The sequence below is a fragment of the Mytilus galloprovincialis genome, chromosome 3 (assembly GCF_965363235.1).
Source record: "Mytilus galloprovincialis chromosome 3, xbMytGall1.hap1.1, whole genome shotgun sequence".
In the NCBI taxonomy this organism is placed as follows: Eukaryota; Metazoa; Mollusca; class Bivalvia; order Mytilida; family Mytilidae; genus Mytilus; species Mytilus galloprovincialis.
Window position 1 is genome coordinate 33,223,995 of NC_134840.1, and position 144,179 is coordinate 33,368,173.

Below are 144,179 nucleotides of genomic sequence, written 5' to 3' on the forward strand. Positions count from 1 at the left end.
ACCATGAAAATACGGTCAAGGATAATGGACATATGACAGATAAAAACTTTCTACCTCAAGGTATGAAGTATCTAGGTCGTCTACCTTCTGAATTATAAAGCTTTAGCCTTTATAGTATACATAGTTGGTTCAATATCCCTAATGCGCCTCCAATTGGGAACACAAAAGTTGTGTGTAAAAAAAAATTATCTGTGAAGTGATATTGGACATGTTTCTTTTTTTCACAAGAGACTGAGCTTAACCATTTGTGTTGATTTTGAAAGTAGAGGACCATAGAATAAATGGGTAAAAACAATGAAGTTATTGAATGTATTCAATGTATTAGAATTTTCAACGAACTTATTGTGTGAAAAATGAAATGATTTACCAAGAAGAGCCGCATCACGAAAGCATTTTCGGGGTATATTCTTTTATTGAAAAATGAATCACACTTCGTACCAAAAAAAATAACCTCTCATGTGAAAATGTCTCAGCTATTTAAAGAGCCATCATACATATCCAAGTTTACTATATGGACTGAGCTACAGAAGAAAACATTACCATTTCCGCCTATGGAGAAACAATTGTGTATATTGCCCCAGTTAACATCATCACCACACTTAGATTATAATCCCTATGTCTTGCATTCAGTGACTTTCTTCACTCACAGACAAGTCATAAATTGCACCTGAGCGTTCTAAATCATATTTTTAGTGTGGTATACTACTTTTGGACAAATTATAGAAAACTTCATTAGCTACAACTCAGTTTGAAAGCTGCAGACATCTTAATTCTTTACCTTTTTCAACTGAACCAAATCAATACTTTACATAAATGTTCATGACCCATTTTTCTAGTGTTATTGTTATTTGTATTTGAGGCATAAAATATGAGAAAAATAAAAACAGAAGCAGGGTTAAATAATGAACAAGATATGAAATTTTCAAAAAATTCATAGCAAATCTTCTGTGTGGCAACATTGCTGCCAAGTAAATTTTTATTGTATATCCTAATTGACCAGTTTGAATCAATAATTGCTTCTGATGGTCAAGATTATAACAAGGTTGAAATTTAACAAAGGAGGTGCCTTCTAAGCATCAATATTTATAATTTAAAAGTATTGTAGATAAGATATCACAGGTGAGTAAAGACGGAACTTGATTTACTAAAAGTTTCAGTGAGACCCTCTGTGACATATTTCCATCATTTTTATAATCTGATCAACACAAGTCGAAATTAACTGTGTTCAGGGTTTCTCAATTATGAAATTTGATAAAATTTTACCTTGCAGTGTCATTAGATAATAAATTTTAAAAGTGACTGATCAGAATCAGGATCAATAGATCTTCTGAATTCTGATTCATTTTTATTATTTTTTTATTACTGAAAAGATGGATAAAACAATATAACAGGCTTACAAGTTTCTGAGCAGACTTTTGAAGAATTTTAAATGTTGATAGCAACAGATCATTTTAGCCATGTTGGTTGGTAGGCTGGATTGTGGGACACATGCTTTCAACTAGTAAATTGGCCCAGATGTTTCAGTAGATTTTTGTTAATATAAAAAACATCATTGATGTAGATATACAACTGACACAAAGTGGCAAGGTGTGCTAAAAAACAATGATAAAAAAACTAGAGGCTCTAAACAGCCTGTGTCGCTCACCTTGGTCTGTGTGCATATTAAACGAAGGACACAGATGGATTCATGACAAAATTGTGTTTTGATGATGGTGATGTGTTTGTAGATTTTACTTTACTGAATATTCTTGTTGCTTACAATTATCTCTATCTATAATGAACTTGGCCAAGTAGTTACAGTGGAAAATATTTTGTAAAACTTTACAAAATTTATGAAAATTGTTAAAAATTGACTATAAAGAGCAATAACTCCTTAAGCGTTCAATTGATCCTTTGGGCATGTCGACTTATTTTTAGGTCTTACTTTGCTGTACATTATTGCTGTTTACAGTTTATCTCTATCTATAATAATATTCAAGATTATATCCAAAAGCTGCAAAATTTTCTTAAAATTACCAATTCAGGGGCAGCAACACATCAACGGGTTGACTGAATGGTCTGAAAATTTCAGGGCAGATAGATCTTGACCTAATGAACAATTCAATTCTGTCAGATTTGATCTAAATGCTTTTGGTTTCAGAGACATAAGCCAAAAACAGCATTTTACCATATGTACTATTTTAAGCCATGTCGGCCATCTTGGTTGATGGGCGGGGTCATCAGACACAATTTTAAAACTATATATAATGATGATTGTGAACAAGTTTGGTTAAATTTGACCCAGTAGTTTCAGAGGAGAAGATTTTTGTAAAAGTTAACGATGACAGACGACGGACGCCAAGTGATGAGAAATGCTCACTTGGCCCTTCGGGCCAGGTGAGCTAAAAATAGCAGGTGCACAACTTCAATGCTTATAGAATAAAATTGAGAATGGAAATGGAGAATGTGTCAAGGAGCAGAAAACACTGTAGAAGTATATGTATAAATTTGGTAGAATTCTATCAAGCAGTGTTCAAGTAGTTGCAAGTTTTAAAATAGTTTGAAATGTGTTACAAGAATGATGACAATACAAAAAGACAAAAGTGATGACTATGTGCTACAGCTTTTTCACATGATATGAGAAATTTGTAAACTGTTCTTCATAAATAATAGATCAAAAATTGTGATAAGGCTTTATTTTAAAAAAAAATAGCATTTTCCTAACAAACATAAACTGATATTGCACATGATAGGAATAGACTGAAATATGCAAATGAAATATAAACTAAAAACAATTGAGGCATGTTCTGACAATCAATACTTCAGACAACAAATAAATGCATATTATTGTTATATAGTTTTAAATTGAGTGTCTTTTAAGATTAAAATGTGTTGTCAAATGAATTTAATTTGAAAGCCTTAATGTTGAAATAATCACATATTTGAAGTGTTGAATAAAGCATGAAAATTTTACAATTCCTTCTTCAAGAACAATTATCATGGTTACTTCCTCAATAGTAAAATACTTACCCTTCATGAAATGAAAGAAAAGTAGAAAATGAAAAAATAACTGGCTTTTGTAAGTTATAAAACTTTAAGAAGAAAAAAAATTATACATTGACATATCGATGTTACACGTAAAAATGAATAACAAGTTTGGACAGGCTAAAATGTCATTTCTGCTTTACTGATTACTTTAAATCTTATGTTGGGTCCTATATATCAACTTTTGAAAATATGTATCACAAAAACTTATCATTTCTCAATGATCCAGCAAACATTTTAAGGAATAAATACAGACGACTTATTATTACTTATAGTAACTAAAAATGACTAGTAATGAAAACTTAACACTGTTCAATGAATCATGAAAATTAGGTCAAGGTAAAATGAATCATGTCAGATGGATATGAACACCTTACAATGATTCTATACACTATATCATAAAAGACAGTAGAAATGTAGTAGAAAAATTGTAATTCAAACGGCACATACCTGATAAAGCAGTACAAATTGTATGTAAATAATATAAGGAATACTGTAATTATAATCACGAATAAAAATTTTACAACACAAAATTTATTTAGAAATATATGTAAAAAAAAACCAGCTTTGAGAAGTTTTCACATGGCTGTAAATCTTTATTTGATGCTATTTTGAATGGATTCTTTTAAGGTATTTTTTACCTAACACTACAGGGAGATAACTATGTAAAATCAGCTAAACTTTTAATCATGATGTATTGTTAAGGAAATATTAATTGATCAAGATTAGTGTTTGTCAAACTTTTTCAAAGAAAGTGATTGGTTCAAGTTTTTTGGAAATTTTTATATTTTTTTCAAAGGTCAATATTTTGTCAAAATTTTATTAAATTTAAACTAGCCAAGTTAATTTTAGTCATCAAGGTGTTGGGTACCACCTTAAATGTCCTTAGCAACGTTTTTCTTAAGAATAGAATGCATCTGTTTGTAACTTCATTGGGGTGTAAAAGCATTTTGTATGAAGTGCATTCAACCCTTTAACAACCCTATGAAGTTACAAAAAAATGCATTCAATACTTATAATAGTATTTTTCAGATAGGATCATGAAAACATGATTTTTATCAAGGTTTAATTCAATTTACCTGTGCACTTTATTGTGGGACCTTGTGTCATCATGAATAATAAGTTTTATTGTGTAATGAAGTTGATTAAGGGAGAACATGAGACTTCAGTGACCCCCCGGTGTAGCCAATCAGAATAACTTATTATAATGAAACATACGTCTAATATTATTATATTCATTTGAAATTAAAAAGTTGGTGTAGATACTGATGATAATATATGCTTTTTTTCTAATTTTTTTCTAAATTTTTCAACTTAAGTTCTGTCACTTAAAACAAATTCAAATCATATGTTGTTATACCAGGAATCACACTCTTACTTGGAATATATATTGCTGAGTTCATCAGGTCAACACAAACAATAAATGTAACAGTTTAGGAATAACAATTAAAAAATTATAAATATCTAATAAAAAAATCTTAAAAATCAACGACATAAATTATATAAATTACAATGTAATAGTATAAATACTGATATCTTTTCTGTTTCTGTATAACATAAAACCTTTTATAATTTTCATGTGATTTCAGAGGTTACCTTTCTTGCTTCACTGAATGCATATTTGTAAGTCATGGTTTACATTTCACCACCAAAGACAATTGAAAAAACACAAAGAGACACAAATAATATACAATACAAATATATTAGACTGATAGTTCAAATCTTTAACTCAGCATTTTTTACAGATTTGAACCTAGACATTATTGCGAACCCTATCATAGTTTTCCATAGATTCACCTGCAAGTTACCTGTCGATTTAAACTTTTGTAAGTTCTATTGTCCCATCTAACAAATACAACAGGTATTGTTCTCTGTAGTTTATTCACTGGGACCTTTAAATTTCTTCCAAGAGAAATATATCACTCATTGATTAATTTACCTGAGTAAAAAATTGAACTGTCAATGAAGAAAAAATACTTATACCAATACTAAGTAAGGACTCACAAAACTGCATGTGGTGTTGTATTTATTCGATACCTGGAGTAACTCGTTTTTAATGTGTTCAATATTACATTTGCAATACTGATTCAAAAATTGAAAGTTGATTTCTGATCAAATATTCAATATTTTTGTGTGTTTGATAAATAAAGATTTGAATATTATTATCTTTAAATTAAGGTCTTCATAAACATAAGTCTATAAATGAACAACAACAAAAACATGTAAATTCATTGGAAAATACTAAAAAATGTGTCTCAGAAATAAACTTTTTAGTATTAAACCAGATTTTATATTGAGCAGATTGAAAATATATTAATGATTATATTGAATAAATACAATATTGCATACAGTTTATGTGAGTTATTAGAAGTATTTCAATAAAAAAGAAGATAATTTTTTGGTCAGGTAAATTAATCAATGAGTGATATATTTCTCCTAGAAGAAATTTAAAGGTCCCAGTGAATAAACTACACAGAGAACAATACCTGTTGTATTTGTTAGATGGGACAATAGAACTGCCAAAAGTTTAAATCGACAGGTAACTTGCAGGTGAATCTATGGAAAACTAAGATAGGGTTCGCAATAAATACTGATTTGAATATAATAATAATAATGATAATGTAAATTAAAATAGACAAAGATACATTTACATAAAAAAAACACTGCAAGAAAAGAACATTATTGTTTGATTCATTCATTAAAATTAAAGAAATGATTTTGACTTCTATAAGAAATCCCACTTCTGTGAACAGAAATGTAGAAAGCAAGCCAACATTTAGTACTCATCAAAAACAACTGGCTCTTATGGATTTCTAAATCTTAAAGGAGATCAAAATGGATGAAGGAAAGAAATATATCTTAACAAAATATTAATAATGATGAGGCAATAATGGATATAAAAATTTGATAAACCACATATTAAAATTTACATAACATATTGTATACCAAGTATATCTTTATCTTTGGTCCATTTATGCTAGTCGCTAATCTTTAAGATCCCATAGTCCTCTATTTCCAATAACATCTTTTTGTACTAAACTAATAACAAATTAGATAAATTCCTATCAAAATAACAACATACAATCCTGGCAAGATACAACTATCGGACTAACAATCAATGCTTGTTGTGTACCAGCAATATCCATATAACAATACCATTATACATTAAACACTTTCGTGCTCCATTTCTTCATCATAATTAGAACAAGTAGCACCAACAACAGGGGATCTAGTTCTACCTCTTTTGGAGGGGGGACTCTGTGATGGAGGGGACTGCGATGAAGCTTCCAGGTATTCATCATCATCGTCATCCTCCTCCTCCTCCTCATCTTCATCACTTGCCCCAGGGACAGGACTAGCAGGAGGTGATATGGCTAGTTTTACTTTCTCTGTATTTTCTGCTATCCAAGAGGTCTGAAATGATTAATAAGTGTGTTTCTTATGTGCACCATGATTGAGTTGGTTTCATACAAAGTATAATTAGTTTCAAGTTATCATATAAAACAAAATGGTATTGGACTATTTTAAAGATGCACACACTGAAATACTTTACTGGTCATCACTTAAAGTTTCGGTCAGAAGTGGTCTTTCTACAGGTATAACTAGTACTTGATCAATGAGTTCAAGGTTGAATCAACATAAACACCTTACTAAAGAGCCTGTGTCACTCACTTTCATCTTTAGCAATAGCCATTTTTTGGAAAAATCTTCATTAAAGGGCAATAACTCCATAAAGAGTTAACTGACACATTCAGACATGCTTACATATATGTAGATCTTGTCCTGTTAATCATTTTTAGTTTCTATCTAAATCTATTACCCTTTTCAAAATATGGGTGAAAGATACCTGAGAGACAATCAAACACGTATGTCGAAAATAAATAGACAATGCCATGGCTAAAAAAGAAAAAGACCAATAGAAAAAACAATAGCACACAAAACACAACATAGAAAACTTATCATTGGCAAAAAATCTAAAATGATAATCATGTATATATACCTTTCAGTTATTCTATATACCAACTTTTTTACTACTTATGTATTTTAGAAATTGAACTCTTCAAAAATACTTAATGTTCATCACTGAAGCAGAAATTGGCTTTAAATTCACATATGGAAAACCTAAATTGATATTGGATGCTCTTTCATTTCTATCAGATTAGTTATTTTTCAAGTAAGCATCTACAAAATACTCAAAAGTCTCATGAGTCTCTTAAACAACACTTACTATTCTTCCATCTTTTCCAAACATTTCTAAAAAGTTACCAATGAATTCTTTCGACTTGTCTTCCCATTTATCAATGAATTCTTTTCCTTTATCTTTTATAGTGTTGTATTTTCCTGCTAAAATAATTTTTTTCTCCTGTAAAAATAAACATTGCATGAATTGTTTAGAAATGTTATATTCCCCGTAGAATGTAACCAAAAGATGTACAATATTTTTATAACATTGCAAGGTCTTTTTCATATCTGCCCTGGAATGATCCAAAAACTCCCATATCTGACATAGTTTTACCAGAGGATCCAGGTATATTACTTGAGTCAATATGGAAAATGTAATGTATATGATGTAATTATCAAGGTACAAAAAAATCCTGTTTATAATTATTTTCTATTGATTTCCCCAAAACCATTTTTTTTAAATAACAAATAGTTATTAATCGATAGTCCTGGTCTTGCATCTTTTAACCACAGCATGTTAGTAAATGTGTTGTTCTGTCACTTGTTGAACATTTTTCTGGTAGAATTCTTGGATTACTTAATTTTATAAATATTTACCCTCATATAGCTAACATTGAGCTCTTTAGCACTATATCCTCTACTAAGATTTCTCCTGACATAAACATCATAATCTTTAATTATTCTGGCTATGATATCTGTTGTTGATATCCCTTCCGTTCTCTCTGTAGGCAAAAACCTGAAAACAATTTAAAACAAATTTAGTAAGATTTTAATTACATAAAGTAGTACCAAACACCTTGACCAGAATTAATTTGGCAGGTTAAATTTTCATAATATTTTGACAAAAATATTTACTTTGAAACTTTGACAAAAATATGAAAATTTCAAAAAACTTGAACCACACACTTTATCAGAAAAATATATTGGATATATAGCAGTTTGACAAACACTAATTTGATCATTGAGAAGCTTTATATTTCCTTAAAGACACTAGAACATGACTAAAATGGTCAGAGTTATCTCCCTGTAGTGTTATGTACAAAGCATTCACATTCTTTTGAAATAGTGAATCATAAATCATATGATTCCTAAGGAATTATAGTATTATACAGATGATTTTTTCTATTCATTGTATAGTAAATAAGAATATTTATTGTTCAACTCTCACTAAAATTTGAATTTGCAACCTCTTGTCGCCATTTTATCATACTTCAAGTTAAACTTGGCACAGCAAACAAATGCTTTGAAGTTGTGATAACAGTGCAATTCATTACTTTTGAAAATTTCTATAAATGTTTGGAACCAAAATGCACACAAAAGGAAAGTATATATGCAAGATGGGTGCCACATGTGGAGCAGGATCTGCGTATCTTTCAAGAGCACCTAAGATAAACCCCCGTTTTTGGTTTGATTAAATGTTGCTCATTCTTTAGTTCTGAATATTGTTTTAAATATACTGTTGTTTGTCTTTTTCTTTTTTATAGAGTTGACAGTTAAGTATCTTTCGCTTCTCTTTTTCAAGAAGTCATAATCATTTGAACTAAAATATAGCCATAATTCACCCTTATTAAAGGAGGTTTGCTACTCAGTTTCAAAATAACGAGCTTTTCATAACACTAGTGTAAATTAATAGGGGATTAATAAAGGAACCAAAAAAGCAGAAAAAATATATAGGTCAATGTGCTTGTTTTCGAGATATTAGCCATTGAAAGGAGTAGGTTCAGTAAAATATAGCAGTTTTAGAAAATTGTGAAAATGTAATCTTTAAGCTATATTTTGGAAAGTAAAATGCTTCTTCTACATAAATATGAGCTGTTTTCGACAATACAATGCACAAATATCGCGTTCTAGCATCATTAAGTCGTGCTAAATTACTGAAATATTCAAAATTTTAGCATTTTGGTTAATTTCTAGACGGTTTCCGTCTAAAATGAAAGTGGCCGCATTCGTGTTCATTCATAATATTGAAATGTAAGTTGTATTAAAGATAATACAAAACATATATAAAGGTTGAAGATGAACACGGATGCAGCCACTTTCATTTTTGACAAAAACCATCTGAAAAGTGACATTTTTGGCATATTTGATAGATTTTTATAATTAAGCTTGAATCAGAGCGTTTTGAATGACTAAATCAGTTAAAATCTTTCACATAAACTAATCGAATCAATTGAAATAGACACTTAAGTGTTTAAAAAGTTTCCATAAACTTTCGTTAGATGAACTTGAAAATTTGTGTCCAAAATCGGCCCTTACCGGACCTACTCCTTTTGACAAGTTTAAGTTCTCAAAAGCTATTAAAAAATAACTAAGATTTTAGACTTTTACAGATGGCTTATAATTATACAAGTAAAAGATTTATGAAAAGAAAAATGGGGGTCATTGGGCAAAATTTGTTAAGGCATTCAAATGGATAAAACCAGAGGATTCCGAAAATCTGACAAAAATCACAAAACATGACAAGCGAACATCCTTAAACCAAAATACCTGATTGTAGCTTAAGTTAATTCCCTTTGTATCCAGTATATAACATGGAACAAGCAATCTGACTCAATTAAGTATAAAATGTTGGTTAGAATGAACTACTTTTAATGTGTAGCTCCAATAGTCTCCTATATTAATCTATAAACAAAATAATCTTTTAACAATAATTTCTAAACTTTTGAATGAATACTTAGTCCAAGGAAGAAGAAATTTAGACAAGATTGAAGTTTATATCTTACTTTCATTGACCAACTTAACAAGTCACAGGGGATTAAGAGCTTTTCATATAATTTGGTTGCTTGGTAACTGTTGATAGCTGTACAACGTCTAAATGTCTAATTTTAGTTTAATTTGTGTTGTTCAGTTGCTGCCTCCTTGACATCATTTCCCCCTTTTTTTTTAATTCATTAAATGTATATGAAACTTACATCCCTCTTTCTTTAATAATAGCATACACATCATCTGAACCTATGGCTCCATATGGAATTTCATCATGAGCAACAAAGTCTATCTGTAAAATAGGTACAAAAATTTCACATTACTTTATCACATATAACAATATCCATCTCTTCTACTATCTGAAAGCTTTTTACAGAGATGCCTCTATATTAGCATTCCTATGTCTCACATTCAACAATACATACTGAAGACAATATAAAATCCAAAGTCTACATATCACACCTTGTGGTAATCTAAGAATTCATCAGTTAAAGTCCATGGAGCGTCTGTAACTAACTCATCCACGTAACGGCAATGTCTTATAGCTTCATATCTTTCTTTTTCATCCATTACAGTTCTTCCCTTCATCTTTTGAGTCAATTCACCATTACACACTGTAAATGTAGATATAAAATGTTTACTTATTGTTTTTCATTCCTTAACTTTGTTTTAGAATTAAATTATCTGTATTTAATAAAGACTTTGTTTTCTTTATGGAATTTATGCAAATTTTTATAAATTCAAAAATTGTTTGACCATTAAGTAAACATTTCAGGACTTTTTTGTATACTGTTCTTGTTTAAGCGTTCTGACAGATTTAAAACAAAAATGTGTCCATAGTACAAAGATGCCCCACTCACACTATCATTTTCTATGTTCAGTGGACCTTGAAATTGGGGTCAAAACTCTTATCTAGGTTAGGCAAAAAAAATATACTGAAGTGTTTTGTTGCCATTTTTCATAATGAAGTGAATATTTTCCATTATTGAACAGTTTTTGTTGAAATATTTTAAGTGTTCTTGTTGTGAAATTTCATTATTTAAGTGTTTTGCTAGCAAATATGTGTTCTCATTGACATTTGTCATAATTGAAGAAATCTCAATGAAGTTTTTCAATACAAAGGTATTCTTGTTGAAATCCATGAATGTTAAATCAATAATGTTCACTTGTCTCCCTTTTTCATATTCTCGTTGCAGATTTTGTTCTTACATTGTTAGGTTTTCAACATATGAAGTGCCAGAGTGGCCCCAATTGAGTGAGCCTGTGCTAACCAGACTTGAAAATAAATATTTGCTGCTTCTTTGCCTTGACATTTATGAGTAAGAGTGAAAACTGATCAACTTGGTATTAGATAACCATAATAATTTTGAGCAGTATGATTTGTCTTCCTCCACACTGTTACTTTGTGAGCTAACATATTAAAAACTGATCACTTGTTCAATCAATTGCTATCATATGCAGATGTGAAATGTTTTTGAATTTACTCTGAATATTTCCATTTCTGAACTCTATGTAAAGTTGTAAATATTGATCTTTTTTTTTAAGGATCGTTTATGTTTTATAGTTCCATCCTTACAGTGGTGGATTTTTTGTGTTGTTGCCCTTTCATTGACATATCATATACCATTTATCTCCCTTGATTTATATAGATAAAAATGTGGATTTTATTCTTTAATTTTATTGTGCTTTACCTTGTAGTGATCTTAAATTGTCCCAATTTGGCCCTAAAATAGTGAACTGACAGTTTTAGCTGGTGTTGTATCAGGTTTTTCGTTGTTTTGTAAAAAAAAAAACTATGTTTAGCAAGCAATAATTAATCTAATTTCTAATTTTGATGTTTCAGTACTGATGTATATGTGCTGACCGTTTAACCTTTTCATTGATAGCATATTGTGCCACTTCTGTTACTGAAAGTGTAATAATGTCTTACCACCAACTATAAGATATGAATTAGGTATAGCTATTTTTGTCTGCATTAGTTGTCTAGCATGACCAGAATGGAACATATCATAGATGCCATCTGCGTAGATTCTTACTCGTCTGGGAGCTACAAAATAATAAAACATTTATTTATTTTTTTCATACTTTTTAGCCTGATCATAAGGTTTTTGATTTTTTGGTTTTATTTGTATAACACCTAGCTCAGAAGTTTATAGTATGTCTGCATAATCAAGGGAAATAACTGTTCTAGAAACAGATATGTTACAGTAACTGGCACAACAGTACACATTTCTAAGAGGTTATGAGAATGACTTTAACTATGGAAAGTTGTAATGGTGATCTAAATGAAGAATGTGGCTGACCATAAAATTACTTCATCAAGAAAAAAACTTAACATGACCGTCTCAACATGACACTGTTCAACATGCACAGATAATCAAATGTGTCATGTTCACTGAAACCAAGCAATTGGGTCAAACCCTATTTTGGCATATATTTTTAAAAGTTCAGCTGTAAAGCATATGTGTGTTTTAAAAAATACCACATTTTCTTGTTTAGTGAACTTAAAAATCTGGGGAAAAGCCTATTTTGCATATATCTTAGATATTTCACATGATATATGTTTATGTTCAATTGAATGCAACTTGTTATCAAACTAATTTAAACCTGAACTTTAACCTGGTGCAGGATAAGCAAACAAAATTACTGTAGGTAAAAACAAGAATGTGTCCAAAGTACACGGATGCCCCACTTGCACTATCATTTTACATGTTCAATGGACCGTGAAATTGGGTAAAAAATCTAATTTGGCATTAAAATTAGAAAGATCATACCATAGGGAACATGTGTAGTAAGTTTCAAGTTGATTGGACCTCAGCTTCATCAAAAACAACCTTGACCAAAAACTTTAACCTGAAGCGGGACAGACGGATGGACGAACGAACAGACGAACAGACGCACAGACCAGAAAACATAATGCCCCTCTACTATCGTAGGTGGGGCATAATAAAAAAAAAGTAAATTGTGATGATAGAAGTTTATACAAATTACCTTTGCCTGCCTTAGCATCATCCAAACTAATTTTGATTGAGTAATCGATCTGATCTCTTTCTTTTTGGGCGTCATCATCTGTACTCCTGGGGGCTGGTCCGCAGACTTGCTGTTAAATAGATAAAAGAAAAATATTTCAATGGAAAACATTTGAAAACTCAATTTTAACAGTCCTATACAACAATATTTAATTTTTCATTCATACTAGTACTTTATTGTCCACTAGTATAGTCTTATTTTATCTTCAGTTTTCTCTCATAGTATACTCATATATTGACCTGACCTTTATCTAATTTGTCTCCTATCATACTATTTAACTGACCTACCGGTAATTATATCTTTGTCTCATAGCATTCTCATACATTGACCTAACTCATATCTTATTTGGCTCATAACATACGAAAACATTGACCTAGACTATCTGTTTTGTCTCAAATAGACCTAAAAATCTAATTATTCATAGTTATTTATAAGCACAAGGGCCATTACTCTGGAATTGTCAATAAACCAGGATGCCCCACTAATATGTGCATCTGATGAAGCATGTAGGAGGAGTTGTGTAAAAAACGGGCAAACTAAATAATATAAAATTTTCATAAGCTCAGGCAAATCTTCAATTGTCAATGGAAAAATACATCTTCTGTACTGCATAGTTGACAAATGAAAAATCATAAATAATCTGTTATTGTACAAATTCAGGACTCAAAATTTAGGTCTGAACAATGCACAGATGCATTCCTTAAAACCTCCCATTTTTTCTGTACATGTTGTGGGATATGGGGAGGGAAGGGGGTATAATAACAAGACTTGAATTTTAGTAAAGTGCTTTTTTACAATGGACATTGACCTGCACTCAAGGTAAATTAGAACAGTAATGGGTCAATGTATGAGTGCACTATGTGATGAAAAACAGATAAAACAAGTCCATGGTCCACATTATTGTACTACTACTTGTAATTATATCACCACAGCAAAGGTATTTGACCTAGTTATCTATCCTGCTTCCCTGATTTATCTTATATTATGTAACTAAACACATTTGTCTTACATGTATAAAGGAAGGAATTTTGGATTTCTGAAATTGAATCAACCTTTCACTGAAGTTTATTCTTTAGTTGATGTATGATAAAGAGTCTACATTAAACAAAAGAATACCATCATTTATCAAATCTTTTTAATGACTCAAAGTGGACATGAAAAAAAAAATGAAAGTCTGAAAGCATATGATTTTGTAATGCTTCATTCTTTAGGACAAATAGGCCATCACCGTACATAATTTTTCATCATGCAAACACATTGATTTTGAGGAATACATTAAAAAATCAATTTAAAGTAATAAAAGCAACAATTGTAGGTAAGCATTTTTTTGAGAGACCTAACTAATCACCTGGTTTTACTTTTGTTTTTCTCATTCCTGTCAAGGGGCCACAATCAAATGTCTGATTATTATGTCACTGTGTGATAGTTAAAATACTTTCTTTTTTTCTTTTTTGTATGGCAAGCTTTAAAGCAGCGGTAAGACATTCCATTCTCGAAGGGAGTTTGGAAAGAAAAATGACATGTTCCTTATGTCAGTCCTACAAAGGGACAGGATAAATAATATGACTAAGCTATACACACACCAAGCAAACCCAGATGATCATATATAAATATTGATTATTACCTTCTAACAATGACTTAAATAATAATGATTTATATGCAAAACACTTAGTTATCATCCCTTTTGATAAAATATAAAATATAAAGCCAAAAAAAACCAAAAAAAAAATCACAAAAAAAGTTAAAAAAAAAATAAATAAAAGCTTCTAACTGACCTGGTTATTATTCATTTCCAACACTGGTTTGGATGACATATTAAAACTGAAAACACTATCCTCCACAGATAACTCCATTATCAATTGTATATACAGAAATGATCATGGTTCAACCATTGTGATTCATACTCACCCCTAATCAGATAACTTACTTTTTGACACCCAAGGGTACAATTGGTCAAGTACATGTATGATAATTGATGATCACTTTCCTAACATGTGGATCAGTTAACTTACATTTATTATTGACTAAAATATGGAAACATATGGTAAGGACAAATACCTATAAAATTACACATATACTATAATTCAATATTTATCTGACATGTGGTGTAGGAAAAAAATCAGTTTTTTGTTAAAGATCATGTATTCGACCAACACTTTGACAAGTTATTTAGGTTGCATACAGCAAATACAATCAAAATTTGGTGGAACTGTTTCGGGTTAGCTATTTAATACAACTGAATTTACATTCTTTTTCAAGTTTTTAACTTCTACTGTCGGTTCAATAGTAAATACTATATAGTTTAAAACTAGTGGTGAAATTCAATTTTTTAAATCCTAAACAACTTAATGCTTATTTCATCCACACTAATAGAGGCACAATAAATGTAAAATATAAGATTTTATATATGAAACTAAGCATCATGTTTAACAAAGACAGTTAACAATGTGCGGGACCTGACTCAAAGTTAATGAGTCAACTTTTTTCTCACTTAATTGAATTCGTTGTCCATTTCCTGCTCAATATATTAAAAAAATTGATATGCTAGGAAAATGAAAAGATCTTTTTTTTAAATAGAAGGCAAAATACATTTTTCTACAACAGTTTAGACTAAAGGTAAAATCTGGCACAAGACAATGAGTTACTTTTGCCTGTTTTCTTTAACCATCAATGAACAGAGTTCAGATATATTTTACAGTAAAAATATTGAACCAGATGCTCCGCAGGGCGTAGCTTTATACGACCGCAGAGGTTGAACCCTGAACGGTTGGGGCAAGTATGGACACAACATTCAAGCTGGATTCAGCTCTAAATTTGGATTGTGATTAAATAGTTGACACAGCATAGGTTTCTGACACAGAATGAATGTGTTCTAATGAACTTAAAATTTTTGTTTTCTCTTAGAGCAATTCACTATGCTGTTGAATATTAATCCTCTCAAAAAAATGTTTGAAGAAATTTTCTTTTCTATTTATGAAATTTCAAATGAGAAAAATTGAACCCAATTTTTTAAATCACATCCCCCTTTCCCTTATTCCAAAACTAATCTCAATTAAAATTTCTAATGGAGTTTGCAACAATAACTACTCATTTAAATACATCATAAAATATTAAGATGTAAAAAAACTGATTGTTATCACTGAATGGTAAAGATTATTTTAATTTATCAGTTGGTAGTAAAAAGTGAATATACATTGTATATTGTATATAACAAAGATTTAAGTTGATTCTGGACAAAGAAAGATAACTCCAATTAAAAAAAAAATCTTGCTATTGCACAATATTTTGCAATTAGATATTTCTTGCTTACTATTCTGGACAAAGAAAGATAACTCTAATTAAAAAAAAATTTGCTATTTCACAATATTGTGCAATTAGATATTTCTTGCCATTGCGCAATACTGTGCAATTGAAAAGACTTGCTATTGCACAATACTTAATATAATAATTTTAGATCCTGATTTGGACCAACTTGAAAACTGGGCCCATAATAAAAAAATCTAAGTACATTTTTGGATTCAGCATATCAAAGAACCCCAAGATTTCAATTTTTGTTAAAATCAGACTAAGTTTAATTTTGGACCCTTTGGACTTTAGTGTAGACCAATTTGAAAACAGGACCAAAAATGAAGAATCTACATACACAGTTAGATTTGGTATATCAAAGAACCCCATTTATTCAATTTTTGATGAAATCAAACAAAGTTTAATTTTGGACCCCGATTTGGACCAACTTGAAAACTGGGCCAATAATCAAGAATCTAAGTACATTTTTAGATTCAGCATATCAAAGAACCTAACTGATTCATTTTTTGTCAAAATCAAACTAAGTTTAATTTTGGACCCTTTGGACCTTAATGTAGACCAATTTGAAAACGGGACCAAAAGTTAAGAATCTACATACACAGTCATGACAGTTAGATTCGGCATATCAAAGAACCCCAATTATTCAATTTTGATGAAATCAAACAAAGTTTAATTTTGGACCCTTTGGGCCCCTTATTCTGTTGGGACCAAAACTCCCAAAATCAATACCAACCTTCCTTTTATGGTCATAAACCTTGTGTTTAAATTTCATAGATTTCTATTTACTTATACTAACTTTATGGTGCGAAAACCAAGAAAAATGCTTATTTGGGTCCCTTTTTGGCCCCTAATTCCTAAACTGTTGGGACCTAAACTCCCAAAATCAATACCAACCTTCCTTTTGTAGTCATTAACATTGTGTTTAAATTTCATTGATTTCTATTTACTTAAACTAAAGTTATTGTGCGAAAACCAAGAATAATGCTTATTTGGGCCCTTTTTTGGCCCCTAATTCCTAAACTGTTGAAACCAAAACTCCCAAAATCAATCCCAACCGTTCTTTTGTGGTCATAAACCTTGTGTCAAAATTTCATAGATTTCTATTAACTTAAACTAAAGTTATAGTGCGAAAACCAAGAAAATGCTTATTTGGGCCCTTTTTGGCCCCTAATTCCTAAAATGTTGGGACCAAAACTCCCAAAATCAATACCAACCTTCCTTTTGTGGTCATAAACCTTGTGTTAAAATTTCATAGATTTCCATTCACTTTTACTAAAGTTAGAGTGCGAAAACTAAAAGTATTCGGACGCCGGACGACGACGACGACGACGACGACGACGACGCCGAAGCCAACGTGATAGCAATATACGACGAAAAATTTTTCAAATTTTGCGGTCGTATAAAAATAACATTTATTAAATATATGCAAGTTTGAAGTGTTTTGATTTTTTTTTATTAAGTAATGGTATGGACAAAGTTTTTTGAACTGGAAACAGTGGACTAAAATAATCTACAGCTTTTCAAGTTTGATTTTTTCAGAATGAAATTGCTATAATCTTCAATAAGAACATTCAATGCAAGGTATGCATTCACTGGCTTCTTTAATACAAAAAAGAAGATGCGGTATGATTGCTAATGAGACAACTCTCCACATGAGACCAAATGTCACAGAAATTAACAATTAAAATTAGGTCATCATACAGCCTTCAACAATAAGCAAAGTCCATACAGCCTAACAAATAAATTTACCAACATTTTTCAATACAAAAAGGGGAAATAAATGAAAACAAGAATGTGTCCCAAGTACATGGATGCCGCATTCGCACTATCATTTTCAGTGTTCAGTGGACCGTGAAAATGTGATAAAATCTCTAATTTGGCATTAAAATTAGAAAGATCATCTTATAGGGAACATGTTTATTAAGTTTCAAGTTGATCGGACTTCAACTTCATCAAAAACTACCTCGACCAAAAACTTTAACCAAGACTTTAACCTGAAATGGGACGAAAGGATGGATGGACGAATGAACAGACGGACAGACAGACGCACAGACCAGAAACATAATGCCAATAAATGTCTTATTTGAGAATTTCTTTACTGATATTCTTCTAATAATAAAGTTTTCATGAGGAAAAATCACTGAAAAAATAAATATTTAGTGGGTTCCATTTAAAAGTTACTTTCGCCACCTTGAATAATTGAAGCTTGTTTCTTGAAAATACAGTTGAACACTCTGGATACAGTTTGATTGATTGATTGCACTACATTATGTAGGTAATGCCCTGCGGCAAATATCTCAAGCATAGATAGTTCAACAAACCTGTTTTTGATATAACATTTTGAAAAATTTAATAAAGGACACAACAGACACAATAGCAATGTCTGCAGGCTACCATTGGAAAGTAGAGACAGTTCACCTTTTATCTAATTCCTGTTCCAGTTCTTTTTAAACTTTCTGTAGATTTCAAGATTTAAGGTGGTACCTAACACTACAGGGAGATAACTCTTTAAAATCAGCTAAATGTTTTAATTATGTTGTGTTGTTAAGGGAATATTAAGCTTCTCAATGATCAAAATTAGTGTTTGTCAAAATGCTATATAACCAGTGTAATTTTTCTGATAAAACGGTTGGTTCAAATTTTTTGAAATATTTATACCTTTGTCAAATGGTCAAAGTAAATACCTTGTCAAAATTTTATGAAAATTAAAAGTGCCAAATTAATTTTAGTGAAGGTGTTGGGTACCACCTTAAACACCATGGAACTGAAGGGAAGGGTGTGTTGCCTGCCCTCTTCATATAATATAAGCAGAAATGTCAATGTTTTGGTAAGGGAAACTCAAAAAGCACCAATAAGCATGCCCTCTACTTCATACCTTAGAAAGAATATGTGCAAGTTTGATTGAATTCTGTGCAATTGTTTACAGGGAGTTATGCATTAACAAAGCTTGACATGAACTATGATTACAATGCAAGACAACATAAGTGATACTCCTGTCACAACAGCTTTTTTGTGTGGTAATAGAGTAATAAAATGTTACTCTTATCTTGTAATCATCACAAAAGTAGACTACACAAAGTCCCATTTATAACTCCTTAAAATTTTGTCATATATTAAAAATGGTGGACAGGTAAAAAATTGGTCAAGAAAAGTCCTACTAAGTATAGAGCCTTTCATGCAAATTGTTGTTGATATGTTACAATAGGCTAAAACAGTAAAAGTCCCATAACCCCAGAAAATCTGTTCAATGAAAATGGATAAATAAATGGTCAACTGAAAATGATTACAAAAAAAATCAACTATGTATGAAAAACTTTCAGACATACAGTCTCAAAAAGTAACCATCAAAGGGTGTTAAAATTTTAGTAAAATAATCCAAAAATTTAAAAGTCCTTTAGACCTTTTAAAAATGGAACAAATCTTTACTGGCCAGGTTGCACATATTGTTCCTTAAACAATGGAGAAAAGTCTATTATGAACATTGAAGTACATGTATATGGAAATATGAAATGTAAATTGAAAATGAATAAATTTTCAAATTTTGAAAACTGTTAAAACATTCTTCTGTGAAGTTTTCACAAACTGGGTTGAAACTGTAGGAGCTACCAGTAATTAAAAACAACACAAAAAGGTACATTCTTATGTAAGTTTTACAGAAAAACAAATTAGTCCCCATGTATAGAAAAAAAAGTGAAAAAATTATCTACTTCGCCCCGCAGATACGCCTGTCATCACCATACTGTTACTTGTATAACTTGTGCAACCAGGCCAAATATTGTCAACTTAAAATTGTGTTATTGTATGGTCAACTACATAAACTAACAAATATTCTCACTAGGTATGAAATATATGGTATCAAGAGAGTATAACGTAGATGTCATTACTATAAAAGTGAAATAAATAATCAAAATAAGCAATAAAAAAAAATCCAAAGTGATTTATAATTTTTTAGAATGTAAATAAAGAAAAGAATATACTTACAGGGAAAGATGATGACATAGATAAATCTGTTAAAAGCAGATGATTTCTATGTGATTATCTTGCTGAAAGCCTTGTTCACTTTCTATTTTGAAAAACAAATAATTTTCTGATAATACAGACCAGAATCCAAGGGTATTTATTTAATACTTAACTGGTTAATTTGTCACTTTATTTTTTATATAAGATATTTCAATCTTCAATGTAATTTCTCACGTACACCTATTAAGTGAATTCTCTATGTCATTGGTTGCTACATTTGCAAAGTGTTCAATCAAGTTACTAAGTCTCTACAATGTGTACTTTAAGATGTATTAGTAAGGTAATTTGTTACCCCATTCTTTTACAGTTTTAGTCATATTTAAAAAAAATATATGAACAGATATGTTAACACATATTTGATCTCATATACAGTTAAATCACTTTGCACTAAGTGCTACAACTATAAACACATACATACAGTAAGTTTAGCTTTAATCTTATATAATATTACAATTTACCTTTGTTTTTTAACTTTTCATCTGCATGGTATACAATACATGCTTTTGATTAAGCAAAATATTAAAAAGCATTGTGGCAATTATTAAAATTAATAAATGGGTACTGATGTCAGTGAAAATGGGCAAAAAGTAGATATGAACTAACTTACAAAAGGAAATGTTTGTTTGATAATTAAGTTATTAACATCACAAATTTAACTTTTTGAATACAATGAAGGGCTCTTTTTCCAATTCTCTATCTTCCAAAGTGACTTATTTCAATTCCCTTTATGCACTTCAAGTGACCTATTAAACCAGTTTTAAAAAGATGCTCCCATATTGAGCCTTAACTGTTTCATCTGAGTGTATAATTCAGAGTGATGGACAGAAGGACAGAGCAGGAACACACAGAACACATTAGAAACTAAACAACTTAAAAAGGATACTTGTGATGATAATTCTTGAGCTTTTTATTATGTATGTTGTTTTTGGTTGCTCTGGTCTACCATGTTTTATTTCATTCTAAGTTTGTTGCTTTTTTAATTGCATGCTATGTATGTTAGATTCAACTTTGTATAACAGGTTGTTTTATATGTCAAATTAGACTGTTTTTATGTTATTTATATGTTTGTATATTTGGTAAAAAGCTCCTTAGAGCTTGTGTTGTATATTTGTACTTATGCTGAATCTAAATAAAGTTTTCTTATCTTATCATATGAAGTCTTGTTTAGATTTAATTAACCTAGTGGTTTTGGAGGAAAAGATATCCATGGAGACACAAGACAGACTACTGACCCCAAGTCATGGCAAATGAATGCAAAATCTGACAGCTTAAAACACTTGCACTTTGTGCCAGCTGAGCATAACAGAAAATTATGATCTATTTAAAGTATGATGGGATGTACATATAACAAGAATGTGTCCATAGTACACAGATGCCCCACTTGCACTATCATTTTCTATGTTAAACAACTTAGTGGACCATGAAATTGGGGTAAAAACTCTAATTTGGCATTAAAATTAGAAAGATCATATCATAGGGAACATGTATACTAAGTTTCAAATTGATTGGAATTCAACTTCATCCTAAACTACTTTGACCAAAATCTTTAACCTGAAACTTCCACTATCATTTTCTATGTTCAGTGGACCATGAAACTGGGGTCAAAACTCTTATTTGGCATTAACAATAAAAAGATCATATCATAGGGAACATGTATACTAAGTTTCAAGTTGATTGGACTTCAACTTCATCCAAAACTACCTTGACCAAAAACTTTAACCTGAAGCAGGACTAACTGACGGATGGACGAATAGACGAACGAACGAACAGACGGACGGACGCACAGACCAGAAAACATAATGCCCCTCTACTATCGTAGGTGGGGCATAAAATTATATATTTTCTTCCTTTCCTGATTTTGTATATTAATTTTTCTTGTTAAAGATGATATACAACTGCTCATTTTTTTTTTTTTTTCAGATTTTGACAGAACTGCCTTTTGTATGCTTTTAGTCCTGCTAAGTTTGCTTAGATTTATACTCAGTCATTATTGATGTTTATTCAATAGTATACCTACAGGTCTATTAAAGTCTTTAGATGATTTAGGACTGGTGGTTGGCGAAGGACAGTCTGACTTTATCTCTCCATTTTTATTTCTTTTCCTTGCACTGGACATATTGGAAGCTAATAATAGAGAAAAAAAATACAATAAAATCTTTCCACAATATTTCAACAAATGCAAGAATAATAATTGCGATTTAATACCTGTTCTTTTATGACCCATGATCAATTTGTGTTTCGGATTAAGGTCAACCCAAAAGTCTATGTCTACTACTTAATGTTATCAGAAATCCAATCATATCATTTAATGGTTAGTTGTACTAAAATTTTATCATCAATTTATCAATGAAACAATACAATCCACACTGTTGATTAAAGTCTAGTATTTGTCAATGGTTGGAGAATGCACTCTCAGGTTACTTAATCTAACTGTTATTTTTGCAGTTGGATGTTATTAGTTATCAACAATAAATCATAATCAAACTAACAGTAATTTTTTTGGTCTCTTAATTTCTATTGCCTCCTGGAAATGTATACATTCAAAACCAATATTTCTACTTATAATGCAAATCAAGAATTGTATTTAAAATCCATTTTACATACAGTCATAGGACAAAAGTGAGTTCCCACTAAAAAAAATGTCGTATCATTTCATCTAAAATCAATATTTAAATTTTTTTTATTACCAAGTAAATCTATGAGTGATTTTTTTGAAACAGAAACCATAATATGCAGAAATGTGGTATAATTTCAGAGAGATCCATACACTTAAACACAATTTATTGTCTGAAAACCAGAAAAATGCCTTTTTGGGCCTCTTTTTGGCCCATAATTCCTTTACAGTTATGACCATAACCCCCAGAATCAATTCCAACCTTCCTTTAGTGGTTATAAACCCTGTGTTAAAATTTTATTTATTTCTCTTGACTTATACTAAAGTTATTGTCCGGAAAACCATGTGTCTTCGAACGACGCTGTAGTTGATGACGCTGCCGACGTGATACTAATATATGACCAAAATTTTTTTAATTTTTGCGGTCGTAAAAAAAATCATAATTGCACAACACTACCCACACAACAGAGTAGGTTTATATGTTCCTGAAGGATCATCTAATAATGACTAACAATGACTCCATTGTTGAAAAAGACTGATACTGAAGATAGTGTGATTGCCTAATTTGCATACTTCCCGTTAGTAATAGACTTCTGTGACAACTCAATTCATTTATCATCTTTATCAATTTTCAAGAGAGAGAAAGAGATGGTGAGTTACAAGAAATCTGACTTTTAAAATAATAATGAATAATTACAAACAAAACAAGAGTGCACACCCTGAAATTTCTCACCTTCTTTACTAATCATTCATATTATGTTGATAGTCCTTAATATAAAGCTTTACTACGACTGTCATACAAACTTAACATGATCCAAGAAAATGAGGTTAAGGTCATATAAACCAAACAAGAAATACATGTACACCTTACAATCATTCACTACACTTAATACATGTATAGTTGACCTATAGCTTATAGTTTCTAAGAAACAGACTTAAAAAAAAACCCTAAACATTGACCAATGAATCATGAAATTGAGGTCAAGGTCAGATGAACCATGCCAGGCAGATCTATATGCTCAGCTTACCATTCTTCCATACAACAAATATAGTTGACCTATTGCTTATAATTCAAGAAAAACAGACCAAAACACAAAAACTTAACACTGAGCAATGAACCGTGAAAATGAGGTCAAGGTCAAATAAAACCTGCAAGACTGACATGTACATCATAAACTATTTCCATACACCAAATATAGTTGACATATTGCATAGTTTTGTAAAAAAAGACAAAACTCAAAAACTTTAACTTTAACCACTGAACCATGAAAATGAGGTCAAGGTCAGATGACACCTGCCAGTTGGACCTGTACACCTTACAAATTACAATACTTCCATAAACCAAATATACTAGATCTATTGCTTATAGTATCTGAGATATGGTTTTGACCACCAAAACTAAACCTTTTTCACTGATCCATGAAATGAGGTTGAGGTCAAGTGAAAATTGTCTGACAAGCATGAGACCTTGCAAGGTATAAAGCACATACCAAATATAGTTTTCCTACATGTATTACTCATAATAAGAGAGAAATTAACATTACAATAAATCTTTACTTATTTTTCAAGTAGTCATTGAACCATGAAAATGAAATGGAAACTTCATAACATGAGGCATCTATTTACAAAGTGTTAAGCATCCAGGTCTTCCACCTTCTAAAATATAATGCTTTTAAGAAGTTAGCTAACACCACCGTTGCTGCCACGGTCATTATCCCTATGTCGAGTATCTGCGACAAAAGTCGCAGGCTTGACAAAAAAGATAAGTTTATAAGAATAAAAAAATAAATGGTCAAATTTAACAAATATAACAGTAATAATATGCTGTTTATATTTAATATTTCTCCTAATATAAAACCTGCAGTAATATTGTTTTTTATCATGAATCTTTCTATGAACAATTGCCAAGGTTGTTATTAAAGGAATGTCTGAATTGTCTAAAAAAAAAATTGCAAACTTCCACATCTGTTGCCAATCAAATTTTCCCAAACCTCTGCAATTTTTATAAAATTATTTATCATTTTACTATGGGGCTGGATTGACTTTGGGTTGTATTGACTTGGACCAAATCAACTTGGATGCAAGATAAACCATAGGGTCAGATTGGTTCTGAGCAGAAACAACCTGATATCAATAATAATATTGAACTTAAAAGTTATATAAAACTTCAAATTTCAACCAGATGCTCTGCAGGGTGCAGCTTTATACGACCGCAGAGGTCAAACCCTGAACAGTTGGGGCTAGTATGGAGACAACATTCAAGCTTGATACAGCTCTGAATTTGGATTGTGAATAAATAGTTGACACAGCAAATGTTTCTGACACAGAATGAATGTGGTCTAATGAACTTGAAATTATTTTTTTTTGCTTTTGAGCAACACACTTTGCTGTTGAATATAAATCCCCTCAAAAAAAAAATTTGAAGAAAAATTCTTTTTAATTTCTGAACTCTGAAATGAGAAAAAAATTGTACCTCCACCCCATTTTTTTTTTCACCTCCCGCAATCCCTTATTACAAAAATAATCTTTATAATTCATATTTCTAATTAAGTTGGCAACAATAACTACTCATTTAAATATATCATAAAGTATTAAAATATAAAATAACTTACAGTCAAGGTTAAAATTAATATTAATTAACAGTAACTTCCAAAAAAATAAATTTACAGCTACACATCTGAAGACAATAATCAATTCCTTTAACAATAATTTTCAAGCAGTGTAAGGGAGGTAACCAAGTCAAACATATATATAACAGTATTCTTTAAATTTTAATTGGAATTGGATTACCTCCCTTACACTGATTTTAAGTTGTCTAAATTGTCCTTTAACCAGAAAAACCCTTGTCCGCACCTTTTTTGCCCCTACATTGTAATTGCTTATTGATTTGGTCCATTACCCCCTATAACTATCCCTTTGCAGTATGGAAACTTGTGGTATAATTTCAGAGAGATTTATACACTTAAACACAAGTTATTGACTAAAAACTACAAAAATGCTTATTTGGGCCACTTTTTTGGCCCCTTACGAATTGAAACCCCCCTTGGAGCAAGAACCAAAAAATTCAATTCCAGCCTTTCCTTTGTAGTAAGAAACCTTGTCGTATAATTTCAGAGAGATCCCTACACTTAAACACAAGTTATTGTCTGTAAACTAGAAAAATGCTTCTTTTTGGCCCTTTTTTCCTAAATGTTCAGGTACCGTATATTAACCCCAAACTGACAACAAGCCTTCCCTTCATTATATGGAACCTTGTGGTACAATGTCAGAGAGATCTTTACAGTTAAACATAAGTTATTGTCCCCAAACTTCAAAAATGCTTGTTTTGACCCCTTTTTTGGCCCTTAATTCCTAGACTATTTGCCCCATAACCCTGAAAATAAATCCCAACCTTCTACTTAATGGTATGAACATTGTGGTACAATTTCAGAGTAATTGAAATACTTATACACAACTTATTGTCCTGAACTAGATAAATGTATGTTTTGGGTCCCTTTGGGCCATTAATTCCTAAACCGAAGGGACCATAACCCCCAAAATCAATCCCAAGCTTCTTTTTGTGGTAATAAACATTGTGTTAAAATTTTATTGATTTCTATTAACTTATTCTAAAGGTTATTATCCGGAAACCATCCGTCTTCGGACGACGCTGACGCGGACAATGTGATACCAATATATGACTGCAAAATTTTTCGCTGTTGTATAAAAATGTAACTTGTTATTTCTTAAATTATTTTCTTGTCATAATTTTGAAAACAAGCGTTAAATTTCTCTTTAATGATTGATTCTGGCTGTATCTGTATAATACTGGAAATGAACTCAAAATACTGAGTAAAACTTATCCAGGAAGTGTGTGTGTGTGCCACTGATGTGTGATATAACTGCCTTAAAACTTTCCACAGTTTTACAGTTCACGGCAGTATTTGGTAGTAAGTTCCAATCAATGATAGTTTGTGGAAAATATGAATGTTTATAAATGTCAGTATTTGCTGATAAAAGTTTTATTTGTTTGACGTTAGAAGTTCTGGGTGGTCTAGTATTAAATTCTATGTGATGCTCCGTAGGGATGGCTACCAGGTCATTCACTAAATTGTACAGTAGTACCAGTCATTGTTCTAGTCTTCTTTCCACAAGAGGTTTCCATCCAAGGTCCTTCATCATGGAGGTGACACTACTAGTACGTCTATAGTCTTTAAAAACAAATCTAGCTGCTCTTCTTTGTATGATCCTATGTGGTTAATGTCTTTTTGTTTTGATTATTTTTAATTCAAAGACAAAAATAAAGTAACCAATCAAACTGTTAATTGCTATAAAAAAAAATTGCTGTTTAATTAGAATCATTAAATTGTTACGAAAATGTTTGATTGTGATACAATAAACAGGTTCCTTTGCAATTATTTTGTAGCTGACCCCCCCCCTTTTGTTGGGAAAATTTGGTTTATAGGGAATCACTGAAGCATGACTGGAGTGGGCCCACTCTTAGGCAGTCAATGGGCCCCCAGGATTGAAAATTTCTTGATCCGACACTGAACTTATAATTCATTCATGAATGGGTTCAATAAGTTAAATAACGTTGAAATTACAAGAAACTCGTTACATAATGACTTTAATGATTCATAATCAGTATTTAACAAGCTACTTATAATATATAACATATGGACTTTGACTATGACTAGACTATCATCAAATTCAATGTACGTTTTCACAGTTTAACTTTAGTTTAGCTCAATATTAGGTTTTTAAATACCTACATTTTGAACAAACACGCTTATCTTTAAAATGAATTGAAACAGTTTGAATATTCAGTACCTTTACGGGTTGTCTTTTTACAATGACGCAACAATATCTATAATAAAATACGACTTGTCTTGAAAATTATCTGTTTACTTTTCGTCTGTGCATTTGTGGGGTTACACTAAAGACCTGAAAGTGGACATGAAAAGACCTGAAAAGACCTGAAAATATACGATTAAAATTATTCAAATTGCAATAACTTTTTTATTGTTGGATGGAATTTCTTCAAATTGGAATTTTATTAATTGTTAATATCCATATTTAATTAAAATTTAAATGTTTTAAATTAAAAAGATATTTTTGATGCTAAAAGTTGGACCTGAACGGAGAAATGAAAAGACCTGAAGGGACCTAAAAATCTGTGGTCGGACTAATTCTAACTTTAATAACTTTTTTATTATTCAGTGGATTTCTTTCAACTTTTGATTTTGTGAAACAAAGGGTGCAATATAATGATTATATTAAAAAAAAAATATTGAAAAAATATTGTTGGGGTGTCAAAACTCGGACCTGAACGGAAAATTAAAAATCTGAATGAGCCTAAAATTCCGCAAAAAAAAAAATTTAAACGAAAAATAATAAACATAGACCAATGATTTGTCTAACTATACAATTCATTGCAAAGACAAAAAATATGGTTGTAAACTTTTCATGTTCGATGTCATTTTGTCTCTTGTGGAGATCTGTCTCATTGCCTGGATCACACCCCATCTTCTTTTTAATTTTTAATTGACGGAAGAGAATAAAGAATAAAATTGTTTACTATAGTGTCACATATTGATTGAAACAAGACATTCATAAAATATTCATAAACACACAAACAACAATCAAGATCCAGCCAAAAAATTACTGAGACACTGATCCTTAAAACCAAAATATATACAAAATATACTATTTAAACTTGTAAATAATCTCATAAAAGTTATATTCAAAATGGGACAAGTAGCTTAAAATATAAATAATTCTTAGGTTAAAAAAGATATATGTTAGCTATGAAGTATGAAATACTATAAAATTGGGTAAAAATCTTATAAATAAATACATTCTTCGTGTAACAAGATATAGTGATAATCCAATTAAAAGATTAAAGTGAAATGTTTATTTAGACTAATGATCCAATTATCAGGTAATCTCAATACAAGGTTTGAATTACAACCGGCACACGTTCACCGTAATTAAAACATTCCAATCGACGAACACGCGTCTCTAAATAACATATAGTTTACTGGGGAAGCAATATTATTATTTTCATTTTTATGTTTAAGACCTGTTTTAATATATATAAATGCAGTTTAAGCAAGTTGAATTAGTTTGAACAGAGACATATAATACTATTTATTATTATGTCTCTGGTTTGAATAATTTCAACGGGCAATCTTCTTTTTTTCCATCACTGATCAAAAAGGTATTTTGTATTCAAATATGTTTCTGTATAAATATAAAGTCATTCGTTCTCTTCAATAGACTTTTGTCTAAAATGAAAACAAATAGAAAAACAATGTTGTACTAATTTAAATACATTCTACCCCTATGATCTATCATGTCTTTTACTTCCCCGACAAGGTCCGAATTTTGTAATTTAACCATTATATTTTTTAAATTTCGATAAAATTCTTTATCATTTCAATGATATATTATACCTTTCCTATAACAAAGTTCATATTTCAAGGAGATTGATTGAAAACAGTTAAAAAACTTGAATAAATCTGACCACAGGTTTTTCAAGCAAATTTATGTTATTTAATTTTCCGTTCAGGTCCGAGTTTTGACACCTCGACGATATTTTTTCAACATTTTGTTTTAATATTATCATTATACTGAACTTTTTGTTTCATAAAATCCAAAGTTGAAAGATAAACATTGAGCCTTAAAAAAGTTATTGAAGTTAACATTAGTCCGACCATAGATTTTCAGGTCCCTTCAGGTCTTTTCATTTCTCCGTTCAGGTCCAACTTTTAGCATAAAAAAAATGTTTTTGATTTAAAATATTTAAATTTTAATGAAATATGGATATTAACAATTAATAAAATTTCAACTTGAAAAAATTCTATCCAATAATAAAAAAGTTATTGCAATTTGAATAATTTTAATCGTATATTTTCAGGTCTTTTCAGGTCTTTTCAGGTCCACTTTCAGGTCTTTAGTGTAACCCGCATTTGTGTTCCACGTCATCAATTTTGCTGATTATAAAAATGTAAACCGTAGACGGAGACAGTCCTGAATATACGGACAGAAAGTCACAGGACAAAATTTTGATATTATTTTTCTTTGAATAAAATTTTATTCTATCTTTTCTTGCGCTATTATATATAAAGCAACTTTGGAAACAAAATATATTAAAAAAATCCATTTATATAATCAAATGATTGTTAAAATAAACTGACATTGTGTCAAAGTGACTTGGTATCATGGTGCCGCAAGAAATATTTATCCTTTGTATGACTAAAATTTGAGAAAAGTCTCAAAGCAGACCCAAATATTTTCAATGATTCCCTCAATAACCAACCAAAAAAAAAAAAAAAAAACACAAAAAAGGTGGTACCCATGGATTTTCCCTCTGTAATCTTTGTGTATCAAGTTTAACCAAACAATTTTCTTAAAGTTAACTGTTAAATAAATATACGTGATGAAAAGAAAATATTTCAAAAACTTCCGATTATATATATATCTAAACAATTATATATAAACTACATGTATTTGTGATTTTTTTTTTGTCCTTTTGAAAGGAGTAGGTCCGGTAAGGACCGATTTCGGCCTCAAATTTCAGGTTCATCTGACGAAAGATTTTGACCACTTTTTAAACACTTAAGTGTCTATTTCATTTGAATCAATTAGTTTATGTGAACGATTTTAACTGATTTAATCATTAAAAACGCTCCGATTCAAGCTCAAATATGAAAAATCTACCAAATATGCCACAAAATGTCACTTTTCAGATGTTTTTTGTCAAAAATGAAAGTGGCCGCATCCGTGTTCATCCTCAACCTTTATATATGTTGCGTATTATCATATAATTCCACTTACATTTTAATATTAAGGATGAACACGAATGCGGCCACTTTCGTTTTACACGAAAACCGTCTAAAATTTAACTAAAATGCTAAAATTGTGAAGATTTCAGTAATTTTGCATGACGTAATGGTGCTAGTACCCGATATATGTGCATTGTATTGTAAAAAACAGTCCATCCATATTTATGTAGCAGAAGCATTTTACTGTCCAATTAATAACTAAAATTTTACATTTGAACGATTTTGTAAAACTGCTATATTCTGGGGCCAAAAAGGGGGACCTACTCCTTTGTGACTTTCTGTCCTGTGACTTTTTGTTCGATTGCCGTATATCAAGGCCTATCTCGATTTCATTGCTAGAGGGAATTACTCACAAGGAAGCAAATAAACAAGATTTTCCTAGTAGGGAGGTTCTAACTATCCCGTTCCATTTTTGCCGAAACTGACATACCGAATACCAATTAGACTTATTACAGAGTTTTAATTTGCATGAGCAACACCTGGTGGGTGCAACATGTGGCGCAGGCTCTGCTTACCCTTCCGGAGCAAATGAGATCACATCCAGACTGTTTTGATGGAATTCGTGTTAATTGTTCAGTATTTAGTTTTCTATGTTGCGTTTTGTGTACCGTGTTGTTTGTTTGTCTTTTTTTTTTATCCATGGCGTAAAACTTTAGTTTATTTTCGACTTATGAGTTCAAATTTGAATGTCCCTTTTGTATCGTTCGCCTCTCTTTCCTTAATATAATGATCAATTTTTAAAAGTCAGTTTTTACAAAAGAAATTTGTTTTTTTAACTTCCAAATCAAAGGGAGAAGTCTAGTTTCCACCATGAAAGATATCAAAATTAGCATTATAAACGGAGTCCACAAACGGTTGGAAAATGTTAAACCTCATAAAGCACTGCATGGTCCTTATTTTCGCGACGTCAAACTATCATGACTTATCGGGAAAAGATTCAAATTTCGATTGATGTTTATCATTCAAACTTATTTAACTTGAAAATGAGTTCATGGACCCCCTCTTTTTTAAAATGCTATTTGGTTTAATTACGCGAGACGATTATGTGTACCAATTTTCATGAAAACGTAAATAGTGCATTTTTTTTAAATTTGATAAATATACAGCAAAAAATAATGTTTTTTTACATTCATGAACATTTGATAAATATGAGTTATTTCTGAATAAAAAATGTACAAATATTTAGGATACTTATAAAATACAGAAATTACAAATCATTTAACAAAACACAATTTTTGTTTATCTTTTAAAACAAAAAAGTGATGTCTTTCGTTCGAAAGGGAAAATACGGCCACGAATCCGAATTTTGAGCAAATATACACAAATTTCGACCTCATTTAACTCAAAAAGTAGCACATGAAGGTATATTTTTATTACATATTTGATATAATCAGGTAAAGAATAGTCCGTATGGAAATTCTTTATCAAAATGTAAATACGGGATCAAAACTTAATAACATTTTTTATACTGAAAATCAATGAAAGCAGACCAACTTGCTTCCATTCTAACAGACCTATATCAATTAAGCGTAGTTCCGCAAAATTGGAGAGATGTACATGTAAGTGGGTTTGAGTGGGGTTTACAGACAGAATATTTTATTATAGTGTCACATACGTAACCAATACAGAACAATATCATACATCATAATATTAGTATAAGAATAAAAATAAAAATTCAAATCGAAGTTAAAATATCGGTATCCAGCCATGACTGACTTATGAGACAAGTTTTGCTTTAAAACTTATTCTAACATTCATTACAAATGAATAAATAAAACTTTTACATTACATTAAAAAAAAAGCATACTGTTATACACAATATTTTCTACGATTAAACATAAAATATCGTAAAAATTTGGGTTAATTGCACTTGCTTTCAAAAATAGACCATATCGCAGATCTGAATAAAATTCACGATGCATTAAAAAATGTTTTTCGTCTTCTACACAATCAACTGTACAATATTTTCTGTCATTAAGAAGAGTTTTTGGCTTGGTGTCTCTATAGCCAATCGACTAAGAAATAATGGGCACGCATTGCCGAATTGCGACAAAAAAAGAAAGAAAAAAGAAAGAAAGAAAGAAAGAAAAAATTGATAACGAATAGAGATTAATGGGGTGTTAAAATATAAAAAAAAAATAGAGAATATTGAAAATAAAGAAATGAATTCAAAAAAGGAATAAATTTAAATATTAAAGAATACAGAAAGAAAGGATCCCGTCTAGAACATCATCTAATTCCACTATAATAAAAAAAATAAAAAAGAGACGAAAAAACTTGAAATCTAATTACAGACCAGTTTAATCTTAATTCGTCCATTATATAAGTAAACAAATGAAACCTATATTCAAATGCCACAATGGTTGCCAAAACAGGAGTTTGATCTAAATAATCACTGATTAAAAATGTTTTATTCAAATAAATTTTGTTTGTTGGGACATGAACAAAAGAAATACCAGTCGATATATCATTCGATTTATAAATAATTACCATTCAAACACATGTGAAAAACAAATATTTGTCAGATTTAACAGAAAACTAAAACACCCCAGTTCCAAAATTGCACCAGGAAAAATAGCAGCGGAAGTTTTACAAGTTTTCTTATATTCTTATTTTAAAAATTAAATTTCTGGGAATATATGGTGAATAAGGATGCATCTACATAATAAATACAGAAAGGTAACTTGTGTCTAGTTATAAACTAACGAAGGATAACAAAAATATATAGGTGCAATTCGAGTGACTCACGAGCTTGTCTTCACTTCAGTTTTCTTTTGTCTTAGTACAGTCATTTTAACTTTTTAAATTTGGACAGAGGAACTAGATAAATTCAAGAGAACAAATATCACCACTAAATCTTTCAAAAATATCACGAAAATAAATCTCGAAGTGCAAAACATTTTTATTACTTTTTAAATAAATAGTTGGTAAAAACATAAAGGTCAAGATACAGTAAAGGGGCTATGCCACAGATTTTATATGCAAATTTAGCTCGTTAAATTATAACTAAAATCGAAAATAAATATGCAGTTATCTCTTTTATGTACGTTTTTTTTTTTGAATGGGTGAACATTTGTATAGAAAGCACATATAATCTGCAAATACGTTCTACAATTTGTCTTAATATCATAACATTTCGAGTTTCAGGTCCATGTATACATTATCATATATTGATTCTTCTGACTGAAAACTTTGAATTCCAATATAGTTGCTGATACCAGACATATACAATATGTCCCTGTTGATACATACATTTCAGCGATGTAAAATAATAATGAAGTCACTGATTCAATTGGCAATTGAATCAGTGACTTCATTATTTTATTGGGTCGAATTATTCACTTGCAAGTGAATAATTCTTAATCAAATGTTTTTTTTTAGCTTATTAAAGCCAACCTCGCCCAGCCAGTCGGCCCGTCCAAATCACACACAAAATTGAACCATACTGGCTAATAAAAGCGAATAATTATTTCACTATTTGCATGTCATAAATGATTGAGCAAAAAAAAATGAAATATTAGATTTTTTATATATATCTCGTAGCTAGTGCCCCTTTATCATATCACCACTGGCAGATTTGTTCAGCTTCATGGTTTATGAGGGGGAGGACAGGGGTACCCTTCTCCCTTCTCCCACCCCTCTTCTCCTTTCTCCTACCCCGTTCTCCTTTCTCCCATTAGAATAAAACATCTCCTTTTGAGACAAATTAAAATTTTTTCTCCTTTCTCCAACTTTTTCTACTCTCTCCCAGCCTTCCTCTCCTTTCTCCTACCCCCTTTCTCCCTGTCCTCCAACGGGGGGGGGGGGGGGGGTAACTTCGATATTTTTTTGATAGAGGTGTGCCATTTTTGCCTCAAAAAACGTACCCATTTTAATATAACATTCACTGAAATTCAGTACCTATAGTTATATAAATATTTAAGAAAGAATGACCTATATATACTTATATACAATATTTAAAATATGACCCATGCTTATATATATAACAAATTAATTTGGATAATGAATAATGAGGATCCCAATGTACTATTTGCATTTTATAAATATATAGAAGATACTAAGAATTGAAGGACAACTTAATCTGCAATAACTAATTCATTATAACTCTTTAATATGAATTTGGATACCCTGTTAAGCCTGCACAGATCATAAGAAGAATTTCAAATTCTCTGGCACCGTCCCTTGATGATCCTTGCTGGCTGGACACAGAATCTATAATCTTAAATATGTTTTTAAAATATATTTTAATAATTTAGGAATTTGACTCATCTGCATTAAGTACAAGTAGGGACTTCCCTTTAAGCACCGACTCTTGGTGCTTTCTGCAGATAAGTCATAGTAAATATCCTTTATTAAATATACTTGTTATTTGCAGTATACCTCATAGTCAAATGTGCGATGTTTGTTGTCATATTTTTGTGTTTTTTAAATTGAGATTTCTCCGCACAAACTACTAATGCCTCATGTTTGTCTTTTCAAAGCGAAAATACACTTACCGGGTGCACTTGAGTCAATGTCAACATAGTATTCATTGAATAATAATACATTGCTACTATTTTGTTGAGTGTATTTTCTGTGGTATATTATTTTATTTTATTATTTTTATTACACTTGTTACATATCTTTTATTGTTTGTGTATTGCATATGTTATTGTTTATAATAATATTGTCTGTATGCTATATGCCCTCCTGGGGCCCTAATTTGGTGAATACAAATATTCCATTCTATTCTATTCTATATAAGCACCAACTCATCATCATTCATAATTCATAAATATACCAGCTACCCTTAAGTTTTTATATATGAAATGACATCGTTTGGTGCACATATCAATAGCATATTTAAATATGATATATGAGGGCCCTCATGGGGTTTTTGATTATGTGATTACTTGGCCGTTTTTTTAATGATTATTTGATTATTAAGCCAAATATTTCATGATTATTTGATTACCTAGGACTGTATTTTTAGTTTATGATTATTTGATTACTAAAGATAAGCAAATATTTAATGATTATGTGATTATATTGGCAAAAAAATGGTGATTATGTGATTACTAGGACCCCCCATGAGGGGCCTCATATATAGATCATATACCCCAAATCAATATACAGTTATACACTGTAAGGCATCTAATGATGGATGTCGAGCTGAACTTAATAGAATTCCCTTGAAAAATAAAATATTATATTCAATATTCAACTACCTGAACCATATAGTTTCTTCGGAAAATTCTTTGGCGTATGATATCTATAATACTAAAATTACGAGGTCCAATTTGTCAGCCGTCATCACGTAAAAACGACGAATCAAAAAATTCAACTTTATATATAACTAATATAGTACAAAGGTGTAGATTAAAAATTACACCACTCCAGGCCCTTTTGTTTTCCACGTAATTAATATTGCCAATAATTAAGAAGTTCCGGGTCGAGTCCGATACCGATACCAATAGTATATTCACCTGTTACCGATTACCTTATCTGTACGTTCCGCATCTGACAGGCGCACCACCAAACGGTCTATTCAGAATTAATATGCTATATAGTATTACACGGGTCATAATCACAGGGTTGACACTACTTAATTGTCAAATTGTTACCTATTGTAGTATTTTAATCAGTTAGACTTTCTAAGATAACAATACGAATACTAAAAATCTGGACTAAAATAAGGCGTATAGGTACAGTTTTCAATTTGTTAGCGGGCATGACGTAAAACAGCGAATCAAAGAATTCAACTTTATTTATAACTAATATAAGACAATGCTGTTGATTAAAAAGTACTCCATTCCAGGACCTTTTGTTTTCCAAATAATTAATGTTATCAATAATTGATAAGTTCCAGTTCGACGGGTTCACACAGAAAGATTTGAAAGCAGAGAAAACTGTGTATCTTATAATCGGCATGACTTTATCAGATGACAAAACTATAACTAAAATAAGGCTTGCGCATAGTTATATACTTTAATTCAGTCACGGACCCGCGATATCACGGGTGTGTTCTAGTATTCACTAAATCTGTAGATTCAAACCCTTGGGTCATAAAGGTCAAGAGTCTTTTGAATGAACTTGGAATGTCTTATATCATCAATAACTTTAATTATGTTAAAGGTAATTTAAATTCTATTAAACAAAGAATTAATGACCAATGTTTGCAAGTTCAAAATGCAAATATATTTGAATCCAAAAAGTTAGACTTTTTCAAAAGTGTCTACATAATGGGCAGAAGACCACCCTATGTTGATATATTAAAAAACAGAAGTGACAGAGCTGCAATATGTAAGATCCGTATAAGCGCTCATACACTGATGATTGAAAGAGGGAGACATCTAAATATTCCCAGAAATGAGAGATACTGCTCTGTATGTAATTCTGGTCAAATTGAAAATGAAAAACATTTTCTTTTACATTGTGAAAAATACTCAACTAAGAGGGACATATTTTACCATAAAGTTTCAAATATAATCGTTGATCCTACAAAATTTCAAAAACATGAAAATAATATAATCTTTTTATTAAATAATAATTCATACACAATCCTAAAATTAACTTCCTCTTTCATCTCAGACAGTTTGAACCTGCGTAAAGCAGAACAAACTCTATAAAATTGCTAATAATCATTGTTCATAATATTACATATTAATATTGTCATTATTTTCAATACTTAATATGTTTGACCAACTATGTATCTAATTGATATATTTTTTTTTAATCATTTACTGTTGATGATATTGATATCGTTCGATGATATTGTTCTAAATATGCCTATTGATATTCTATGCATTATTACTATTTGTATACCAGTTGTATGGGCCATTGCCAATTATTGTAATTGTGTTTGTGCCAATAAAATATTTGTATTTGTATTTGTTATCAAATGTAAATGCATTTTAACATAGGATGTCATTAAAAAGGAGGGTCATTTTTATATAAAATCTCGCAAAATTATGACCCATATTTTTGGCACATCCCCGTATACCCAAAGATAGGAAGTTGCCCCCCCCCCCCCCCCGTGTGTCCTCCCCCTCGTTTATTAACTTGAAAAACGATCTCGACAAAGAACAAAGAACACACGGAAATACTCACAGTCTTATTCGAAATTGGTTTTGTCTATTACGCACTCCATTTCCCGCCAAGTACAAAAATGGCGCCAGCTGTTGATCCGCCTGGAAATGAAAATGACAATGATAATAACGATGATTATGGTAAACTTAACATGCAAATAAGGATCTGTTTGAATCAACACGATAACATGAGAAATGAGACTGAGTGAGACTGTATCCAACCATTTCAAGATGCCATCAACAGTTGTTTGACAATGACTGAATGAGCGAGATTATCTGAGATCAAATACAAAATTATAGCATAACAAAATAACATTAAGGTTCATCAACACACTTTTACAAAAATGACTGTATTTACACCATACAATTATCTTTATGTACAGACAAAACTGAGCAATTTAAAAGTTAAAAAGCCTGGCAGCATCTAGATCAATACATTTTGCATCAATGTTTAATTTATGATTTGAAAAGTTATTAAACTTTATGGATTTTGATGAACATTTTTCTTTTCTTGTCATAGGAGATGGTGAAATAAACAAGCACTTGAGTTTTAATTGGGTAGTGTCAGTTCTGCCAACTTTTCATGAAGCAAATTCGTGAGATTTGGCCAAAATTGAAAAGATCAAAGAGAAAAAACAACAGATCAAAGGAAAATGCCGACAAAAAAGCATGTTTAAAAGCATAAGCATGCATGAGTCTCACTCTAAATGCTTGAGACTTGGCAGCACTGCAGTGTCTGCGTGTACCTGCATGCTGGTACGAATAGCAAAATTGCCGTTCGTAGGCTATGCATACCCACATCCGGTTTTATAATGAAATGCCATCAGATCGGGAATAAAACGTGAAATATATACAGAATTTGTTGCAATTAGTGAATAAATTGGTTTAAACTACTCAGAAGTTTAATAAATATTTATATATAGTGAAGTCAAGGATTTGCATATATACAAATCCTTGGTTAAGTGAACAGTTTTTGGGATACGATTGCTTTCAAGCAATCTGTAGACTTATACAGTGGCGGATCCAGAAATTTTCATAAGTGGGGGCCCACTGACTGACCTAAGAGGGGGCCCGCTCCAGTCACGCTTCAGTGATTCCCTATATAAGCAACCAAATTTTTCCCAAAAAGGGGGGGCCGGGCCCCCCCCCCCCACTAAATCCGCCTCTGTTATACCGGTGGCTCAGAGCAATTTCCCTCACGTCAATCGTTTTATTCTAAACATTACAGCTTTTACATTAATGCTAGCAAGACAAATCTTTGTTTGGCTTGCTTGCTTTGTTTGTATCAGTGATTGCTCAAGCATGGTAATGAAGATAGGAGGGGCTTCAGCTTGTATACATCATACTTAGATTTTATTGGACGTTATGTCTGAGGTTAAGGACACTTAATTTTAAAACATCACATGACAAATACACTTTTTTCTTGTATGAGGCTGAGAAACTGGCCTTTAACATTAATTGACTTAATATTGTTTTTATAACATATCAATCTATTAGTTCAGTCAGTTATTTTCATGTCTGTCCTTCGATTATGCAACTCCAGAAAATATTCTAAAAATGGGAAACAATTGTATTGAAAAGAGAAAATCGAGTGCACCTTTTTTATGTTACGGTGTGTTTGGGATGAATATTTTGTCTTGAAAATGTACAAAACAAGAGTATTTGATGCATCATCTCGCTTCAGACTCTATCATTTTATATAGCAAAGCTACAGGTTGACTTTATAACATAAAAAAAATCACAGTATTAAAAGATGAAATATAGAGGTCAAGTGAAATACCTATCCAATGGATCACAAAATCAGAGTAGGTGTGTTCGAATAGCTATTTTAATAAAAGTGCTTGACGACAGTCTTTAAGTTGGATCTCTGAAGAAAAAAAATTGTCTTCCGTTTCTACGATTATGAAAAAGAACAGATAATTTTAAAAAGTAGAATCCTGTCTGTATTGTATATTTACAGGTAAGGAAACGTGAGAATATGTGTCATGTGATGTTTTAAAATTTAGTGTCCTTAACCTCCAACATTACGTCCAATAAAATTTAAGTATGATGTATACAAGCTGAAGCCCCGCCTATCTTAATTACCATGCTTGAGCAAACATTGATACAAACAAAGCAAGCAAGCCAAACAAAGATTTGTCTTGCTAGCATTAATGTAAAAGCTGTAAGGAACATCTCAGATTCTTATGATTGTCTTGCTTTAAAAGGTAAAAACAAACAAAGGGATTGAACTTAATCAACTTTCCTATAATGTTCTTTTCATAATCTTCATGTTTGATAATTCCCTTGACTTCGATGCATGTTTCAACAACACGGAAAATCAGAATTGAGCAGTATTTATATTTAGTGTAGTTATAAATTTAGAAACACGTCAGAGGGAATTCCCAGTTTTGATAAAATGCGAGAGTTCTCTGAATACCGATAAATCTATTTCTGTCATATAAGAACTGAAGTGGAGTTTTTCTTATATGTTACCGTTATGAAACTGATATTTGAGATTGTGCTTCCATAAAGAAATTGAGAACCATCTAGGTCGTTTAATAAGCATTTAATATATCTTGCCCCAGGGTTTGATTTGGAAATTATGCGCATGCGTATAGTTTTCTTGACTTTAAGGGGTTTTAGATTGAATGGTTGCTCTGGATTCCCCACTCAATTAATTAATTTATAACTCATGGGATCTTTTCTATGTATGTCTGCTATTGAGGGTTATTGTTGTTGCATAATTTTAAATCATGTGCATCATTTAGATTAAAATAAATATATTCCACATCGTAGAACACCCCTTCAGGCGAAATGGAGTCTTCCATATTATCGTTTCGAGATGTCTCCCTTCCAGCAGTAACTTCCGTGAATTCTGAATATAAACAAGACGTCGAGTATTAGCTCGTTCTGTCAATAAACGTCGTATTATATTAAAAACGAATGCAATTTAAACCGATAAATGTGTACGGAAAGGAGCCATGATGACTGACCCAAAGGAAATTAAATATTTAAAGAGTTAGGAATGGGGTTCCTCCTAGAATTAACGTAGGAAAAAAGGTGATAAGATACGAATTGAAATCTACATCTACATCATACGACGATCCATCAGCACATTGATGACTATACGTCGGCGCATCTCTAACAGACACTTAATAAAATATAATAACCAATGAGTGAAATAAAATACCTTCTCTGACATCTCTCACTCTGAGTCAGTCAGTGACTGCTGTGGAAAGTAAACTTGGTATTGATAGTACAAAAATAAAACACAATAGACCTAATTACATTGTTCATACACTTTTATCCGGGTTTGGCTATTTTGTAACTATTTTACATGTCTGTTTGTCATTTGAATTAGTTTTGAAAATAATATTATCCAGCTACATGCATACATGTGTCAATGAAACAATGGCAATCGTATCCCTCAGAGCAATCTGCTCTTTGATTATTTCAGTTAATAAATATTCTTAAAATGGAAAAGAGTGATATACATGTGGGGAAGACATTTCATAGGAATCATGAATAAACGTATTTACACTTTTGGTATTTAGCTGAATTTTGTCTCCAAATGACCGTAGATCGCCTCCGAATAACCTTTTGACGTCAAGCAACAATCACTTTTTTATTGTGACGTCAAATTTTTTGAATTGTTATGTCAAAGTTTACGGGAACCTGTGTGATTCTACGTAATGGTGGACAAATTTGCATTCAAGTGTAAATACGTCTATTAGAACAGCCGATTAATTTTAATAAAGTTTAACAGAATACATTTTTGGTGTATTCATGGAGGCAAAAAATCAATACAAATTTGATAGGAAAAAGGCCTCATTCAAGGTATTTGTTTTAAAGTGTAGTTTTAAATCGAATTTGCCATGTTTCATTCATTAGTCAAGTCTGAGACTACTATGTGTTATAGTAGTCTCAGGTCAAGTTTTTTTTATGTCGAATACTTCTAGTTTTCCTATTTTAAACCGTTCTTAGTATAAAGGATATGCCTACTTTTAGTATATTTCAAATGGAATGTCCTTTCCACTTTAAACTTGGAGTGACTAAAGATGGACAAAACCTGATTGCCAGGGAAGCAAAATGTTTATTTGATCATCTTCTGTTTTACATTTTACTTAAAGATTATTTTTAAATCTCATATGGGTATTTTTATAAATTCAGTAAAATTCAATTCTTTAAATTTGCATTTACATTTTATAATAGTCATGATAGTATTAATTTTTATCAGTTTTTTTCTTTTTACAGGGACTGTACAGTTTCATTCTCCATCAGTGTGCATTTTATTTGCAATGTTTATTATATATTATTATTAAATACATACATTTTGAAAATATAATTTTTCATACTTATCTCTTTTTACACGAAATCCCCATATTATTGATAATTTCCGTTTATATTTCACGTTTCATTCCTGATCCGATGGCATTTTTTTATGATACCAGATGTCAGTACGCGTAGCCTATGAACAGCAATTTTACTATTCATACCCGTGACACTGCCTTTTAGTTGATTATATAATTGATGCAGTCCACTCACCTCCAAGATTTCACCATACTTTGTTTATTTTTACACCACCTGAAGGAAGGATAGAACATGTTTAGCTACATGTAACCTCCACAAAAGTTATTTATTTGTTGTCTTACAAAATGAAAACAACTTGTATATAACTAGGTGTTGACAGGCTTCACACTTTTCAAATTACACAATTTTGTCTGTACTCAGAGAATATAATCTTACTAATATTTTTGTAAAACTAAAAATTATTCAGCCATGGCCTTTTAAAGTATATCATGAAGACTACAGTAGTCCACTCAGGTCCACAGTAAATGCCTATTGTTGTTGCATATATCCATTGTCCATGTCAATCAATACAATTGATTTCATTTTTGGGATATGATTGCTGTCAAGCAATCTGTAGACTTTTACCATTGACTCCTTTCCAATTCTGCCCAGGCCCTCACGTCAACCGTTTAACTCAAAATACAGGGGTCACCACACCAGGCGAAGTGAGCGACAAAGTCGCTCTAGGTCTCCCCACTTCGCTCTAGAGAAGCTCCAGGGAGAAGTTTATGTCGCCCTCGATTTTCAGTAAAATTCCGCAATGTCACCTCATGATTTTTGAGAAATTCTCGATTCAAACGTAAACGACCGATAGGTATTGAAATACAAAGCATGTTTCCCCAAATTCAGAACTGATTTCTCCGCGATAGTATCATACATCAATGTAAAAATTGCATGCCCGGGTGTACTATAAGCAAGAAAGGGATTTTGTTATGATTGTTTATTGTCCACCATCTTTGTTATTGAAAATTGTAGATGGCGCCATTTCATCTTTTCATCTCTAATCATTTACCTTATCCATATTGAAATGCACTATTAATTTTGATGTTCTTATATTTACTGACAAAATGTGATGTCCCAAAAAAAAATTCAGATTTCTTTTCAAAAACGGAATATTATCAACTGGTATTCGCTTGTATTTTTACTACGTATGTAGTTAAGTACACTGCCGGGAACCAGCACAACAATTATAAACTACAAAACGCAGTCGGTTTTTTGTTCAGGATTTTGTTTTACAGACTGATACATGTGCTTTGTTTCAGTTAAAGGTCCTTTAAACAGTATTTCAATGAATATCTGCTCATTAATTTGATAAGGAACGGCAATATTTACTTCCAAAGTCGTATATTTTTGAAAAATATAAAGTAAGAATTTTTGACATGGATCGCACCGCATTTGTTTTTGATTTAAAAGTACCTATTCAATTCCGGTTATGAAAAATACGACTTTTCAGATGTTACTTTTGTGATTTAGTCATATTTAAACACTCGTGAAGTGTTTTAGAATCAATAACATACATTTCTAACGGCAACTTGATTTTGGAAATCGGCACAGTGTTCTCCCCAGGATTTTTGGATAGCGCTGTGGTAAGCGCGTAATTTTCGACAATTCTCAGTAACTTTATTGCGGCGCGCGTTTTGTTTGTAATTGATTTGATATGTTTTTATTGTATTATGCTATTGATGTTTTCTCTTGTATTAAATGATGTCCTCATCATGCTCATGATAGTTACAATGTACCCCTTTGTTTGTTAATGTTTTTGTCTGGATACACATGATATAGAAGAAGAGTCATTTTTTTTATCCATTGTAAATTCATATATTAAATCCTCATACTATCAGTGTATAAAACTGAAGGAGAAGTCTTTTTCCATGATGGGTCTACACCAGACTACCTATGTGAAGATTTCTTAGCACTAACAGGTAATGTTGCAGAACATGTAGGACCAACAATAAAGTCATTGTCAGCTTCTGTTTGGTTTTGTAACCCACTGTAGCAGTGTACAGTTTATCTTACGACGTTTGACAGGAATTGACATTTTTTTAGCATAAAGATTTCTCATTTTTCTGACCTTAACGTTTTATAATATTTAAATGGCCTCATCCAAGCTGAACATCGAGAAAGTGAAATTTCTCAAGTCGTATCAGCTTGGGGTTTGTTTTTTCTAATCATAGCCTCTCAATTGTTTTCAAATGGTAGAATTTCTGACTAAACAATTATAAGTTTGAATAGGTGATAATTAATACTTCAAAGACTTGCTCATTTTCGGGGTTCGTATGGATAGTAAACCCGGCAAATAATTTGTAACAAACCCCAGTGTTTGATCACAGGCACTTGTTTCTATCCATAGGAAGACCCACTATCAACGTATATTTACGTAAATATACGTTGACAGTGGGTCTTCCAATGGATAGAAACAAGTGCACGTAAATATACGTTGATAGTGGGTCTTCCAATGGATAGAAACAAGTGCCTGTGTGTTTGATCGTTTTTAAAATCATCGTTTGTGCAAAGTTCGTAAAACAAGTTTGTGAGTGTCGTCGGGAAATGCGGTCAATTCATTTCATCTCATTTCATTCATATATGCCTCTATATATTCTTTTAATTGAAAAAAATAGATGTCAATGTCGAAATCTTTGTTTATTTTGATCTTTCAAAGACGCCATTTTTATTAGACTGGTCCCGCGGAGTTACTTTAATACAACGGAAATAATTCATTCAAAAATCGTAAACCAGTCAATCACGTGATCCGAAGAGTAAAATAAGCGGGAAATTTGAAAAAATGCGAGAAAAAAATATAGCGATGCGGTTGAGTGGGATAGCGATGCGGTAAGTGCAATAGGACAGCAGGAAATTGAAATAGCGCTGAAAATCGCTGCGCTAAAACGGCCTGGGGAGAACACTGCGGCATTTCCATGAAAATACCGCAAATGTGTGCGATTACATGTACACGATTTGAAATTAACAGTTTTACTTTACGTTTTCAACACATGTCAAACAGTTTTTTCTCTGAATTCTTATTAAATATTATTTTAACAACAAATGCATTTTGAATCATGATCTTAGCTATGAAGGACAGTGAAACCGTATTTTAACTTTTCTTAATTGATTATCATTTTTGTTTTAAAAGGTTCTTGGACTTGGTTTAATTTTAAAATCTTTGAAATGCAGCATAATTTGATCCAGGTCAAATCTTCAATTCATTCAGACCTACAAGAATAAACATAGCTCTTATGTCACTAACTTATGGTCCTTATGTCATGATATTTTTTGACAATTTGCATAGGGTCACATGTAAATAAAAAAGTATTTCAGACTACAAGCATGGCAAGACAAGAACTTACAAAATGTACTTCCTTAGCAATTGTCATGAAAAAATGATTAGAAAAGTAACAACAAATTTTATTCATAAAAAGTATAAACGCGATCTGTCGATTTCCCCTGAAGTCTCCCTGTTGGGCCTTCACTGCTCCCTGAAGTCTCCCTGTTGGGTCTTCACTTCTCCCTGTTTGGCTGCCAGGGAGAAGTGACCTCCCTATAATTTTGAAGTGTGGTGACCCCTGTAAATATTAAGGAACATCTCAGATTCTTAAGATTGTCTTGCTTTAAAAGGTAAAAAAACAAACAAATGGATTAAATTTAAACAACTTTCCTATAATTTTCTTCCCATGATCTAAGTGTTTCGATATTGCCCTTTTTTCATATGCACGTTTTTTCAACACGGAAAATCAGAATTAAGCAGTATTTTTAACCGGATTTTTGTGACAAAAATGTCGGTTATTGATTTGGGGATGTATGACGGGCGGGCGGGCGGGCGGGCGGGCGGCAATCAAATGTTGTCCGTGCATTAACTCATGAACCGTTCCACCAAAGTTTTTAAAATTTTAATATGTTGTTACTGACAACTAAATGAAGGTCAAGTTCAATAATGGCTATTTTGACTTTTACCGTTCAGGAGTTATGGTTCTTGAAAGATTGAAAAATGCAGTTTCCAGTCGTGTCCAGGCATTTACGCATGAACTGTTCTACCAAAGCTTCCCAAATTTTAATATATTGTTACTGATGACAAAATGGAGGTCAAGTTCAATAATGACGATTTTGACTTTTACCGTTCAGGAGTTATGGTTCTTGAAAGATTGAAAAATGGTGTTTCCAGTCATGTCCGTGCATTTTCTCATAAACCATTCAACCAAAGCTTTTGAAATTTTTATATGTTGTTACTGATGACAAAATAGAGGTCAAGTTCAGTAATGACGATTTTTACTTTTACCGTTCAGGAGTTATGGTTCTTGAAAGATTGAAAAATGGTGTTTCCAGTCGTGTCTGTGCATTTTCTCATAAACCATTCAACCAAAGCTTTTGAAATTTTTATATGTTGTTACTGATGACAAAATAGAGGTCAAGTTCAATAATGACGATTTTGACTTTTACCGTTCAGGAGTTATGGTTCTCGAAAGATCGTAAAATGGCGTTTCCATTCACGTTGTTGCATTTACTAATGAACCATTCAATCTAAGCTTTTCAAATTTTAATATGTTGATACTGACTACAAAATGGAGGTCAAATTTGATATTGACGATTTTCACTTTCAGCATTCATCAGTTATGGTTCTTGTGATATTACCAGGACACAAATAAATGTTAATAAATCTGGTTTGCTGTCGTTGTGACAGCCTCTTGTTATTTAGTGTTTTTATATATTTAGAAACACGTCACAGAGGGAATTCTGTAGTTTTGTTAAAATGTTTGTCTTTTTTAGCCATGGCATTGTCAGTCTATTTTTTCTATGAATTTGAATGTCCCTCTGGTATCTTTTACCCCTCTTTTAACTTAAATCAAATTTGTGTTCATTGGTTTTTTTTTTATGTCCACTTTGATAAAACATGTTATTGACTTGAATGAAAACAAAACTATACTCTGCATGAGTACATGTTTATTTTTTTATAGAATCATTGGCAAAGAACAGATCAAGAAGGCAAAAAGTTGGTAAGGCTGGAAAATTTGCTGCATTTGAAAAATTAAAGAAAGCAAAGGCATCTGGTGAAAAGAATAAATATGAGGTACAGTATTATGTTAGAATTGTCATTCAGTATTTACATGTTTAAATTTTGCAAGAGTTAACTTACATGTATACTTACATGTATATATATGCATGTATTTATTTACTGCTTTTATTATCCAATTATTTCATTTTGTGCTGAAATGGTATTGATTCTAAATCTACATCATTTTGTCCCTAGGAAATAGTTTCTTTGGCAATCTTATTCTTATATTGTGAAGTGGATGAGACATTTTTTTTTTAAAGAAAGTAGTGTTGCAGTAAAATAAACTTTATGCTCATTACAACAGTCTGTGACAAAAGACACAAAGTAATGCTAAAGAGTTCTCATAGTTACCATAAGCTAATTTAAAGCAAATTTCAACTTTTAAAAGATAAATAAACTTATGTTTTTCATAATATCAATCCGTACACATCCAATGGATATAGCATTTAATTGTCATACACAATAAATAAACCTAACTTAACTGTTGATTATGCTTGATTTGCATAACAAAATTTTTTGCTAGAAAAAGATAACATAGTAACTTAAAGTGTACTCATGTCTTTCAGTAGTTAAAACAGTGAACTTTATACAACTGTCTTGAATACTACATTTTAAAAGAAATTAATTTAACAATTTCAAACTTCTGTACAGCATTATGAGGTATTCCTTGATCTGTTTTGTTCAAAATCTCTAGGGTGAAGAAGAGAAAGATGTGTATGAGATGGTGAATGAAGATCAGTACTCCAAGATAGTACAAGACAGACAAGATGACGACTGGATTGTTGATGATGGTTAGTATGAGAATGTCGTTAGATTCACAGTAATAATCACACGATGTTCAGAAGCACCTTAAGTCTTGGTATAAATTATAGCCAGTTAAAAAGACTACTTGCAAGATCTTGCTATTTTTTAAAAGAAAATTCCTTTTTTTGTGTACCAAGTATTTTTTTCATCCTAGCAATCTAATTTGATTTTCAAATAAATTTATAGCAATAATCAAACTAATAATTTGATATCTGAAGAAGATTTTGCTGTTTGCTAAAATAATTGTCTACAAAATATTTATGTCACGCATGACAAATAATACATAACATGAATATCATGAAAATTGGGCAAAAGTTCACCAAGCCTGCAGCGCAACAACTTTTAGGTAAAGATTGCATTAAATGCAATCAAAACCTTATGGGACTGACTTGATATCTAAATGTTCCAAGGCTTTATTACTACCTTTTTTAATACACAAAATATAGTGCATTGATCATGACATTCTGTACATCCTATCCATGAACTTTTCCAGAAATTTATTGATGTAATATATGCTCAGATATTCAAGGCACAAAATCATCTTAAACTTGTCACGAAAATACATAACTTTTGTAAGGTGCAGGAATCTTATATCTGTTCTAAAAATAGGATGATGTCAATTTTAAAATCATCTTTAAATATTTGGAGTTATCTTCCTCTGTCTAGAATTGATGTTAAATCAACAACAACCGAGGCAATATTTAAATTTACTTCCCACTGATAAATTGAAGCAATCTTTACCATTCAGTGCTTACAAGCACTTTGATTTTTTTTTATAATACTCATAATAATGATTCTATGGAATTTGACATACAAACTCTTTATTTTTCTCTTTTCAAAAGGTCTGTCCCTTCAAAATGTATAGTGATGACAAATGGAAAAGATTGTTTTTGTAGATAATTAGAAGTGTTCTAAATCAAATCTATTTGAAGAAAAAAATCTTAACACTTCTTTCCTATTCCCATTATGGAAGAATTATTCTTGATAAAAAAAGTAATAATGAGTGCATTGTATGTGTCATAGGAGTGCTGTTCCAGAATTTTTTTCTAAATTGCTCAAATAACAATATAAAATGAAATACTAGTTCCACTAGAGACCCCAAAATTTAGTCTAAGGCATAGATGCCAACCATTACGATTTTTCCGTAGTTTTTCCGATTTTGCGATAAAAACTACGCTATTACGGTCAAAGTCGAATAGTTACGGATTCCCAATCATCGACGTTCAATTTTGTAAAACGCGGATTTTTATCATTACTTTTCCGTCCTGGTCCAGTATTTAGGAAACGCCAATGTAATGCTTCCGGTTTCTCGGGAGTTATCAACCTATTGTTGGGTAACTAACTGACTTCCGAAGAGGCAAACTTGCATTTTATTAAGTAGCTTTCCCGCTTTCTCTACTTCTCCTTGACAAAACAAAAATGTTTGAGTCGAGAACATCTGAACAATTAATGAATGGAATACATACTACAGACAACATGTTAAATGACAATTTTAGTGTACATCACTTTGCAACCACTCGTCAGTAATTTTTATTGGTAAATGCACGTTTATGAATGATTACTGAAAACTTTTCAAAAATACGGAAAATTTGATAGTTTGTTACTGATTGTGTCAAAAGGGGGTTGGCATCTATGCTAAGGTCAAAATACCTCTAAGTTTTACTCTTTTTGAATTAAACATATATCGCAATGCAGAACACCTTTTTAGGGAAACAAATTTACGAAATGACTTTAATTTGTGTTTTATTGTAGATGGATCTGGCTATGTTGAGGATGGAAGAGAAATATTTGACGATGATATTGGAGAAGCACCTACCAAAGATAATAGTATGCATATAGAATAAAGTGCTTGTTTTTGATATGGCTATTAAATGAGTTTAAAAAATCAAGGAAATTTCTGTTAACAAATTTTGTACAAACTATGAACACATTATTAAGTAAAACATGAAATTAAAGACAAATACATGTTGATTGTCTTGTCTCAGAGAGTCAAAAAGGGATTTAGATCAAATATCTAATGTTTTGTTTCCTGAAATAAGTAATGATATAGCCGTATACTTTGTTGATCAACTTGTAAAACAATGCAACTTTAATCATAAAAATTATAAAATCATGAATTTGCTGACAACCATTCATCTGATGTGGATTCATTTTGTAGTTTTTAGCACATATATATTGGTGTTAAAAAGTCACATTATAAAGTTTCTAAGATAAATTAGGACAAACAAAATCTCACAGAAAATATTCAAAAGGTGAATTATAATTGTTTTCCCTGATTCTAAATTTTGCAATGTTTTAATGTTTTCAAAATAAAGTGCAGTATGTGAAATGTCTGAATATTCTCATCATATTATAGAATGCATATTATACATACTAGGTACATCAGAGTTTTTTCGGATTACACATGTTTTCAGGTTGTGTGTATGGTTTTCATACATTGTCATGTATATTATTTCAGAAAATAAAGCTGAGAAAAAGAAGAAAAATCACAACATTGTTAAACCTGGAACAAAGCCTAAATCTAACATTAAAAGTATGTTTATGGCACAAGCTGCTGGTGGCTCAAAGAAAAAACAAGAGGTATGTATTGCAGTTTTGTTAACATAACATTTCCAGCTTGATCAATACAATATTTACTCTAAACAGTAACCTATAGCTGTTAATTTCTATATAATTTGTTTTGGTGGATAGTTGTCTGATTGGCAATTACCATCTTCTTGTTTTTATATCTTAATTAAATTTAAGAATAATCATTTTTAAATGTACTAAAAACTTATTTTATTTGTATATTATGTGAGTAGTAACACACTATGTGAGGAATTGTAAGAACCATTTAGTAGATTTAATTGGTATTTATTATCACCAATGCATTTGTATGACTGGATGTACAGAACAATTGCCATTAAAATTAGACAATAGGTATAAAGGACAACAGGAATTACCCAAAATATTGGACAGCAGAACATACACTTACACCAGATATAAATTACATAGGACGTGCACATTGTAGACAGTAGGCTTGACGGTTAAAATACACTATAAAAATAGAAATATGATCGCCTCAATTTCTCTCTTTTGACTGTAAAACCATGTGAAAGAGACCGGTTCTTTTGACAGCGCAGGATTATAAAAATAGAAATATGATCGCCTCAATTTCTCTCTTTTGACTGTAAAACCCATGTGAAAGAGACCGGTTCTTTTGACAGCGCAGGATCTACAAATCAACAGTGATTTGGGATGTTTAATCTGATTCCTCATGTTGGTAGAGTGAAAGGAATTCTGTCTGTCTGAACAATACAGAATTTTTGCAACAACTTTTTAAATATGTTCATTTTCCAGAGGTATTTACTTGTACGGATTGTCCGTATTTTACACGGATTTTTTCATAAAATTACTCAATACGGATTTGTCATGAAAAAGTACGGATTTACTACCAACCCGGAAAAAAATCATAATTGCTTCCGTTTACGGCGATCGGTATCTAAAAGGCGCTTTTCTGACTGAGAATCGCCTCTCTTTTAAGCGCAAAATGATAGCGATCAAGTTTATTTCATGGTCGGCATGGATCAGCCTCAGGATGCCGGCGTTTCTAAAAAAAACCGCATAAAAGTCAATGAAAGTTTTGAACAAGACCAAGCGCGAAAGAAAAGGAAATGCCTTCAAAAGTACAAAGACTTGTACACTATTGAACTGAACCGGCAACGTTCCACCACTAAACCTACCCCTGTCATCTGCCGATACATTCAACAAAGCATTTAAACTAATGTTTCCCGATTCTAAAATCGCAGGAGGTCAGTTTTTATTCTATTTTCTATGTGTAGGCAGGAGATGTGAATGATCCATATCTTGTAAATGGGTCTGTCCCACATGTCTCTTATTTTCTTTCTTACGAAACCCAACTTTATTGGCCTGGGCATTTAGGGAGGGGTAATGAAATGTTAAAATCCTAGGAGGGGTGCTGCCGAAATTTTTTTTAGGGTTGGACTTTTTTTTAGGGTTGGACTTAGTTTTTGTGGGGGAGGGAGGTAGAAGGAGGTCCTGAACTGTAGTGTTTTGAAATGAAATATTCCAGACCTGCAAACTTAAGCTCAACTTTTTTTCAAATCATGCAAATTTTAGGTTATAATCTTTGTTGCAAAAAATATCTGAATAAGACTGCAGATACTGTCAGAATGCAGGAAATTGCATCTAATTTTTCAAAAAAAAATTTGGGGGCCATGCCCGCAAACCCCCCTAGATGGTTCGTGCCGCATCGGAGTATTACTGACAACATTGAAAAACTACTGACAATTCTACTGAGAGACATCATGGTGGGTAAACAGGTCTGTTTTTCTAAATCTGAATATTAATTATACACATAGAAAGAGGAAGCTCCCTTTTGATCTTGGGGTCCGTATGTCAAAGGTCAGGGTCCCAGTTATTAAGTTATCCAAAACAAAATTCATTATGCTAAATCAAATATGTGGTTTTGCTTTGCAACTTTAATTTGGATTGGTCACACAAAGAGAGATCCCTGTTGATTTTGAGATGCTTCGTCAAAGTGAAGGTCGTGGTAAAAAGGTAATTAGAGCATATTTTGTGAGACAATATAACTGTCAAAACATTAATAAATCATGCCTTAATTAAACTGAAACAAACATGCCATGAAGTCACATTTATATGAGGAGCATGTTGTATGTATCTTTCTTACTATAGGTTCTATAAAGGATGTTGATGTAAGTTAAACACCTTTGGTTTTGTCAATGCTCATATTTAACTTTCTGTAAAATATTTATTAAGTGGCCATTTTTGGTCAAATATTTCAATTACAACATTAAGTCATCATATATGACATTTCTGCATTAACATGACCAGCCAATGTTATTTATTTTTTCAACTAAAATTAACTTGTCTAAATTTCAGAAAGATGTCAGTTTAGCTAATGATGAATTGCTTGGAGATTTAATGGCAGATTTACACAAAGGACCAGATGCTGGTATTAAACCTGTACCTATCAAACTAAAAAAGAAACCTGTAGGATCTACAAAGTAAGTTATTGACTGATCAGTAAAAGTTCACAATTTGTTGAGGAATATTTGGAACAATATCCCACAAGGTGTGTTCTGTACAAGGAAAAAACTACACTGTAATCATGATCAAGCACTTATTCTAAAAGTAGGCAATGATGGGACTTATTTTTATGCCCAACCTATGATAGTAGAGGGGCATTATGTTTTCTGGTCTGTGCATTCGTCTGTCCGTTCGTCCCTCCGTGTGTGTGTTCATCTGTCCCGCTTCAGGTTAAAGTTTTTGGTCAAGGTAGTTTAGATTTTTTACCAATTTCATGGTCCATTGAACATGGAAAATGATAGTGCAAGTGGGGCATCCATGTACTTTGGACACATCCTTGTTTTTATGCCCCACCTACAATTGTAGAGGGGCATTGTTTTCTGGTCTGTGCGTTCGTTCGTTCATCCGTCCGTCTGTCACACTTCAGGTTATAGTTTTTGGTCGAGGTAGTTTTTGATGAAGCTGAAGTCGAATCAACTTGAAACTTAGTACACATGTTGCTTATGATATGATCTTTCTAATTTTAAAGCCAAATTAGACTTTTGACCACGATTTCACGGTCCATTGAACATGGAAAAATATAGTGCGAGTGGGGCATCCGTGTACTTTGGACACATTCTTGTTTATTGTTTTTTGATAATCAAGTTTGCCCTTTGTTCAGTTCACAGAATTTTCATCAGGTCATGTTTTTAGGATACAGTCGATTATTGAGCATTTATGCAGAAATTATCTAAAATACTGTTGATTCAATTATTTTGGTGGGTATCATTTTTGTGGATTAAGAAAAACTTGCATTTTCCTGGATATTTGATTTCATGGTTTTGCCACTGTGCATGCAAAGCCTAAGGAAATTTGGTAATTCGATGAACATTTCAATTCTATAGAACTTCATATTTGTTAATATTATTTAACGAATTAGAAAAAATAAACCAACTAAAATCTCTTATTTTGTGTTACTTTACAGGTCACCATTAAATCCTTTTAGCACATCAACGAAACTAGCTTCACAATCATTGAATGTTAAGCCAATAAAACAGGAGATCAGATCTTCACCAGTACAGAAACAGAGCAAACCCTATACAGCAGTGCTCATTAAAAAACCTCTACCTAAACCTAACATCCCTGACACCAATGATTATGATGAAGTTGATGGGATGGATATAGAAACTGCAGATACCTCAGTACAAAACTGTACAGAACAAGGTTTGTTGGTTATTAATGAAGGGTGAAAATCTTTTATTGTTCTTAATTATTTTTTTCATTTCCCATTTATAGCTGAACTTGGACTCCAACAATATTTTTACTGGTTTGGGAGATTGAGTTACACATTTCTAAAATTGCTTAGTTTTTCTAAACAACAACACTAAGTAGACTTGGTGTGCAAAAGTGAAGAGCACAGTTTGTCTATTTATAGAACTAGTCAAAAACTTATTTGTAAGAAGGTATATCACACTCGCACCAGTCATGTGCTCCTTGAAATAATACACTCCTTTAACAACAGGAATATGATGTAAATATGACATGTACAGAACTTAGATTGATTTATCACACATAATTGTCTCTTTTAAAGATTCACAATCTATAACACAAGCATTCAGTTCTGAGATTATAGGAAATGTACGCAAAATGACTACTTTTATATATTGACATTGTTATCAAATTCAAAGACTGAACAGGTGTCTTATGAAATTTTACTAACAATAGAATGACATCTTGAAGAATTGGCATGTGTATGTCAGAAATATGAAATTTTACTAACAATAGAATAACATCTTGAAGAATTGGCATGTGTATGTCAGAAATTAGTTTAAACAACATTTAATTCAATAAATGAATAAAATTTACATTTTAAGATGATTCTGGTCTAATGGAACTGAATGATGTTGACTTTGATGAGAATGTTGATGAAGAAATGTCAGCTGGTGGTGATATGAAGTCTGTCAAAGTTAAAGAAGAAAAAGAAGAAATGTAAGATAACTGACAAATAGTAAAAATAAAGTAAATAATTGAAGCACCTGGCACACAGCTCATGAATCTGCAACCAATTCATTCCCTGCAATTGCATAATATGGAATAGATCTTATCGCTATTTGGGAAACTGCAAGAGTAGACTTAGAAACATAAAACTATTGACATCATACAACAATCCCTATTCCTTTGGTGCGTCTGACATTTTCTATATTACTTGAATTTACAGGAACCTTTATTGCTTTATTGTCCAATAATGACAGACAAAAAATGTGTATCAAATGTTAATTGTTTTGCAGAAATCTACATTTTTAACCGGATTTTTGTGACAAAAATGTCGGTTATTGATTTGGGGATGTACGGCGGGCAGGTGGGCGGGCGGGAGGGAATCAAATGTTGTCCGTGCATTAACTCATGAACCGTTCGACCAAAGCTTTTAAAATTTTAATATGTTGTTACTGACAACTAAATGAAGGTCAAGTTCAATAATGGCGATTTTGACTTTTACCGTTCAGGAGTTATGGTTCTTGAAAGATTGAAAAATGGAGTTTCCAGTCGTGTCCCTGCATTTACGCATGAACTGTTCTACCTAAGCTTTCCAAATTTTAATATGTTGTTACTGATGACAAAATGGAGATCAAGTCCAATAATGGCGATTTTGACTTTTACCGTTCAGGAGTTATGGTTCTTGAAAGATTGAAAAATGGAGTTTCCAGTCGTGTCCGTGCATTTACGCATGAACTGTTCTACCTAAGCTTCCCAAATTTTAATATGTTGTTACTGACAACTAAATGAAGGTCAAGTTCAATAATGACGATTTTGACTTTTACCGTTCAGGAGTTATGGTTCTTGAAAGATTGAAAAATGGAGTTTCCAGTCGTGTCCGTGCATTTACACATGAACTGTTCTACCTAAGCTTCCCAAATTTTAATATGTTGTTACTGATGACAAAATGGAGGTCAAGTTTAATAATGACGATTTTGACTTTTACCGTTCAGGAGTTATGGTTCTTGAAAGATTGAAAAATGGAGTTTCCAGTCGTGTCCGTGCATTTACACATGAACTGTTCTACCTAAGCTTCCCAAATTTTAATATGTTGTTACTGATGACAAAATGGAGGTCAAGTTTAATAATGACGATTTTGACTTTTACCGTTCAGGAGTTATGGTTCTTGAAAGATTGAAAAATGGTGTTTCCAGTCGTGTCCGTGCATTTTCTCATGAACCATTCAACCAAAGCTTTTGAAATTATTATATGTTGTTACTGATGGCAAATTAGAGGTCAAGTTCAATAATGATGATTTTGACTTTTACCGTTCAGGAGTTATGGTTCTTGAAAGATTGTGAAATGGCGTTTCCATTCACGTTGTTGCATTTACTCATGAACCATTCAATCTAAGCTTTTCAAATTTTAAGATGTTGATACTGATGACAAAATGGAGGTAAAATTTGATATTGACGATTTTCACTTTCACCATTCATCAGTAATGGTTCTTGTGATATTGCCAGGACACAAATAAATATTAATAAATCCGGTTTGCTGTCGTTGTGACAGCCTCTTGTATTGTATTATAAATCAATGTTATTTTATACAAACAAATGAATTAGACCATATGATGATGGAGAGATTGTTTACATACAAAAATAGAGGAAAAGTTCATACTATCAGGAAATAAGCACTTTCAATTAAAAACTTATGTTGTGAATAGTGTTTTCCTAATCATGATTATATGTTTGCAATAAAAAAAAAACATTGTAAAAATTTTCTTTAAATAAAGATTTAAAAAAATATCATCTGTATACCTAAGAAGCAATCTTTTATAGATGACTTTGTGACTACTAACTATTAGTTCCATATTGTGTTTATTTTACATTTACAATAAATTATATTTGTTTAATTATATTTGATCTATTTAGACCTTTAGAAGCTTTGTCTACTGGTTGGACAACTTTTAAGGAAGAAATGGGCAGTAGCCAGTCTGAGAAAATTACAGACATAGAAGTTGACTCTTCACACTTACCATTGGTCACTAATGAATCAGGTGACCAGGTTCTACGATTTTATTGGTTGGATGCCTATGAAGATCAATATTCACATCCTGGTAAATGTGATTTACATTTTTATCTATCAACAGCAATACCTCAATATTTCTAAAGCCCTCCCTCTTACCAAAGTCTTTGTAATATGTACTTGTACATCTACTTGGGTCGGTTATGCTTAAGTTACTGGCTTGTACATTTGGTCAACTTGTAATATATGATTTCTGAAACAATTTTTATGCCCCATTTATGGGCATTATGTTTTCTGGTCTGTGCGTCCGTTCGTTCGTTTGTTCGTTCGTTCGTTCGTTCGTCCGTTCGTTCGTCCGTTCGTCCGTCCGTCTGTCCCGCTTCAGGTTAAAGTTTTTGGTCGAGGTAGTTTTTGATGAAGTTGAAGTCTAATCAACTTGAAACTTAGTACATATGTTCTGTATGATATGATCTTTCTAATTTTAATTCCAAATTAGAGATTTAATCCCATTTTCACGGTCCACTGAACATAGAAAATGATAGTGCGGATGGGGCATCCGTGTACTAGGGACACATTCTTGTTTTAAGACTCTTGAGAAAGACTTTGTACATCTACTGATATAGACTAATTTCACATGGTCCTTTGTAGGTGTAGTGTATTTATTTGGTAAAGTTTGGATAGAATCTGCTGAGACACATGTCAGTTGTTGTGTTACTGTTAAAAACATTGATAGGAGAATCTTTGTGTTACCCAGACCAACTGTAAGTATTTTACAATCATGTGAAAAACAGATTAATGAAAGGGGTATAAACTTGAACAGAAAATGCATTTGTTTTGAGTGATAGCATGAGGTGAATGGTTTATAGTTTGTAAAAAAGTAAAAGAATGTTTCGATTTAATACTTTATGATCTAGCTCTATGTAAGAATATTTGTGATGGCTGTAAATGCAGGTTATTAAACAAAATATTGCTGTTGTTTACAATGGCAATAATTTGTCAGTGCACAAACCTGCAAGAAATTTTCAATGGAATATCTTGACAATTTTTTATTCAGGTGATGTGATAAGAATTTAGAATTTGACTTGACTGATTGATGTGACAAAATTTAACTGTTACAAAAAGCAAAATGTTTTGAAGATACAATAATATGAAATAGAAAAATTTGGTAAATGTTAAATGATAAATCATCAATTTTAGGCAACTTTTGAAATTTTGAATACGAATTAAATATGAATATTCATGGATCTGACAACAGTAAATAACTAACAATCTAAATAATGATAATTTTGCTGATGTATTAGATCATTTGAATATGAATGCAATATGACAAGCTGAAACGGCCTTTTTGATATATACATGTTACATATATTAAACCATGCATTATATTTACTATGTTTATGCATGCATACATACTATCAGAGGATCGATAAAGGTAATTAAACTAAGATTACATACATCAGTGAGCTTTATACATTTACAATATTCAATTTTTATTTGTACTGATGTCGCTGTGCATGCATCACCTTAATCTGTCAATGTTGTGTTCAAACCCTACATTTTACATTTTTTCCTGTTTTTGACTTTTGAATAATTTCGTCTTAGTAGCTATATATAAGTAAAAGAGCTCATCAATTCATTTGTTATGATGTATCTATTTTATAAGATCGCCTGAACAATTATAAGAAATAATCTGTTAGAATTTTCTGCAAGGTGGGGTAAAATAAAAAGTTTTGCATTCATGAAATCAGAATCCCTGATGAAACTGAATAGATATTTATCAATTTTTAGAATTTTATCACCTAGTGCTTTGTGCACATAAATTGTGAATGATGTATAAATATTGTGTCAGTGTGCTTTAAAAAATGACACGAAAGTAATATTTAGAATTAGAGTTATCTTCCTTTGTCCAAATATTTCTGAATATTCAGTATGAGAACAATTTGAAAGGAAATGTAAGGGGTAGACACAAAAAAAAGGACAGGAAATTAAGACTGCCACTAGAAAAGTAAGGTATGTTGATAAGGCCATATGCTAAATCATCAATGAGATTGTTGTAGTGGTTCTTTTAATATGCAGAAAGCTGAGCCTTACAGACTGGAAACTTGCCTGCTGTGCATTTCTATATAAATTAACACTTCCATCTCTTTTGTGATATTAAGTTCAATTATTTAAACTCACTTTAGTGTGCAGGAGAAATGAATACTGAAACTAGTCCTGGGTCAATTACCAGAACTTTCTTTATTATTATTAATGATTTGGAAATATAAAACAAAATATTTTAGCTTTAGATTTCTTACTGTGATTGATTATCAAAAAATAATACCTTAAAACATTAATTTGCAGAAATACCTGAAGGGAGAAGATACAGGATTTGAGGTTTCACTTGTTGATGTCTACAATGAGTTCAATGAAAGAGTGGCAGAAAAATACAAAATTCCAAAATTTAAATCAAAGGTATATTAATCAAAATTACTGTATTCATTGTTCTATTCGTTTAGAATTCAATGTAGAGTCCATTGGAACTAATGCAAACTAAACTTATTCTATAGATATATCCTTTTGTTTACAATGTAAAATTTTATTGGTTGATTTTCATAACACACGTTCTACAAATGCTTTTCAACATTTCATGTTTTAATCTACAAGATTATTTCACTAGTAAACAAAATATTTCAGTATAATGATTTTTATATTGACAGAAAGTTACAAAACAGTATGCCTTTGAGAAAGTAGAAGTTCCTGTGGAATCAGACTATATGGAAATCAGATATTCTGTAAGTAGTTTATAGTCCGAATCAAACATAGGATAGTTATAATTTAGTTACTATCAAATATTTATTTTTTTAGAATCAACAAACATATTTTTGCTGTATTCGTTAAACTGAGAATGGAAATGGAGAATATTTAATATAATTGAGCATTCTATTACTATGTCTGTTGTGAATATCATTAAAAAAACTAAAATTTATGCCACACTAAGGCGTTTATTTTGATATATTTTTTGGTACATTTTTTCACCAATTACATTAGTTTGAATGATAATGATACAAACATGTCCTGTATTAACACAGATTTAGTGGATATGGTGAATTTGATATTTAAAATAATTTCTCTTTCCTCATTTCAGGCAGATAGCCCTGCTTTGCCATCAGATTTGAGTGGTAATACTTTTAGTCATGTGTTTGGTACTCATGTGTCAAGGTAAGTGTTTTGAGGTATAAAGGAGTCACCCTTGTCTATGTGGTACTCATGTGTCAAGGTAAGTGTTTTGAGGTATAAAGAAGTTGCCCTTGTCTATGTGTTTGGATCTGTCTAAGTATGTACAATGTGTTAAGGTAAGTGTTTTGAGGTATAAAGGAGTCACCCTTGTCTGTGTTTGGATCTGTCTAAGTATGTACAATGTGTCAAGGTAAGTGTTTTGAGGTATAAAGGAGTCACCCTTGTCTATGTGTTTGGATCTGTCTGTCTAAGTATGTACAATGTGTTAAGGTAAGTGTTTTGAGGTATAAAGGAGTCACCCTTGTCTCTGTGTTTGGATCTGTCTAAGTATGTACAATGTGTCAAGGTAAGTGTTTTGAGGTATAAAGGAGTCGCCCTTGTCTATGTGTTTGGATCTGTCTAAGTATGTACAATGTGTCAAGGTAAGTGTTTTGAGGTATAAAGGAGTCGCCCTTGTCTGTGTTTGGATCTGTCTAAGTATGTACAATGTGTCAAGGTAAGTGTTTTGAGGTATAAAGGAGTCGCCCTTGTCTATGTGTTTGGATCTGTCTAAGTATGTACAATGTGTCAAGGTAAGTGTTTTGAGGTATAAAGGAGTCGCCCTTGTCTATGTGTTTGGATCTGTCTAAGTATGTACAATGTGTCAAGGTAAGTGTTTTGAGGTATAAAGGAGTCGCCCTTGTCTGTGTTTGGATCTGTCTAAGTATGTACAATGTGTCAAGGTAAGTGTTTTGAGGTATAAAGGAGTCGCCCTTGTCTGTGTTTGGATCTGTCTAAGTATGTACAATGTGTCAAGGTAAGTGTTTTGAGGTATAAAGGAGTCACCCTTGTCTCTGTGTTTGGATCTGTCTAAGTATGTACAATGTGTCAAGGTAAGTGTTTTGAGGTATAAAGGAGTCACCCTTGTCTCTGTGTTTGGATCTGTCTAAGTATGTACAATGTGTCAAGGTAAGTGTTTTGAGGTATAAAGGAGTCGCCCTTGTCTGTTTTTGGATCTGTCTAAGTATGTACAATGTGTCAAGGTAAGTGTTTTGAGGTATAAAGGAGTTGCCCTTGTCTATGTGTTTGGATCTGTCTAAGTATGTACAATGTGTCAAGGTAAGTGTTTTGAGGTATAAAGGAGTCACCCTTGTCTCTGTGTTTGGATCTGTCTAAGTATGTACAATGTGTCAAGGTAAGTGTTTTGAGGTATAAAGGAGTCGCCCTTGTCTATGTGTTTGGATCTGTCTAAGTATGTACAATGTGTCAAGGTAAGTGTTTTGAGGTATAAAGGAGTCGCCCTTGTCTATGTGTTTGGATCTGTCTAAGTATGTACAATGTGTCAAGGTAAGTGTTTTGAGGTATAAAGGAGTTGCCCTTGTCTATGTGTTTGGATCTGTCTAAGTATGTACAATGTGTCAAGGTAAGTGTTTTGAGGTATAAAGGAGTCACCCTTGTCTATGTGTTTGGATCTGTCTAAGTATGTACATTTCTCAATATTTTAAATTACTTGACAAAAAATAAAACAACAAAAATACAAAACTGCAAGGGAAATGTAATTCAGAAAGTCCATCACAAGATATTAATGAAATTTTACACAGTTGTAGAACGCTGATAATGAGCATAAATGAAAGTAAACATGCTTCCTTATATTAAAGTATACCAGAAGGGGAGGGTTTCCTTTTGCTTATACCATTATATTTAAAATTTGTATTCAAACTGTTTATCTCATAGCATATGTGGAAGTTAACTTAAATGATCCCTGTGAGCAGTCCTATTGCACCCTTTTTACAAGTATGTCATCTGTAAGTTTGAGACTGTTTTGAAAAAAAGCTCAGTTAGACAATGGAACATATTACACCTTGTTCTATTATTGTGCCCAATGTGGTCCTTGTTTGACAGACAATACCAGCAACTGAAATACACCAGCCACAGTTATTTCCTAATTGGAATTAAGAATTCACCAGACATCTCTGATAAACAATTGCCATAAGCTTATAAGGAACATTGTATTAATTACCATATAGCAGGTTAATTTCACGGGTGTGAAATTTCGCGGATTTTCATAGATTAAGGTATACAAGATATTTTGGTGGATTCAAAACTTTTCTCAATACCTTTGCATGTACACTTTTAAATTGGGGGAATTAATTTTGGTGATTTTCTATCCGTGAAAATAAGCGAAAAATTTACAACCCATGAAAATAACCCACTATACAGTATGCTATATTCTCAGATTGCTTGTTGAAAAAAGTTGTAATTTTTTTTCTGTTTTTATTTTTTGTTGCAGTTTAGAACACCTTGTTCTTGAAACTAAAATGAAAGGACCAAGCTGGCTTGATATCAAATGTCCACGTAAGTTTATGATAAAAATAAACCTGTTGTAGCATATAAAGTAAATTAAGACCAGTTCTACATATCTGACCACAGCAAGATAATTTTTTGCTTTTATGAAGATAGGCAATTATTAAATGTTGCTTTTTATGTTTTTTATCAAAACAAAATATTTGAATAGCTAAAATCAATTTTAAGAAAGTCAACAGGTTGTGATGAAAGGTTTATTTGTTAACTTGATAGAAACTTAATTGGGAAATTATGATAATTAGTAGAATTAAACGGTAGGATAGATCACTATCATCAGATTTCATTGATAATTAGTAGAATTAAACAGTAGGATAGATCACTATCCTCAGATTACATTTCAGTAGAATTAAACGGTAGGATAGATCACTATCATCAGATTACATTTCAGTAGAATTAAACGGTAGGATAGATCACTATCCTCAGATTACATTTCTGGGCATGCATATGGCATATGGTCGGGTTGTTATCTCTTTGGCACATTCCCCATTTCCATTCTCAATTTTATATGTTATAAAAGATTTGTTTCAATTTCACATTATTTATTTTGCAGAAATTTCAACTCCACCAATAAGTTGGTGCAAATTGGAAGTAAGTAACAATAAAACATCATATGATCCGTCAATGGTATTGTGATAGCCTGCTCCCATCAGATAGAATAAATAATAATTGAAATTATACATTAAACATCCATTCAAATATTTTGCAAACAGATACCATACCATATAAGGGGTTATTTTCGCGGGTGTAAAATTTCACGATTTTCATGAAATCATGTATACAAAATATTTTGATGGTTTCAAAACTTTAATGAATACCTTTGCATTTGCACTTTTAAGGGTGGAATTTATTTAGGTGATTTTGTTCTATCCGCGAAAATTTACAACCCGCAAAAATAATCCCCTAACGGTAAGTTTTGTACTAAATTTATACTAACTATCCGCCCTTCCAAAGGAGGAGTTATACTGTTTAACCCCTGTCTGTGCGTCCATCCCATGAAATCCTGTCATATTGTATTAAGAAATACAAATCAGCGCTTCCTGAAATTTGTAATCAGGCTTCATGTAAATGGTATACTGTGTTTTTAGACAAATTGCTCATTAACTTCCTGTGTAACCAAATGTATGGAGTATCCTTAGTGTGCAGTTGCTCACAGTTTTACTTGTTTTCATAGGAAGTTATAATTATTATGTAAGTTTTTATGCCCCACCTACGATAGTAGAGCTGCATTATGTTTTCTGGTCTGTGCGTCCGTTCGTCCGTCCGTCTGTTCGTTCGTTCGTTCGTTCGTCCGTTCGTCCGTCTGTCCCGTTTCAGGTTAAAGTTTTTGGTCAAGGTAGTTTTTGATGAAGTTGAAGTCCAATCAACTTGAAACTTAGTATACATGTGCCCTATGATATGATCTTTCTAATTTAAATGCCATATTATAGTTTTTACCCCAATTTTACGGTTCACTGAACATAGAAAATGATAGTGCAAATTTCAGGTTAAAGTTTTTGGTCAAGGTAGTTTTTGATAAAGTAGAAGTCCAATCAACTTGAAACTTAGTATACATGTTCCCTTTGATAAGATCATTCTAATTTTAATGCCAAATTAGAGAATTTATTCCAATTTCGCGGTCCACTAAACATAGAAAATGATAGTGCGAGTGGGGCATCCGTGTACTGTGGACACATTCTTGTTTTAGAAAAATGGCAAAGAGTTGTGTTTAGACATGCATCATTTTTCATATATTTGAATTGTAGGTATTTGTGACAAGACCAGATCATATTAGTGTTGTAAATGATGCCAGTTTATCCCCACCCCCTCTGGTTGTCATGGCTCTTAATATGAGGACACTGCCAAACCAAAAGACACATCAAAATGAAGTAATTATTTATAGAAACACTATTTTATGTGAACTGTATTTTTCTTTAACTTGTGAAAAAGAAGTTTTCATGTATTGCAATTATTTACTCTAAATACTTCAAAATGTAATAAAAAAAAAATTAAATTAAATATAAACAACAGGTTAGAAATTTCTTATGTCTGAATTTCTTTTCTGGATTTGGGATCGCTCAAAGCCAGTTTTTGAAAGCAGAGAATCATTCTGTTTTAATTAAAAACTGATAAATGCATCAAATTAAACTTCCAAACCTTGAGACAATGGTCTAAAGAATATTAGTATTTTTATTCCAGATCATTGGAATAGCTTGTTTGGTACAGAACTCTTTAGCCATGGATAAACCAGCACCTAAAATCCCTTTCCAACAACATTTCTGTGGTAACCAAAATTAGTCAATTAGTTTTTTAAATTCTATATTAACTATTCACAAAAGAAAAGGAAATAAAAATAGACCGGAAACCTATCAATACCATTGGGAAAAAAACATGATTTTTTAATGCAACTTTAAATTGAGTTAATTTGACCAAATTCAGCTGAAAACTATATTTTTCATGCTTAGAAACTTAAAAAAAAATGAAGAAAATAGGTAGATACCACCAGAAGCAAACATGATATTTCTTTAGCAAAGTTTTTCTAAAAAAGTAGTATTGAAATGTATAAATGGAGAAAATAATTATATGTGCCTGTCCTAGTTGCCTTGTAATTTTGATTTTTAATACCCTAGGTGACAACTATGTTTCTCTTCTTTTTCAGCAATAACTAAGCCAAATGATTGTATATTTCCTTATGACTTTAGAGAAAAAGCACAAAAAGAGGTAAAAATATGGGGATTGTTTTGTGTTAATTTTTAGATAAGAAATGAACAATAATATCACTATACTTTGATCATTTTAAGAAATTTGAATATAAGAAAGGAAAAAAAACTGTTTCCTGTGTAATATCAGAAAAATTGTGATACTGAAGGGTAAGATTTTTATCTTGTTAGAGACTTTTAGATGGGATTGACTTGAAAGTTGTATTTGCTGCTTCTCTGCTTAATGTGCAGCAGTAAGGAGCAAGAGCAGACTGGAATGCTGTTGATAATAATTTAATGTTAACTAGTGCATTAAAATCCAGCTCTAAATGTACATCTAATACATAGCAGAGTACAAATAAAATTACTTATAGATACACACAATTAACAAATATTGTAACGTTTTTGTGGCAAAACGGTCGTGAACCTTAAATATATATTACTGACTTAGTTATTTTGATTTCTATTTTTCTTTTTTTCAGAATAATATGAAGATAGAATGTTTTCCATCAGAGAGGCCTCTATTAGGTTTTCTTCTTGCTAAAATACACAAGATCGATCCAGACGTTATTGTAGTAGGTGTCTTTGTATTTTAGGGAGTCACATGACTACCATGTGATCTTGGTGACAGTTATAAATTAGAAAATAATAGTTAACTAGGACATTGAGCAATTATTGATTTTTATTTAGGGTTTCAAATTAGCAGTGGTCTGAGGTCTGCAACCTTCCACTTTTGCAATTGGACTTTCATTTTGGTTACTAGCTACACCTGACAGACCTTTGATTTGAAAGAAAATAAAAATTTTACTGTGCTGACTATTTTTATAAAATTTTCAAATAAATGATTTTCAAATTTTTTTTTCATCTTTATTATTCATGACAGCAATGTTTATTTTGTTCTACCCCTAGCTTTATACAGAAAATAGCCAACAAATAATGTGTAAATCCAAGTAAAATCATATTTGACTGACAAAAACAACATGGAAAAACAATGCATGCCAAAACCGGAAATGAAGACAATTACTATACTGGATCAGATTCCAGGAACATACTAGAGTAATTCCGGGTTTACACTAAACATGGTAACCTACATGACAATGCCATACCTATAAGCTATACAAGGATATCTCAATTTTAAGCTTGATTTGGCAGGAATAATGTAATGTTTGGGAAGTCTCATCAATTAAAGACTTAAAGAAAAATAAGCTTCTTCCATTGATGCCAATTATGAAGTTTTGAATCTTCTAGAATCTTAGAAGAGTGGAGGAAATATTCTCTAAGTTAGAAGATTAAAAAGGTTTAAAACTGGAAAATGCATATATTCAGATGAGCCATACAGTTTCAGTTAACAGTGTTTGTTTTATCATAAAACATTTCCATGGAATCAAATATTTTTTTCTGTTTACAGGGTCACGATATATATGGTTTTGATCTTGATGTGTTACTGCACAGAATAAATGTGAACAAAACAGCTCATTGGTCCAAAATAGGTAGATTAAAAAGAACAAAAATGCCTAAACTCTCAGTAAGTAAATATATTATATATAAACTTAGGCAGGGTTGATTAGCATCATGTAGATGCCAGTTTGTTGACAGTATTTCGTTCTTTAGATGTTTCAAGGGTTTTGCATGGTTTCATTTTAAAATAAATGTCTGCTCACAGGAGTTATTTGTTGCATTTGTAAGATGACTCTTATAGATTTTTTTCATTCCAGAAATCATTATAGATAAAGAGCAATTGTCAAAAGGAAAGATCTTAAGCACTATGAAATCAACATATAATCAAACTTAATTGATAGCTATCAAGCAAAAAAATAAATATCATATGATATTTCTTACCATGTGAGCAATTCAGGCTTTTCATAATCTCTTATATTCAATACATAATGGCCATGTATTAAATTTTAGTCTCATTTTTAGGTAACTACTAGTTAGACCGTCTGTTTTATGGCTTCATGTATGGATCCTTATTCCATATTTCGTTTTCTGATTCATTGCTGATCAACTTCCTGTTAGCTGAATATTTATATATGTATCTTAACACATTAAGGCTACATATGATATTTTGTCACATTTTTCTTAAGAACTACCAAGAAGAGCTTCCTGAAATTTCTATTTGTTATTTCTGTTAAAATACTAAAAGTTCTATATCATATGTAGCCTTAATGTGTTAAGATACATATATAAATATTCAGCTAACAGGAAGTTGATCAGCAATGAATCAGAAAACGAAATATGGAATAATTAAGTAAGCTTGAGTTAAAATTTTATGACATTTAACAAGAAAAATTTTGTTTAAAAGGGTCACCCTGGGATGAAGAGTGGTTACACAGATAAAACATCAACCTGCGGGAGATTGGTTTGTGATGTAATGATATCTGCCAGGGAGTTAATGAGATGTAGAAGTTACGATCTGACAGAATTGACCAATCAAATACTTCACCAAAAGAGAAAAGAAATTGAATATGAAGAGATAAGAAATATGTATTTGTATGTATTATATTTTGAAATAACAGTCTGTGATAAGGAATTTTAAAAGTTTTTTTTATTAATTAATGCAGTAGAATATAAAGCATCCATTAAGTTTTAGAACATTCATTTAAGAATTGAATGCTTTTTTTTGTAACTTCATTGGGGTGTAAAAGCGTTGACAAAAGTCCAAAAATGTGCGCACGGTCAACGCTTTTACAACCCTATGAAGTTACAAAAAGAAGCATTCAATACTTATCATTTTTTTTATTAATTCACCTGTGCACTTTATTGTGGGACCTCGTGTTATCAGGAATGATAAGTTTTATTGTGAATGCAATTGCCTAAGGAATAACATGTGATGTGCAGTTAGCCAATCAGAATAACATATTATAATGAAACATACATCTAATATAATTATTTCAAAAGAATTTGAAGATTGCATAATAATCATTCACATTCTGCAGTATTTTTCATATCCATAACTGATGGAAGTCTTTCATTGAGAAAATACATTGCCAATACCACTCAATTCAATTATTACATATTTAAGCCGCAGCTCTCCAGTCTATTGCACACTTTCTGGAATCTTGATGGTCTGACAGTATGCTCTTACAGGGTGCTATAAGTCTTGGGTTAGTTTCCTGTCTAGTAAATCTAATGATGGTCACATGATCTATAACTCTTTTCAAGGCAGGGATTAGAATTAAAATTTTGTCATCGTAGCCAACAGATTACATTTTGGTAGCCGATATAGATAGTTCTATACAAGAAGAATAGAAATTTTAGTTTAGTTGGCCCCTTCTTATTTGAAATCCTGCATCAAAGGAAAGTTGGTCACCCAACATAAGTATGCAATAGGACAACATACACTTTGGATATGAATTAACAGACATTGCACAAAATTGTTTATTACTAAAAGCTGTCTACAATTTTATCTTTGTTTCTTTATGTATTATATCTTAAGGACTGTGATGGTTCTCTGAAAGAAGCCATCAAGAAAGGAATACAAAATAATTAATAAATTAAATTAAATTAACTGTTTATATTGTTTTCTAGGTTATCTCCTCATTTATTAAAGTTGATAGAGTTAACCTTACTGGATTCGACCTATATCCTGAGAATTATGTATGAACTCAATGTTATACCATTGGCTTTACAGATCACTAATATATGTGGTAATGTCATGGTAGGTAGTATTATTGATTTGTCAGGTTGACTTTCATATATGTGGTAATGATACTAGAAATTTTTATCGGAATGTCAAGTTAGGGACAACATCAAAAGATCAATGTAAGATAAAAAACTTAATTCAAATAGTTCGGGGGTGGGGGGTTGAACGGCTGCAAGATTTGGTTATCCGACATTGATTTTTACATATATCCATATGGGTCAATCAATTTTTCCCAAATTAAGTTAAGAGGGGGGTGGGGGGTCAGTGAAAAAACTATGTGAATTAAGTTTTTTATCCTTCATTGAACTTTTGATGTCGTCCCTTAACAGCATAGAGATTGATTTGATTGACTTTTTGCTGTTTTTGCCACTTTCAGCAGAGTTGGGCAATGGCTATTTCATGGAGGATATTTATACCCCTGTTTTAAAAAAGTGGGGGTCTAATGTTTTTCCTCTGTCCGTCCCATGAATATTTTTCATCCCATCTTTCTCAGGGAACTACATTACAAGGATTTCTGAAATATTGTTTCAGGGTTTATATGAGTCGGCTATACCATGTAATGTGTTTTCTAATTTATTACTCAACAACTTCCTGTTTACCTTATACTTCTAGCAGGCAGGGTATCATTAGTGAGCAGTAGCTCACAGATTCACTTGTTAATTGATGGAGGAAGCTGGAGTATTCAGAAAGTACCATAGACCTTTAGCATAAAATATTGGCAATCCTTTTCAGTTGAGATCAGCGTTAAATGCACTTGCATCCAGTGGAACTCACAACTTCACTGTTGACAAGCTTGAATTTATTTCATGGTACTTTACAAGATTGTTAAATCATTTACATACTTAATATCCCTTCTTTTCTTCTTGCTAATGTAGTTGTTGAGGAAACCTTGCAACTCAAAGATCTGAGGTGTTAAAAGATGGTCAAAGTTTCTAACCCTACTGAACATTCCCTCACCTTCCAGTGGCAGTTCAAATTTACCACCCATTAATTGGGTCAACTTACATAGCAGACCCTGCCTTTTGTATTAAAATTTTTGTTTATTCTTGTTTTGATTATGCATGAAATATTTATCACTTGACCTAAATAAAGTGATCAAAATAAATCTTTCAATGATATATGTGATATTTGTAAAAAGTTTACTGGTACTGACAGAAGATTTTTTTGTAGACCAGAACTTTAATGGGTGGAAGATCAGAAAGGAATGAATATCTTTTGCTGCATGCCTTCACAGAGAAAAACTTTATTGTGCCAGACAAGGAATACAAGAAAAAACAAATAGTGGTAACATAAACATTTATAAAGTTTACTATATTCATATTGCTGATATTTGATCTAAAAAACAGAAGTAATTTAATTGATTTTTTTTTTAAAAGATAGCTCATATAGAAACTAAATAAAGATTTTGAGATTTCTGCAAAAAATCCATTTCAATGAAAATCTTAAGTTTTATGCCACAGCTGTGCTGAAGAGGACATTAAGGCACTTACCTTTTCAATCTGTAAGTATGTCCGTACGTCCCAAAATGTTGTTAAACTTAAACACAATGCTTATTACTGCAAAAGTCAAATCAAGTGCAATTTTGGGTATAATTACGTTTACTGTTCTTGAGTTATGTCCCTTTATAACATTATAAGCAAGTGTAGGTATCATCAACACATTCTCCATTTACACCAGTCGCTTCCAATGAATCAACACAGCTACTGTCATTAGTTAAAGAATATTCTGGTCATAATGACATATGTTTTGATTAGTAAAGGCCCTTGAATCAATGAATCACTGCTCATGTAGATATTTTAACAGTAAAAGCAGGTGAATAAGCAGTTACCAAAATTTATAGACTTACTTATATTGAAAATAAGACCAAATCCTTTTTAGAATGAAGGAAATGATGATGAAGACTTAGATGGAACCAGGACACAGAAAACACAAGGAAAGAGGAAGCCTGCTTACGCTGGTGGATTGGTTTTAGAACCGAAGAAAGGTAAAAATGATTGATAATGATTCTTTTCTCAAAAGGGCTTGAGGTCATATTTGTTATTGTGAAAGCCTTTGGTTCTTTGTTGTTATGTATGCTAGCACTGTTTTCAATTTTATATCAGGGTTGTCAATAAGATTTAAAGTAGGAGGCTAAATCATAAAAGTAGCAGGCAACACCGGCGGACGGCATAGCCGTTCGGTGCGACGAGCTTGCTCGTTGCCCTTCACGGCGAGGGGTATGGGGGCCGCTCAAGGCCCCCAGAATTTTTTTTTAAATGGTGCAAAATCCTGCACTCTGGGGGGCTCCTGAACTCTAATTTTGTTCTTTGCAAACACCATTTTTTTTAATGATGATAAGGTAAATGAGCAGCAAGATGGTCATATTTTCATATAAAGTTGATCAAATAATATCATCAACTTTCAGCTAACAAGTTATTGAAGTTGTTTGCAAATTTTTGAGGAAAATGATGAAGGCATGACTCTGTAAGATATGGTGATCATTCAGGAAAAGATTTAAATTTGATTTTATTAGTTGAAAATATTTTTAATTTAACTGTAGACATTCAATTATTCAAATAGTTCTAACCCATAGAAAACATTTTTCAGTATTAATAATTTCAAATACTTATCTCAATAAATCAAATGATGAATTCAATGGACTGTTTAAGGCAAAAAGGTTACACTTTTGAAATTACAATAATCTAGAATTTAAAATCTTGGTATTAAAATATTTTTTTGTGAGTTATTAATTGAAGTGTTATAATTAAGAAATTAAGGAAAAATGGGTTCATCATGGTCATGGGTCAAAATATTTAACCCTGTATCATAGGGAGAAAAAAAAACAGAGATCAAACATCTGACAGAAATTCCAGAACCTGGCCAATGTACATCCTTGAATGCAAAATGCAAGACATTCATTTTTTATTATTATTACTTGGATCAGTTGAGTCAGAGCATGAGTGTGTGTATGTTTTCTTTTTCATTTTTTTTAATAGCATTCATTGTGTCATGTATGTTTGGGGATGTTTAGTAAGACCTATTTTGTGTGCTAATAGTATATCCTCCTTTACACCGTATATCTCTTGGTGTCAGGTAGTATTCCTAGTATAATATTTATGATATATGAGGCTACACAATGACATGCAGACAACTAACACAATTTTTTTCTTTTATTTCAAAACTTAAAGAAAGGCCATGGGACAGGTATACATAAGATTTATGGTAAAAATAAACAGATAAAGAGTCTGCTTTTAAGAGGCTCTATCACTGACTTAAAAACAAGAAAATGAAAATCACATAATGAAAATAATGTGATGTCTGCTTTTACGAGACAGGACATTGCTCTTTTTTTCATTTCTTGGTAGGGCGACAATCATGCACTGCATGAACATTACCAAGGAGGTTGTCTCAATTATAATTTGAATGCAAATGTCATAGAACACACCTTTTTTTTCGCTTCGTTGTCGTTTGAAAAAAATCCGAAATCCTTTTCATTTTTCTGACTCTGCTTCACTTTTTCTTTAATGACTGGTTACTAAATCTCGTAATTACTATTAATGCATACTTTTCCTGGTTTCAGTACAAAATCTGATAGTACTTTGCAGTGAACTCAACAACCAGCATCTATTTTACCGGAAATCTAATTTTATTAACCAATCAGAAATGCCGTTATATATCTATCTTGATTGTGCTAGATAGTGACCGACGATCTAAAACTAAAAGTACGATTTATATTTTTTTGACATCAGAAAAACAACCGATGGAGATTTGATTATAAACGACTATTTCAATCGGCAATCGGTTCTTAATGAATACGCTGTATATAATGAAGATAATATGCTGGGCTGTATAGTAACATGTTGAGTATACTGGGGATTCATTAGTATTCATTGGATACCAATTTTTATTTGGTTTCGAATTCAAATGTTAAACAAATTGCAAATTTTCTATAGGCGTTGTTTGCAGAGATTATCAAAACAGTGGCGGTGTTAGAAATTCTAGTGTTATGGCTCTTAAAAAAAAAGTAAGAAGATATGATATTGCCAATGAGACAACTATTCACCAAAGCTCAAATGAAGTGGATGTAAGCTATTATAGGTAACCATACAGCCTTCAACAATGAGAAAAACCAATACTGTATAGTCTGCTATAAAACTCCCTTCACTGCCTGCTAACACTTGCAAATTAATATTTTTAAGTTTTCATTACAAATCAAATAAAACATTTTCACATAGCCATCTCCTATAGGTAAATATATCTATAGATATTGTATAGCCATCTCCTATTGGTAAATATATCTATAGATTTTGTATAGCCATCTCCTATTGGTAAATATATCTATAGATATTGTATAGCCATCTCCTATTGGTAAATATATCTATAGATTTTGTATAGCCATCTCCTATTGGTAAATATATCTATAGATAATGTATAGCCATCTCCTATTGGTAAATATATCTATAGATAATGTATAGCCATCTCCTATTGGTAAATATATCTATAGATAATGTATAGCCATCTCCTATTGGTAAATATATCTATAGATAATGTATAGCCATCTCCTATTGGTAAATATATCTATAGATATTGTATAGCCATCTCCTATTGGTAAATATATCTATAGATAATGTATAGCCATCTCCTATTGGTAAATATATCTATAGATATTGTATAGCCATCTCCTATTGGTAAATATATCTATAGATAATGTATAGCCATCTCCTATTGGTAAATATATCTATAGATAATGTATAGCCATCTCCTATTGGTAAATATATCTATAGATAATGTATAGCCATCTCCTATTGGTAAATATATCTATAGATAATGTATAGCCATCTCCTATTGGTAAATATATCTATAGATAATGTATAGCCATCTCCTATTGGTAAATATATCTATAGATAATGTATAGCCATCTCCTATTGGTAAATATATCTATAGATAATGTATAGCCATCTCCTATTGGTAAATATATCTATAGATAATGTATAGCCATCTCCTATTGGTAAATATATCTATAGATATTGTATAGCCATCTCCTATTGGTAAATATATCTATAGATAATGTATAGCCATCTCCTATTGGTAAATATATCTATAGATATTGTATAGCCATCTCCTATTGGTAAATATATCTATAGATAATGTATAGCCATCTCCTATTGGTAAATATATCTATAGATAATGTATAGCCATCTCCTATTGGTAAATATATCTATAGATAATGTATAGCCATCTCCTATTGGTAAATATATCTATAGATATTGTATTTATTCAATGAGACAATAGAAAGGATAAAAGTATAAAAAGATTGACCAACAGAAGATGCCTTTGTGGAAAAGTTTCATTTGGTTTGCAATAATTGTTTTTTTTTAAGTACACTAAATGTTTGTCTTTTTATTTTCAGGATTCTATGATAAATTTATCTTGTTGCTGGATTTCAACAGTTTATATCCATCAATCATTCAGGAATATAATATTTGTTTTACAACAGTCAACAGAGAAGCTGTCAACAGAAGTATAGTAAGTCAAAAATTTAGCCTGAATCTTTTGCTTCACCTATTTCATTGTTTATCAATTTAACAGAAATAATTTCTGATAATGATATGCTTCTGGATACTGATATATTGGTGACTTTTCTAAGGTATATATAAGTTAATTATAAGTGTTTTTCGGTTACGAGTTGAATATTTTTCGATATTTGAATTCTTTAATTAGTTATTCTTTTTATTACATTGGCAAATGGCTTTTTTTTTAAAGAAATTAATGTAAAACATGTAAGGAACTATATTTTTTTCTACACATTCACAATTTGTTTTGATCCGCCGTTGTCGACGTCTTGACAACGCCTATTATTGTATGACGTCAGAGAGTGAAATAACCACGTTTATTTCACATGTGAAATTATCGGTTTTTATTTAACTGGGAAATCAATGTAATTCATTGCAACCAATGTAATAAATATATTTTATATATTGTCTTTTTCCAATCTTCCTACCAATGTAACTATGTCTGTTACAAAAAAAACCAGTTTAAGGAGGCTCGAGGGTATAAAAATTTCAGAAAAAAATTAAACATTTGTTTTTCATTACAAATTTTATTTATTACCTTTTGTAGTTGTTACTTTATCATATGGTACAAAAAACATTCAAAACAATTATTTCCTGTTGGCCCCAGATGACTTTTAAAATGTAAACATCATTGAAAAAGTTCCAAATTATCTCCCTTTGGTGGAAAAATGCCATTTTTTGGCTTTAAAATTGAAATATCTCTTTTAACTCATCGGTGACATATATTTTTTAATATAATTTCTATATATGCTGTACTTAAACTAAATTATTGTAAAATTTGAGCGATTTCTGTAATAAATTTCTTTTTTTATTTCGATATTACCTTTATTTCTCCTATTAGTTCAACAGAAAAAAAACACTTTTACAAAGATGTATGCTTCTTTCGAAGGCAGATTGTGAGCGCAAATGAACGGTGACCCCATTGTTTTATTTTATTTTTCTATTAACTATAAGATAAAGTTCATTTATTGAAAAATATAGAGAAATCCTATATAAATGATTTAGACCCGCGAACCCCCTTAAATGAATTGACCTATAAGAAAATAAAATTATTTTGACAACGGGGATACAGGTGTGTTCAATATGTAGTTACAGAAACAAATAAATGAATTAGACTGATTTTGATATGAAAAATCCTTAAAAAAGATGTTGACCATTATAAAAATGAGTTGTAATTGTGATGTTAGAGGGAAATAAAATTACAAATAATGCTTGAAAAAGTTGTAAGCAGCCAATTTTTATTTTCAATTCAGGCTTATTTGTTTATTTGAACAGAAAGTTTATTGGTAAGAACAGGTTTTTGTCGAGCCTGCAACTTTTGTTGCAGAAAGCTCGACATAGGGATAGTGATCCGGCGGCGGCGGTGTTAGCTAACTTCTTAAAAGCTTTATATTTCAGAAGGTGAAAGTGACCACTTGAAAAAAAAGTTCAGATTTTTTGTAATGTTGAATTCTCTCTTTTTATAAGTAATAGGATAACTATATTTGATATGTGCATACCTTGAAAGGTCCTCATGTCTGTCAGACAGTTTTCACTTGACCTCGACCTCATTTCATGGATCAGTGAACAAGGTTAAGTTTTGGTGGTCAAGTCCATATCTCAGATACTACAAGCAATAGGGCTTGTATATTCCGTGTATGGAAGGACTGTAAGGTGCACATGTCCAACTGGCAGGTGTCATCTGACCTTGACCTCATTTTCATGGTTCAGTGGTTATAGTTAAATTTTTGTGTTTTGGCTGTTTTTCTCATACTATATGCAATAGGTCTACTATATTTGTTGTATGGAATGATTGTAAGGTGTACCTATCTAGCGGGCGGATGTCATGTGACCTTGACCTCATTTTCATGGTTCAGTGGTCAAAGTTAAGTTTTTGAGTTTTGGTCTTTTTATCTAATACTATATGCCATAGGTCATTTATATTTGGTGTATGGAAATATTTTATGATCTTTATGTCAGTCGTGCAGGTTTTATTTGACCCTGACCTCATTTTCACGGTTCATTGCACAGTGTTAAGTTTTTGTGTTTTGGTCTATTTTTCTTAAACTATAAGTAATAGGTCGTCTATACATGTTGTATAGAAGCATTGTTAGCTGTACATGTCTGCCTGGCATGGTTCATTTGACCTTGACCTCATTTTCAAGGTTCATTGGTCTTTGTTTAGTTATCTTGGTTAATGTTAAGTTTATGTGACACTTGTATTAAAGCTTAGTTTTATACTTAGGACTATCAACATAATATCAATGATTAGTATAGAAGGCGAGACATTTCAGCATGTGCACTCTTGTATGTTTAATTATCTATTTTTATACGCCCGGGACGGGACGTATTATGGTATACCGTTGTCCGTCCGTCTGTCCGTCCGTCCGTCCGTCCGTCGTCCACACTTCGGACAATAACTCAAAAACACCTTCATCAATTTCCATGAAACTTAAGTGAATTGTTTATATCTATTGATGTAAGCTCCCTTTCGTTTTTTTTTAATTTCAGATTTTAAGTTTTGGATTTATGGGGCTTTATTCATAAAAAAAGGGGGAATTTTCAACACTTCGGACAATAACTCAAAAAGGCTTTCACCAATGTCCATGAAACTTTACGGAATTGTTTATATCTATTGACGTAAGCTCCCTTTCGTTTTTTTTTAATTTCAGATTTTAAGTTTTGGATTTATGGGGCTTTATTCATAAAAAAGGGGGATTTTCAACACTTCGGACAATTACTCAAAAAGGCTTTCACCAATGTCCATGAAACTTTGGTGAATTGTTTATATCTGTTGATGTAAGCTCCCTTTCGTTTTTTTTTAATTTCAGATTTTAAGTTTTGGATTTATGGGGCTTTATTCATAAATAAAGGGGGATTTTTAACACTTCGGACAATTACTCAAAAAGGCTTTCACCAATGTCCATGAAACTTTGGTGAATTTTTTTTATCTATTGATGTAAGCTCCCTTTCAATTTTTATAAATTTCAGATTTTAAGTTTTGGATTTATGGGGCTTTATTCATAAAAAAAGGTTGATTTTTAACACTTCGGACAATAACTCAAAAAGGCTTTCACCAATGTCCATGAAACTTTGGTGAATTGTTTATATCTATTAATGTAAGCTCCCTTTCAATTTTTATAAATTTCAGATTTTACATTTCCGTGTTATGAATTTTTATGCTTAAAAAAGGGGGGATTTTTCCAATTTTGGGACCATAACTAACACTTACACAAAATTTTATGTATGGATGAAAAATTAAGAAAACAAACTTAGTTAAATTTGAGGTAGCCTTAATAGTGCCAATTTTTTTGTGCATTTTTATTTATTATTTGGGAGGGGGGGGGGGGGGGGGGTGGGTATTTGACAGGGCTCACACTATTTCTAGTTGATCATATAAATTCATTTAAAGCATAAAAGACAAGTTAAAAGAGCAACGGGCGTATCATGCGCCTAAGCGCAGCCCTTTATTTTATTTTTTTTTATGTAGATTTGAAAAAAAAATTGTGTAATTTAAAGCATGGATTGATTTTAAAATTTGCATGCCAGTCGTTAGTGTGTTTTATGAATTATTAATTGTTCTTATTATATTTAGAAAAAGGAAGACTATATAACTTTGGTTGTATTTTAGAATTCCGATGAGGGGGAATTGGTAGATGTACCTGACTCGGGTTTAGAACCAGGAATATTACCAACAGAGATCCGTAAACTTGTTGAAAGTAGACGGCAGGTTAAACAGCTGATGAAAGGGGATGTTAATCAGGAGCAGTATATACAAGTACGTAGATAACAGTATATAATAAAGTATTAAATATGTGTACCATGGTAACAAAGTATGGAATACACATGTATGATCGATCCACTGTTATTTTTTTTTTACTCCATGATTCAAATAGTCTTTCAGGGGTGTTGATAATGCACACAATGCTACAAGAAAGAAATGAAAGTCTAGTATGTGAATACCAAATATATTTTTACAGCTTACCATTAATTAGAAAAAACATAATCTCTGATACGTATATTATACAAATAAAAAACTAAATTGACTAAAAAATTGTCTTTTGTCTAATCGTTTTTTTGAAAGTCCATGTTAAATTGTGTTTGTATTCTATAGAAAAAGATATTTTTTAAATTAGTTTGATTATTGTTTACCTGAAATGTATTACTAATGATTTTCTGATAAAGTTACATTATTTAAATTTCAGTATGATATCAGACAAAAAGCTTTGAAGTTAACAGCAAACAGTATGTATGGTTGTTTAGGATTTACATACTCAAGATTTTTTGCCAAACCATTAGCTGCTCTTATCACTGGGAAAGGCAGAGAGGTAATAGTTACTGGTTTTAAAGGGGCATTAGCTTCAATAAAACTACATTAAAATACATGTACTGGTATTCTATATCTAAATGGTACAATACGACCAAAGTTATGAATAGTATTTTTTCTATATAATTTGTTATTAAAACAAAGAGTGAAACCAGGGACCCACTAGACAAGCCATTTTGTTGTGATTCATTTCCCCCAAAAAATCATTCATATGAAGAATGTTCCTATACAAATCGTCTTTACACCATTAGCATGTACTTGTCTGTTTATGCATATAACATTTATATTCATGTTTATATCAGGTTGTAAGACCATTGGCAGTATTCATAGGTCATCTTGATGATTGAGTAGATGGTAGTTGAATAATATAAATGACATGCTGATACATTATAATGAGTTGACACTCAATTTTTCATTGCAAATATGAGAATTTAAGTCCAATCGGTGATATTGAATTTGACAACTAATGACCCTTAAAGTTTTTGAATGGTACTATGATTTTTTTTGTTTTGTGGAAATATTACCCAGTTGAGTAAGACATGCTTCTTTGAAATCTGACTAGATTTAGACCCCATATATGTGCTTAAAGTAAATATTTTCAAATATCTGTGTTATGTATAGTTATCAGATGTGATACTCAAAGATTCCCTTTAAAGGATAATCTGATATTTGAAATAATGATACTAAGATCATAATTCTTTTTTTTCACCAGATTTTGATGAAGACCAAGGATACAGTACAGGCTGTAAGTTTACTTATGTTAGCATAAAGGATAAAGGATATTGGGAATTGTAGAATTTTAACACTTTTAAAAGTTACTTATTCAAAGATTTGGTATGACTCTTGGTCTATTTTGTAAAATGAAATGAGTTTTAAACAGAGAAAAAAGGGTCATGATGAGTCCAGATGTATCCTTAATGATATAATTTAAAGATGCTTATTATAGAAAATTTACATATAAAACTAAAGGGGGGCTTTTCCGGAATTAATTGCACTTTTATTAAAATTTGATGGGTGTTGGTAATTTAAGACCGATAGTTTTGATAATTATATGAAAAAATTAATTAAAATTTCATGCATGGGCAGGTTTGAATGAAAAGTGCCTTTGCTGATTTCAAATTTTGATGGAAAATAACAGATTTTTCTAGTTGTTTATGTGCATTATAATAGGGTATAAACATAAGATTATTTTGAGCAATAAAGATGTAATAAATTAAAAAGAATGTCAGATTGATTCCTCAGATATTTTAATGTATTTCATTTCTGCACAAATATGACCAAGAAATTTTTGAAAGGATAAAGTTGATTGAGGCATATTAAGGTTTGTAACCATAAGCTTCACATATATTTCCCATTATGGAGCTCAATCAACTGGACAAGATGGATTACATAAGAAAGTTTATAACTTTATTTCAGATGAACCTGGATGTTATATATGGTGACACAGATTCAATCATGATCAACACAAATTGTACAGAATATGAACAAGTATTTAAGATTGGAAATCGAGTAAGTAACTTTATACCTCAGAGACCAGCATTATCACGATTACATTAAATAACATTAGATGGTTTCTAGGTGTAATGATATGTGGATTACATTAGATAACATAAGATGGTTTCTGTTATAGATACGGTTGGTCTTTCATTTGAGCAATCCTGACACCCCTCGGTGTGTTCTACGACAAGAAAAACCTTAACAAATGCATTATCTGACTTTTATACCGTCAAAAAAATATTATTTTTTATAAAGATTTGCAAAATTTAGTATCCTATTTTACCGACAACACTAAAGTGGGATATTCCTTTCTAATGCGTTCATGTTTTAATATGCCCTACGGCTCATTTAGAATGTGAAATAAAAGTCACTAATGAATCTAGATATAAACCTTTTAAAAAATATCCATACACAATAAAACTATTACTGTAACTGCATGAAGTAACACACAAATGTATTGTTACCATTCGATAACGGTGTATGACAAATACAAGACACATTGTAAGTAATTTATTGTACCACTTAGTTTATGGAAAAGGGGGAGGGGTATGTTTTTTTTTTCTATTTGTAATGTCATTTCTATCGCGGAAAAGTGGTTTATTTTTTAACAATTTTAATTGAATCGAATGAAAAATTCAGAAAGATTGTCTTTTGAAAAGCAATACAATTTATTAACAGATAATCAGGATATAATTATATACCCTCCGCACTCGACCCTTTTCTGAGTTACGTTAATGTTATTCAAAAGAATATAAGATTATCTTATTAGTTGATCATTTGATAGAGTAAAAGGTATACATAAATTTAAAAAAGTTAAGAACTGACACGAAAACAAATATAAATACATGTAGGTCACAGTATGATTTCCTATTCAGGGTTTATCGTCCTGAACATGCATGAAATATTTGCCACTGAACCTTAAGCAAGCAACCAAAAATCAATCAACCTATTCAGTGTGACTCAATAAGATTTTCAAAATCTAACACACGAATAAGTTAAATCTGGCTTTTTATTTATGAAAGTCTATATTAAAATTCATCTCACATATATGATAATGTTTCTTATTACATTGGTTGCAATGAATTACATTGATTTCCCAGTTAGATAAAAACCGATAATTTCACATGTGAAATAAACGTGGTTATTTCACTCTCGTCATACAACAATAGGCGTTGTCAAGACGTCGATAACGTCGGATCAAAACAAATTGTCAATGCGTAGGAAAAAGATATAGTTCCTTACATTTTCCACATTAATTTCATAAAAAAAAAGCCATTTGCCAATGTAATAAAAAGAATAACTAATCGCCGTATTTGAATATAAAAAAAAAGACAACTTGTGACCGAACGCCGCTATGGATTAAACTCGTGCTGCGCACTCGTTTAATCCATGCGTCGTTCGGTCACGCGTTGTCTTATTTTTGATATTCAAATACGGCGATTAGTTATACTATAATTAATTGTAGTGATAAATTAACAAAACTTCACGTTATTTGTTTCTGAAATTAAAATGCAGGCAATGAAGGTTTCTTTTACATCTATCATCGATTTAACTTTAAAAAATAAATTTCCAAATCGGCAACAAAAAACTATTTGAAGAATAAAATTTTGAAGTAAATTATAGATTGCATTTTTATCAAGGAAAATAATGACCTCACACAGGTCATTATTTTATGCCTTTGAACATATTTCATTGAAACATGGTATCGTCCGTGTTGATTTTGAAAAAGAATGACCTGTCGTTCTGAAAGAAAATAACTCCATATAGGTATATAAAGGTGTAATGATATGTGGTAAACAAATAATGAGACAGCAACCCAATGACACAATAACCTGGCACTCTGGCTTCTTCCATCAATAGAAGCTGACCACCAAGAAATAGCACAATATTGCTGAAAGTGAACACCAATCAATCAATCTTTCAATAAATAAGTATAGAAGTATGTCTATGAAAGCTAAACAATACTGTATGATCCATTGATATTTCAAGGTTATGAGTACATGGTTTAAGGATGTCCATGTTCTCTAAGATTTATTTTTAACATGATCCATACTTACAAATGCAAATCAAAGGAATAATGCTGTCTTTTTAATTTTCTATGTAATATTTTGTTTCATAAGATTTTAATTTGTGTGTTTTGGTTTTGTAGGTGAAAGCAGAAATTAACAAATTATATAGACTTTTAGAAATTGACATTGACTATGTGTTTAAGTCCATGTTATTACTTAAAAAGAAGAAATATGCAGCCTTAAGTATAAAGAAAGCACCTGATGGTTCACTTATAGAAGAAAAAGAAATGAAAGGATTAGATATAGTAAGAAGAGACTGGTGTGATCTGGCAAAGGAAGCTGGAGAGTAAGATTTATTCATTAATAATTGCTGTAATATTTTTTATTAGAATTTCATTTGCCAACACCTAACGCTAAGGGAGCTGATTGATTTATTGCAACCTTATTGTTTCATTTTGGGAATGTGTAGTGATCATAATTTGGGACTTAGATTATTGTGAAACTTTATACTAAACACCTATATTAAAAATGTTCTTTACAACTCTTTTTAGATGATTTTTCTATGATGTAAATTTTCCATTCCATTCTTTTTTTTTGCCATTTCTATTACATTGAAAAGGGAGACTATTCAAAGATCTGCCAAAAAGGTAAGACTCTCTAAATAACTTTAAATAGGAAATATGGAAAAGGGCAACCACTAATTGGGTTCCTGTCCTGGTACAGACACTTATCATATTACGTTAGGAATAGAGATAACAATTGCTTTTGTACTTTTAGCAAATGTAATAAAAAATGTGTTTTTTGTAGATTTGTGGTTGGGCAGATCTTATCAGGGGAAAACAGAGAACTAATTGTTGAGACAATACACAGTAAACTGATAGAAGTTGGAGAAAAAGTAAAAAATAATGATATTCCAGTGGAGTTGTACCATATTTCAAAGGTATTTTTGTTGAAATAATAAAAAAAGTTAATACTTTTTACCTTAAAAACCATATTTTAAGTATTAAGATATAATTAAAAAAACTAAATGCATGTTTTTAAAAATGTTGTGAAAGATAGCTTGAAGTTTCAATGATTATTGTGTATAAAGTCTTAAGATATTAAATATGGAAACTTGATTTCAACTGGAATACTGTAAAAAAAAAATAAAAAATTACAGTACCTAATTGAAGTGTAAGTCAAGCTAAAGATTGTATAGTTCATCTTGAATGGCCAACATCTGATATTGGAAAACTTGTCTCATGAAATATCTTGACACTTGTTAAATTAAATGCAATGATTATGATGTCTTTTCATGGGTTATTAATAGTCTGTTATCGCCTTATTTTGTTTGATTTGAATAATACACCAGTTTCACATTTGATTGCGCAGGCGTGACCTAATTAGTTGACTACGAGATTTCACGATACTTGTCCGTTATTTCGTTTACTGGGGGCTACATGCTTGACCTACTGATTACGATCAGTCACGTGCATCACTGTTTACCTTTACCTGGACGCTATTATTGATCAAAACAACTAGGTCATGTTATAACTCGGCAAATTTAAGATAGTTTAATACATAAATGAACATATTTTGACATGGGTGGAAGAGACTACTGTTGTGTTGTCGGGTGCAGCAACAGACGGTCAGATTTACCTAAGGGCTACGCATTTCATCAATTTCCAAAGGCTCCGTTGTCTAGAAGAAACTCGTGGATTCATGCTACTGGCCGTGCCCTTACAGGAAAATATAAATTCGTAGTTACAGATAATATTAAAATTTGTGGACATCACTTCGTTCTAGGTAGAAAAAATGCAGATCCAACTAATATTGACTATGTTCCTACAATGAATTTACCTTTGGCAAGTTCAAACGCGGAAACGCCAAAAAGAAAGACACAGGCAAGCAAAAGGGCTATTGAGTTTGACCGGGCCGTTGAACATGGGACACAGAGTAAGAAGAAGAAACTGACTAGAACTGGACAAATATCGTATCCTATTGATATTAATGACGTGCAACATGAAGTGGAAGTAGAAAGCACTGACCCTTCTCTGTATACAGCAACGTTAATTATTCCAGGACAAAATGTGCACACATATACATCAGACCATGCCTACCATAAATTTTGGGTTCATCCGAATGCAACTAAAGTAACAGAAACAGGGGTTCAATGTCAACCAAGATGTGAAAATAAATTTCAACAAACAAACCATGTACATGTACAGCAAACTGTGGATGCCATAACAACAGTTCAGAAAGCTACTCAGGTGACAACAACTTCAAGCTTGCTGCAAATCAAATGTAGACAACAACAGAAATTGATATCGGAACTATCCTCAAAACTACAGACTGTTCACAAGGAGAAAGAAACACTCAAAAATGAACTGTCGAAGCACAAATTTTGTATGGAGACCTTGCTGACAAATGATGAAAATGTTCAATTTTATACAGGACTTCCTAATATTGCAACATTCAATGCTTTATTAGAATACTTAAGACCAAAAGCAGAGAGACTTACATACTGGAGAGGGAAACAAACTTCTACAACAGGCCACATTGGTAATCGGGGACGTGTTAGAAGTCTTTCTATTGACAATGAGTTTTTTGCTGTTCTCGTGCATTTGAGGTTGGGACTTTTAGTGGAGGATATAGCTGCTCGTTTTGCAATTTCAAAGACTCACTTTTCTAAACTATTTAACACTTGGATAAGATTTTTAAGACTTGAGCTTGAATTGCTTTTCCCATTTCCAAGTAGAGAGCAAGTTAATGAACATATGCCACCTTCATTTGCCAAGTTTCCTAATACAGTGGTAATACTTGACTGCACAGAGATATATGTTCAAAAACCATCCGCTTTACAGGCTCAGCGACAAACATGGTCATCTTATAAACATAGAAACACATATAAAATACTTGTTGGTATTTCTCCAGATGGAACTGTGACATTTGTGTCTACACTTTATGGAGGTGCAGCTTCAGACAGATTTATCGTTAACAAATCTGGTATTCTCAATCTAGTGAAAGAAGGAGATAATGTTATGGCTGATAGAGGATTTGACATTTCTGACGATCTCAAAAAATGTGGTGCCACATTAAATATCCCTCCTTTTCGTTGTGGAGAATTCCAGTTAAGTGCCAGTCAGGTTGAGGAGACACGTCGGATAGCTGAGGTTAGGATACATGTTGAAAGGGCAATTCAAAGAATTAAAACTTTTCATATTTTGAATGGAACAATGCCAGTCACCCTTACAATGGTTGCAGAGGACATTTTTAAAACCTGTTCCTACTTGACAAACTTTCAGACACCTATAATCAAGTGTGAAATTAATAAAATGTAATATCAATTGTTATCTATTTGCATTAGTTCTGTTTTACATGTAGCTTCCAAAAAAAAGAAATTATTAAGAACCTTGTAAATTATGAATACATGTATGTGTATAAAACTATACGGTCTTTCCTATACCAGATTATACATGTACATTGTACAAGGAAAAATAATATTTCTATCAAAGATTTGATGGGGAAAAGTGCCATCCCATACTTTTTATTGCTAGTTGGTTAGTAAGACAAAAGAATTTATAACTAAATATCCCTAAGGAGAAATAAATGCACACATTTCTGTTAAGCACCCCCCCTTTTTTTCCAAAAAAAAGTAAAAGTTAAATACAAATGTACTTTTCAGATAAAACATCCAAATGGTGATTCAGCTCAGGCAACTTAATTGAACATTAAAACATGTGATTTTGAAATGAAATACATGCATGCTACATCATGTACATATAAGAATAAAATATGAGAATACTTTTTTGTTGTATGATTGCAAATCAGACTACTATCCACAAAAGATCAAAGGACAAGAATGTTAACAACTATAGTTCAGCGTATAGCCTTCAAGAATAGAATAACATGTAATGTGTAGAAAAATATAAATTGCTCTGCGATATATATATATATACCCCATATTTTTCCATCGGACTTCAATCACTTAGATGTTTGGAAACCCCCCCCCCCCCCTTTTTTTTTAACTCATGCACTTAATCAGCAAGTTCTTTTTCCTCAGTGTACATTTCATGGTGAATTCACTTCATTTCAATAAGAAACTAACACAATAAAAGTTTATGAATGATCTTTATCTTTTTTAAAGATAAGTGTTTTTATGTCTTAAATTTACCAATATCTAGAGCTGGTAGATCATATTTAACAGATGGATACACAATTTCAGACAAAAAGATGTTGTTATAAAATGTTTTAAGTTTGGACATTACAGACTTCCAAAAATGTTTATCAAATTTAACATACTCAACATGAATGTCACTTTTTGTACATAGAACAAAATAACAGTTATGAATGTTCAGAACTGCCATCTGGCCCTGGACTTGAGTGAAGTAAGCATTCCTCCTATTTAGAGTCACAACATTGTTTTCATCAATTTTCAAACAAGAAAGTTTACCAGCAGCGTCCTCAATGCTTAAATTCCATGTTGAGGGTGGATTTTTAAGTTCAACAATATATTTTTGGTCATTTATAGTTGCTATTCTATCTACTGAGGCACCAAGATACGGATGATCTATATCAATAATAAATCCTTTCTTTTCTAGTTGAATACTGAAAGAAGTACTAGTGTTCCTATTGGTCATATCTTGAACAAATCGTTGAGCAGAAGTGTCTTCTTGCTCTAATCCGAATTGCATTGCATAAGTTGGTTTACACTTGTTGTACAATAAACTACTCAATAAATTTGTAGCCTCTGTTGAATCTCTGCGGAATGCAATTCTATGGAAATTTGATGCTGTAAGTCGATAAACTCTTGCAGCATGCCAATCAGCTGATTTCGATTGCTCCTTTGATTTTTGTTCAATGATTTCTGCTTCTTCTTTAGTTAAAGTTAATGTTTTTGTAAATGCCTCACCTCTTTCTTTTATTTCTTGAATACTTAGAGGGTAAACAGATTTAAGCACCAATTGCTTATCACAATTTGCTTGATGGCATTCAATTGGACTGTTGTATTTAACAAAGCCACAGTTTGGATTGACTTCCATCAATGTCTTAAACAGTTTCTTAACAGATGTTTCATTCCGAGTTCTGTCTGTCGCATGTCTTGGGTCAAAATTTAATTTCTCAAAAGTCACTTTCTGCTCAGGTGTTTTACCATATTCCTGTCTTCAAAGAAAATTAACATAATTATTTACATGATTGACTGATTGATTGGTGTTCAACACTTATTTTATACATAAATTATACATACAAGTACATTTATATTCAAATAGTAAAATGGATTAAGGTTTACATGTATATGCAAAGTTCTGAAGAAGTCGGAACAGTACGAGTGGTACCCCTTTCACATACTCTGTGAAACAACCAATGAAATATTTATGTGATTTTTGCGGTGACAAATGTAACACAATGTCAATGAATCTTACTAAATTGATTGCTGATTGATCAACATTCAGTGGCAAATATTTCAAGCACGTCCAGGACAACTCATTTATTTAAAAGAAATAAGAACACCTGAAAATAATTGGAAGCAATATAATACATGTCACAAATAAAAAAAAATATACTGGGTACTAAATGTAGCCTTCACATGATAAATAAATGGAATCTGCATAAACAGACTGATAAACTTGGTGTGCATGACAGTCACTCTGAAATCATTGACTACCTACATTTTATATGCAATTTATGTTCAATGCACAAGTATTAATTTAAAACTACATGTATCCTTACTTTACAATCCTGATGTTGTGTATCGATTGCGGCTCCACTTTCCTTTTGGCAGGTTTGTTCCAACTACACAACTTATCTGTAACTGTCTTGGCCACTGGCAAGTCTTTGAAACCATTTGAGATAAAATCTTCAAGGGCAAACAGCAATGCAGCTATATGACTGCATGCCTCTCCTTTTCTGAAAAATTAGTACTTTCACATTAAACTATGTAATAACATCAATAATCTTCAGATGGGTAAATGACTGAGTGTAGTTTGATAAATGTCCAGGGGATAATATTAAAATAGTTTTTTCGAGACCAAATGGGTAAAATAGCAAGAACAAAAATATTCATTCTTTTTATCAATTGAAAATTGAAACACAGGAACACATGACAGTTCTGAGTTATAAATATAAATACTAAATCATGTTGACTTGGTTGATATAAAATAGGTTTTAATTATATTATAAAATTATTTCAGCATTGATAAAAAAAAAAGTAGAACTGTAAAAAGCAACAATGATTGTGATTAAAAAAAGAAAATTTTGTTTTTACATGTACATGTAGAATTTTGGTTTTCAATGTCATGATAAATATCATATAAATAAAGGAAAATACAAAGCCTTGGATTGATATAATCTTGATTTTTTTTTAAAACTTGCCAGTGGTTTGTACTTTACCAAATTTCAAGAAATTCAATAAAAAAAGTATATATATATTTTTTAAATACATACCCTGCAACACAGGAACATGCACCACCAGAAATTCCACCATCATTCATACGGAAGCATACATAGGTTTTGTAAATTCTTTGTGCCATTGATGCCATTACATCTGCCTTGACGATATAATACTCAGTCTCTGATCCATCACTTTGAAGTCGAGTTTTAAGTAATTTCTGCACATAGCCCTCTTCAAAAAACTTGTATGCTTTCAGGGATTTGTAAGCACGCAAACTTTCTTTGTCAAACGTTTTACTTGTGCTTTCACACAAATAAACCTTTAATTTTGCATGGTCAAAATCAGGTATATCGTTAAGATTTTTTTCCCACGTACACTGCAAACTTTCGAACCATGTACGTGAGAACCGATTTGACATCCTTCATGGGAAAGTAAAAGATTAATGCTGAGACTGACATTGTTAAAAGTCTGTAAATCCCCGTCCTGTAATATCTGTTTAATGTCATTTAATAGAACTGACAGTAGTCCGAATAGCTTCATGGTCCTTCATGAAGCCGACACACTCGTTAGTTGTCACTGTCTCTTTACCTGTAAAGTGTAATACACAGTGACACAGGTCATGTGTACAGTACACTACAATAAATCACGGATCGATTGATTGCTCCGGTCGTTAAGGTCGTTAGCCCCCAGTCTCGTTAATCGTCCTTAATTAACGCGAGATTTTAAATTAAGCGTAACAGTGATCGCCTGATCATGGTAGATAAGTCGCTTATGTGAAACTGGTCTATTTTGTCAATGAATGTTTATATGTTATCTAGATTTGATCCTATCTTCTAACATTATTAAAACTGCATTTGGGGCATGAATATTGCCATTAAATTAAATTTATATTCAGGTCCTTACCAAAACAGACAACACTTTGCAATATTTCAATTGGAGAAAGAAAGTCAAGTAAATGTAATCAATTTGTACAGTTTGTGTTTAATTAGATTCAGAATTAATTTTTGAAAGCTATATGTGGATCAAATGTATAAGGTGTAGCTAGTAGTTATTTTGATATACCTCTAAAAATGACCGACATATTTCAGCAATTGACAAAGAACCCTGAGGACTACCCTGATAAGAAGAGCCTTCCTCATGTACAGGTAGCTATGAGGTTTAACAGTAAAGGTTGTAGGAAGATGAAGGCAGGTGATACTGTAGCATATGTTGTCTGTGAGGTAAGTTTATTTTATTACATCAAACACACATAATACACTGCTGCTAATGTATAATTAGAGAACTAAAATCTATTAAAATTAGTAAGATGACATGTTACTTTGGCTATCAAACAAAATCTATTAGGATCAACATATATACTGGGAGGGCTGTAAATTGGTCATTAAACCACAACACTTTTTAAACTCCTGTTCTAAAAAGAAGTGTGGTTAACTGGTGTATGTCTGCCATTCCATCAATCCCATGAAACTATTTTTTCCGGAACTACAAATCAGACTTTCCTATATGTTTGCTTAAACAGACATTAAAAAAACTTGCATGTGCTAGATCTGTTTTCATCAATTATCATATCTTGCCATCGTTAGCATGTATTTGTGTAAGACTTTATAATATGGTTGATAACAATTAATTGGAAAATTGTGCTGAAGATGTCATGTAAAAAAATTGTACATTTGAATTAATATGTATCATAAAACCTTTTGAAATTAGAAACTGCTTACAACTTATGCAAATTCAGTCAAATTGTCATTTTATTGTTTGAACTTTGATAAACCTTTTTCCTAATTGCTTGATTATTTTCAGGATGGATCAACTTTACCAGCTTCACAGAGAGCTTATCACCCTGATGAACTGGCTAAAAGTGAGACACTTAAGATAGGTAAGCTTGTTATAATGAATAGATACATTCATAGTAGATAGTGTATCAGACCACCCCAAACCCTTTAAAAAAATAGCATAAAGAACGGGAATCGTTTTGGTTTTAACCCTTAGACTGCTGCATTGATTTCTATTGTACTTTTGTGTAATGCTGAGTAAAATTTTAATAACTGATGAAATAAACATGTTCACTTACAATTGCTGTATCTTTGTAAATATTGAATATTCATCAATAAAAGTTGTATAAAAAAGTATTGTTAGATTCTGTATTTTTAATTTATTTTATTTTTGTGTGAGTCTCTGGTCATGTTTTACCTGTACAGGTGCGAAAATAGGTAAACAAAGGTAAACTTATTTTTTCATGTTTTATTAAACGATCCATCAATGTAAAAGTATCCATGACTTCAGAATTGAACCAATATAGTTTAAAATCTCTTTTAAGAACTAAGTTCCATTGTGATTATCAAAAAATAAAAGTTTCTTCTCAGACCAACGGCCTTTTTTATGCAAATATTTTCCGGTATTTTCCTCCAACTTTCACTGCACCGACTTTTACTTCCATGTACAAATATATTTACACGACAAGTTCATTTTTAAAGCTTTCATCAATATATAATCTTGACAAACTTAAAGTTCGGGTCTATCGATGTTAGTCAATATTGATTCACATTTGAAAGGCGAAATGATAAACATCGCAAATCCTGTTTCATGTCATCCATTTTGAACAATGTCTGGGAATCCCCGTAATTGTCGCTTTAAAAGTCTTCTGTTTGCAGTTTTGATAGAATACTTCCATTTCTGTCTATTATATCTTCGGTTCTCGTCCAAATCCTTTTAATCGTCCGCCGCTGTTAAATCGTTATCATTGAAATACTTCTGAACGTGTTGGCCATTTCTCCAAACAATGTCCGCCATTTTGTCACTTTTTACATCAAAAATTTTCACTTTCGGTTTATCACTTATACCTGATTAAAAGTCAAGAGACACTCGAAAGAACGCAGATTTTAAGCCAATCAGAATCCATACAAGTCGAAACTGCCGCAATCTCATGAATATTGACTCCGCCCATTCCATGGTAACTGTGTAAACAAATGAGTACGGAAAACGACTATAGTCGCGAGTAGCAGTAGCGGACTGTCTTATCAGAACGACAATAGTCGCGCGTAGCAGTCTAAGGGTTAAAGGTAGGAGATCAAATATCAAAATTATATGAATGTATTATGGAGGTTTGAAGAACAAACAGTAACATTTATTTAAATTATTTTGTAATGCTTTAAAATTAAGTAAAGATTAAAAATGCAGAGTAATTTTACCTGTTAGTTTAAATTGGCCTATGAATCTTTCACATGAGTTCATGTAGGGATTTTATTTCATGAAACTAAATTCTATAGATATATGTATAAATAGAGAAAAGGCATTTAACACTGTAAAGAGATTCATAGACACTGTTCTAAATAACCCTACTTCTTTCAGTTAAAACAACAAACAATAAAATATGTTGATAACAATTTTATTTTTAGATACTAAATATTACCTTGCAAATCAAGTGCACCCTGTGATAGCCAGATTGTGTGATCCAATAGATGGAACTGATGCTGCACACTTAGCTGAGTGTCTAGGTTAGTTAATTAGCAGTTCTGACATCAAGTGTTTCAAAAACAGTTTGTAAAAACCTCATAAAAAGTTTACATCTTTAAAAAGAACTATAGTTATGTTTCACTCAGAATCAATCACAACATTGAAGAAACCAAGTGCATCTTTGATATGAATTAGTTTGTATTTTAAAGATAGTTCATATATAACTTGGTAATGGTTTTAAATATCCCTCCATTTCATGTTTTAATTTTTCAAATCTATCAAAGCCACAGTTTTGAAGCATTCATAAGCATCCATTGTCAAATTAATCTGTCAAAAAGCTGACAAATTGTCAGAACCTTGTGTTTTAAACATCAAGCTTTGATAATGTGAATTTTAAATGAACAAAAAAAGGGTTTCAAAGCACATAGTAGTCTAAAAATGATCAAATTTAAAATATAACAAGCATAGAAAGATACGACGAGTTATTTTATAGTGATTGATATTACAAGCAATAACACCATATAAAATGCATCTGTTCTCAGACATTTCCTTGTCAACCAAATGCCTGTTTTTATGAAAATGGAATACACAATGCTTGTTTAATTTGTTGTCGAATTTGAACTCAAGTTTGTTTTATTTTTATTATGAATGTTTATGTCATTGCCTCTCCCATTCTTGATGAGTGTTATTTATTGTTTTTATATAAGCTTAAAAATTAATAGCAACTCATTGAGCTTAGCTATATAATTACATTACAAAGGAAATTTGTTTTCTTTGAAAAAAGTTTGATATAAAATAAACAAAATGGTATGGTACATTTCATGTAAATCTGAATCCAAAAAGAAGTGTCATTTAACAAGTTTACTTTGAATAAATTAATTGACTGAAAACCAGAGCATCATTATTACATGTAGAAAAGACAGTCATTTAATTCTCTCTGATCTTTCAGGTTTAGATCCTAGTGGTTACAAACATGCAGCCAAACAAGAAGAGATGGATGACGATGATGCTTTGTTAGGTGGTGTAGAGATGTCAGATGAAGAGAAATATAAAGATTGTCACCGTTTTAAATTTACCTGTCCTGGTATAACTTGTGGCAGAGAAATTATATTTGATGGTGTTTTCACAGGGGCAGTAAGTTGACAAAAATATTATGTTCAGGAAAAAATCTTTGTTTATTTACAAAACATTTTGTAGAAACTCAGGGATCTACCAGAACATCTTATTTGGCAAAAATGATGGTTAAATTTGAAGTTATTGCAGGATAGAATGTATTTAAAAATATAGTAAGGATTTTATCTGAGAATTGATTCATAGTTTCTTCTTCATGTATTAGATTTCCTGAAGGTTTTATATGTTTTCTTTCCAGGAGCAGTTTTTGGAATGTACACTGTCAAAGTGTCCCAACAAAGACTGTGAAGTGCAGCTAGCTGGAATTATTGACCAGCTTGTAAATCAACTTACCAATGATATAAGACAACATGTCCGCAGTTATTATCAGGTTAGAACTTGAAATGGATATTAAAAAAACTGAGGTTTATCATGAACCTTATAATAATACACAGGATTAAAAAAAAAATCTAGAATAAAAACCCGATGCTTAAAAGGGCACTAGCTGTCAAATTCATGTTCACGGATTTGACTCAAAATTTTACATTTCACTTATAACTATGTAAAACATTTGTCTATATTATAAAAAGTCTAATATAAACAACAGGCGCGGATCCATCCATTTTAAAAAAAAAAAGGGGGGGGGGTTTCCCAACCCAGAGTAAAGGGGGAGTTCCAACTATATGCTCCCATTCAACTGCATTGATTGGCCAAAAAAAGGCAGGGTTTCCAACCCCCGGATCCCATGCCCCCCACCCCCACCCCCCGGGATCCGCCACTGAACAATATACAGGGCATGGGCTCGAGAATTTGTAACTTCATTATGGTGTATTTTAGTCTATACGCCATTAATTAACTGTGGAGTTGACCTCTTGAGTACTACAATGGTCATATAAGCCACATAAACATAAATATACATATAAATGGAAACAAACTTGTGCATTTGGATTTTTCTAGGTCTGTTTATTTCCATATTATTCATTAAAAATATATGTTAATAATTGTTTTTACCTGTATAAGAATGATATTTTGTGGATTGAATCAGTCAATCAAATGATTCACTAACAATGTTGACATTCTTTTCTTTTAAATAAATCAACATGCACAATGCATGCATTACCGTAGGTACTCGCTTAAAAGTCGATCCGACTATAAGTCGGAGGTCCTTTTCAGCTTAAAAATCTGAGGTTTTTGTCTTGACCCTCGTATAAGTCGGGCCGTAATCGGTAATTTTTTTTGGGGTATCAGACAGTTACTGGTCACCGGTAAAAATCAAGAATTATGTTCATTTTGTGTCTGTTTCTGCATTGAATGAATGTTTGTTTGTAAAATGTGTATATATATATTATTTATTATGTTGATAATAATAAAGATGTATCCATATCTTGTTTGTTGTTTCATTCACTGTTTCATTTATCCTCGTGTTGTTTACTTTTATGCATCAATGATTTTGTAGTGTATGACCAATAACCCAAATAAACAAATATGAACCAACACGAACCTGAATAATTCAAAGTCAAACGAAAAATATAAATTGATCAATTTTAATCATTCATAACAGATCATTCATAATATATTGAGACATAATGATTCAAACAATAAATAAAGTTAAAGCACAATGATAAGTTAGCACTAGAAGTCACTAAAAGTTTACAACATTGTCATCATTCACGTGATTCCTGTGGTCCAAACCCAAAGAATTCTTCATCATCATCGCTATCTTCCTGGAAAAGTAGTTGCATTTGTAGATCAGATAGTGGCATGTCGTCGTACATCTCGTCCAATTCACTGTCTTCTTCTGTTTCAACCTCTGCAGTAGTTGTAGTAGTGTTGTTGTCTGATGAATTGATGAGATCATCGTAGAGAGCATCATCTTCAGAGCCATCCATTGCATTTGAAATGCCACACTTCTTGAAGGACTTTATTACAGTTTCCTTCGAAATAGAATCCCAAGCAGTTATTGTCCATTCACACGCCTGTTGGTAACTGGCTCTTCTCTGATTGCCGCCTGCAGTATATTCTTTAGGACCACTAATCATCCATTCTGTCCACAATGCCCTCATTTTAGTCTTGAATGGTTTGTTTAAGCTGACGTCTAGTGGTTGAAGTAGGGATGTACAGCCACCTGGTATTACTGCCTTGTGTGTTTTTCGGCGAAGTAGATTCTTTTGCACAGAATCGACGAGATGAGCCCGGAACATGTCCCACACCAAAAGACTCTTTTTGTGAAGGAGTGCCCCAGGCCGTTTGCCCCATATCTCGTCGACCCAAAGGTTGACAAAGGACTCGTCCATCCAACCTTTCTTGTTACATTCTACAAATACACCGCTTGGTAATTTTTCTTTAGGCTTGGTTTTTCTTTTAAAGATGACCATTGGTTTGAGTTTGGTACCGTCTGCTAGGCAGGCTAATACGACCGTGAAGTGTGATTTCTCTGCACCACAGGTCTTAATATTGATGGTCTTGGAGCCTTTTGAGTCTACTGTGCGATTTGATGGAAGATCAAACGTCATAGGGGTCTCATCCATATTACCGATGGCAATCAATGGGTAGTTGTGGCTTTTTCTCTCTTTGAGTACAAACTGGTGGAAGTTTGCTACTTTGTGCTCTACATCGGCAGGTAACTTTTGTGCAATATGTGTACGTTGTCTAAGTGTTAGACCATATCTTTTCATAAAACGTGTACACCACCCTGCCGATGCTTTGAAGTCAGTTGGTGTCTCATAATCTGTTTTCTTGGCCATAGTAAGGGCTTGAAGGCGAATAGCTGAGCGGGTAACGACGTATCCCTGACTGCGTAAATCTAATACCCATGTATTAAGATCAACTTCCAACTTGGCAACAGGGGAAGGATTGTGGCGTATCTTTTTAGCAGTTTTTTTCACTGTTGCAAGTGCTACTTTCTTTGACCTCCAGTCTCGAATGAGTTTCTCGTTTATATCATACTCTCTCTCTGCGGCAGCATTGGTATGAGTCTCAGCGTATGCAACGACTTTCAACTTAAAGTCGGCATCGTAAGCGTTTCTCTTGCGTTTAGGCATTGTGGTAAATAACTGTTGAATGATTAGATGAAGGAATAACCTTAATATTTATAATCAAAATTTTGACACTTGCTCAAAATATTTTTCACAGCTTGGATAGTTCAGTTAAATATGAGCACACTTCATAATTCTAATCATGTTTTGAGGATTAAAAGATTATAGAACGACACTCATTAACTAATTAAGATATTTCCTGTCTGTAATATTTTTCACACCTATAGTGAATAGAACTCTTTGTCACTTAATTAGTGGTTATCAATGGATTATATTGGCTTGTCAATCAATAACCATAAATTTGTTCACCTGAGACATTTTAAATGAGGTATATTTCTATCATACAGATGCATCATCAAAATAGTTTTTATTCTTATACAATTTATTAAACATTATATTGATATTATATTGATATCGTCAAAAACAATATCAACACAAGAAATTATTCCGACCAAATACACCCTTTTATATATTTGGTACATTATTACCTGTTATATTTCTGGTTCTCGGCACTTCCGTTGGGATCACACACAAACCACGTGACCATGAGAATCAATACACAAACCGGAAACAGTCGGAAATTTAACACAAATTGACAGAAAAAAAGTTAACAAAGAACAAATAAAACACAAAGACAGTATTGTAGTCATTTATTTTCAACAAAAACTTTTTATTCAAGGATTTATGTAGGTTTGGCAATCACCAACGTAGTTTTGACCAGGAAATTTTCTCCTGACCACTTTTCTCGAGCTTGGATTTTTCCTCTGGTCTCGGGATCTCGCTTATAAGTCGGTACCCCTCTCTGGATTCTGAATTTTACTCCCAAACTTCCGACTTATAAGCGAGTATCTACGGTATCCATCTCTAGCTAAGGGGTTTAATTGGAAGTTCACATGCATATGGATTCAATGAGGTAGAATTATTCACTTGCAAGTGAATAATTCATCATCAATGTTTCTTAGTTTATTTTGACAAATTTGAACCATACTAACCGCTAAAAGCAAATTATTATTTCATTATTTCACTTTCATAAATGATCGAACAAAAAAAATCGTATTTTAAAATTTATATATCCTAGCTATTGCCCCTTTTAGAAATGAATAATATGGGCATATTTATTAGTGTTCTTTTTATGAACCCAATAGTGAAAGTTATATTGCAATCACCATTCATTTTCACACCTACTACTTTTCAATCTGTTGAATGAATATTTTATTTGTCTATACACCAGTGTTCTCCCCAGGCCGTTTTAGCGGCGGGGTAATGCGACGCTATGTTTTCTTCCCGTGACGCTATAATAATTTCCGCTAATTATTTTCAAGATGTTATTTTTCTCGTTTAGCAAAGCCATGTCCTAAATTTTGATTTTTATCTAATTACCGCTTATGACCATAAAAAAAGTACATTACCTTTAATTGTAATCCCTTCAAGTCGGACAATAGAGGCAATTTAGAGTGATCACAAAGGTATTAATTGCCCTTTGGGTGATAACTGTTTGGATAGGAATACCCCAAGCTGTTACTTGTGACATGATTAATATCACATGGTCTGCAATCGTAAATTTCGACAAGGAGAAAATGTAATCAGAAAATCATAAAAAAAATTGAAATATATGTTTGCAAAATGAAAATTCAAAGAAACAAATAAAAATTCTCTTTAAAAAAAAGGTTGAGTAGTACCTTTTTATGACTTTCAGAGTATTACTTTCTTTCTCTTTCTATTACTTTTTGTGAATCGAGAGTAAAAATTTTGATTTTGAGCTAAATAAGTTTTGTACTTTCTTTAGAAAGTGATCATTATTGGCTTTAGTTATGTTATATCCATTTAATGCATTAAAAACGCCATATTCATTCCCAATCTTTTGTCAAACATTGTTTATTTTCGTATTTGTCATTGCTTTCGGCGGCCATTGAATATTTTAGTGTAAACTACTGATCGGAACAGGATCAGATATGACAAAAATTTGCATTTTCAGATAACAGTGGCGGATCCGGGGGGGGGGGGGGGGGGGGGGGGTTCCGGGGGTGCGCACCCCCCCTTTATTTTGGCCAATCAATGCATTTGAATCGGGACATATGTTTTGCACCTTTGCACCCCCCCTTTGCCCTGGGCTAGCACCCCCCCTTTCGAAAATTCCTGCATCCGCCACTGGATAATAACTACATATGCACAAATGACACAGTAGACAGAGAAAACTTAGCATTAACAGACCATTTGTTTATAGATAACTATGTTCAAAATATATATCATTGTGATAAAAAGAAACAACTGGGTAGTGGGACTAATTCACTGAGTGCCATGAACCAATATATTTCATAGACATGATAAAGAAAAAGTTTTTTAATTTAAATTTTATTGCTTTTATATGATACTTTCTCTTCCCTTTTTTTTTTTTTTTTTTATAAGAACAGTGTAATTTCCTACATATTTAGTGCATTTGTATCTAAAACAGGTTGCACTATAATAAACCATTCATTCATTTAGCTGGGTAGGTAGGGTTACTGGAACCACACATATATTTTTATTTGCTCCAAGAGAAAAACAATTATTCTGGAACTATAAATGAATATAGAAAACATAAACTGAAAATACTGTTATCATGGTTATAGTTTAATTGTATTCTCAGTTATGAATTCAACAATATAGACACAAAGAATAGGGTGGAATAGAATATTTTATTCACCAAATAAGGGCCTATAGCATACAAACAATATAATACGTTTTGTAATAAACAATAACGCATATAACATAGAGAAAATAGAGCATTGCCACGACGCGACAAATTACATTGAAAAAAATACAATTTATTTTTTACGCCAAATGTGATGCTATCAAAAATTTCTGGGGAGAACACTGTTAACACCTTATCACTATTTAGTCCAATCCGGGAAAAACAGTCATTTATACAACTTCCTGTTTGGGTCAAGCCGCCAAAAATAGAGGTCATCAGTAGTGAGCTGAGGGAGGAAAAACTTTAGAAAGCGATCATTAAGAAACTTTGATAGAGTATGATCCACTTTTTCAAAATTAAAATTGAAGTAAAAAAATATTTTGTTTGAAGTATTTACAGTAGTTTAAACAGGTCTCATTAAAAAGTAACATGCATGGTGAATTGTTTAAACAAGGTCCCAGATAGCTTCAACTGGATGAAAAAGTTGTGTAATTTTAGAACTTTTCCGGAATGGAATAAATAGCGATAAGGTGTATTGCACTGTATAAATGACATCAAATGGCCTGTAGCTTGCTTGTACAACTGCATGCAGCTTCTTGTTGGTATAACGCTAAACATGTCCAATTATAATTCAGGGTTGGATGAAATGTGAAGATACAGCCTGTGGAATGGTCACAAGGAAATTGCCACTGACGTTTCAGAGAGGTCATCCTATCTGTTCAGCCTGTAATAAGGGTATTCTACATACACAGGTTAGATATTCTGAAAACATTATAACTGAAACATCATAACTTTCATGTAACAGTATACAAAGTTAAATTGGTTGTGTTTTTATCACTAAGCATAAGACTCGCGACATGTGAATAGCAATCAGAAACTAATTAAAGGAATATTTGACCGATCTGTATAAACTTATGGTACCAGTATGATATATATTAAAAGAAGACGGAAAAAGTCAAAAAGGTATTGTTCAAAATAATAAAGTACTCTAATATTCAGCAAAGAAATAGAAAATAATGTATGAGTATGTATAATTGTTTTTTAGACAACAGATTCATGGTTGTATACACAGCTTTGTTTCTATCAGCATATATTTGATTATGAGAGAGCAAAGATGAAATTGTCTGACAAAGAACAGTGTAAGTTATTATTCTCAGCAAAGTCTTCATTAATCTGGTGACTAGCACATAAAGCATGCTGGGTAGTGTTGTTTTACATAAATATTAGGTCATTGTCAGAAAAATATTAATACTAGTAATTGGTTGTGTATTTTTTTGTACGTACACGGAAACAAAAATTGTCAAAATTAAAGATCTTACTAATTTAGCCTTGAAGAGATTCTGTTTTATACCTGTTCTATATTTTTGTGAATATTACACCTATTAATAAAGAATTAACAGAGCATGTATATTGAACCATTTAGATGACAAAAACATAATTATAATAACAACAATATGTCAAGTTATCTCCCTTTGATTATTCACAGAAAACTATTTCTTTTTGTCTCAAGTCAACATAACTGTATATGTCAGTAATGGCTCGTCTAAAACACAACTTTTATTCATGTTTTCAGCAATGGCTAATACAAGACTTAAGGACTACAAAGAACATTATGACATCTTAAAGAATGTTACTACAAAATGGTTAAGAAAAAATGCTTATTCTGAGGTCAACTTGACAAAACTGTTTGATGGACTGTCAGTATTGAAAACAGAAATTAAATTGGAATCGTAAAATTGTATCATGTTAAGATTTCAAACTACTAAAACAGAATCAGGTGTTTTAATTTTAAATACTACCACCTCAGGTAATGGGTTTGTTTCATAAAGCACTTGAAACAGTATTCACATATATAAAAATGTTGGGCAAGTAGTCAATATAATGATGTGAAAGTAATCTATGCACGTGCATTTCATTGAGTTGATTAGAATCTAGGATGAAATATGAAAGTTTTACATACTTTTATTGCTTTGTCAAATTATTTTGTAAATGTTAAAAAATGCCTCACCTCAAACTTGCATTGAAATGTAGACTGTGAGAAAGTCGTTATTCAAGTGGAAATGCATGTTCGGATGTAATTTATTTGTAATGTGAACATTTATGATCATTTTGACCATAGTATTACAGAGTTCCATGACTTTTTCCACATATTTGACCAATACTTAAGTTTGCAATGACCAAACTATTAATTTTGATTCATACAGACAAGATCTGACGATGACAGGTGTATAATATGCACAGGAGATGGATGTTTATTAAAGATAATCTATGATTGTGTAACATGATTCAGATAAACACTAAGTTGTTTATATATTTGTAATTGATTACTGGAATAAGATGCAAATGTTGTAATCGTAATTATTCAAGTTAAAATTTCATATACAAATCCAATTAGGAACATTAGAAAAGTTTCATTATCCACTATGTCATTTAAGGTATAGCTCTTACCACACTGTGTTCTATGTAGGAATAGGAAATTACCCAAATATTTCCTGTTGTATTGTTGAAGGAATAGAGTCTACCACAATGTGTTGTGTGTAAGTAATGGAATTGAAATACTTCAATGTGTTCTGATGGACTTTTTATGAAATAAAAAATACCACAAAGTGTTCTATGTAGGTAAACACATAATACCACAATGTGTTCTATGTAGGTAAACACATAATACCACAATGTGTTCAGTGTAGGTAAACACAATACCACAATGTGTTCAGTGTAGATAAAGGAATCAAATACTTCAGTGTGCTCTGTTAGACTTTTTATGAAACAGAAAATACCACAATGTGTTCTGTTGCATGTTTGAAGGAAAAGAAGATAGTTGTGTGTTCTGCGTTGGTAAACACATAGAAAAAAAAAACCTGGTTACATCCATAATAATTTTTAAGGAGTCAATACAGTAATGATGTTTTGTTTTATTTATTAGGTATAAGTTAATATCACAATGTGTATTCAGAGACTACTGTGATATGAAATAATTGACAAATTAAACACATTTATTCTTGATACTTATATTGTCAGTGAAGTAAAGTATTACTTGTTTTCATTGATTTGTTAGTTAATCACTTCACCATCATGCTATTTAAGGTAAAGATACTTCAGAAAAACTTTCTTCTCTTGATTATTGTACAAAATGTATATAAATGTATCATTTTCAAAATACTTATTCAGTATTGCTTACATTTTATTGCTCAGGAAATAAACGCTGCTTCAGAAATTTGTTTTGTATTTTTATATGAAATTGTGTTTTCCAACTCATTATTATTCAAGAACTTCCACCATGTGTTCAGTTTTTTGTCATTCCATATTTTTGACATAGTGTATTTTCATTACATAACAAGTAACAGATTCCTACGAAATAGTACAATTTTTTTTTTCTCTCAGGTTATTTATTTTACAAAATTATCACTTAAATGAAATAAAATATTTTATGAAATAAGTTTGAATGTACAATTAAGCCATACCTACCAACTGTCACTATTTGTGAGGGTTTTCCCCCATGAAAGCTCCCAAATGAAAGTTTTGAAAGAGTAATTTTGTACACAATTTTAAACAAAACAGTTAATTTTACAATAATCCACAATGGCTATAGGCTTTTAAGAGTATGAAGAAGCAAAAAAACAACAATAATATACATTTAAAGGCCCCCTTGAAGGTTTTTTAGGACTATAAGAGCCATCCTGCACGTAAAACCCCCATGGGCATTTTAAAAAGTTCGCAGGTATGTTAAGCTTGTAAAAATATATAGATAAATGCAGCAGCTAATCTGATTTGTGGATTACTATTTTATTGAGTAGTAACATTCAGAATGATTTGCCTTATTTGGTATTGAATACAGGTTAGGCCTGACATATCAACCCCTTTTGATCTAAAAACGATATTTTTAATGAATTTTAAGTGCTCTATGGAGGGGATTCAAGTGAAATAAAAGATTTACCCATGTCCTTCAGTATTAATATATCATACTATTTAACTGTTCATGTTTATATTTAGATGATTTTTTCATGCAGAAAACATGGGAACATAGTATTTTGGCAGTTATGGCCTCTTGGTATACAAAATTAATGAAAATTGCATGATTCTAGTCTTCTTTTTTCTTTCAATGTTTTCAGATATTGAACTGATATTTATTTATGCCCTATTTATGGGCATTATGTTTTCTGGTCTGTGGGACGGTTTGTCTTTATGTCCACTTCAGGTTTAAGTTTTTGGTCGAGGTAGTTTTTGATGAAGTTGAAGTTCAATCAACTTGAAATTAGTACACATGTTCCCTATGATATGATCTTTTTAATTTTAATGCAAAATTAGATTTTTTACCCCATTTTCACTGTCCACTGAACATAGAAAATGATAGTGCGGATGGGGCACCCAAGTACTATGGACACATTCTTGTTTCGTTATGTAGTGGGGTAGTTGAATTTGTGAGTTGCTTATTATATTTGCTTTCAATTTGGTTTTCTTACTCAATTTTTATTACATTTTGGAAATCTTATTTTTCAATCCTGTGGTTTTGAATCTTGTATTATCAGGGCAGCACACCTAAAATTCATATTTTTGATAATTATTAAACTGTAGATATTTAAAGTTTCTATTTATGTTTGTATAATTGTTCTATATTTGTCTGTATACAATATAATACTGTCAACATAACTTATAGATCTGTATTTTTAGATGTAATAAATATACTTAAATTGCACTTTTAATGTTTTATAATATAATATGACCATTCCAGATTGATTTTGATTTCTTTGGATTTTCCTGCCCTTGTTTTGGAGAAATAAACATTTTTAGATATGAAAAAAAAGTTTTGATCACTTCCTAAATGTCCACATGGTCCAGGAATACCATTATGATCCCTTGATATTCCTTGTCTTAAAATATAGTCCCTAGTGTTGACAGTTTGTTACTTGCCATTTTGTTTAATACCCTTTCTAAATTTATTTTTTGGGTAAAGATTACACGAAATGCAATCAAATCCCTATGGAACTGCCACTACCTATTCAATACACAAAATATAGTACATTGATCATTACATTTTATACATCATATTCATAAACATTTCCAGAAATCTATCCATTTAATAAGTGCCCAGATCTTCAAGTCACAGAATGATGTTCCACCTGTCAAGAACATTTCTTTTGCAAGGTGCAGGAAACATGTCTGTTCTTAAAATATAAATGAAGTCATTGTTAAAGTCATCTTTAGAAATTGGAGTTATCTCCCATTGTCCAGAATTGTAGTTGAATAGACTTTAACCAATGCTTTATTGACAAAGCAATATTTAATTTTGCTTTCCACCGATAAATGAACACAATCTTGCCACTCTATGCTTTACAAGCACTTTGATGTTTTATGCCTATAATAGCAAGCAGTGGGATGAATTTACACTAAAAAAAATTGTGTCATGAATTTTTAATGTAGAATGGTGATTTGGACCTGCTAAAAAAGGTTAAAAATTGTATTTCGGAAGCTGTCAAAAGAATTCAAGACCCCCTTCACATAAAACTGTCCATACTATGATATAATTTGTCCCAAAAGTAGAACACTACACTAAAAATATTATTGACAGCTCAGGTGGTATTGTTGTCGAGCCTGCAACTTCTGTCATAGAAAAGCTCGACATGGCAGTGGCATAGGTAACTTCTTAAAAGCTTTATATTTAAGAAGATGGAAGACCTGGATGCTTCATATTTTATATTTAGATGCCTTATGTAATGAATTTTCTGTCTGTCATATATCCATTGTCCTTGACCTCATTTTCATGGTTCAGTGACTACTTGAAAAAAAAAGTGATGTTTTGTAATGTTAATTTCTTTCTTTTTATGAGAAATAGGATAATTATATTTAGTATGTGCGTACCTTGCAAGGTCCTCATGCCGGTTAAACCGTTATGGGTCATTTTCAAAAAATGTCGAATTTGAAATTGAAAAATTTATTAAAACTTACTTATTCAAACAACCCTCTACATAAGCAAATCAAAACAAACAGTACTTTAAGAACAACATATCAAAAGATGCAATCTAAATGATGTCATACAAGAATATCTTGCAACATTTTTTGATCGGTGGTACAATATTTTGTCTATCCTGTTACCATTTTCAAAAGAAATTTTGGGTTATTAAGAAAAGGTTTAGATAAAATGTTAAGCTTGTTTTACGTAGCCAATTAGATGGTTTTCAAGAGAATAAACTTCTATATATATATTCATTCTGTAAAATGATAGATTATTTGCCAATTTTCCAGGTTGTACTGAAAAATGCCTCTAAAAATTGGTTTTCAAAGGTCGTAAAAATTACCATCAGTAATGCAAGTCTAAGATAGCAATGTATATTGTTCGGCATTTTTTCACCCTTTCAAATAACCCAACATCCAGTAAATCCCTCATAAGTTAGTTTACTCTTCTCGTTATTTCATTGGTAACAGGAACGTACGTTTCTGATAAATAACTATATAGAAAAGTCTATCATGTTAACTTTTTGTCTATCCCATTACCGATATCAGTATTGCACCTGCAAATGTTTAATTGGGAAGATTAAGACGTTATAACCTTAAGATGAGTTCAAACAACGAAATATTTCATTCCTTTTACACCTATATGTTAAGATAAAAAATTTAACGACATTGTTGTCTACAATTGTCTATCCTGTTACTGTAACCATAGCAACCTTAGTAACAGGATAGACAAATTTTTTCGTTTTTGATTGCTGTTGTGAAATAACTACTCCCTTTGGTGAAGTGATTATGGTTTTCTATTGTGAATTTGGTTTCCAACACGTTATTGCCCTTTTTACAAGCATACTGTTGGTGTAACTAATCAAAATTGTTGGTAACAGCATAGACATGAAAAAAGGTACACTCTATTTTTTTGACTAAATGTCTTGAAATTTCTTTTCTCTACACTGTCGTTCAAGAAACGTGGCGTTTTAAATGTAAAGATTACTTTGCACTTTTGAAATCAACACTGACTGATTCAATATTCATAGGGAGAATAATTTAACGGCTGATTTAAGTAGCGGTAACAGGATGGACATGAATCTCCCGTACGCTGATTTAATTTAGTTTGTAGATAATATGTTACATACAATGATAAAGAAGCTACGATTTTTCGTTAGAGTAATAATTAACGTTCTTAAAAAGTCCCTTTTGCAGATATCAAGGAATAAGAATAAAAACAAGAATTTTATTAGTATAAAATCCAAACAATAGGATTGTTACTAAAATACAAAACAAAAACAAAAACTTAAATACATAACAAAAACAAACAGACAGACAGACAGACAGGCATATTAATCACAAAACGATAGACATTAAACACTGCAAACATGTAGCATTGATTATTAATTTGAATTATAATACTATTTTTGACAGCATGCCTCCTCTTTAAAATTATTAATTCAAATATTATGCTTATATATAATATTATAAGGGAGCTACCATTTGATTTTTATGGGGGGGGGGGGGGGGGGGCTAGGATGAAATTTGAAAAAAATAGGCAGGACAGGAGTTTTGAGTTAAAAAAAAGGCAGGATGAGACACTTGCAAAAAAAAAACAGTTTAGGTAAAAAAAAGTCAGGATAAACTAAAAAAAACAAAGGCAGGACCGAACAGAGTGAACAATAAAAAGGCAGGACAGAGATTACAGCTAAAAAAAAAGGCAGGACAACATTTTTCAGCCCCCCCCCCCATAAAAATCAAATGGTAGCTCCCTAAGTTGAGACGTCAATTACACAGTTCATATAATGACATTATAATTGTTTCTCTCATTATACATTTCACTTATATAGTTAACAATAATAAGTAAAATATCACATTCTTCACAGGAAAATGTAAAATCAAATATCAAGGCGGTCAGAAAATCGAAAAAAACATTTGAAATGTGTTTTTCTGACACTGTACGCACACAAATACCCCCAAAATCGGACTTAAATACAGTTTAATCTTATCAAAAAAGATGTAAGGTGTGTTTATTATTAATGTTCTGAATCACAAATCCAACAAGCTTTCATTTAAACCATCACAACTGAAATTTCCATTAGAAATATAAATTTTAGCATGGGTGTACTGAAAATTCGACATTTTTTGAAAATGACCCTTATATTTGTCCTAGACCTCATTTCATGGATCAGTGAACAAGGTTATAATAAGTGTTGGTAGTAAATCAGATACTATATATAAGCCATTGGTCTACTATATTTGGTTTATGGAATGATTGTAAGGTGTACTGTACATGTCCAACTGGCAGTTGTCATCTGACCTCAACCTCATTTTCATGGTACAGTGAACAAACTGTTAAGATTTTGTGTTTTGATGGTATTTTTTCTCCAATACTGTATGCAATAGGACAACTATTGGTGCTAGAAATATTTTTATACGACCGCAAATATAAAAAAAAAATTTGGTCGTATATTCGTATCACGTCGTCGTCATTGTCCGAAGACGGATGTTTTCCGGATAATAACTTCAGTATAAGTAAATAGAAATCAATAAAATTTTAACACAAGGTTTATATCAACTAAAGGAAGGTTGGGATTGAATCTGGGGGTTTTGGCCCAACAGTAAAAGGGGTCAAAATAAGTATTTTTCTAGTTTCCAGACAATAACTTGTGTGTAAGTGTGTGGATTTTTCTGAAATTGTACCACAAGGTTCCATTCCAAAAAAAGGAAGATTGGAATTGATTTTGGGGGTTTTGGCCCAAACTGTTCAGGAATTAGGGGCCAAAAACATTACTTTTCTAATACTTTGTATAAATTGATTATTTCTTGACCAATTTCAATGGGGTTTTATTCTTGAATTCTTGGGGTTCCTAAATATGCTGAATGTAACCGTGTGTTAAGTTTTTGGAATTTAGTCCACGTTTTTAAATTGTAAAATTGAGAATGGAAATGGGGAATGTGTCAATGAGACTACAACCCGACCATAGAACAGACAACAGCAGAAGGTCACCAACAGGTCTTCAATGCAGCGAGAAATTCCAGCACCCGGAGGCGTCCTTCAGCTGGCCCCTAAACAAAAATATATACTAGTTCAGTGATAAAGAACGCCATACTAAACTCCAAATTGTACACAAGAAACTAAAATTAAAAATAATACAAGACTAACAAAGGCCAGAGGCTCCTGACTTGGGACAGGTGCAAAAATGCGACTGGGTTAAACATGTTTATGAGATGGTCCACATGAGGTTCAAAGGGTCCAAAATTAAACTTTGTTTGATTTCATCAAAAATTGAATTATTGAGGTTCTTATAGATATGCTGAATCTAACCGTGTAAATAGATTTTTAATTTTGGGTCCCGTTTTCAAATTGGTCTACATACAGGTCCAAAGGGTCCAAAATAAAACTTAGTTTGATTTTAACAAAAAATAAATTATAGGGGTTCATTGATATGCTGAATCTAAACAAATAAAATCAAATCAAATATATTTTATTGCTAATCAAAGCGCCCACAAGGACCAGAACAATCAACATTAATTACATACAAATGAATACAAGTGATTCAATATGATTAAGACACAATGTTATAAAAAAAATATTTATAAAGACAATTAGAAGAATACAATAAGTACAGTGTTTAATAATATAACTAGGTTAAGAAAAGGGTGTCACTGGGCATTACTTTATCTATATATCATTTAAGGAAACTTTCCTACTTGAAAAAAGTTAAGATTTTTTTTGTTATGTAATTTCGTTCCTTTTATGAGTAAAGGGGTAATTATATTTAGTATGTGCCTACTTTGCAATGTCCTCGTGTCCGTTAGATAGTTTTCATTTGACCTAGATCTCATTTCATGGATCAGTTAACAAGATTCTTAATAAGTTTTGGTGGTCAAGTCCATATCTAAGCAAAAGGTCTACTATATTTGGTGTATTGAATAATTGTAAGGTGTTTGTATCCAACTGGCAGGTGTCATCTGACCTTGACCTCATTTTCGTGTTTCATTGGTAATGTTAAGTTTTTGTGGTTTGGTCTGTTTTTAAGAACTATACTCAATAATTCATTTATATTTGGTGTATGGAATGATAGATATCATTTGAACGTGATTTAATTTTCATGGTTCGCTGTTAAGGTTTTGTGTTTTGATCTGTTTTACAAGTACTTTAAGCAACATGTTAAGTATATTTAGTAAATGGAATGGTTTTAATGTATATAGAATAGAAAAACAAAGAATATGGGGTATCCATCCACGACACAAAATCAATACATGCACAGCAAAAAAAAACAAAAGGCAAAGGGTCAGCGCTTTTATTTTTGTTCTTCATCTCAAAATTTAGGCCTTCAACACAGAGCTAAACTCACATCGCTGCAAGTTTAAGACGGTCCCTAGCACCGGCTTGGTCGCAATTCATTGAATAATTGTATGTCTGTCTGGCAGGTATCATCTAGCCTTCACCTCATTTGCATGTTTTTTTGGTAAATGTTAAGTTTTGTTTTGATTTGGTTTGTTTTTTTTAAATATCATATAAAGTAATAGATCAATTATAGTATGTGTATACAAAATTTGTAACGTGTATACGTCTGACTGACAACATTTCGACTTCTTCAGTTACAGAAAACCATCAACATATTGATGATAACTTTCCGGTGCATGCCTTAATCCCCCTCCCCCCCCCCCCAAAAAAAAAAATTAAAAAATTATGATTTATTTAAAATTACAGTTTAACATAGATTTGTATATAGATACCTCATAATACGAGGTTTCCGTCTGTCACATGTCCATTGTCCTTGGAACTCATTTTCATGGTTGAGTGACTACTTGAAAAAAAGTAAAAAATTTTGGATTGTTAAATTCTCTCTTATTATAAGTAATAGGATAACTAGGTATGTGCGTACCTTGCAGGGTCCTCATGCCCGTCAGACAGGTTTTCACTTGACCTCGACCTCATTTCATGGATCAGTGAACAAGGTTTGGTGGTCAAGTCCATATCTCAGATACTATAAGCAATAGGTCTAGTATATTCGGTGTATGAAATGATTGTAAGGTGCACATGTCCATCTGACCTTGACCTCATTTCCATGGTTCAGTGGTTAGAGTTAAGTTTTTGAGTTTTGGTCTGTTTTTCTTATACTGTATGCAATAGGTTTACTATATTTTTTTGTATGTAATGATTGCTAGGTGGATTTGTCGGTAAGCATATTTATTGGTGGATCTTGTAGTGGACTGACTCTGCTGTAATAAAATTTGCAATGGAATGGTAATATTTTCGTTTATAATTTTGTGGAACATTATTAGCATTGTTCTTGTACTGTTTGCCATATCATTCTATAAGATGTGCCCATACATGTTGTTGTAAATGTGGATGGGATTTCTTTTGGTTCATATGTTCATATGTTCATGATGTTACATTTGTCTAGTTTGAATGACATGAGCCAATCTTGCTCCCATTGTATGACGGCTCAGTGGCGGATCCAAGGGGGGACCTCCCTTTTTTTGGACGATCAATGCATTTGAATGGGGACATGTAGTTAGAATCCCCTTTTTAAAAAATCGTTGGATCCACCCCTACGGCTCCAGTGATTCCCTATATAAGCAACCACATTTTTTTCCAAAAAGAGGGGGCCCGCCACCCCCCCTAAATCCGCCTCTGCCAACATCGTCGCCGGAAATACCATTCCTATGTCCCGCCATCCGCGACACTCAGTAGCCATAAGTGAGAAAAATTAAATAGCAAAATTTATCATATATCCCAATTTTAACTCGTAAATTTGTAGAAAAAGATAAAGATAGGACTTCTACCTTCTCATTCGAATATTATGTCATATTTACTGGAATAATTGGCATTCAAAAACTCGCTAATCCATCATTGGCAAAGAAAAATTGAGACAAGCAGTACAAAATACAATAAACATAGGAAACGGGGAAATGATAACTATTGTCGATCTTATTTAAGAATTGTATATTCATTATAATCTCAAAATACCAGAAGGGCCTCGATGGCCAAGTGGTCTAAATAGTTCAAAAGAAAACGTTGATCTACTAATGTGATCACTGGCCTGTCAACTGAGGTTTTGAGTGCGGGTGCACTCGACCCAAATCTAATGGACTATCGAAGGTCGTTGTTTTTTCCCACAAATACTCGAGGAATTGAATTTTTCTAGGTCTGTTTTTATGATATAGGATAAAAATATAGGGTTTCATCTATTTTACCTGATAAATACCATTTTTTTTTATTGTAGTCAACCAAGTGGTGAAGATCTCTACATTTCGTTCCATTCATAAATTATACACTAGAAATCTATATAATTAACTAGATCCGACAAAAAAGCGACCTATACGGTCTTAAAATTGTGCATAGCTGAAAACAAGTTTCGGTTTGTATACACGTTCCTTAATATGTTGAATTTTAACATCACGTTTTAGGTCTTTTCTGATCAACGTCCTCATTTTATGCCATCTTGATTGCAAATGATCAAGTTAAATCTGTATATCATGATATAATTAATAGGTCTACTAGACTACTACATCCATATAATGCATGGAGTGTACCTGTCCAACTGGCAGGTTTTATCCGTCTATAGCTTCATTTTCATTATCGGCTCTTCATATGCTATAAATATTAATGACAACCATGTTGGTGTATGGAATGATTGCAAGTGCGACAACTCTCCACAAGAAACCAAAATGACACAGAAAATTAACAACTATAGTCATAATAGGTCGATGTACAGCCTTCAACAATGACCAAAACCCATTTTGCAGTAAGCTATAAAAGATACAGGAATAACAAATTTAAAATACTTTTTAGTACTTTAGACATTCTGCCTAGGTCGGTTTGTATCATTGAATGCTAGAAGGAATACACCAACTATATTTGGTCAATATCTTGATTGCAAGGTCTATTTCTCAACAATACAAGTATACTACATTTAGTGTGGACTGATTGCATGATGTACACTAATGGCTGGTAAGGTCAATCTGATACTAACCCTTTTTTTTTTTAAATTTGCATGACTAGCTATGTTAATAGGTTACTATAAGCAAAAGACTTACTTTATTTGGTGTATGGTTTTGATTGTAAGGTTCCAATGTTCATGTCCGATTCAGTTGATCAAACCTAGACCACATTTACCATTACGTTACGTTTATGTGTTACTTGTAAAACCTTCATACTGATACTTTCATCATAAATTCAACCGTGCAAGTTAAGCAGGCATGATATTTCTTAAATGCATGTGCACTCGTGTTGACGATATTTATTTAAACCAAATATAATCTTCAAATCAAAATGGATTAAAAAATGCTGTATTCTCTATTGTCTTGAAGTAGTACTACAGCCAAGATGGGAAACAACTGGCTTTAAAAGCAAGAATTAAAGTTCAAGAATATATTAAAACCACACCAAGACACGACCCATCAAGTATTGAACAAATTTCCAATGACCTTGCCTTTTTTCTTTTCAGATTTGCTAAGCAGAAAACCAATGACTCAATTCTGACTAAACTACAGCTTTGTTTAAATTAATAAAGATCTTTCAACTCTCTATTCTATTTTCTGTTGATTATTATAAAATAGGCAATGAAATTTCAGCCTTCAAAATTTTTGAAAACAAATCCAGAGGATAATGAAAATAATTGCCCTGATGATGATGTAATACAACTTTAGTTTGTGGTCATTACTTTTATTTGGTTGTACAATGTTGGATTTCTGTAAACATTCTAATACTGTCCATAGCTATGCTTTTTTGAGTATTTTTAACCCGTAGGACTTTACTGTGGTAGGTCCAATAACAAAATAAATTAACAAGAATATAATTGTAGTTGAGATTGTCACATTTTATGCTTCCTCTCCTTCTCCTTCCTCCTCTTCAAATTCACCCTCTTCCTCAGCAGTTGCATCCTGGTATTGTTGGTATTCTGAGACCAAGTCATTCATGTTGGATTCAGCTTCTGTGAATTCCATCTCATCCATACCTTCACCAGTATACCAATGCAAGAAAGCCTTTCGTCTGAACATAGCAGTAAATTGTTCCGAAATACGTTTGAATAATTCTTGGATGGCTGTGCTGTTTCCAATAAATGTAGCAGACATTTTCAGACCTCTTGGTGGAATGTCACAGACTGCTGTCTTGACGTTGTTGGGAATCCATTCAACAAAGTAGCTGCTGTTCTTGTTCTGTACGTTCAACATCTGTTCATCTACTTCCTTCATTGACATACGACCACGGAACATGGCAGCTACTGTGAGATATCTACCGTGACGTGGATCACAAGCAGCCATCATGTTCTTGGCATCAAACATCTGCTGGGTAAGTTCTGGTACAGTCAAGGCTCTGTACTGCTGGCTACCACGGGATGTCAATGGGGCAAATCCTGGCATGAAGAAGTGAAGACGTGGGAATGGTACCATGTTGACAGCCAATTTACGGAGATCAGCATTTAATTGACCTGGAAATCTGAGGCAAGTGGTAACTCCAGACATAGTGGCAGAGACTAAATGGTTCAAGTCACCATATGTTGGAGTAGTTAGTTTCAAAGTACGGAAGCAGATATCATAAAGAGCTTCATTGTCAATACAGTATGTTTCATCAGTGTTTTCTACCAGTTGATGGACAGAGAGGGTGGCATTGTATGGTTCTACAACAGTGTCTGATACCTGAAAAGATACAACAGTAAAGATCATTAGTCACCTGTACAATTAAGTTACAAGACAAAATCTAAGGTGTGTTTCCCAAGGTCAGATTATAGTGTGTAGCGCTGTGGATCTATTTTATTGGTTTACTGCCAATAGTGTCTTACTGAATTACTTACACATTACAACATGATGTTGAACTTTTTTTCTTATCACTGAATCATTAAAAAATTTAACAAATAAGCAAACGTAACTGAAATGATTTAAATAACAATTTTTTTTAAAGTCAGATTTACATTCTAATCACCAACCAAATACTTACTTTAGGTGATGGTACGACGGAGAAGGTGTTCATGATTCTATCTGGGTATTCTTCTCTGATTTTGGAGATCAAGAGGGTTCCCATACCAGATCCAGTTCCACCTCCCAAAGAATGTGTAAGTTGGAATCCCTGAAGACAGTCACAACTCTCAGCTTCTTTCCTCACAACATCTAATACTGAATCTACTAATTCGGCACCTTCTGTATAATGTCCCTTAGCCCAGTTGTTGCCTGCACCTGATTGTCCGAACACAAAATTGTCTGGTCTAAAGATTTGTCCAAAAGGACCAGATCTGACAGAGTCCATAGTTCCTGGCTCAAGATCGACCAAAATTGCACGTGGTACATATTTGCCTCCTGAAAACAATAAAAGTAATCATTATTATTGTTAAAAATTCAGATGTTATAAGGTAATACACATATAAACACACACACAATGTATCATCGTTAAGATGTTATTTTATCAGATTCTGACAGAACATATTTTGTACATTTACACCAAAGTAAAGTTTTCCTTAGACCAATATGCACATAAATATTTTCAATATTATACAGCCAGTATGTATATATCTTTTTATATACTGCAGCTGTCCTTTTTGAGCAGTCAAATTGCATTGACTGTATATTCATATATGATATACAGTCACTGACCGTATATCACCTTGTTTATGACGTTGACAATATGTTTCCGTAGAGTTTTATTTATGACGTCAATAAAAGATACAGGTTCGCGTAAATTTTACGTCGTCCGCTCCAAATTGAAAAAGGATGGTTTTTACCCTAAATACTTCATTTAGAACACTTATAAGAGTTGCAGTATATAAAGAATAACCATACATTGTCTCGAAATATCAATCAGTTATTTGTACTCGGCTCGAAACAGGTAGAAATGCTCGGCACAGCCTCGCTTTCTACCTGTTTCTAAGCCTTATACATTGATATTTCGAGACAATGTATGGTTATTCTATATGTAAATTTATTTTAGAGCAAGTGGATTAGAGCCCAGCTTTTCTTTTTTCTTTCATTAATTTTTGAATAACTTGCATATTTAGTTTCAACATGTTTATTTATAGAGGATTGGGAAACAAGTTATTACAATTTATATTAATCCCTTTCAACTTTGCTGGTGCAAGTGCTGCCTTGTAGCAGCATTAGCAAGCTTTTTTTCCATGCCTACAAGGGTGTCTTTTACGTATAAGAGATTTCGATTCAGCCATTTATCGTCCCCTTCGGCTTCCGATTCGACTATCATCATTTCTTGATACCATACTCTGCATATTTGTATTTATTGAATTTTATTCTTGTACAAATGTAGTTATGTAAACAAATTCCTTCATAGAACATTTACACCAATCACAAATTATGGTCCAAGGGAGGTAACCACAAGGATTTTTTTTATTTTGTTTTTCAACTTCAAAATTTTAATAATTCTGTCAAGAAATAAATAATGTGAAATTTATAATATAATTTACAATTCTGTTACAACAACTTATTGTCATTTTAAAACTTGAGTGTTGTAAAAATCCAGTCAATCAGTGTTCGAGTTTAAATTTATAAGCTATTTATTTCACAAAACACCGTTTGCTATTTACATACCTGTAGCTTCATTGTAGTATACATTTATTCTTTCTAATTGCAGATCTGAATCACCATGGTATGTTCCTGTGGGGTCAATTCCGTGTTCGTCTGAGATGACTTCCCAGAACTGAAAGTAAATATTGTTTGTCAATGGCAATGCATAGAATGTACTGTATACGAGTAGAAACAATATTAATCCAACTTTCAGAAAGAAAGAAAAACCACATTATTAACGGAAAATAAGCTGAACAGACAGACATCATTAACATATCAAGAGTACACCAGACAACTTCGTACGTCTAAGGAAAAAACTCGGTAAAATCAATTATATTATGGTAAACAGTTGGGGGAAAAACAATAATAAACCTAAATTACTTATCAATATTAAACGGAAGGTGAAATGTATATTGACAGTTTTGTATATTTATCGATACAAAATATCGTTTTTAAACGAGCCGCTGACAGCGCAGCGCAAGAAAGTAATTTCGCGCATCATAATATTTCACTTTTCTTAGCAAAAAACATTGTAAAAAAAAAACTTACTTTAGCACCAATCTGGTTTCCACACTGTCCAGCCTGAATGTGTACGATTTCCCTCATTTTGATTTAAGTTTGTAATGTGTGTCCTTTGCTGGAACTTTGAATTTTACTTGCCTACGGTTGAACCGGGCGCGCGCAAGATTTATACCAAAGCCGATGCACAACCTGAATAATTCCGATCCGATTAAAAGTTCGATTGGTTAATCGATTTTGGAGGACTATTTTAATTTTAAACAATAGTTCTTTTTCTTTAAAATAGCTGAAAAATCGAAATTTTCAAATAAGATATTTATTTTCAAAGTTGATTGGAAGCAATTTATTGAAACATTATGGATTCAAACTAAAGAATAAATGAAATAGAAAAATTCAGTGCGGAAGAATCGGAGAAAGTTGTAATTCATGGTCGTCAAGTTAACAATAAACTTCACGTCATAATCTACTGTATGAATGAAAGCGAGAACATGGGTACCCACAACAATCTACTATTACAAAATAGCCAAGACAGATTATACCATTTGCTAAAAAAAAAAAAACCTCACCGAAACAGTACTGTTTAGAAGAAAAGAACACCGACGTCATAATAATGGATCATTATGGGGAATGTGCATTTCCTAAATCCCGCTATTTTCACTTTAACCATGTTCCCTCGACACCCCCCCCCCCCCCCCCCCCCCCCAATAATCCCGCATCTCGTGTTTAACCTCTACACCCAAAATCCCAAGAGTTCGCCCATTTTTTGAAATTGAAGTTTGTTTTTTATCATAAAAATAATAATGATAATCATTAATAAAAAAAGCCGAAAAGATAACTGAATGTAACGTCTTTGTTAATATGTCCGGCCGGCCTACTTTATCATTGCCGGGAGAGGTGCGCACACCAATCTTTTTGTTCAATGTTGTATGGATGAGCAGCAGTGTCGGATATAGAGGGTTGGAACCCCCTTTTTGTCGATCAATGCAATTGAATAGGAACAAATTGTTGGAACCCGGCCCCCTTTTTGCCGATAAATCATGCAATTGAATAGGAACAATTTGTTAGAACCCCGGCCTTTTTGACGATCAATGCAAAAAAAATTAGAATATATAGGGAAATATGGTTTAAACCCCTTTCTCCTGGTTTGAAATAGCCCTCTATAAATTGCTGGATCTGCTCCTGAGCAGTAAAAAACACTGATCCACAACCTCATTTCCTTCATATATTTTGAATGACAAAAATACAGTCACATCATATAATTTTGGCAAAAAAATATAGATGAAGCTATAGATAATCGGATTACGCTATTTCCTGGAGAGATACTGAACAGTTTAGACAAATACCTGAATAATTCTTAATTTCATATTTTCATATTTTCATACTTATGAATTAGTAAGCAACCTTGTCATATTTTATCCTTCATTTCTAGACATAAAGCTGAAAATATCGACCTTTTCTATGATCCACCGACCACCCCGAGTCATTTCATAACATAATAAGTTCCTAAACCGTTCTTTCACAGGGTTCGATCCAGTCATCTTTATAAGGGGATTCCAACACAGGATAAAAAGGGGGGGAGTCAAACCATATGTTTCCAATTCAAAAGCACTGATAGTTAAAAAGGGGATTAAACACCCGGAACACACTTCCCCTGGATCCGCCATGTCAGCATTAATACATGTACCTTAAATGTTCTTCCGTGTATCAATCATTAAATTTAACAATGATAAACATGCTTTGTTAGATGATTGTTTCCTTTCTTAAAACTGTCGATGCTTTGTTGCTATTTGGATAAATTTAGAGAGTTTAATCATCAAGATGGAGGTTAGTATGTCTTCCCTTTTTGTTTGATAAACGGATCCAAGGGGTTGTTGCTTATCGTTTTTATGATGCAAATTTACAAATGAATTAAGGGACAACATCAAAAGTTCAATGAAGGATAAAAAACTTAATTCACATAGTTTTTTCACTGACCCCCACACCCCCCCTCGTAACTTAATTTGGGAAAAATTGATTGACCAATAGGGATATATGTAAAATCGATTTAAGAATAACAAAACTTGCAGCAATCCTGACCCCCCCACCCCCAAACTATTTGATTTAAGTTTTTTATCCTACATCGATCTTTTGATGTCGTCCCTAAGTGTTTCAATCTCATAGGATGTGGTAAATAACAATGTGGAATAAAGAAAACGATCTTTATTACCAAGACTGTGTATTGAGTGTCGAGGCATTTTAATAAAATAAAAATGGGACCTTCATATGCGTAAGACCACGATCTAATTCGTTTATCATCCTAAAGCATCGCCAGATTTAAAGATGGGATCGTAGACACATTTACCCTTTGGTCACGGAATCATTGAATCGTTTTGTTACTTTATTGAAATCCAACAACACATGTAAATACTCAGTTGGAAATCAATGATTAAAATTTGATTAAGTTGAACTTTAATTGTTAATCGATTTATTCTTTCAGAACATTGCGATCTTGTATGACCATAATATAACTGCAAATGATACATGTACGTAAATGTGGGAAGCATGTCTGATCGTAAGCCTAAAGTTTTTTTTATTGTTTACCACAATTTCCTGCTAAAACGTCAATAAACGTCAAAAATTTATAATCACATTACTTATTTATGAATAATACCGTTATTTAATCAGTAAGATAATTACATCGATAATCAAATAATCCGTCAAGATTATCTTAATTATAAATTAGCAACTAGATTGAGCACGATTTGTTCCTATCAGGACGGAGCAATTGTCAGTGACACAAGTTTTCTTCAAGGATAGTTGAATTTACAAATATTCGTTCTTTGAACTGTGGGATTTAAAAAATGCACATTACCACCATGCAGGGGCGCAAGTCTCGAAAATTGAAAAGACAACGACGAGCGGAACAAGTCATATAGTTATGGATGATATTGTGCTAAACAATCATAAAAATTGTAAGAAAAGTGATTACCACTGACCCGATATGGTTTGGAGGGGAAAACAAGGGGTGTACGCCCTCAACGCCCTTATCCTGGATCCGCATATGACTATGGTTAAACAGTTTTAAAATCTACACGAAACTTGCTTAACTATTTCTTGTGTAGTTGTAAAATACCACAATTGACCATCGGAATTGACGTTGTATATATACATCCATAAATAAAACCGACAAAACATAGTTCTTTTTAAAAGTGTTAGACAGTCATAATGCCTCGTTGGACATTTTGTTATTTACAAAAAGAGTTTTATTCACATAAGGCTCATTTTAGATATTTGATATCTGTTATCGATCTTTCACAGATTAAGTCTCCTCTCAGAAGATAAATATAAATATTCCTTTTGAAAAAGCGAAATTGTTAGCCCATTTCTTTTAAGCATCTCTTTAAAATGGTCGAGGTTCATAACAAAATAGAGGAGAACATAGGTATGTTATTGTCTGTATACACAAAGAACTAATAACTCACAATAATTCCACTTATGGTATGTATGCCCTGTCTACGTAAATAAAGGAAATTCCTACTGAAATAAAAAATACCTATTAGATTTTTATAAAACAATTTTGTATAGATAATGACGGTATAATACATGTAAATTAAGATAAACAATTTTGTATAGATAATGACGGTATAATACATGCAAATTAAGATAAAATGTAGATAGGTCTGTGTGCTTGTTGTCTTCGTTTTTTTAACGATATAAGCCATCATTTGAAAACAAGAGTGAACACGCTGAAATGTCTCGCCTTCTTTACCAATCATTGGTATTAGTAAATATGCACTTTATTCAACTAACGAACTTAACTTGATCCAGGCAAATGAGGTCAAGTTCATATAAACCAAACTTGAACATGTTCACCTTACAATCATTCAATACACTGCATATATATGACCTTATGCTTATAGTTTCTAAGAAACAGACTTAACAAAGAAAACTAAACATTGACAAATGAACTATAAATGATGTCAAGTTCGGTGAACCATACCAGACTGACATGTTCAGATTACGATTTTCCCATACAACAAATTCAGTTGACCTATTACTTATAGTTTAAGAAAAACAGACCAAAGCACAAAAACTTGTCACTAAGCAAAGAACCGTGAAAATGAGGCCAAGGTCAAATAAAACATGAGATACTGACATGTACATCATAAGATATTTCCATACACCACATATAGTTGTCTTAATTGACCTATCAAGATCAAGGTCAGATAAACCTTACCAGGCAGACATGTACAGCTTACAATCATTCCATACCGTAATATAGTTAATCTATTGCTTAAAGTGTAAGAAAAACAGACCAAAAAACACATACACTTAACACTGAGCAATGTTTATATAACCGTAAAAATGAGGTCAAGTTCAAATAATACCTGCGAAATTGACATGTACATAAAATATTTTCATACACCAAATATAGTTAACCTATTGCGTATAGTATTAGAAAAAGCAGAAAAACTCAATTTTGACCACTGAACCATGAAAATGAGGTCAAGGTCAAATGACACCTGCCAGTTGAACATGTTCACATTACAATCATTCCATACACCAAATACACAATACCTATTGTTTATAGTATCTGAGATATGGACTTGACCATCAAAACTTAATCTTGTTCACTGATACATGAAATTAGTTCGAGGTCAAGTGAAAACTGACGGGCATGAGGACCTTGCAAGGTACGCACATACCAAATATAGTTATCCTATTACTCATAATAAGAATGAAATTAACATTACATAATTTTTTTTCCAAGCAGTCCCTGAACCATGAAAATAAGGTCAAAGACATTGGACATGTGACAGACGGAAATTTCGTAGCATAATGCATCTGTATACAAAGTATGAATCATCCAGGTCTTCCAACTTCTAAATATAAAGCTTTTATGAAGTTAGCTAACGCCACCGTAGCCGACGACGCCACTTCCGGATCACTATTTCTTTGTTGAGCTTTCTGCGACTTTTCAAGCTCGAAAAAAACTATCTATAACCACTGAACCATGAAAAAGAGGTCAAGGTCAGATAACACCTGTTAGTTGGGCATGTACAACTTATAATCCTTCCTTACACCAATTATAAATTAATATACCTATTGCTTATAGTATCTGAGATATGGACTTGACCATCAAAACTTTACCTTGTTCACTAGTACATGAAGTGAGGTCAAGGTCAAGGAAATCTGTCTGACAGGCATAAAGACCTTGCAAGGTACGCACATACCAAATATAGTTATCCTGTTACTTATAATAAGAGAGAAATATACATTACAAACGATTTTAACTTTTTTTCAAGTAGTCAAGTGAACCATGGAAATGAGGTCAAGGACAATGGACATGTGGCAGACGGAAACTTCGTAACATCACGCCGGATCACTATCTCTATGTCGAGCTTTCTGCGACAAAAGTCGCAGGCTCGATAAAAATTAAATTTGCATCGAGAAAAAGATTCTTTTGGATTTAAACTGTATAAAATGTACATTTAGTTTAAGGATGTATTCTTCTGACTTTTCAGTCTCGTTCAGTCTCGTTGAAATCTCGTTCTTGAATTATTTCCAAAACATGTGATAGAAGTGGAAAATATCAATGAATTTTAAAAATATTATAAGCAAACATAAATCTGTGAAAAAATTGTGTATTTACAGTGAATGGTTTTTGCGTAATCCAGTTTTCAAATTTTACGACCAATCAAGTCAGTATTTTTAGCCAAAATTTTGAGAAAATGGGTGAGGGATACAAAATATGATTTTACAAGAATCATGTACATCCCATATCATTTTGGTTTTTTCAAATTTCTTAGATATGTCTTTTTTTCATTCATTTATAACAAAAAGGTTGAAATAATATGCATTTTGTTCTTAAAACTGAGAAAAATCACAAAATTACAAAATTGACAGCTTGGTAAATTTTACACAAAAAAGCGTCAAAATATGATAAAACTTTTTTATATTAACACCTACCTATAGTTTTTGTATGTTAAATTTATTCAAATTGGTCCACTTCATCTTTATAGAAAGTATGAGAAAAAGTTTAATTGTGGAACTGTAATTTTTTTCATGATAATAGCCCAAAAATAGGTAAAAATCGATGAAAAATGGGGAAATCATCAAAATTGGGCATTTTCAAAGGGCCGTAGCAAAAAAAGAAGTGCACCACCATATGATTTTTTCTTCACCAATTATTTTGTTACAGTCTTATAAACCTAAAAATCAGGTTAAGAAAAAAAGTTTAATTCTAGAAATTTTTGGCTCCTCAGAGGTGTACATCCTTAACAAACTTAAAAATAATAAAAAATAAAAATTTCCAGAAGAAAATTCGAAAAGTAAGCCGTTTTTTCTTTAATATTAGGAAACAAACAGGCTATTAATGAAATTTACGGAATACAAATATGACAGACATGAACAAACGACAACTAATGATTCTATCCACAGGCTGCCGACTTACACACCAAAAATATGGATGGTGGGTGATGTTCATAATAAAATGTGACGAAAATTTCAAACATGGAAATTATTTGTTAGAATATACAAGTTATCGGAAAACGGGAAGCGATAAATCTGAAAATGCATCACACAATATAGCATCAAAGTTTATACTTGGTCATTATGTGTAAGAATATGTAAAGTATACTATATCTTCGGTAAGGCCAACTAAAATTAATTAATAGATTTTCATCCAAATTTTTGAAAAAAATGGGGCGGGTGGGAGGATTTTATTTTTTAAATTTTATTTCATATGAAACCTTCTTTTCACGTCTTATTCGATCATATATGCAAGTGTAATAATAAGATTATATCATGTAAATACATCATTAGGTATCGTGTATAAGACAATAACAATCAAAAACAAGGAGTAACCAAAGACTCATAAAACAAAAAAACATTTGCACCAACAGTTACAAATAATAAGTAGGAAACAACACAAACTCCACAAAAAACCAGGAATGAAATCAGGTGCTCCGGAAAGGTACGCATTTCCTGTACCGTATACGGCACCTGTCATGTTATTTGTTTGTTCTGTTCGGTAATGATGGAAGGTTGTTACGACTGAGGAAGAATATCACTGAGATATAATTTCTGACACACTTTTGTCATAATGGCCAATCAGCTCATGATGGCAACCATACTTGAGTGATGACCTTAATTTGATGATTCATAGCCCTGTCTTAGCAACTTTTGAGAAAGCAGTATTCCTCGTTCAACAAAATCAGCGTACATGTACTTTGAGCTAGCTCTAGAGTAACGTATCAATATTGAGACACATTTACTCCATATGCTGGTGCCGCTTTTTCTAATTCGTATTCAAGTATATATCTCTGATTGGCCACCACTGTTCTACATGTAATTGCCGCTTTAGAAACCTATTTTATAGTAAACAGCAGAAATGTGAGGAAATGCTCTCTTCAGTTGGACTACCTACATGAAATATATTTTGCTTTCTAAGCTATGTTTTGTTGTCCGAATAAAATGAAGCAAATCCATTGGTATGCAACACGAGTACGATAAGTACAGAATAAAATGAAAACTCAAACAGTGTTGAAATAATAGGGTTGGTCCTTAATATGCAAGATGCAAATATAATTACAATGTAGAACATAGTTGTTTAATGACTCTATCGTGGGTATTGGGACAGAGGATGTTTGCTGGGTTGTTTTTTTTTTACAAAAAAACGAAAGGCATGGATAAATTTATTTCTAAGAGCTTGCTGTAAATTAATAAATTAAAAATGCGTATGTTTGTCGATTTTTTGAACTCAATATACGGTCATTAATCTAAAAAGTTCATGCTTGTGTCAATTTCTTTATTCCAGTCAAATGTGTTTCACGATTCTGACGCTTTTGGGTTTCCTTCACAGTCCAAATTTCTTGACACAAAGTCATTGTATAAATAAAATAAATCCAAGGTGTTTTACTCGCAAACATTTGTCATTTGTGACATAGTGTACGGCGATTTGCGTTCTTGGACACAGCGAATATTTCACGCCCTTCTCATAATCAATCTTTTAATTTATTCTCGGTAAATGATGTTGTCATCATAGATCAGCAGAATATATCGACTTAATCATCCAGTTAGAATATTTTAAGCAATACGAAAACCGAAATTTAAAACAGGAAGTTTTACACGAAACGAAATATCGACGGTTACCGGTAACGGAAATGAACAAAATCCGGAAATCGTAATTTTTTCAAAAATAAAAAAAATCGGGGCGGGAAGATTTCAGAGGGGCGGGCGGGGATGAAAATCTATCAATTAATTTTAATTGGCCTAATAAGGAAGTACATGAGTAATCTAAATCTAAACATGCATCACACAGTAAAACATGCTTGCATGCAGTTAAGAAAGATCTTGCATGTAGAAAAATACTACCATAGTTATATGCATGACAATTGTGCGTATGTTTAAGCCGTTTTGTATGCCAAATTCAGATTGAACAGTGAAACAATACCAATCAAAACAGTCCACAATTGCTCTGGCATAAGATTAACTTTTGGAAAATTGCTCTGACCATAGGTCCCACGGCATAAAAAGTCCATAAAAGAATTCAGACGTCAGACTGAAAACAATCAAGTTTTGATGATTATAAATGAGTTACTATAAACAGTAATATTTATTTATCTAGTTGTACATATGTGTGGTCATGAGGTTAATATTTTGTACTGAGGAAATAAATTTTCATTGTAGTTTTTTCTTCATATGAAGATTGTTTTTCCCACGGGGGGGGGGGGGGGGGGGTGTAACTTCGATATTTTTTTGGTAGGGGTGTGCCATTTTTGCCTCAAAAACGTACCCATTTTAATATAACCTTCACTGAAATTCAGTACCTATAGTTATATAAATATTTAAGAAAGAATGACCTATACTTATATACAATATTTAAAATATGACCCATGCTTATATAAGCACTAACTCATCATCACTCATAATTCATAAATATACCAGCTACCCTTAAGTTTTTTTTAAATGTATTGACATCGTTTGGTGCACATATCAATAGCATATTTATATATATGTAGATCATACCCCAAATCAATATACAATTATCAAACGTAAATGCATTTTAATATAGGATGTCATTAAAAAGGTGGGTAATTTTTATATAATGACCCATATTTTTGGCACATCTCCGTATACCCAATAATAGGACGTTACCCCCCCCCCCCTGGTTTTTCCAACATTAAAAATGTTGAATAAATTATTTCCATTTACTAGTATTACAATCGACTCATATTTGACTGACTTCTGTTGTGCTTTTACTAAATCTGTGCCTCGTTTATTTTTACATTCGTTTATAACTTTTCATCAGAAATGAAACTTTGATCTTTTCCATCAGTTTTTACATCGAGATGACCGTGAGGTCATTCCGATATACTGCTATTGCCTAAATTTCCATTATGCAAATTAGTTTGGGGTTTTCAACCGATCTATACAAATTATAGATTCGCGGAAATTATCTAGTGCAAAATAATATTCCTTATCGCTTGTTTTAAGTTCATTTTTTTCAATGAATGCTCCTATAAATATTTTTTTAAAAACTCAATTTAATAATATAAAAATGTTTTGTCGTTAATAAATATATATATATAAAAGTAAAACATCATTGATAATATCTATGCTCACGTACCGAAAAATTATTATGTTAAAGCTCGCGGAAGAATATCCCAAGAACATTTTGCGACACTCGCGGCAAGGACCGGTAACTCTGTAATTGTTTTTGCGGGAAAATATGAATGGCTTCTCATATCCAATCTTTTAGAAAAATCGATTTTTACAGAAGAGTGTCTACCATGCACTTGTACTGCACTATTATTAGAATAGTACAATAGAAAGATATATACATGTAACTGTTATATTAATATATAATATAACAACAAACCACTGTATACTCTAGGTATTATTATATTAGTATAATAGTCCCACGTATACTGATTTGTATCACTACAATATAAAAGTTATAACGGCGTGGTTGAATTTCCTGTCATTTATTCATCATCCAAGCAAGTACTTGTCATAGAAAAAAAAAATATCTGTAAATTAACCTCATTTTTAGGGATAGAGATGTGATCTTTTTCTGTGACATGTGCTTTTGACCATCCACAAGAACTTGCGGTCATTCATCCGATGTTCAGTACTTCAGTACTTTGATTATCTCTGAAAGGTACAAGACTGGCTCAATGGTCCCTTCAATATTTTTTTCTACAATAAATACCGTATTATATGATTTTTTTAGTTACAAAGAGAATGTACAATATACAAGTAAACGAAGAAACTTTACGGATTGTGTTTCTCGTGCAGATATCCCCCATTGGTCTTTATAACACATTTGGGATATGATATAAAATTTGGTAATTTACAGAAAATGAATAAATTGCTATCTAGTGATCCCTCTGAATATCAGCATCTTCCAAGTAATAACACCACAACAGAAAAATCCAGAAGTCAGAAGAGCAGATAATTAAAAGAAGTTGCTTTTTATTTTACCTTTTTCACTTTGCAGTATTTCCCCTATAATCGCCCAAAAATGAAATAAAAACCCTTTAAAATTCGGTAAAATTATATCCCAAACCTGTTTGAGTCTGAAATTGCCACTATATCTAAACGATAGAGTCATTATTGGTCTTTTTATACGCAACATGAACAACTGTTTCTTACACGATAACACTTTTACGCTAACACTTTTACACACCAATGGACTGAATACAATAGTACACAGATGTAATACCCATTTTACATCTATGAATACTATTATAGGGGAGGATTGATCGCTCACCAACATTTTAAACACCGTATCATTCTGTATGTGACGGTCCTCAATATAAAAGGGCAATATAATAATCCAAACAGGTAAAGTCAAACACATGAATTACTTTTACCCACCTTTCCTTAAGGAGATAACAATCACGATGTCATGTGGTGTGCATTTTAAGTTAACTCATAATCTATGTAAGTAGTTCCAGTGGTAAGCGGTGCATTCGAATAGGTAATAATATTGTGGTGTAATATGCAAAATTGTATTTATATCTAGAAAGTCGTTATTTCATTAATTTTCATAAAATAACTTAAACTTTCATACGTTATTTGTGTTGATATTTTCTTGAAGAAAATATTGAATTTAATTTGTTTCATGTTTAGCAAACAACGTGGACTTTTTTTTCGATTCCTGTATTCCGGGCTGATTGGCCCAACTTGTAACGGTGGTCATAAGTCTGCTTCCTGGGCAATCGAGCAAATTTTGGAACAATCATACACCTATTTTTGTTTAATTTTGCATTTGACATATGATTATAATTGTTTGGCTCACTATTGTTTTCGACAGTTACATTTTACAATGAGTCCCGTATAAGATTTTTTTTTTTTGGATAAATCTGATTGGAAAATGTAATGAGGAATTTCATAAACATTTTTAAAAAATAGAGTGCGTCTAAAATTTTGAAATATTTAGCTTTGGTTCTTTTCATTTCTGGTCAGAGATGGTAAGTATTACTATTGGTCAGTTCTCAGCAATGCAAACTATGTAAACTCGGACTCAAAATAACTCTCCACTAGAGACTAAAATAACTAAATTAACTACTACAGGTCACCTTACGGCCTTCAACAATGTGGAAAACCTCAGTATTATGCAAATAACACAAAAACAATATGGTGGTCGTGAAAAAAAGGAAAACACGAAATTAAACCCTCCCTTCTCTAGAATATAAATAATTTCAAAATACATACATTATGTATTGTATGTGTCTGTTGCATGTCTTGGGACTGTTATTCAGTGTGTGTAGTTTGTTGCTGTGTAACATATTTGTTTTTCGTTCATTATCTTATACATACATACTTTTCTCGATTGGATTGATTTACATTTTTTTTTAAATTTCAGGCCCCTTTATAGTGGCATTGGTTGCGCTCATTGTTGTAGACCGTATGCTGACCTATAGTTGTTAATTTCTGTGTCGGTTGGGGCCTTGTGAAGAGTTATCTCATTGACAATCATACCACATCTTCTTATTTTTATATAATATAATCACAAAAAAACATGGGTTGGTCATATAACGTTACCTCGCTTTTCAGGTACTGGTCGGTAAGAAAATAGCAAAATCTTATATATGAAATATGCAAAAATGTTGAAGAAAGAAGAGGGCGAACAAGATTTACATCTTTGGCTAGATCAAATATTCATATTCCACTTTTTGTATATTGTTTTTTTCAACAAAAAAAAAATCACCGATTCATTGGCACAACAAAAGAATATGCAGAAAGCCAAACAAAAAAATGTCCCCCGCATGAGATTTCATATGTGACTTCAATTTGGAAAGAATACATTTTACCAATGCATTGAGATTATTTAGAATCATTATTCTTTAGACCAGCTGTTTTTTTATTTCAGAGTTCTTGCAGATCTAAATTTCCAATGTGCACTTGACAATTATAATAGTATCTGTCCGTCAGGATTACGTAACACATGCATTTAAGTTACACGCGTTTTATTCGTAAGACTCATCTTTGTATCAAATCGATCCAAATGACTCATAATAACAAAAACTTAGTAAAATGTCCAATACAACGACAAATTGCATATGATGAAACACGTCAAATTTTACAACTATTTTATGACATTTAAACCTTTATCTGTGGAAGACTATTGAAAAAGTAAATTATCTTGTGATGATTTTTATCCAACACATGTTTTAATTTGTTATCTGATGGTATATGTTATAACATGAGCTCGTGTGCATCGATATAGTTTGGTTATCACATGAAGGGAAACCTGATCCCGGGTAGATGTTCCCTTGTTCCAAGTTAATTCAGCTATAAGATGAATAACAAATCAGGTTTTGTTCATAATTAAACGGCGTTTAATTATTTGCAATGTCTCCTTAGATTGATAATAAATAATTTATATTGTTGTTTTGTCATATATATAATAAGATAAAGATGACAATAGTAAGGTTTGTTAGCAACGGTTAAAACATACCACAGCCGGGACTACTTTTTATTTGAACATTACAATGGAATGTAAATGTGTATATATATTGTATTTGTATTCGTATACCATAAATATGCCGCTTTTGTCTACACCCGTGTACTTTAACTTTAGGTGTATTTAATTTGTAAAGGCTTCTTGTGTCTGTTCTGTGATAAACAAAAATAATCTTCAAATGTATACTCATTTGGATGGGAAAATAATGAAATTATAAATAATTAAATGGATTTAGGGTACTAGTTGATCTTAATTGTAATCGCCGAAACCAACAGTTTAACCATGTAATACATTGGTTTAATTTGAATAATTTAATATTAAATATTGACAAAGTCTCATCCCCATTGACCATAAAAAAAAACTTCAATTTGCCGTCCCTTCTAATTGTTTTTTACACGAACGTCGCGTTTCACAAACTATGGCATGGACGTTTGCAAGATAAATCTTTTTTAAAGGAACGACACGTTTTTTTGCTGTTCTTCGTCTAAAAAGTCAACAGCTGAATGTTAAATCGAAACTCTATGGCGTAAAAATCTTTGGTTTAAATAGATACTTTTGAAGTCAGAAATTCAATTTAACGAGAAAAAAAAACCAAACAATTTGGCCAGTAAGTTTCATTTACTATTTACATTAGTAAAGTTTACAACAGACGTTACGGTAATTATCGATCAGAAATTAATCACACAGATTGAATTTTATAATATAAAATCCAAGGGGTTGATCTAGACAATACATAGTTGTGATATCAATTCAATAAAAGATATACATTTAAATGAACATTATTTTATATAGACCTAAATCTGTCTGTCAAACTTTATTTTTTTGCTGCGAAGGCAAATTTGAAAAGATCTCTCCGTTTATGCAAATAAAAACTGAATTAGACTTAATGAATGAAAGATGTCGGTCAGTAACCCATAAATTCTCAAAGCTTGAAAAAAATGATTTCGGAACAATTTAATGTGGTAATAATGTTTTTAAATTGGCATTTTAAGGGGAGGTAACTCTATAACAGTGCATTTTCTGAAGGAATTTACATGGAATTTTCTTATTTTGTATTTTAGCCGGAAAAAAACGTACGGTGACCCTATCTTTTCTTTTGATATTCTCAAAGCAATGTCTGAGAGCTAACTTTTCCTAATTTATTTTACAATTCTATCATTTTGTTTAGTTTCTAATTACGGTGTTTTTTTTTTGTCACATCCTGAAGCTTGAGAAAATGCGCGGTGACCTATCATTTTTATTATATTTTTGAACATATATCAATAGATACCACGTTTTGGTAAAGTATAAACAAATTCTATCATTTTTATTTTACCATACCACCTTAAGCAGACAAAAAGTATGAATGTTGCATGTTATAAAAGTAAAAGTACAATAAAATAAATACGTATCGATTTTCTAAATAAAGATTACTTTACTTTACTTTACTTTATAAAATGTGACGAGTCAATTCTTTGGACTTCGTACAGGTATTCATGATCAATGATAGATGTTTTTCCATTCATTCGCTGAAGTAGTTTGTACAATTCCTCTTTTTTGTCAACCAAATCGAATAAATACATTTATTACATTGGTTGCAATGAATAACATTGATTTCCCAGTTAAATAAAAACCGATAATTTCACATGTGAAATAAACGTGGTTATTTCACTCTCTGACGTCATACAATAATAGGCGTTGTCAAGACGTCGATAACGTCGGATCAAAACAAATTGTGAATGCGTAGGAAAAACATATTGTTCTTTACATTTCTAACATTAATTTCTTTTAAAAAAGCCATTAGCCAATGTAATAAAAAGTATAACTAATCACCGTATTTGAATATCAAAAATAAGACAACTTGTGACCGAACGCCGCTATGGATTAAACTCGTGCTGCGCACTCGTTTAATCCATGCGTCGTTCGGTCACGCGTTGTCTTATTTTTGATATACAAATACGGCGATTCGTTATACTATAAGTATTTAAGTATTTTAATGATGAATTATCACAAATAAAAGGATCCCCTTTTCCTCAATAGAAAACCGTTTAAATACTATAGAATAAGAAGTTTATTTACATATTAAGCCTTGACGATATTGGCAAATATAAGTAAAATACGCCGGTTAGTTTACAGCGAATTAATTATACTAAAGTAAATGGCGACAACACAATCTACTCTTCTGCCGATTGATCTGCTTTTCAAATTAACCAATAATTTAGATGGTAGCTCTTGGAAAAAGTACATGTATATTAAACACAAAACTGAAAGTTAAGTACTGTTGCCATGGCATCTATTCTTCATTTACGGGAAAGGCAAACATGATTCTTAAGCAGCACATACCATTTTTAAGTCTTTGGTTTGATTCGACCAGAGAATTCGATCGAACAACCTCCCTCACCCGAGCCGAGCATGAGACCACTGAAGAATTGTGACGTCCTCGAGTTATTGTTCTTTGATCCTTATTTTCTACTTTGAAAGTATAATTGATTTTTATTTTCTATTCGGACAACAAATATCCTTCATCGGTTTGATAATGATGTAAAATGAATCACATCAATCTATATACATAGACATATAATGTCAAAAAGTATTATGTCAGAACAAGATGAGATTTTGGAATATTTACAGTAGATTATTATGGTTAAACATTCAGATATAACTCAATGTACCATACTCTTAACAATGTCGAAGAATACAATCACTACTGAGAATTGTATAGACTAAAATATTTTCAGCGACCTAATAGTTGACTTTCGCATAACTTCATCGAAGGACTCCATTCACGACTCATATATTACTCGCTCTCCAACTATATTCCCAACGCATTGTTTTCAATATGAAATATTAAAGTACATAAGTTGAATTTCGTATAAAGATACAGACTTGCATTTAGACTACAAACATACACAAACACATTTATACAATTAGGAACATTAGATTTGTTAAATCATCAACTGTCCGAAACATCTCTAAATCATTACAATCGGTTTTTCCTATATCCAATATATATCTAAATTCACTAACAAATTCTCATAAATTGCCACATAAATAAATTATTGACAAAAAAGACATCTGAGTCATATAATTTGCCTTAAGAATAATGCACATTGATTTCTTGGCATTAAACAAAATATCATTTTCATTAGCACATTCTTCACCAATAATTCCCAACCGAGCAACTTCTATTGCTATTATACAAGTTTATACAGTACAGATATCAGTGGCATAACTCAAAGAACATAAAGCTTTAATGACACTCGACTTTACACTACAGGGAAGTAACTGTGTTACCCTTACGAATAACACAAGCATATGTTTATCTCTAGTCAAAGTGCGATAACCGCTACTACACTTTACAGAGTTAATCCGGGTTTTATTTTAGAATGTTTATCAGTAGAGGTCAATTTTTGTGGACAAATAAAGTGAGATTTTTTTGTCTAGCAGGATCTGGGACAAAGATACACATAAAGAGTTGTGGCCTGAAAAGAAAAATGTCTACTATGTCAAAAGTGAACGTAGATATTGTCAGCGATGTGCTTTGACCATGGTGTTGGGTTGGGAAGAAGAAAATGGAACTGGCTATGAACTCACTCAAAGATAAAATTGAGTTTAGAGTTCGCTGGGAGCCATTTCTTCTCAACCCTAATGCCCCAGCAGATGGTTCGCCAAAACCAGCAACGTATACAGATCCTTCAAATCCAAGGTAAGTGTATTCAAGTTGTGAAAACTAAAAAAATGGTTATTGAATAAAACTGAAAATAATAATATTTTATATCTATATTATATAAATATAATATTCCACCAAAAGGTGGTCAGTAGTGTGGGTTTCAGCTCGGGTTTCAAACATAGATCTACATGTATAAATGCACTGGAAACCACTGGACTTGACGACAGGAAGGAGAAACTTCAACTTATGTTTTTTTCAAGGTTCATCATTAGCTGACTTTACTTTGATCATTTATATATGATCATATATGGACGTATTTACACCACAAATTTCACTCTGGTACTGACACCCCTGTGCATCTAAAATATTTTAAGGGCATGGCTTGACCCATATATATACGGAATTTAAATAAACTTATTTTAAGTTTCTGAATAGTAAAAACTTAAGTATAACGTTAGGTGTTATTTTTCATTTTTTCAATTCCTGTATATATACAGAAGAAGCAGAAAGTACAACATATAAACTAAGTTGGCAAAGAGGTTTGAGAACAGGGCGGATCCTGCCATATTAAAAAAGGGGGGTTCCTAACCCAGAACAAGGGGAAGGGGGTCCAACTACATGTCCCCATTCAAATGCATTGATCGTCCAAAAAAAGGGGGGTTTCCAAGCCCCGGAACCCCCCCCCCCCCCAAAAAAAAAAAATGGGATCCACCACTGGAGAAGCTCCACTTACATAATACATGTTGTGAGTTGTATTGATATAAATGAATACTTGATATCTGATTTAACGGTGTAACTGGGCGGACCACATCAGATGAAACTCAAGATTTTGTGCAGACTGCAAAACGATGCACATCAAAATCCACTGGTTATTTTTATTTTTCTTGAACATAAACCACATTTAACTTTATAGATCCAGCAATGCCTCTAAACTTTCCTTGATGCATGGTTTTGTTTGTGCTCCGAGTATATTTTGTGATGTAAACATGGTCATATTTTTCAATTCCCTATGATGAACTTAAAGTGGTGATTGATGTTGTATACATGTATATTGTGCGACCAATACTAAGACCAAGGACAAACATGATAAAATCCGCAGATATAGAGAAGATCAGAGAGTATTTTAAAAACAAGAACTGATAATCTTGAACTCTATGCCAGCTTTAGTATGTGATGCATACACAAAAATTCTTTACTATTGGATAAGAGGAAGCATCATATTTACATATGAACTGGAGCTTTGGAGGCCAATAATCATTTTTCCGCACTTTTTTTATTTTGATAATTGGTATATAGGTTTAGCATGACAAGTTACATATCAATTTCGGATTTTGTTCTAGTCTGATGGTTGTGTGCATAGTTATAGTCCTTGGACTTAACCCATTTACTGAACTAATCAGTTTTCCACTCTTTTTCGTCATGCTTGAATATATTGACTTGATATTTGTTATATAGTTTACACCATGACAAATTACAGATCAAGTTAGCATTTTGTTCGAGTACAATGAATTCTTAACCGGTAGTGGACAATGTATTACCATGCAATACTCTCAGAATGTTTGTTCATTTTTATTGTTATCTTGAAAACTTTACATGGCAAAAGTTATTGCAAGATAGGATAGATAGACAAGTTAGTCAACATGACAGAAATCATCAGTGACTCCTTATTAGAGTTCCTAGTTGTTTTTTTTTAAATAAAGACTTTTACCAATTTTTTGTTCATGCCTATTATTTTGAATATTCATTTATTACCAAAAAAAAAAAAATAATGAGCTAGACATGGTTTGCAAATAGGTTGGCATAGACGAATTCTTATTGGAATAAATGCACTTTTTAAAAACGATTTTACCCATTTTGTGATTGGACATTAACTAGAGAAGTTAGAGAGAATATATAAAAAAGAATTTATTCATGAATAATATTTTTAAAGTTACAATGCTGATGAAAGTCCATTGTCGACACTGGCTCTTTAGAGCCTCTAGTTTATCTGTTCTTTTTGTGTTCCACAAAACCTTTTACTTTACTTATATGATAAATAAGTTAAGCTTTTAATTCTAATATTTAGCTTTTAAATAAACACTTGTAATTGCTCAAAATTTTGCACATTTAGCTTATCAAGCAATACGAGTTAGGTGCGTCTAATCACAATCGGACTTTGCATTTAAAGGGGGTTGGGTCACTTTCTAGTACATTTTTTTTAATTTTTGAAAAATAATTTATAAAAGTATATCTGGGACTATTAAACTTACATTTAGTTTGATAGTCTCAGAGCATACATAAAATTCTAAAGATAAGTATTGATCCTAATTTGATACCAAAAATCTAGGAGTTTCGGGATTCTATAATCACTCATAAGGACTACAGTCTTTGGTGCAGTGCTGACAGCATTGCACATTAATGTAAAATTTGCCAGATCCGTTTGATTTCGTGTCCCCTTTAAACACACAATCCATGTGATGTACATATCGTGGTTCTTCCGTTGCCATGCCACACGGTTGAGATATATCAACAAATGCTCTTGTAAAAAATTTAGCCTACGGTATACAATAAACTAGTCATAGATACCAGGTTTGAATTTTTGTATATGCGCCAGACGCGCGTTTCGTCCACAAAAGACTTATCAGTGACGCTTGAATAAAACAAAGTTAAAAAGGCCGTTGAAGAGCACCGAGGACCAAAAAATCCTAAAAGTTTTGTCAATACAGCAAAGGTAATCTATTCCTGAGGTAAAAAAAGCCTTAGTCAATGATCATAATTAATGTCAACACAGAAGTGCTGACTACAGGGCAGATGATACTCTCTGGGAATAAAAAATCCACCAGCAGTGGCATCGACCCAGTGGTTGTAAATAAACTCATCATCAATACCAGGATTAAAATTTTGTATTTGCGCCAGACACGCGTTTAGTCCACAAAAGACTCATCAGTGACGCTTGAATAAAAAAAAGATAAAATAGGCCAAAAAAAGTATGAAGTTGAAGAGCATTGAGGACCAAACAATCCCAAAAGTTTTGCCTAATACAGCAAAGGTAATCTATTCCTGAGGTAAAAAAACCTTAGTATTTCAAAAATTCAAAATTTTGTTAACAGTTAATTTATTTTTATGACCATCTAAATTTTAATTAATGTCAACACTGAAGTGCTGACTACTGGGCAGGTGGTACCCTCGATGAATAAAAACTCCACCAGCAGTGGCATCGTCCCAGTGGTTGGTTGTAAATAAACTCATCACAGATACCAGATTTGAAATTTTGTATTTGCGCCAGACGCGTTTCGTCTATTAAAGACTCATAGTTAACGCTCGATTACAAAAAAGTTAAACATGTTAAACAAAGCCTTAGTATTTCAATTGGCTACTCTAAAATTGCTCAAAATCAGGGAAAGTGGGATCAGCATATTCACACATGCTTTTCGCCCTAAAACTGCACAGCATGTGGTCTTCTCTCTTTCCATGTAGATTATCAAAACTAAGTAGATTTTGTTTTCTTATTATAGAGTTGCGATGTTGCGGAAGACAGGAGAAGCGCTTGGTATTGAGTTGTACAATCAACCAAAAGTATTTCCGAGTACATTGAAAGCTCATACCTTATTGGAGTTTGTCAAAACTAAGAATGGAGGAGAGAAACAGGATGACGTTGCAGAAAGGTTATTTAAGGTAATTTTATTCACCATGTTTAGTGAATGGTTGAATGTTGTTTGCAACAGAGATCTGTCTATTGCAAAGAAGGTTACAGGTTGTGTGAGATGAAGGGTAGACAACTAACAGCCATTGCCACCACCGATAAAAAAAGAGGATATATTTCTAGAAGAAACTTTAACAATTGGTCTCAAAAAGGCTTTGTAATTGATTGGTCAACATTAATGAAATGAATACTAGAACTAGTATCTACTTTCATAGAAATGGAAATCATAGGAAAATTTTAAAAGTATATCTTTACTCTTAATTTAATACGTGGACTAACTTATATCAATACTTAGTAACCATCATTTCTCCAGTATTCAATGCAAAAAGTATCTAAGAGAAAACAACATTCACAATATTATTCATCATACATAATAGAATTATTAATATTTTGTTATTCAGAAATACTTTACGGAGGCAGACACATTGAAAGAAGATTCATTGCTTTCAGTTGCAAAAGAATTTGGATTTGACGAGAATGAAGCAAAGTCATTTATTGACAATCAGCAAGAAAATGTACGTCAGAAAGCCCTTATGTGGTCCAACAAAGGTATATCTGGTAAGTATATTTACGACGAAACTCTATATCACCTTGACCAAATCAAATGGAAACCATTATCAAATAAACCGTTCAAACTCATAAAGTACCTAAAATTTTGAAATTTTATAAAACATTTTTTTTATATACTTTTTAAAAATGGCTTAGTAATAAACACATGTACATAGACTTTCCTATAAAAGAATATCCTGTATTTTATAAAAAGCTTCAGAAATGTAACGGTATTGAAATATTGTCTTCCTGTACTATAATCAACCTACAGCTTTTCCGTATGCAGTGACCTTAACCATGACACGTTTCGTTGGAATAAAATTAACGGTACCAATTTTGTTGCACCAGGTGCGCATTTCGACAATACATGTCTCTTCAGTGATGCTCGTGGCCAAAGTATTTGAAATCCAAAGCTTATATAAAAGATGAAGAGCTTTAATCCAAAAGGTCCAAAAAGTATAGCCAAATCCGTGAAAGGAATCAGAGCTTTGCATGAAGGAGATACATTCCTTAATTTATAATAATTTCCATCATTTTGTAACAGTAAATTTTAATAACACAAAAAATCCGTATTTTCATGCCAGTACCGAAGTACTGGCTACTGGGCTGGTGATACCCTCGGGGACTAATAGTCCACCAGCAGAGGCATGAAACTTTTGCAATCGGACAGTTCAATTGCGAGGGAAAACCTGTGATGATAGAAAAATTAAACATCGAAAGAACATCGTTCTGACCTATTGTTTTTATTAATATATTTCCGCTGTCTTAAATGATACTGATATGTGTATAAAAGTTCATAATTTTGTAATAGTGTGTTTACGCTCATGTACACTGATACCTGTTTCTGATCGAGGAAGGAGCGTGAACTTAGGGTCTGATTCTCCTACACACGCCTTAGTGACTGTTTCAAGTCTGAAGTCCTGTCAATAAAGAATAAATTTTCGTTGTTTTTTTTATAACAAATTATACAGCTTCGAGTCTAAGGCTTGAAGTATATGCTAAAAAAACCAAAATATTTGTTACCCCATGATGTTTAATTTTGTGAATTGTTTTAGCATTCCCTAATTTTTATTTTATAATTTTTTTTCTGTTTTTTATATGAATGAAATGGGTTTTTGAAGGTTATTTCTGTTAGGTTTTTTTTTAAATTTAATAAATTGGATCCTAGCTTTGAGTGTTTAAATGTATGACAAATATTAAAAAGTTATTTGTCTTTATTTTAAAGGAGTTCCAGCGTTTTACATGAATGGACAGAAAATGTTTTCAGGAGCACAAGAACCAGATGCTTTCAAGAGAATGTTTGAAATTGCAGCAGAAAAATTTCCATTACAGTCCAGTAAAACATAACAACAACCAGGGCAGATATCATAATCACTTTATTTACATATACTTTTATCAAAAATTTACTGAAAGTACTATTTAAAAATAATATAAGATTACATATATTTACTATAAATGCATATTTTCATTATTCTTTATATGACTGTTGTCATGGAAATAGTAAATGATAACATGATGCTTCAAAGTAATGAACACCTGTATTTATTAATGAAAAGAATGTTATATGTTATTGTTATTGATTATATTTTTATAAGATTATAAAATCTTTGAATATTTAAATTTGTTACTGAGTTAATTATTTATGACCCACTTCAAAATATTTGGGATCATATTATTTTACCTCTGTTTGTCAATTTTACCATCTCACACATGTTAAATAAACTGTGGAGCTACTCGTCATTCAGTTTTTAAGAAAGAACTTTTATTATATACAGGATGTAAAATACATATAATTAACGTGTGAATATTATCAGGATTTTGGTTTTCAGTAAATTCTTTGACAATGACAAAATGTTTTTAATTTTTTCGTGGAAATATGGTTCGTCTTTTTAACTCCTCAAACAGTTTCGAGCTAGAACTATACAGGTTGTTAGTAAACTTACGTAAAATATGCCTGTCAGAATTTAGATGTTTTTATAAAATTTCCACAAAAGGATGTTGAGTTTTTTCAAGTTTTGATGAAAATATGAAGGAGGGTAGTGCATGGTTTGTTTAGCTACTTTGTTTAACCTTTTTCAAGCTAGAATCTTTATGTCATGTCGTATGAAGGCACAAATACTAAGCTTAAGACTTCATTAACGACAGGATATTGAACAGTGGTTAAAAATGCCTTCCTGATGACCTTTCATCTGATAAATACTATTTATCACACCAGAGCCACATTTATCAGTGGCTCATAACTATGACAGGGGCATACCATATTTCTCAATCATTTAAAGTTTTACTTCGACATTAGTGTTTGCATAATCTCTATCTAATTTATTTATGTAATTCTTTTCATATTTTTCGTTTGATGTGCTTTTGATTTTGCCATTTGATTAGCGACTTTCCTTTTTGAATTTTCCTCGGAGTTCAATATTTTTGTGATTTTATACTTTTTTTTAAACAATTTTCCCTGTCCTATCAATAATTGATAAGAAAAATGTAACAATTTCGTATAATAATGAATGCCCAACATGTGCCATTGAAACTTAAGATTTCTTTTGATTAGAATAATTAAAAAAGTTTGTGAATATTATTGGTGACTCTAATAATATACATTTACAATGTAGCTAAGTTTAGTGTTACTCTATACTGTAGTGTATTGGCAGATTGAAACATAAATATTCAAATTTTATTAGATAAATACTTACCATCATAAATTCAATTGCATCATAAGTCAGATGGAAATAGCCTCGACTAAAAACAAACGTACTCTTACTGGTCCACACCTATACCCCTGTTTACCCATATTCTCCCATTCAATTTCCTCAAGACAGAAACGTAAAGAGGAGGGTATGAAGGGGAGGCGGGTGGGACCTATAATTTATGATGGTAAGTATTTATCTAATAAAATCTAAAGTTTCTTTAAAATTTGAATATTTTATAGCTATAAATACGTTACCATCATAAATTCTGAGTAACAGAATCAAACGTAAAGCTGAATCCCCTGTAACAGAAGAAACAGGAGGAAAGTTCAATCTTTGTGCAGAAACTATAGGTCCAAGATAGTCTAAGCTCTCAGCAAAAGTAGACATAGATTGGAGGTAATGAGATATATAAAAGAGTTCTCATTTCTCTAGAAAACCTGCAGACAGTACCTCTTCAAAAGATTCACTGTTAAACAGAGCCCAGGATGCAGATATACCCCTAACATCATGAGCTTTAATATTAAAACTATTCAAGAGTTCTGCATTAGAAGAACTATAAGCTAAAGATATGCATTTGCATATCCAAGTAGAAATAGTTTTCACAGAAAGATCTGAGATTCCTTTTTTAATAGGAATAAAATGTCTTGAGTTAGAAACAGAATGTAAACTACTCGTTCTATCCTATCCAGATAAATAGAAAGAATTCTTACTGGACATACAAGTTCAGAAATAGAATCACTAGGGAGTGCAGAAATCACGACTGGTTCTGCACCCTTATCTGGAATCTGATTCTTTGCCAAAAAAGCAGGATCATTTCAAAGAGTTACAGAAGAGTTATCCCTGTTAAATCGAAGGCAAGCATCAGAAATGGAGAAGGCATGGATTTCACTCCTCCGACAAGAAGCCAAAGCTAAAAGAAAACAACATTTATGAGAAAGAAACCTTAAATCTACTGTTTCTACTGGTTCAAAAGGAGGAAGTTTTAAAAAGGATAAAACTAGTCCAAGATCCCACTTAGGAACTAACGTTTTTTGTCTTGGTCTTTCAAGACTAAAACTACGAACCAAAAGTGAAATATGCCCATTGTTTCCAAAATCTGGGCCACCAGAAATATGAATAGTTCTTGAAATAGCTGAGATATAGCCCTTTATAGTAGAGAGACATAATCTTTAGGATTCAAAAAGAAAAACTAGAAAGTGTGCTAATTGTTGTACAGTGACCTGGAAAGGATCAATTTCCCGCTTACTACACCAATCTGTAAAGATTGACCATTTTGCATCATAGACAATTCTAGTGAAGTCTCTGACAGACTTTGTGAGATGCTTGGTTGCTCCTTCAGAAAAACCTCTCTTTCTGAGAGTAACCCTAAGAGAAGCCAGGCGTGCAGATGAAGTTTTTCCGGCTTTTGATAAAGGGATCTGGATAGAGTGTCCGCTAGAATATTGAGGTGTCCCGCAATATGTCTCACCACTATATGAACCTGGAGTTGAAAACACAGAAGGAGAATGTCTCTGGTTATCTGATAAAGAGAAGGTGAATGAGTTCCTCCCTGATTCTTGTGATAAGCTACAACTGTTGCATTGTCCGTGGCCAGAATGACAGACTGATTCTTTAGAGACAGTTGGAAATGATTCAGTGCAAGCAAAACTGCTTTCATTTCCGATACATTGATATGCTCTTCCAAAAGATCTTGATTCCAGACTCCCGAGATTGTAAACTTTGTTGTTCCAAACGGAGCGAAGGTATTTCCTTTAAGTATGGGAAATAGGAATGTGGAAATAAGCATCTGAAAGATCCAGAGAAGTATTTCACATTCCTGGAAGGATTGAAGCTCTGGTTGACCCGTTTGTTTCCATTTTGAAATGGGGAACAATAAGAAAGTTTCAGAATAGAAAGGTCTATGACCGGGCTCATTTCTCCCGTCTTCTTTGAAACCAGAAAAAGACGGGAATAAAATCCCGGAGAAAGAGTTAAGAGTGACACTCCTCTATTGCAGATTTTTGTTACATTTTGTCCACTTCTACTGATAGAAGTTGATACTTGACTGGGTCTTGAGTATGAGACAAACTTATCGGAACTGCAGACAGAGGAGGTGGGTTCTTGAACTGAAGTGTTAATCCCCCTCGAATTATTTACAGCACATAAAAGTCTGAGGTAATTTTCTTCCACCAATTTAGGAAAAAACCTAACCTCCCCCTACTGGTATTGAATTTTGAAGAACTTGTTTTAAATTTTCCTCTGGGGAAGCTGTCAATAACGTACGCGGGGGCAAGAACCTAGGTACTAGACCCAGGTTTTTGGAACCCTTAAAACCACCAGAAGGCTTACCTGAGCTTTTACCGGAGTTATGGGATTTGTTCTGCGGTTTACCGTAGTTATTCTTCCTTTTCTTAGGGTGCTATAAACAGTTTCGTATAAAAAACTAGGGGTTATTCCCCGACTAAAAATAGACATGGTCCCTCAAAATATGACGTCATAGAAAAAACTGTTGATTGCACCCTTAGCAGAAGCAGGAGGACAACATGAAGCAGAAGTACTAGTAGAACTAGAAGTAGCATTAACCGACCTCTTGCCATTGTTAACTTGTACACTAACTTTGACTGGAGGAGGGTTTTTGCTGAGTTCCTCTTGAACCCGCTTGAACCAAACATCTTGTCAGTAAGTGGAGATTTCAGTAAAGAACCTTTCCAAGACTCAGCAACAGAAAGGTTTTCAAGAAACTCTTTTAGATAGGGTGCAATTAGCAATAGAACCCATTAAAAGCAACTGAGATAAACCTAGAGCTTTATCCAGTTCAAGTAAGAAGCATCGTACTTCTGCTCGAACAACTGTATCTTCGCTGTTAAGCAAATATTCGGTTGCAGCCAGAAAATGTTCGGCTGTGCCAATACTTTAAGAAGCACTACGAAGAAGATTCTCAGTCTTAGACCAAACAGGTTGAGTGAGACGAAGACCATCCACTGGCTTTTTTTCACAATAAAGATGAAAGAGATTTGTCACAAATGGGAACAAGTCTACCCAATGAAGAGTCACAGATATCAAAATCTTTGTACTTAACCTGATCAGAAAAGGATGACATTCCAAATCCAGAGATATTGTTATTGGCAACCTTTTCGCTAGCAGAATTAGCGATACCTTCATTAATGAATTATAAAACAAAAGCCATATGGCCAGATTCAGGAAAGGAACTGTGAGAACTCACAGTATCCTGAGAAATACCACAGGAAGCTTCAAAAGTTAAAGAAGGTTTCTTCGGCTTGGAAGGAGAGGCAAAAGGGATATGGGCTTCATCCCTCATCAAGGTATACACGTTATCCCTAAGATCCTTCAAGGATGGAGTATCCTCAGTCTCCTTGGTGGGAGGTTGTTGAACTGACGTAGGCTCCTGGTCCGTCTTCGATACCTTGGAAGAAGAAGAACTTTCAACATTCTCATCAGTGAGGAAAGCCCTTTTGTGACACCCAGGGTAAACAGAAAGTAAATATATTCTACAGACTTAGCTGGAGCAGGTTGATGAGAAGATACTATATTCTTCAGTTGAGTCATACGACTGGATAGAGTACTAAACTCAGCCTTGAAAGACTGACCAAAGTCCAAAAGGAACTTCTGAAAACCATCCAAAGGTGATGCATGATCAGAAGAGCTCGTAGACTGAGCTCGAGAGTCAGGTAGGGTGGTAGAAGGAGCTACTGCAGGAGTCAAAGATACTGCTACTGGTGGAGCAGGAGCTAAAGGTGGAGCAGTGAAAGGGTCGGATTGATAGCATTACCAGACACCGTTGTCGAAACTTCGGTTAATGTACTGGTAGTTTTTTTTTGGGGGGGGGGGGGGGGACTTAAAGGAAGTGACCCATTCAGGAGATAGGCCGAACCAAGAATGTTAGCGTAAGGACTATCCAAATTCAAGTCCATTCTACTTTAGTCTAAAAAACACAAATAATTTGTTTTTGTTTAGAAATTAAAACTAAACAAGGGAATAAATTTCCAATAATATATACACAATAAATGAAAAGCAATTCAGCTATTCAAAAACTTTACAAACAACTGTTCTCTGTAATATCCGTGAACGACAAAATGCACGTGTGACCGATGTCACAGATGGAAATTGAATGGGAGAATATGGGTAAACCGAGGTAAAAGTCCGGACCAGTGAGAGTACGTTTATTTTTAGTCGGAGTTATTTCCATCTGACCTATGACGCAACAGGGGTAATACTCAGAATTTATGATGGTAACGTATTTATAGCTATAAAATTAGAAATCTTCCGTCGGAAGATGTATGAAATTATATAACTAGATTTGTAAATACTCTGTCGTCTTCTTTTAACACAGTTTCAAAAGATTCTTTCTAATCTAATTAAACATGAAGTAAAATTAAGTTACGGAAAAGGGACACAGATGAACTATATATATATGATAGTACAGACTACATATACACATCTAAAGCAACGCTGAATAGTACCATATAAAAAATGCTAACATTTACTTACATAAGACTCAATGGCATTGGTCTGTTGCTTTGGAAATCACCGATACCGATACAGAATTAATTATTAAAACATCATATAAAAAGAAGATGTGGTATGATTGCCAATGAGACAACTGTCCACAAGAGACCAAAATGACACAGACATTAACAACTATTGGTCACCGTACGGCCTTCAACAATGAGCAAAGCCCATACCGCATAGTCAGCTATAAAAGGCTCCGATAAGGCAATGTAAAACAATTCAAACGAGAAAACTAACGGCCTTATTTTATATAAAAAAAATGAACGAAAAACAAATATTTTACACATAAACAAACTACAACCACTGAAT

General features: G+C 32.1%; 5 protein-coding genes across 10 annotated transcripts; 2 read left to right on the forward strand and 3 right to left on the reverse strand.

The window, feature by feature from the left end:
- Positions 1 to 5,611: 5,611 nt before the first annotated feature.
- Positions 5,612 to 27,786, reverse strand: LOC143067769 (choline-phosphate cytidylyltransferase B-like). Of its 5 annotated transcripts, none has more exons than XM_076241303.1 (9): positions 27,689 to 27,786; positions 22,283 to 22,389; positions 12,901 to 13,009; positions 11,840 to 11,956; positions 10,372 to 10,523; positions 10,119 to 10,201; positions 7,804 to 7,942; positions 7,253 to 7,387; positions 5,612 to 6,438 (listed from the first exon to the last, which is right to left on the reverse strand). In XM_076241303.1, the coding sequence occupies exons 2-9, from the start codon at positions 22,379 to 22,381 to the stop codon at positions 6,190 to 6,192; spliced, it is 1,083 nt and encodes a 360-aa protein (XP_076097418.1). In that variant the 5' UTR covers positions 22,382 to 22,389; positions 27,689 to 27,786; the 3' UTR covers positions 5,612 to 6,189. The 5 variants fall into 5 exon arrangements, with proteins under 5 accessions (XP_076097418.1, XP_076097417.1, XP_076097421.1 ...); XM_076241302.1 differs by lacking the exon at positions 27,689 to 27,786 and adding an exon at positions 26,984 to 27,005; XM_076241306.1 differs by lacking the exon at positions 27,689 to 27,786 and adding an exon at positions 20,227 to 20,252.
- A 10,018-nt stretch (positions 27,787 to 37,804) lies between these two features.
- LOC143067764 (DNA polymerase alpha catalytic subunit-like) lies at positions 37,805 to 103,555 on the forward strand. 2 transcript variants are annotated; one of them, XR_012976022.1, is made up of 40 exons: positions 37,805 to 37,913; positions 47,051 to 47,163; positions 47,843 to 47,939; positions 49,705 to 49,779; positions 50,411 to 50,532; positions 52,855 to 52,979; positions 53,966 to 54,204; positions 54,855 to 54,969; positions 56,886 to 57,070; positions 57,628 to 57,740; positions 59,323 to 59,433; positions 59,679 to 59,753; positions 60,107 to 60,180; positions 62,468 to 62,532; positions 63,092 to 63,129; positions 64,284 to 64,406; positions 64,717 to 64,801; positions 65,177 to 65,238; positions 65,699 to 65,791; positions 66,625 to 66,741; positions 67,519 to 67,706; positions 68,745 to 68,874; positions 70,030 to 70,143; positions 70,738 to 70,843; positions 74,249 to 74,364; positions 78,022 to 78,168; positions 78,596 to 78,718; positions 79,430 to 79,462; positions 80,134 to 80,226; positions 82,364 to 82,569; positions 83,031 to 83,163; positions 89,682 to 89,813; positions 90,394 to 90,469; positions 91,989 to 92,087; positions 92,996 to 93,180; positions 93,416 to 93,547; positions 99,498 to 99,614; positions 99,908 to 100,001; positions 100,436 to 101,481; positions 101,550 to 103,555. XR_012976022.1 is itself a non-coding variant. In XM_076241276.1 (39 exons), exons 1-39 carry the CDS (start codon positions 37,853 to 37,855, stop codon positions 100,594 to 100,596), a joined length of 4,473 nt encoding a protein of 1,490 aa, XP_076097391.1. In that variant the 5' UTR covers positions 37,805 to 37,852; the 3' UTR covers positions 100,597 to 103,555. The 2 variants fall into 2 exon arrangements, 1 of the variants encoding a protein (XP_076097391.1); XM_076241276.1 differs by having other exon boundaries at positions 100,436 to 103,555.
- On the reverse strand, positions 86,317 to 89,376 carry LOC143067768 (uncharacterized). The gene is made up of 3 exons (XM_076241301.1): positions 88,647 to 89,376; positions 87,933 to 88,109; positions 86,317 to 87,365 (listed from the first exon to the last, which is right to left on the reverse strand). Exons 1-3 carry the CDS (start codon positions 89,009 to 89,011, stop codon positions 86,360 to 86,362), a joined length of 1,548 nt encoding a protein of 515 aa, XP_076097416.1. The 5' UTR covers positions 89,012 to 89,376; the 3' UTR covers positions 86,317 to 86,359.
- An 8,898-nt stretch (positions 103,556 to 112,453) lies between the features above and the next one.
- On the reverse strand, positions 112,454 to 116,029 carry LOC143067772 (tubulin beta chain-like). The gene is made up of 4 exons (XM_076241309.1): positions 115,867 to 116,029; positions 115,342 to 115,450; positions 113,747 to 114,102; positions 112,454 to 113,448 (listed from the first exon to the last, which is right to left on the reverse strand). Exons 1-4 carry the CDS (start codon positions 115,921 to 115,923, stop codon positions 112,630 to 112,632), a joined length of 1,341 nt encoding a protein of 446 aa, XP_076097424.1. The 5' UTR covers positions 115,924 to 116,029; the 3' UTR covers positions 112,454 to 112,629.
- A 16,077-nt stretch (positions 116,030 to 132,106) lies between these two features.
- Positions 132,107 to 138,291, forward strand: LOC143067773 (uncharacterized protein YwbO-like). Its single transcript, XM_076241310.1, has 4 exons — positions 132,107 to 132,476; positions 135,935 to 136,094; positions 136,524 to 136,680; positions 137,897 to 138,291. Exons 1-4 carry the CDS (start codon positions 132,157 to 132,159, stop codon positions 138,016 to 138,018), a joined length of 759 nt encoding a protein of 252 aa, XP_076097425.1. The 5' UTR covers positions 132,107 to 132,156; the 3' UTR covers positions 138,019 to 138,291.
- Positions 138,292 to 144,179: the final 5,888 nt, after the last annotated feature.

Excerpts from the sequence above, each read along its gene's own strand:
- LOC143067769 (XM_076241302.1), bottom strand. Across the intron at positions 10,524-11,839 it reads TTCATATCTTATAGTTGGTG|TGTGTAATGGTGAATTGACT; the intron begins GTAAGACATTAT and ends CTACATTTACAG. Across the intron at positions 10,202-10,371 it reads AATTCTTAGATTACCACAAG|ATAGACTTTGTTGCTCATGA; the intron begins GTGTGATATGTA and ends CCTATTTTACAG.
- LOC143067764 (XM_076241276.1), top strand. The coding sequence starts at position 37,853 with ATGGCGCCAGCTGTTGATCCGCCTGGAAATGAAAATGACAATGATAAT. Across the intron at positions 54,205-54,854 it reads ACAAAACTGTACAGAACAAG|ATGATTCTGGTCTAATGGAA; the intron begins GTTTGTTGGTTA and ends TTACATTTTAAG. Across the intron at positions 67,707-68,744 it reads GAGATAAGAAATATGTATTT|GTTATCTCCTCATTTATTAA; the intron begins GTATGTATTATA and ends ATTGTTTTCTAG.
- LOC143067768 (XM_076241301.1), bottom strand. The coding sequence starts at position 89,011 with ATGTCAAATCGGTTCTCACGTACATGGTTCGAAAGTTTGCAGTGTACG. Across the intron at positions 88,110-88,646 it reads GCATGTTCCTGTGTTGCAGG|AAAAGGAGAGGCATGCAGTC; the intron begins GTATGTATTTAA and ends CTAATTTTTCAG. Across the intron at positions 87,366-87,932 it reads CACAACATCAGGATTGTAAA|ACAGGAATATGGTAAAACAC; the intron begins GTAAGGATACAT and ends TTTTCTTTGAAG.
- LOC143067772 (XM_076241309.1), bottom strand. The coding sequence starts at position 115,923 with ATGAGGGAAATCGTACACATTCAGGCTGGACAGTGTGGAAACCAGATT. Across the intron at positions 114,103-115,341 it reads ATACTACAATGAAGCTACAG|GAGGCAAATATGTACCACGT; the intron begins GTATGTAAATAG and ends TATTGTTTTCAG. Across the intron at positions 113,449-113,746 it reads CCGTCGTACCATCACCTAAA|GTATCAGACACTGTTGTAGA; the intron begins GTAAGTATTTGG and ends GTATCTTTTCAG.